This window comes from Pituophis catenifer, unplaced genomic scaffold, assembly GCF_029215685.1.
Source record: "Pituophis catenifer annectens isolate HBS135680 unplaced genomic scaffold, rPitCat1.0.hap2 SCAF_14, whole genome shotgun sequence".
NCBI lineage: Eukaryota > Metazoa > Chordata > Lepidosauria > Squamata > Colubridae > Pituophis > Pituophis catenifer.
Window position 1 is genome coordinate 7,767,402 of NW_027256894.1, and position 130,722 is coordinate 7,898,123.

The 130,722-nt window shown below is 42.6% G+C and overlaps 4 protein-coding genes across 8 annotated transcripts; 2 read left to right on the forward strand and 2 right to left on the reverse strand.

Moving 5' to 3' along the window:
- Positions 1-30,313: 30,313 nt before the first annotated feature.
- On the forward strand, positions 30,314-52,138 carry CILP (cartilage intermediate layer protein). Its single transcript, XM_070953686.1, has 8 exons — positions 30,314-30,377; positions 36,800-36,883; positions 40,333-40,602; positions 41,196-41,381; positions 42,866-43,180; positions 45,309-45,417; positions 48,225-48,382; positions 49,704-52,138. Exons 1-8 carry the CDS (start codon positions 30,314-30,316, stop codon positions 52,016-52,018), a joined length of 3,501 nt encoding a protein of 1,166 aa, XP_070809787.1. The 3' UTR covers positions 52,019-52,138.
- Positions 52,139-55,488: 3,350 nt separating this feature from the next.
- MTFMT (mitochondrial methionyl-tRNA formyltransferase) lies at positions 55,489-68,135 on the reverse strand. The gene is given in 10 exon segments (XM_070953575.1): positions 55,489-56,037; positions 57,121-57,203; positions 58,084-58,165; positions 59,230-59,321; positions 59,676-59,751; positions 61,797-61,899; positions 63,134-63,256; positions 64,980-65,192; positions 67,883-68,085; positions 68,088-68,135. Coding segments are annotated over 10 exon segments (1,239 nt in total). The 3' UTR covers positions 55,489-55,821.
- Positions 68,136-71,635: 3,500 nt separating this feature from the next.
- SLC51B (SLC51 subunit beta) lies at positions 71,636-83,846 on the forward strand. 5 transcript variants are annotated; one of them, XM_070953664.1, is made up of 7 exons: positions 71,636-71,797; positions 72,961-72,985; positions 73,103-73,189; positions 77,255-77,354; positions 79,423-79,563; positions 81,150-81,240; positions 82,258-83,846. In XM_070953664.1, exons 4-7 carry the CDS (start codon positions 77,315-77,317, stop codon positions 82,475-82,477), a joined length of 492 nt encoding a protein of 163 aa, XP_070809765.1. In that variant the 5' UTR covers positions 71,636-71,797; positions 72,961-72,985; positions 73,103-73,189; positions 77,255-77,314; the 3' UTR covers positions 82,478-83,846. The 5 variants fall into 5 exon arrangements, with proteins under 5 accessions (XP_070809765.1, XP_070809764.1, XP_070809767.1 ...); XM_070953663.1 differs by lacking the exon at positions 73,103-73,189; XM_070953666.1 differs by lacking the exons at positions 72,961-72,985; positions 73,103-73,189.
- Positions 83,847-86,640: 2,794 nt separating this feature from the next.
- RASL12 (RAS like family 12) lies at positions 86,641-117,754 on the reverse strand. The gene is made up of 6 exons (XM_070953628.1): positions 117,686-117,754; positions 109,227-109,353; positions 107,799-107,855; positions 94,792-94,865; positions 91,570-91,760; positions 86,641-88,086 (listed from the first exon to the last, which is right to left on the reverse strand). Exons 2-6 carry the CDS (start codon positions 109,342-109,344, stop codon positions 87,723-87,725), a joined length of 804 nt encoding a protein of 267 aa, XP_070809729.1. The 5' UTR covers positions 109,345-109,353; positions 117,686-117,754; the 3' UTR covers positions 86,641-87,722.
- Between the last annotated feature and the right edge of the window lie 12,968 nt (positions 117,755-130,722).

The window sequence follows — 130,722 nt, forward strand, 5'->3', positions numbered from 1 at the left end:
CATGGAGAAGGGGCTTTGCCCTTGGCCACCTGGTATATGATTCTCAAGTTGTTGCCATTAAATACAGAAAATTTGGCCGCAAATGCCCAAAGATTCCTGAAAGAAAATGAACAGATCATTTTAATTTTTTCTTTTTAGGAAAGAGATGCCCCAAACAAGCAGTGATGGAGAGATGTTTTCTTCTGGGCCCTCAAAATCGCCTCTGACACCCCTTCTGCTTCTAATTGTAGGCTAATTCCTCTTTGAACTCCATCCCCAGGTTCTGCCCCTTCTTCCCCTATACATCCAAACTCAAAAAGACTCCTGACCCACAAGTCTGACTGCAGCATCGGGGGAGAGGGCAGGCAAATCACCTTCTCCATGCTTCCTGATCCACTTGACCTTTCGAAGCATTTTCGATGTGGTCCCCTACGTTTAGGAGGCAACCCCGAGTTTCCTCCAGCTGGTCCTCATCGGTCATGGATTCAGGGTTATCCAGGTGCTTCAGGGAGTTCTTGACGGGCCCCATCAGCTTTTTGCACTTGGAAGAGAGAAAAAGCAAAGCTCCGCATTAGTCAACATCAGAAGGAAGGCGGAGGAAAGGGAGGCCCTGATTGGGCCCATATTAATTTGGGGGAGGGGATCTGGTGTGGGCACCCTCTTACCTGCAGGAAGCAAGGTGCCTTGTGATCCATGGAGCACAGATCTTTTTGGTCGTATGGGTGGTACCTGGACCCTAAAAAAAATGACCAGGGAGAAGAAAGGGAAAATTATGCAGGAATCCTCTGATCTAGCTTTCCTTACACTGCAACCCCTTGGCTTTAATAAAAGCATACCTTTTACTAAATGCAACTCGCCTGCAAATGGAGACGAGAATCTTTCTTTCCCAAATGCCCAAGTTGGGTCAGGCCTGAAAATCTCTCACCTGTGTGGCTGAAACGTCTTTTATTTGGCCGGCTGTATTTCTCTTGTTGCTGTCCATGAATCTGTGTAGGGTGGGGAGATGGCTGCTCCAGATGTTCTGCAGGAGGGGTATGGGGGACAGGAGACATTGAAACATCTTGGCTGGGCCCAGGAGTTTCTGGACGAAGCTGCTTGCCACTCGTCGTCTCTTCCTTCTTCTGTTCCTGCCGAGCAGAAAGACAACATGGTCAGAAAACTCAAAAGGCCAACAGTAACAATGACTTGGGTCTCATAAACCAGGGGCTGGGGAGGAGGGAGGTTTTGGTTTCTGGAGAAGACTCACCGTGTTGGGGATTGTCTCGTTCTGATATTCTGCCTCCCAGTTTTCCCCAGTGGAGTAAAACGGACTCTGAAAAGAGAAGAGGAGAAAGCATCTCTCATGAAACAGCACAGGATGGGAAGTCAAAGATTCCGAGATAGGTAAAATGAGGATATTGTTGGGTCCAATATGCTGAGTAAACTACTGGGTAAACTGCTTGGAGAAGGCTCTTCGTCCTTCCGCTTCCTCCTCCTCCTCTTCTTCTTTTCCTTTTCCTTCCCCTTCTCCTTCTCTTTCTCCTATTCCTTCTTTTTCTCCTCCCCCTCCCCATCCTCCTCTTTCTTCTCCATCTTCTTCCCCTTCCCCTTTCCCTTCCTCTTCCCTTTCCCCTTCCCCTCTTTTTCTTCTTCTTCTTCTTCTTCTTCTTCTTCTTCTTCTTCTTCTTCTTCTTCTTCTTCTTCTTCTTCTTCTTCTTCTTCTTCTTCCTCCTCCTCCTCCTCCTCCTCCTCCCCTTCTTCTTCTCCTTCTCCTTCCCCTTCTCCTTCCCCTTCCCTTTCCCCTTCCCTTCTTCTTCTTCTTCTTTTCTTCTTCTTCTTCTTCCCCTTCTTCTTCTTCTTCTTCTTCTTCTTCTTCTTCTTCTTCTTCTTCTTCTTCTTCTTCTTCTTCTTCTTCTTCCTCCTCCTCCTCCTCCTCCTCCCCTTCTTCTTCTCCTTCTCCTTCTCCTTCCCCTTCTCCTTCTTTTTCCCCTCCTACTTCTCCTTCCCCTTCACTTTTCCCTTCCCCTTCTTCTTCTTCTTCCTCCTCCTCCTCCACCTTCTTCCTCTTCACCTTCTGGAATGGGAGTTCTCAGCTCCTACCCTTGGCCATGCCTGCTTCTGCCTCGGGGGATTCTCCTCTAGCTTTTCTCCTCAACTGACATGCTCCCATTCATTCGCCCTGCCAGTGGGCTACAGACCCTCCATCCCACACGGTTTGCTGTGGCCCATTCGATGCCACACTTTTCACCCGGGATGGTTCATTGCCAGCCATTCGGCTAGTTGCCAATGCTGGCAGCCACAAGTAACTTTGTTATTGATCACAGGGGTGGGGGTGGGGGCGGGGGAGTTACTGCAACCAAAGTGTCTCAGGCGCTTGTTAGGAGAAGGAAGGGGAGGGGGTGTAAGATCCTCTGCACCTCCCCTGCACCTGATCATGACTTTCTTTTGGGAATGGGAAGGGAAGAGTGGGGGTGGGTCGGATAGTAAGCAGGCTTCATAGAAAGGAGGTGGGTATCCTAGCCTTAGAAACAGAGAGGGAAGGAGGAAGGGACGGGAGAAAAAAAAAAAAAGAGAGAGAGAGAGAGAGAGAGAGAGAGAGAGAACTGAGACAAGAATGAAGAGAAAGAAAAGGGAGAGAAAGAAAAGGGAGAGAAAGAAAGAAAGGGTGGGAAGGAAGGAAGGAATAAAGAGAAAAAAGAGGGAGGGAAGGGAGAAAAAAAAGAAAGGAAAGAAAGAAAGAAAGAAAGAGGGAGGGAGATAAAGGGGGAAGGAATAAGGGAAGGGAGACAGGAAAGGAAAGAAAGAAATAAAACCGAGAGAAAAAAAGAAAAAATAAGAAAGAAGGTGAGGACAAAGAAAAAAGAAAGAAAAAGAAAGAGGGAGGGAAAGGAGAAAGGAAGGAAGGAAGGAAAGAAGGAGAGGGAGGGAGGCAGGGGAGGGAGAAAGAAAGAGAAAGAGAGAGAAGGAAGGGAGAAAAAGAAAGAGAAAGAAAGAGGGAGGAAAGGGAGAAAGAAAGAAAGAAAGAAAGGGGAGAGAAACAGAAACAAAGAAAAAGAAAGAGGGAGGGGAGAAAGAAAGGGAGGGAAGGAAAGGAAAGGACCTTATATCAACTTGATTACTTTGGTGCCTCTAACACAGAGGTGAAATTCCCAGAAAAGGAAGGGAGTTTACTAGGCAAGGCTGCCATGCAGAGGAAGGCAGAGATAGTCCTCGATTTACAACAACAATTGAGCCCAAAATTTTGGTTGCTAAGCAAGAGCATTGTTAAAGTGAGTTTCGTCTTTGAGAAGCTGGATATGACAAGTACAGCGACAATGACAAAAACTTCAAAGAAAATCATGCAAGTGACTGCCTCTCCAGCAGGACAAATTGATAGGAGATATGTTGGGAAGCGAGAAGGCAGGATCTGCAACGAATTTACAAAGTATGCAGACAACTCTAAATAAGATTCAGGAGGTGATTTTGAAAACCCAAGAATCGATTGGAAAGAACCATGAGGAATTAAAGAACGACATGGCTGAAGTAAAAGAGGACATATGGAAACTAGATGACAGAATGGGAGAAATACAAGAGACAATTGCCAAGAAGGAGCAAAGAATCAAAACTGGCAGACAGAGAAAAAACTAGAGGAGACAGAAAAGAAATTGATGGCAACGAACTGAGAGCTCGAAGAGGCAATAATGTATCTTGAAATGGACAAATGGACAAATTGTAAAATCTATTTACAAATCAAATTGTAAATAGAAGTCAAGATAATTTAGATAAAGATGTAAGTTTAAGATAGAGATATTTAAAAGTAGAATTTGTGTAAAGAGGTTAAATAGGCTAGAGATACCGATGCAGAAAAGTTGTTACTAGTATTGAAATTTTGATATGTTTGTTTTTGGTTGTTTATATTTTTTTGGGGGGGGGGGTTGTGTCTGCGTGTTTTTCTTGAAACACACGACATGATCTAGACATGATTTGGATGGATTTGGAACTCAGTAAAAATATAGAGGAGATAGAAATAGCATCAAATATATGGGCAGATCATAGCCCACTGATATTAAAATAGAAAGGAAGAATAAAGACAAGAGGGAGATGGACCATGAATCAAAGGGTGATAAAAGAGAAAAAGTATATACAATGGATGGAAAAAGAACTGGACTTCTTCTTGAAGAAAAACTCAAACGAAGATACGACCCTACAGAATCTTTGGGATACAACCATGGCTTATATTAGAGGCCTAAAAATAGCATACGGGGCGAGGAGAAACAAAGAAAAAAAGGAAACAACAATCGGAATTACAAGAGAAACTGGGAGAGTTAGAGCGTAAGATGCAAGACTCCCCAGATATGAAAATCAGAGAGGAAAAAGATCTGATTAAACATAAAATAAATTTGCTTTCCCAGGAGGAAATGGCCCCAAAACTTAGAGCAATGAAACAGGTATATTTTGAACATGCCAAAAGGCGGAAGTTATAAAGTGACAAAACCCGATCAAAAAATTGTTTTTTGGACTTAAGCATTTGGAGAACTTTAAAAAATTAGAAGGATTTAGAACCCGAAAAGATCCTTCTTTCATTTGGGAATTTTAAAGGGAGGAAGATTAAAGAATGAAGAAAAACCTGTAATAGAAAGGACCGGTTAATGACTTTAAATTGAAACTGAATTGGAACATAACATGGAAATTGGACTATGCGAATCTGGACTGAATTTTAAATTGATTTGGTGCATATAAAGGTGAAAAAGAAGAAGAGGAAAAATTGAATAAATGAAAACTGTTAAAGCGGACTGCAAACAAAATGGATGCTTTTCTAGCTTGTGGACTGTAATTGTGGATTGTAGAGAGCCATCTTCAGGAGAAAAAAAAAAATGACAACACCGAATCTTTGTTTTGGAAAAAAAACCTTGGACTTTGAAAGGGATAACAGCATGGGAGAATTTTTAAGGAGGCTTTGTTTGTTCACAAGTGTTTTGGCTTTGAGGATTAAAAAAAAAAGAGGATCACAACGTAACTTCAATTGGAATAATATCAACCTAGAAAGAACAAAATGGTGCAGGAATTTAAGGAAATGATGAAAACGATGTACCTATCATTGAAAATGGAAATAAGGGAAACGACTACAATGTTGCATGGAAAATCGAAACTTGATGACCAAAAATTTGACTTAGGATACATTCAAGCTGACAAAGAAATAACTAAGGAGAAGCAAGAAAAAGAGACTGACAATAAAGAAGAAGACAAAGACAAGGAGATTGATCATGGAAAATTAAATGATTATGTGGGTAGTAATAATAAAAAGGAGAACTTTAAAAATTACATTGGGATTAACAATGGACGAAATAGAAAAACGGGAAAGAAACAAAGAAGGAAAAGAGGGTGGAATAGAAAGAATATAAAAAACTTAAATGATTGCCCTGGGATTATCAGTGGGAAAATAAGAAAAAGGGAAAAGGGATGGAAAATAACAGGAAAGACGCAGCAAAATAGAAGAGTTTATGATTTAAAAAAACCAAATGATTATACTGGGATTAACAGTGGGAAGATAAGAAAGAGAGAAAAGAGAGTTCAGGATTTTAAAGTACAAAAGAAAAGAAGGGGAAAGAAAAAGAAAAAAGAAAATAGAAAGGGAGAAAGAAATGGAAGAGCAATATGGGGTAAATGAATTGCATACTAGAGAAAAGATGAAATGGTGTTATTAATGAAGTGATTTTAAACTATATGGATGTATGATGAATGTAACAATGGGAATATTTTTAATTAATGAAGGGGACTGTAATAACTGGAATATTCTTAATTACATAATTGGAATTTAACTGAATAAGAAAAGAAAGCTGAAATGATATTGGATTATGAATTAATTAGATATATTTAATTGGTTTTTATAAATATGTTGAAATGTATTATTTGGAATAGTTGATAAAAGAATCATTTGTGATTAGAATAAGAGAATTTAAGGAAATAATTGGGGATTGTATTATGGTATGTGAATTTAAATTTAGGGGTTCAAATTTTAAGGAGGGAAAAGAAAAAATGAATTATATCAGGATGAGAAGTTAAGGTGAAGGGTAATATTGGTTTATGAAAATTAGAGAGAATAAATGCTATGATTAAAATTGAAGATATAAAATTGTCTTAAAGATGAACAAAAATCTGTACAAATTTAAGACCGGGCCAATATCCTGTTCAGAAAAGATGTCCTGTATGTTTGTTTGCTTGTTTAAAAAATACAAAAAAACTTTACCAAAAAAAAAAAAAGGCCAATCTCGCTACTCCATGTGGACTACAAAATATTCATAATGATAATGGCTGAAAGAGCCAAAAAATATTAAATGAAATTATTGATTCGGACAAAAATAGATTTTTGCCAAATAGACATATAAGGATCAATACAAGGATGATTATGAATTCATTAGAATACTATGAGGCCCACCAGGATAAGCAGCTGGTATTGATGTTTGTAGATGTTCAAAAAGCGTTTGATAACTTAAAGTGGAACCTTCTTATGAATCAGTTGGAAATTATGAGTTTTGGAGAGAAATTTACAGACGTGATCAGAGCAATTTGACTCATGGTTGACTCAGCCTTCCATCCTTCCGAGGTGGGTAAAATGAGGACCCAGATTGTTGGGGGCAATATGCTAATGCTAATGCAATATGCTAATATGCTATATGCTATATGCTAACTTTGTAAACTGCTTAGAGAGGCCTGTAAAGCACTATGAAGCGGTATAGAAGTCTAAATAAAAAAAAATTATTCGAATCAATCGGCTAAAATAATAATAAATGGGGAAGCAACAAAGATTAGTATAACTAATGGGCTAAGACAGGGAGGTCCCTTGTCACCCCTGTTATTTATGCTATCATTGGAAATAATTATTAATACAAATTAGACAAAACCAAACAATAAAAGGATTGAAAATTAAACAGGAGGAATATAAAGTCCAAGCTTTCGTGGATGATCTGATTTTTATTATAGAAGATCCTTTGGAGACGGGAGCCACCTTGGTACATGAAGTTGAAGAATTTAGTAAAGTGGCTGGGTTTAAAATAAACAAGGAAAAAACTCAAATCTAAACTAAGAATTGTACACAAAGGCAAGATGAGGAATTGGGAGAGAAATTGGGGGTTCAAAATGTCAAAAAGGTAAAATATCTGGGAATTTGGCGAACGGCAAAATGTTCCACATTAAAAGAGGATAATTATGATAAATTGGTACAACAAATTGGTACAAAAAGATTTAGACGTTTGGGCAAAATTACAAATATCTTTAGTTGGTAGAATTGCCGCAATAAAAATGAATGCACTACCTAAATTGTTGTATCTCTTCCAAACGATACCAATAAGATTAGGGAAAACATTTTTTGATCAATTAAACAGAATAATAGGTAAATTTATTTGGTTGGGGGAAAAAGCCCCCCCAAAATGCAAACCTCTTCAGGACTCCAGAATCAGAGACGTATTTGAGAAACCAGGGGATAAAAATTGACTGATGGCCATACCTGCAAATTAGAACAAAATATAAAAAAGACCGGGAACAACACGGTATTTATACAGAACAATTGGAACTTGATAAGTTACTATTAGGAACAGGGGGGAAATGATTACAAAAAGGTACAATCTTTTGTTAAAATTCAAAATGGAAGAAGAAACTGTGAAAGAGACAATGCTTAATTGGGCGAGAAACTTTGGACACAATATTCAATTAGATCAATGGGATAAATTATGGGAGAGAAAGTACAAACTAACGATGTCAGCTGCATATAAGGAGAACCTTTACAAAATGTTTTTTCGATGGCATCTGCCACCAGCAAGATTGGCTAAGATCTTTTTGAAAAGGTCCCCAGAATGTTGGAGGTGTGGTCATAGACAGGGAACCTTCTACCACATGTGGTGGACCTGCCCTAAGATCAGAAAATACTGGTGTAAGATACGAAAGCGGTTGGAAGGGATAACTGAACAGAGGATAGAGATGAAGCCGGATCTTCTCCTTTTGGGCATTTTTGAAGGGGAAATGGAGAAAAAATGACAAGATATAACATTACCTATATTAACTGCAAGTAGAATTGTCCCAGCACAGAATTGGGAAGAATCAGCTATTCCTCCAGACCAAATTATAATTTTAAAAAATTATGACTGTGCAGAAATGGATAGACTGTCTATGGAAATGAAGGAGAGGGAAGAAACCGAGTACTATCAAATTTGGAAGAGATTGTATTCCTGGATTGAGAGTAAACGCAAAACCTAAGGGATAATCTGTTAAATATAATATATAGAAGGTAAAATTGTTGAAGAAATATTGGATATGAAACTGAATTGTGAATAGCTGTTACTATAATTTAAATAAGGATGTAATTTACGATAGAAATATATAGAATTAGAATCCGTGTAAAGATGTTTGTTATGATAAAGATACCGATATGGAAAAGCTGTCATTCGTGTTAAATTTTTGCTGAGTCTTTTTCTTTGTTTTTCTTTTTGTTGTATTTTTTATATTGTGGGTTTTATGTTGGAAATTTAATAAATATTATTTTAAAAAATAAATAAATAAAGTGAGTTTTGAGGCATCTTACTCAGTCCATCCTCCAACGGTGGATGTCAATCACTCTGGGCCAGATTGAGAATTTGAGAGCAAAGGCCTGTTGGATTAGCGGTGATTGACACCCTCGAAAGGGAATGGGAAGGGCCTCCCTCGACTTCCTTCCATTGAGCCTTGAATCTCCGTTGCTAAATGAGACAGCTGTTCCGTGAGCTTTTACGAGCTTTCTTGTCACTGCAGTTAAGTGGATCGTTGTTTAAGTCAGTCAGACGATGGTTAAGCGAAGCTGGCTCCCTCTGGGACTTTGCCTGTCAGGCGGTTGCAAAAGGAAGATCACTGGCTGCCACCGTCATTAAGGTGAATCAGTTGCTACGCATCCATCTGGGGAAGCCAGATTCACTTAGCAACTGTGGCTGACTTAGCCACCGTTCAAGTTACAACAGCACTGGAAAAAGGGACTTATGACTGTTTTTCACACTTAATGACCGTTGCAGCATCCCCATGGTCAGGTGATCCAAATTCGGAAGTCAATTTGGCAACTGACTCTTACTTATGACGGTCTCAGTGTCCCAGAGTCATGCGATCTCATTTTGCGACCTGACCAACTAAGTCCACTGGGAAGCTGGATTCACTTAACGACCATGGGAGCTGCACTTAAGAGCTGCAACTACTCGCTTAACAATGGTGGCAAAAAGGCCGTAAAGTGGTTGAAAGCTCACTGAACAGCTGTCTCGCTTTGCAACGGAGATTTGAGGCGCAATGATAGACATGCAGGAAGTCGATGGGGGCCCTTCCTCTTCCCTTACGAGCGTGTCAATCACCGGTCATCCGACAGGCCTTTGCTCTCCAATTCTCAAACTGGCCCACCATGATTGACATCCACCGTTGGAGGATGGACTAAGATGCCTCAAAACTCACTTTAACAATGTTCTTGCTAAGCAACCAAAATGTTGGGCTCAACTGTTGTCGTAAGTCGAGGACTATCTCTGTTTTCCTCTGCATGGCAGCATTGCCTAGTAAACTCCCTTCCTTTTCTGGCAATCTCTCCTCTGTGTTAGAGGCACCAAAGTAACCAAGTTGATATAAGGTCTCCTGCTGGAGCAGGGGGTTGGACTAGATGACCTCCGAGGTCCCTCCCAGCCCTGGATTGCTGTGCTGTTTCAAAGCATCCTCTGAAGCTGCGTCTAATGCCAGGGTTTGTGGTCCTTCCTTCCTCTCTTTTTTCTATCCCTCCCTCCCTCCTTCCCTCCCTCCTTATCTCATTCACTTTCCCTTCCCTTTCCTCTTTCTCCTTTCCCTCCCTCTCTCCCTTCCCCCCTTTCTTTCTCTCTTCCCTTCCCTTCCCTCCCTCCCCCCTCCCCCCTTTCTTTCTTTCTTTTTCTTTCTCTCTTTTCTTTCTTTCCTTCTCCCTTTCATCCCTTTCTTTCTATCTCCCTTCCCTCCCTTGTTTTTCTCCCTTCCCTTCCCTCCCTCCTTCTTTCTTTCTTTCTTTCTTTCTTTCTTTCTTTCTTTCTTTCTTTCTTTCTTTCTTTCTTTCTTTCTTTCTTTCTTTCTTTCTTTCTTTCTTTCTTTCTTTCTTTCTCTTTCTTTCTTCCTTCCTTCCTTCCTCCCTCCCTTTCTTTCTTTCTTTTTCTTTCTTCCTTCCCTTTCTTCCTTCCCTTTCTTTCTTTCTTTCTTTCTTTCTTTCTTTCTTTCTTTCTTTCTTTCTTTCTTTCTTTCTCCCTTCCCACTCTCTCTCTTTCTCTCTCTCTCTTTCCTTCCCCTTCCCTTCCTCTTCTTCTCCTTCTCCTTCTTCCTCCTCCTCCTCCCTTTCCTCCTCCTACCCCTCCTCCTCCACTCCTTCCCCTTCCCCTCTTCCTCTTCCTCTTCCCTTTTCCCTTCTCCTTCCCCTTTCCTCTTTGTTGTTGTTGTTGTCGTCCTCCTCCTCCTCCTCCTTCTTTTCTCTCTCTAATCTCCTCTTCCACTGTTCCCTTTGTAATCAAGTGAAAGATATTTCCCTGCAGAAACCAGGGATTTGTGAAATAGCTATATAGGTAGGTTTTATCAATTGGGGCCTTTGCAAGGGTTCGATTTATATCCTAATTGTGCTGGTTCGTGGAATAGAATAGAATATAATAACAGAGTTGGAATGGACCTTGGAGGTCTTCTAGTCCAACCCCCTGCCCAGGCAGGAAACCCTACACTACTTCAGGCAAATGGTTATCCAACATCTTCTTAAAAATTTCCAGAATTGGGGCATTCACAACTTCTGCAGGCAAGTTGTTCCACATTAATTGTTCTCACTGTCAGGAAATTTCTCCTTAGTTCTAAGTTGCTTCTCTCCTTGATGAGTTTCCACCCATTGCTTCTTGTTCTACCCTCAGGTGCTTTGGAGAATAGCTTGACTCCCTCTTCTTTGTGGCAGCCCCTGAGATATTGGAACACTGCTGTCATGTCTCCCCTAGTCCTTCTCTTTATCAAACTAGACACGCCCAGTTCCTGCAACCGTTCTTCATATGTTTTAACCTACAGTCCCCTAATCATCTTTGTGGCTCTTCTCTGCACTCTTTCTAGAGTCTCAACATCTTTTTTACATTGTGGTGACCAAAACTGAATGCCGTATTCCAAGTGTGGCCTTACCAAGGCATTATAAAGTGGTATTAACACTTCACGTGATCTTGATTCTACCCCTCTGTTTATGCAGCCAGAACTGGGTTGGGTTTTTTGTAAGGTGACCAGACGTCCCGCTTTTGGCGGGACAGTCCCGCTTTTGAGCAATTTGTCCCGCGTCCCGCGGCGTTTCAAAAAAGTCCCGATTTTTCTTGAGCCCCAGCTGATGGCTAGAAGAAAAAAAAACTGTTTAAACTCTTGCCCGGGGCTTCAAAGGGCCGCCCTACAGGCAATCAGTGTAAAGCAGTTTTTTTTTCCCCTAGCTAAGCTTTAGAAACGAAAACGAAACCGAAACCAGGGTCTTTGGTGCAGCGTGACAAAATGAGGCAGAGAGAGATTTATTTTTATTTTTATTTTTCCTCCCCAAAAAAGGTAGGTGAAAAACTGCAAACAATGGAAATTTAGGAGGAGAGTTCAAGATTTTAAAACACAAAGGAAAAAAAGCTGTATTTAACTAGGGAATTGTAATAATTGAGATACTATTAATTGTATATTGTGTTGAAAGCAGAAATGGTTAAGTTGTGGTTCGGAGGAATATATGGGAGAAATTATTTGGTTTATTATTATTGGTAAATATAATTAATTGATTTGTAAGAAATTGGATTGCATGGAAATAATTGGAATATTCATGTTCATATTGATTAATATACAAAAAATATAGTTTTATAACTAATTGATTTATATTAAAATGTTGAATTTGTATTAAACAACTGTATTACATAATTACATAATTAAACAATGTGAGGTTGGATATAAAAATAGATGACAATGGGAAGGGGTATAATATAGAATAGAAGGGAAAAATTGAATTTGATTAAGATTAGAGATGAGGATGAAGGGTAATATTGGTTTTTTTTAAAAATAGATGAGGAATAAATATGGCAAAAAGGAAATATAGAAATTGTAAATTTAATTGAAATGACTAAACGCTGTTTAAATTTGTGAACCAGCCAAATATTCTGTTCAAAGAAAATACATTGTATGTTTGTATGTGTGTTTCTAATTATTGCTATTTATTCATATTTGTTCTCTTTTATTCTTTAAAGTTTAACAATTCATTCTTTATCTTAATATCTTTATATTTGCTTGGGGTTGGCTTTCTTCCCTTTCATCTTTTTTATTGTACAGCAATCTTTCTCCTCAAACCTACCACCTCTCTCTTTTCTTTCCTTCTTACTTTCTCTTCCCCCCACCCTCTTTTTCTCCTCCCTACTTCCTCTTTCTTTCTCCTTCTCCTCCTCTCTTCCTCCCTCTCTTACCCTCACTCCTACTCTAATTTCCATTCCTTCATCCCTCTCTATTGCTGTAATCCTTTAATGCATATGGACTACTCAGAGGGCTGAAAAAGTTATTTTTGACTGGTCCTCACACTTTTGACCAGTCCTCGAACTTACGACTGTCCTCACATTTTACATTTTTGCCCTATCTTGTCACCATGTTGAAGAGAAGCAGTTGTGAAATGAGTGACATGGTTGTTAAGAATGCTGCACGGGCATAAATGTGAGGATGGTCATAAGTGTGAGGACCAGTCAAAAGTGTGAGGACCTGTCAGAAATGACTTTTTTCAGCCCTCTGGTTAGTCCTTTTGTGCATATGGACTACTCAGAGGGCTGAAAAAGTTATTTTTGACTGGTCCTCACACTTTTGACCAGTCCTCGAACTTACGACTGTCCTCACATTTTACATTTTTGCCCTATCTTGTCACCTTGTTGAAGAGAAGCAGTTGTGAAATGAGTGACATGGTTGTTAAGAATGCTGCACGGGCATAAATGTGAGGATGGTCATAAGTGTGAGGACCAGTCAAAAGTGCGAGGACCTGTCAGAAATGACTTTTTTCAGCCCTCTGGTTAGTCCTTTTGTGCATATGGACTACTCAGAGGGCTGAAAAAGTTATTTTTGACTGGTACTCACACTTTTGACCAGTCCTCGAACTTACGACTGTCCTCACATTTTACATTTTTGCTCTATCTTGTCACCTTGTTGAAGAGAAGCAGTTGTGAAATGAGTGACATGGTTGTTAAGAATGCTGCACGGGCATAAATGTGAGGATGGTCATAAGTGTGAGGACCAGTCAAAAGTGTGAGGACCTGTCAGAAATGACTTTTCAGCCCTCTGAGTAGTCCCTATACACATAGCCATGGCCACCCGGTCACATGACCAGGTAGCCACGCCCACCCAGTCACATGGCCTCCAAGCCACGCCCACACAATAAGCCACGCCCACAATGGTGTCCTTCTTACCAATGTTAAAATCTGTTCACCTTACCCTGTAGACATAGCCACGGCCACCCGGTCACATGACCAGCTAGCCACGCCCACAAAATAAGCCACGTCCACAATGTCCCTCTTTACCAATGTTAAAATCTGGTCACCTTAGTTTTTTGGCAGCTGCTGCAGACTGCCGGCTCATATCTAAATGGTTGTCCACTAGGACTCCAAGATCCCTCTCACAGTTACTACCATTGAGCAAGGTACCACATATACAGTACCTGTGCATTTTGTTTTTCTTCCCTCAATGTAGAACCTTGCTTTTTTCACTCTTGAAACAGAGGCCTGGAGTACTCTCCTGCATCCTTCTCTCGATGTAGATGCAGTTCCACTGAGGACTGCACGTTGAGTGCAGTTGGTCAGCCAGTTACAAATTGCTGCTTATCACCCCGCTCTCTGTGTGTGTGTGTGTGTGTGTGTGTGTGTGTGTGTGTGTGTGTGTGTGTGTGTGTACACCAAGATTGTGTACCTGGAACTGTGAAAGCAGATCATCAGTTGTACTTGTGGATGGTTCATTCTCTTGTTCCTCAGCCAGGCGTAAGATTTCCTCAATGTCTGTTTCCTAGAAGCAGAGGCAAGAGTGCAATCAGACACACACCAATATGGAATATTTAATCTTGTCCTTCTAAAGTTCTGATATGGAAATGGACTGGACTGAGTTGAATCTCTCCCAATTTCAAATGACATCCCAAGGAGGATTAACGCAGCTTTTTATCCCTGGTACAGCCAAGAGGAGGTACAGAAATCTTTCTTGGATCTGTTCCTAGTTCAATGGCTCAGCTGACCTTTCAAACGGACCAGGAAGGGACAGATATCAAGGACCAACTTTCTCCAAACCGAAAGCTCCTCCTTGCTGGCCAGTTTGGTGGGACCTATCTTTACTTGGGCAAACCCTTTCCTCTATAGATTCGCCCAGCTCCCTGCAGTATTTCTGGGGCTCTGGAGAGTGACCCTCTTTATACCTCAATGGGGAAGTTTTCTCACGGACAGAGATGATGCACCACTTGCCCTCCTGCACCGATAGCTTCTTCCCCGGGAGCAGAGGGCAGCTGTGACAATTGGGGCCTTTGCATGGATTGAATTTAAAGTACTAATGGTGCCTGTTTGTGGACAGGAAGGACCCCTTTATGGTCACTCAAGCCCTAGCTGCTTTCCAGTTGGACTACTGCAATGCACTCCACAGTGGGCTGCCCTTGAAGGCAAGCAGAAACTTCAAATGATCCAGAAAGAAGCAGTGTCCACAGCTTTGGACACCCTGTGGTTCACTTATGCTATCCAATGTTGTACTAGTTTCACCTGTCTTTCTGGGGTGCAATTCAAGTTGTTGCTTATCACCCTGTTCTGTGTGTGTATGTGGACCAAGATTGTGTACCTCAAACTGTGAAAACAGATCATCGGTTGCAGTTGTGGACGGTTCATTGGCTTGTGCCTCAACCAGGCGTAAGATTTCCTCAATGTCCATTTCCTAGAAGCAATCAGACACACACCAATATGAAATATTTAATCTTGTCCTTCTAAAGTTCTGATACGGAAATGAATTGGACTGAGTTGAGTCTCTCCCAATTTCAAATGACACCCCAAGGAGAATTAAGGTAGCTTTTTATCCCTGGTGCAGCCAAGAGGAGGTGCAGAAATCTTTCTTGGATCTGTCCCTAGTTCAATGGCTCACCTGACCTTTCAAACGGACCAGGAAGGGACAGGTATCAAGGACCAACATGCAGCAAACCGAAAGCTTCCGGCTTCTAATACCTTACGAGAAAAATAGAAGTTATCCTACCAGGATTATTTACCTTTGGGGAAGTAGAAGTCTCGTTGTCAGCCGTGTCTACCAAGGCAGCCCCTTCAGATGAACTTCCTAATATGTAACTATCAACCCCACCCCACCACTGCTATACAACCCCAACTTCCCTCTAACTATATTATTTAACTACCTACTATTTCAAAAAACAACGAAACAAATAACCAGAATAATCAATACGGAATGGCAGGGTCTGAAAACCTGAAATCCTGAACTGGGCCAACTGATGAACAGCCACACATAAAGTATGCCTGCTCCAGAATTTGGCCAAATTCAAACTGGGACTCAGTTCCCACAATCCTTAGTAATAACTGAAACTCGACTGGTGGGGGCTACTCAAGCAGACCACTAGGAAGCCCCCCTCCCCTAACTGCCTTCATCCCCGGGTTCCAGGTTCTAAATTCCATTGCTCAGTGAGGTTAGAGTCAATTGACATGGCAGACAGCCAATCGATGCTTCAGATGCTGGCCTAGAAACCAGCAGACTGGATTTCTAGTCCCGCCTTAGGCACGACAGCCGGCTGGATGACCTGGGGCCACTCATTCCTTCTCAGCCCAACCAACCTCACAGGGTTGTTGTGGGAAAAAGCGGAGGAGTATTAAGTATCTTCACTGCCTGGAGCTAATTATAAAAGTAACAGAGGCAGGATGTCCACTCCTGTTCTGGTACTTAGGAAAATAAGCTTGGGAACTAGGCCAGTATTATTGCAGTCCACACCATCTCTAGGCGCAAATCTTCTGGTTGACATCATCCTGAAGTCTTTCATTTTGGAAAAGAAACCATGCCAAATCCATACCGTGTTTCCCCGAAAATAAGACCCTGTCTTATATTTTTTTGAGCCCTGAAATAAGCGCTTGGCCTTATTGCCATGTGCTCAAAAGCCCGATTGGGCTTATTATCAGAGGATGTCTTATTTTGGGGGAAACAGGGTAAGAGAGCTGGGACATCTTTTTCAGTGGTGTCGGTTTTCAGACCGCAGTTGCACCTTCTTCCCCAATGACTTGTCCCTTCCTGCTTCTGCAGTGGACATGATGAGCTGTTCCGGTCACTCCCCCTGCTGAGATGGCTGCCTGCTGAGTTGGTGGCATTACTGTACCATTCGGGTCTTGTAGTATCGAACAGAATTCTTTATTGGCCAAGTGTGATTGAAGACACAAGGAATTTGTCTCCAGTGCATACACTCATATTACATACAAACAACAAGTGAAGGACCATAGACCATAGATCAACAATCAATTATCGTCATGAAGCTCACTCCAAATTGATGCAAAAAAGCTCACTCCAATTTATGCAAAAAAATTGGACTGTGCATTTCCCAGAAGATGGGTAGGCCTCATAAACAATGCCATTGCTTTATTCAACAATCCAAAATACAGGATCTTAACCATAGAAAAAATTTAATACATACTTTATAAATTACATATTTACATTGGAAATCACTTCGACAGGGGCAAGTTCCTTTGGCACAAATACAAATTCATATTAATTACTCTATTTAGTGAGAGGGATTTCATTTTCCCTTGAAGTCCATGACTTTATGCACCAAAGTTCTTCTACTGCAGATCTTGGGGGGAAATGCGAAACAGCATCGAGTTGGGTCATCGCAGCAAAATGACTGGTAGAAACCAAACAGCAGCCAGAATCTTCTCCTTCAATCTTCCAATAAACTTTCATAAATGCATCAAATTAGGCAGAATTCACCCTCCCATCAGCATTTTGTAATTCTCAACCCGGGCAAAAAGGGAACAGAAACATTCTGGATTTATTATTCCAACTAATGCTCACAATTCCATTGCAAAAATATCCCCTCCTAAAATTAAGGGGCCCAAATACATTTCAACCTTACAGGAAAAAGGCAGAATTTAGGAGTGAAACAGTAGCTATTCTAATTCAGTAACAATCAGAAACATATCAGAACTTAGGGGGGAAATAGCAACCGTTCTAATTAAGTAACAATTACAAAGATATCAGAACTTAGGGAAGGAAAAGTAACTATTCTAATTAAGGAACAATTAAGGAACATGTCAGAAGAGTGAAAGTATCCCACGTGAAAACTATCTGTCCAAATATATTTTACCATTAAGGGAACATATCAGGAGTTTTGAATAAAAAAGTAACTATTCTAATTAATTCTATGGTAATTAAGTAACCATTAAGGAAACTACCAGAAATCAAGTTTGAAAGTAACCATTTGAAAACTATTGGTCCAAAAATATTTTGCTCTTAAAGGGGCTTTTCAGATGTTTCGAGTGAAAGTACTTTAATGAGCCGTGGTGGCGCAGTGGTTAGAGCACAGTACTGCAGGCTACTTCTCCTGACTGCCAGCTGCCTGCAATTTGGCAGTTCAAATCTCACCAGGCTCAAGGTTGACTCAGCCTTCCATCCTTCCCAGGTTGTCAAATGAAGACCCAAATTGTTGGGGGCAAGAGGCTGACTCTGTAAACCGCTTAGAGAGGGCCGTAAAGCAGTATAAAGAGATATATAAGTCTAAGTGCTATTGCTATTCTAATTAATTATATTGTAATTAAGTAACCATTAAGGAAACCATCAGAAATTAAGTTTGACAGTAACCACTTGAAAACTATTGCCCCCAAAATAATTTGCTTTTGTAGGAACATGTCAGAGGTTTTTTTTTTTTATTAAAAAGTTTTATAAGAAATACAAACATTTTCTCCACCTCCAATCTATTGCTGCCTCTTGAGTCCCAGCTGATGACTAGAGGGAAAAAAACTGTTTAAACTCTTGCCACAGGGTTTCAAAGGGCCGCCCTACAGCTGATCAGTGTTAGAAGAAAACAAATGAGTAGACTGGTGCCTGCAAAAATAAATGGGTAGACCAGTGCCTGCAAAAATACATGAGTAGACCAGTGCCTGCAAAAATACATGAGTAGATCAGTGCCTGCAAAAACACATGAGTAGATCAGTGCCTGCAAAAATAAATGTTTTGAGGCTGATCCAGGGGTGAAATGCTATCGGTTTGCACGATCATCGGAACCTTTTTAAAAACTTTTTTAAAGCATTTTTTTACTACCGGTTTGGGCGAATAGGTAGTAAAAAATGCTTAAAAAGTTTTTTTTTAAAGTGGCCACGCCCACCCAGTCACATGACCCCTGCCAAGCCACGCCCACCAAGCCACACCCACAGAACCGGCAGCAAAAATTTTTACATTTTACCCCTGGGGAGGATGGGAACTATAACATAAAAAATCTGGAGGCAGGGGTGAAATCCAGCAGGTTCTGACAGGTTCTGGAGAACCGGTAGCGGAAATTTTGAGTAGTTCGGAGAACTGGCAAATACTACCTCTGGCTGGCCCCAGAGTGGGGTGGGAATGGAGATTTTGCAGGATCCTTCCCTTGCCACGTCCACCAAGCCGCACCATGCCCACCAAGCCACGCCCACAGAACCAGTAGTAAAAAATATTGGATTTCCCCACTGTCTGGAGGGCACAATCTGGCATTTATTTATTTATTTATTTAGCGTATGGCTGGTCACACACAATATTAAAACACTTCATTTTTACAGGTTAAAAACAATTAAAACAATAAAAAAACAGTAAGAAAACCTAAAAAGGAAAACAGAAATAACATTTCAAAGTTTAATGTCGAGTTTGGAGATCCAGTCAGTAGCTGCCGTTGTTATGCAGAGGAAGTCCCTAGAATCTCCTGGATACCTTCTGTTAGGGCATTCCCTCACTATCTGCTGGATAGTCTGTCGAGGGGCCCCGCAATCACATTGTGCTGAAGGTGTCTTTCCCCATTTATACAGGGAGTCAGCACACACCCCGTGAGTTGTTCTAATTCTATTATATGTCACCCATATGTGTCGGGGTATACTAAATCCTGGAGGTATACTACTAGGACTGATATGCTCGGAGACATCTTGGGGGGAACAGCTATTCCACGCCTCCATCCATTTTTGTGTGGTGTTCTGATGATGGGCCATCAACTTACGCGCTGTCAAGATTGGTGGATTTCTTGACTTTAATCGGCATCTTAAGAGATCAGGAATGTATCCATGTATGGGTAGAGACGAATTTAATAGGATCTTACTATACTCCCGAATGAGAGCTTCTTGTCGTCGTAAGTGCAGGGGGAGTATGTGACTAAGAACTGGTAACCAGTAACTAGGTGTAGATTTTATGCACCCAGTAATTAGCCTCATCGTATGGTTAAGTTCAACATCAATAAGTCCTCTGCGTGAGCTGTTTATCCATACAGGTGCACAGTATTTCCACTGCAGAGTAGCAAAGCCCGAGGGCTGCACATCGGAGAGTTGGGGCTGAAGCTCCCCCAGTTGTTCCGCATAGCTTTTGTAGGATGTTATTTCTGCTGTTAACCTTGGCAGCCATATTCTGGATATGTTTCTTAAAGGACAATCTGGCAAAAGTTGCATGACACCATGCTAAATCATCTTGACCATTTTTCAATTTTTGTCAAAATGAATGAAAAAGCATTCCAGCCTTACGTTTCGCTGGAGAGAAAAGGATATATATACATACATACATACATACATACATACATACATACATACATATATATATAAAATGTGTTTATTCCCCCACAACAGTTGCTTTGGTTGGCATGGTGTTAGCTGAGCAACACAAAGAGAAGGTTGAAATCATTTCATAGAGAAGGGAACACGAGGTTCCAGTTTCCACCCCCACCACAACTCCCATCTGCCAAAAGTGTTTCCCAGCTGCGCTCAACGGACTTGGCAGATGTGAATTTCCACATTGATCAACAACTTCAGCCCCCACAGATTCCTTCTCCTGCCTTCCGTGATTCAAATATTCACTTGCCGCCCAGACTAGATAGGCAAGCAAAGCAAAATACAGGCTGAAATGACATCATCGTTGGGGGAGTAGCTGGGGCAGGCCAAAAATGAACACGGCGGAGCATCTCTCTCTTTGCAAGCTGCCCGGATGGTTTTGCTTGAAACCCTTGCCCATAAAAGTTTGCAATCATCCAGAAGTCTCTTTCTAAAGCACCTTCTGAAAGGCCTTTCTTGACTTCTACTTTCTAGGCCAGGGGTGTCAAACCTGATTTCATTGAGGGCCGAATCAGGGTTGTGTTTGACCTTGGGGGAGAGGCGGCGGGAGGGCAGGGTAGGCGTGGCAAGCTCAATGTCACTCGTGTCGGAGGCGCCTGTGGTGGCCCGAGCTCTCTGCCAGAGAAAACGGGCTCCCAAGTTCCGTTTTTCACTGCGATGGCCTCCTGCAACCTTCTGCCAGTGAAAATGGAGCTTGGCTGGAGCCGTGTGTGGCCCTCCCGAGCTCCGTTTTCACTGGCAGAGGATTGCAGGAGGCCCTCGCAGCCAAAAACGGAGCTCAGGAACCTGTTTCTGCTGGCAGAGGCACCGTGGGCTGGTCCTTTGCTGTTTCCAGGGTGGCCCCGTGGACCAGATCTAAATATCCCATGGGCCAGATCCGGCCCCTGGGACTTAAGTTTAACATCCCTATTCTAGGCTGAATTAATGAGCACAGCAGAAAATGTGGCACTCAAGGTCCCTGAAATTCATTAAACTTAGATGGAAACAGAAGTGGTATTCGGCAGGTTCTGACCAGTTCTGGAGAACCGGTAGCGGAAGTTTTGAGTAGTTCGGAGAACTGGTAAATAACACTTCTGACTGGCTCCGCCCCCATCTATTCTCTGCCTCCCGAGTCCAGCTGATCGGGAGGAAATGGGGATTTTGCAGTAACCTGGAGTGGAGCTGGAGTGGAGAGTTTACAGTATCCTTCCTCTGCCACGCCCACCAAGCCACGCCCACAGAACCAGTAGTAAAAAAAATTTGAATCCCACCACCGGAAGGAAACAATAGATCAGCACCATTTTTCAATGGATGTTTTGGTGTTTTTGCATGAGGTCTCATATGAGTCCAGAACCAGTTTTGTACCTTCTATAAAACCTAAGAGACATGGTGGCTCAGTGGCTAAGATGCTGAGCTTGTCAATCAAAAGGTCGGCAGTTCAGCAGTTTGAATCCCTAGTGCCGCGTAACGGGGTGAGCTCCCGTTACTTGTCCCAGCTTCTGCCATTGTAGCAGTTTGAAAGCACGTAAAAAAATGCAAGTAGAAAAATAGGGACCACCTTTGGTGGGAAGGTAACAGCGTTCCATGCACCCTTGGCATTTAGTCATGCCGGCCACATGACCATGGAGACGTCTTTGGACAGCGCTGGCTCTTCGGCTTTGAAACGGAGATGAGCACCGCCCCCTAGAGTCAGGAACGACTAGCACAAGGGGAACCTTTATCTTTACCTTTACTATAAAACCTTTAATGTGAATTCTGTGCCCAGATGTCTGTTATGGAGGCAGGATATAATCATAGATTCATAGGGCTGGAAGGAACCTTGGAGGCTGGCAGAAGCTGGGACATGTGACGGGAACTCACCCCATTAGGCGGCACTAGGGATTCAACCCGCTGAACTGCCAAACTTTTGATCGACAAGCTCAGCGTCTTAGCCACTGAGCCACCATGTCCCTAGTAGAGCTTTAGCTAAGGAGTGGTAATTGACTCAAGGCCACCACATCAGGATCAAGAGCTGAGCATGAAACTGGACTGTAGTTTCTCTTGCCAAATTCCAATCTCCCAACTACTAGACTGCACCACCTCCCAGCTGGCCCACCCCAAAGTTGCCTGCAGGTGCTACACCCACCAGGGAGTAGTTGCTAACAGATCAGAGTTCACGTTAAGCAAAGCTGCCGTTGAAGGCTTCTCACTTGGAAATGAATCTTGTTGTATGTACTGTCAAGACATGTCTGGCCTTACTGTCAGCATGATCCCATCAGGATTCTCCTGAACTTTTGCACCACGAGAGAGAAAAAAAAAATCTTGGAGTTGCTAAGTGCAGCAGGAACGAACCAAAAAGGACATACCAAATTTTGGAGGCGGGAGAAATTAGACCAACTCCCATCCAAAGACAAAATCATCACAAAGATAACAGAGTGTGCTGAAATGGACAGATTGACGCTGGAACTCCAGGAAAAGGAAGAAAGTGAATACTATCTTGTATGGCACCAATGGTATCAATGGCTGGAAAGGAAAATCAGTAAAAATGTAGAGGACAGAAATTAGGGTAAAGACTTACATAAGGAGATGAAATCATAAGAAATCTAAATTTGTACTGTAAAGTTATAATGTTGGAATTAGATATTTAATAATTACTCTTTATTAAAATATATAAGCTCAACGACATATATTCTGTTGATGACAAAAACGTATATGTAGAATGTTAGGTGGGTTTGTAGGTGGTGGGTTTTTTGTTTGTCTTGTACTGTATTGTATTGTATTGTCTTTATATCTGTGTTTATATTTTAATAATAATAAAAAAAAATGAAGGCTTCGTGACTGGGTCTTCCCTCCCCTTCGTTGGGATACATATATACTGTATGTCTTTATTAACTCTTTGACTTGCATTTCAAGTGAAAAGAAGAAAATAAGAAGAAACCCACTGCCAAGGAGATTGTTTACAACAAAACAATAAAACATTACATCCAAACTAGAGCTTTGGACAATTGTGTGGCTTGGAAAGACATCTCTTGTTGTCTGGAATATAAATGCGGAGTTAACCTAACCACATTCCATGCTCAGTTGATCTTAGGGTGCCAGACGATAGTTGAGCGCATAGAGTAACTTCTTTTTGGGGTTTCCCTATTCATAAAAGTTGAATCAGAAGAAATTGGATTTCCATTCATTCTGGATATTAGGGCATGGACAAACGGTTTCTCCTCTAGATTAGGGGTGAAATGCTACCGGTTTGTACTGGTTTGGGTGTACCGGTGGTGGTGGTGGCGTGTGGTTTGGCGAACCGGTAGCGGTGGCAGCACGAGCCTCCGCCCACCCAGCCGGATGTTGTTACTTCCTGGTTTTAACCAGAAAGTAACCAGTTTTTGACCCTCTGCTCATGCGCAGAAGGCTTTGCACATGCGCAGAGGGTCCAAAATCTCACGTGATATGCGCACATGGAGCACGCACTCCCGAACCGGTAAGGAAGGTAAATAGATTTAATAATAATAATAATAATAATAATAATAATAATAATAATAATAATAATAATAATAGTAACTTTATTGTCATTGTACGTGTATACACAGTATACCCATACAACAAAATTCACTTAACACCCAAAGACCAGATCCAACACACATAACAATCCCCAAACACACTCCCACCCACCACAATTCCCCACCCCTCAACCACCCAAACATCCACACAACAGACCAAGTAATGCTGTCCAACAGCTCACTGATGGTGGCCCTTGAGTTCATTGTTGAGTGCAATTATAGCTCTGGGATAAAAACTATTCAGAAAACGTGTGGTCTGAGTTTTAATTGTTCTGTATCTTCTGCCAGAAGGCAACACTCCAAAAAGATTGTAAGCAGGATGGGAAGAGTCTCTGAGAATGTTATGCAACTTCCTCAGAGCCAGCTTCGAATCTGGCCATCTCACAGCCAGATTCGAAGATGTCGTCCAGGGCTGGTAGCTGCTCACCCCTGCTCTAGATCTTCTGGAACACAAGACTCACAAAACTAGGGTTTGTAGTCCAGATATCTGAAAGGCGTCAGAACACTCTACGAAAGGAATGTCTAAAATACTGACTAGGTAGGTAGGTATCTTCTAGCTAAGCGGGACTACACTATTCATTATTCCGAATAACTTTTTCTCCAAGGCGCCCGAAGGCAGAACAAGAAGTAATGGATGGAAACTAATCAAGGAGAGGAGCAACCTAGAACTAAGGAGGAATTTCCAGACAGTGAGGACAATTAATCAGGGGAACAACTTGTCTTCAGAAGTTGTGAGTGCTCCAACACTGGAAGTTTTAAAGAAGAGATTGGATAACCATTTGTCTGAAATGTTATAGGGTTTCCTGCTTGAGCAGGGAATTGAACTAGAAGACCTCCAAGGTCCCTTCCAACTCTATTATTCTGTTATTCTGTTAACACTGACAGGATGATGGGAGTTATGGTCCAATGCCTTTGGAGGACTCCTAGCTCTGGAAGGCTACGCTGAAGCTTAGTTAACTGTGAAGGAAGAAAGAACAGTTCCCATCTGCTTCCCGGAGATCCTTCTACAGGAAATGATATGTAGGTTCCATTCACCCTTTTGTAAAGTCAACGTAAACCATTCTCCCCAGTAGAAATGTGCCAGATGGGTTCTTGGCCAGAGAAAAGAACATTTCTTCCTCAACGAAATTGAATTAAAGCTGCTCTGCTCTATTTAGGAAGGAACCGCAGACTACCAACATCGTTCAGTACAGGGAGGGGAAAAGATTATTAGAGAAAACTGATGATGTCATGCATGCGGAGGTCACAGGTCATGGGTCTGCCCCGTCCAACCTGAATCAAATGTTCTCTTATGTAAAGGAGAGAAGAAGTGACTCAGTCTTGGTTGGGATGGTGTCTTCTTGCTTGCCTGAGCTCTAGGTGCCCAATTGCACGGAGAACGTGTCCATTTGGTAATGGGTTCTTCTGAACAGAAGAAGGAGGAACTGGATATAATATAGAGCAGGGGTGACGAACCTTTTACTAACCGAGTGCCAAACAGGTACGTGCTTTGCAAGCTTTGCCCGTGCGCATGCCATTTGCGCTAACATGTGCCTTCTCCCCATGCGCTCTGCGCACAACTAAACCATCTGCACATGCGCGCAGCTTTCGCCTGCGCCCCCACCGTGTGCTGTGCATGCAATCACAACCATCTGTGCATGTGTGTGGTTTTCGTATGCACAATGCACATGTGTGAACACCATTTGCGCATGCGTACGCTGTGCACCAGTACTCTTGAGTGCATGCACACACACACACACACGCACATGCGCAGGAGACCTGCTGGGTCCCCTAAATTGCATGCACGAGCACCAGAGTCGCGAACATCAGCTGGGGTGTGCATGCATGCACAGCTACAGGTGAGTTGGGCAACAGCTTGTGTGCCTAGAAAAATGGCTCTGTGTGCCATAGTTTCGCCATCACGGATATAGTGGGAGAAGACGGATATTCAGGGTTGAAATCCAGCAAGTTCTGACAGGTTCTGGAGAACTGCTACTGGAAATTTTGAGTTGTTTGGAGAACCGGCAAATACCACCTCTGGCTGGCCCCAGAGAGGGGTGGGAATGGGGATTTTGCAGTATCCTTCCCCTGGAGTGGGCTGGGAATTTTTCAGTATCTTTCCCCAGCCATGCCCACCAAGCCACACCATGCCCACCAAGCCATGCCCACAGAACATAAAAAAATTTGGATTTCACCACTGTGGATATTGCACATGGTCAATGAGCTCCATTTTTGCTGGCAGAGGGTTGCAGGAGGCCGTTGCAGCTGAAAACAGAGTTCGGGAGGGCCGGGCACGGCCCTCATGAGCTCTGTTTTTGCTGGCAGAGGCACAGTGGGCCAGTCCTTCGCTGTTCCCAGGGCAGTCCCACTGGCCGGATCTGGCCGGCGGGCCTTGAATTTTGACACCTCTGACCTACAGTGATGAAGCACCCACAACTTCTGACGTGCAGGCTGTTCCACTGGTTAATTGTTCTCGCTGTCAGGAAATGCCTCCATAGTTCTAGATAGCTTCTCTCCTTGATTACTTTCCATCCGTTGCTTCTTGTCCTGCCTTCAGGGGCTTCGGAGAATAGGTTGACCCCCTCCCCTCTTCTTTGTCACAGCCCCTCAAATGTTGGAACACTGTTATCATGTCACAGCTTTTCAGCTGCACCTTTATTGCCACTTAGAGAAGTTAGAACATAAGAACAGATGCTTAAGATACAGTTGTTTCCCTGAACAGGAGCGAGTCTGCCTTTCGGAGGCCATAGGGATATCTTTTTTAATGGCAAAGAAGCCAACATTTTTTCTTTTTTGTTATTTCAGTAAAATCCAATGATCTCATCTGTTTTTGTTCTTCTACTGTGCAAATGTAGGCAATTAGAGGCTAGCTATTATGTGTCTGTGTCAACTTAGCAAACAATTTTCCCTTTGTCTTGGCTCATCTCGTTGCCGAGTTGGAAAGCTTAAAAAACAGGAGTCGCTCTGAACTTGGTCTCTTTCCCAAATTAGATTCTTGCCTCCAAAATCTTGCTGATACATTACCGAGAGGGACTACTGGCTGAATTTGCTTTCAAAAAAAAAAAAATCAGGTCTACAGAGACCTGTTTTATCCAAGCAGCTGAAATCAGGTCTTCCATCCTACAGAGGAAGGCCATCATCAATTTAGACAAGGCCAGGAAGGACATCATGGTGAAAAGCAAAGACTGGAAAAGTTAGCACAATGTTTTTTTTTACAGCTGTGAAATCTGGACGCTGACAAACAGATAAGAGCCCTTCAAGTATAGTCCTGGAGAAGTTCTTAGGAATATCAGAGACTGCCAGAGGAACCAATCGATCAATCAATCTTAATAGTACTTTTAAAAGGCTGAGAAGCAAGCAGGAACTCATATGCTTTAGGGACGTTGTACGAGGGTACGAGAGTCAGCCCCATCAAGTAGACCAGACCAGAAAATCAACTTTATCGAAAGGATAAAACAATTTTCACTGAGATTGACTCTAATGACACTGTTATGGAATGATGGGACCAAACAACATTCCTGGTCAGCCAGAGACAGTTTATTGCGCAGTTTCAGAATCAGATTTGTATCTGCAATTCTAAACCAAGAAGAGCTCTGATACAACTGCTTTTATACATATCCAAGACATAAGATTTTGTGAGCACAGCAGTTTTCCATATATGGTTAACATACATTTGTTACATGATAATTGATACTTTCTAAATTTCTAAATTCCTACATTATTTTCTAGTTCATAAGATTATCTTAGCTAAACAACCTTCCTCAGTTCTGTGATTGCTGATGCGTAGATTCATGGCTGCTTTGGATAATAAGTAACTTTTGTTTCATATGGATGTCCTTGCATTCTTGACAACTAGGCCTCTCAGAAGATATATTACCAAGAACAGAATTTAGCTGACTTAGTGTAATCTCTAAACAGCACATTTCTTTCTTATAATAATGTGAATAAAGAGGGTCCTTCAGTGTTCATATAGCTGACCCTGTACTATTCCTGCATCATTCACATTAACACGATCTTAATAGCCTGACTGTGCTAGACTTCCTCACTCTTCTTACACCCCAAGGGAGCAGGAAGTGCTCTGTCTGAGCACTTCCTTCAGTGCTAGAAGGAAGTGGGGTTTGTGGAGAGGAGGAGGAGGAGATGACAGCAGGGTCCTTGATGCTCTCTGAGCTTGGTGATTTTCTTACGGACATTTCATTACCCAGACAAGGTAACATTATCAGTGCTAGTCACCAAGCACTGATGATGTTAGCTACTTCGAATAATGAAACATCTGCAAGAAAAGAACCAAGCTCAGAGAGCAGCAACGACCCCTCACTTCCAAGCGATTCCTCCAAACATGGTTTTTTTTTCTTTTTCCAGAACTTGACATCCATTGAATATTTTACAATCTTTCCAACTTAGTGGGCGGCATTCTTCCTAAGGGTGGGCTTCCCAGCGTGGGAACCGACGGGGGGCAGTTTGTTTTCATTGTGCAAAAAAAACAATCCCTGACTCCACATTTCTCTCCCTTACAAGCTCTGGTTTCCTAGCGGTCGGACCAGGTTTTCCATCTGTGTGGCTCAATGCCAGCCCCTGAACTCCATGCAGGGCTATAAAAGGGACCCTCCGCCGTTAGGAAATGCTGAAAGCCGATGCCTTGAACAGGACTTCAGAAAAGACTTAAAAAAAAAAACACCCTGGTAAGCTTAAACACTTTCTAACCCTTAGAATTCCTAGATTTCGACTGAAAGAAACAGCAAAATTTTCAACCGTGAAGGCTATGATTTCTGGTGTTACTTGGTGTATAGAGGATGGTGTAGTCGTGTAACGGGTTTTTTTTTATGTTGCAAACAAAAGCAGAGTATAACCTTATTTTGTTAACCGAGTGTTTATTAAGGAAGATGTTTGGGGAGGCGCAGACGTATTTCTACATGTAATGCTGAACAAAATATATGACTTTTTGCGTAGTGCTTTATCCGCCTGAGCAGACCGTTTAGGATTTGCAGGGATTATTTTAGATGGGAAGACAGTTTGAAGGCATCTCGAAGGCATATCTTAAATGGGAAATGTATGAGATTGCTAACCAGGATGGTGGTGGGGGGGAAATGTTTCTAGTTTGTTCCTGTCCTGAAGGTAGCTTAATTTTATTCTTCCCATTAAGGCGCAATTCATATTTTTCGCAGTACACATCATAGTTAAAAATATGGTTAAATCTGATCTGAAGTTCTGTAAAGACATATCTGGGAATAAATGCCTCCAAAATCCCTGATCCTTATTTCTGAGGAGGAGTACACTGTTAAGGTGCAAAAAAACAATAGAAAGATTAGCCAAAGAGAAACAAATGGTACATTGAGGAGAAATTCCTTACTAGTATCTATCTCTTCCCACTTATGACTATAACTATGTTGCTTGTATCTTTCAATTATATTGTTTTATTTGTTTCTTAGTACCATTTGATAGTTTATTAGTAACCTTGACTTTCACTAAGTGTTGTATCTTTTTATTATTGATGAATGTATTTTATTCTCCTTATGTACACTGAGAGTATATACACCAAAGACAAATTCCTTGTGTGTCCAATCATATTTGGCCAATCAAGAATTCTATTCTATTCTATTTTATTCTATATGTTTAATTTGGTACTTTGAAGTTCATCTGTGCCTTTTTGATTTGATTCTACAATTCTAGATATATTCCAGTCTGGATAGAATAGAAATAGAAATAGGAATAGGAATAGGAATAGGAATAGGAATAGGAATAGAATAGAATAGAATAGAATAGAATAGAATAGAATAGAATAGAATAGAACAGAACAGAACAGAACAGAACAGAACAGAACAGAACAGAATAGAATAGAATAGAATAGAATAGAATAAAATAGAATAGAATTCTTTATTGGTCAAGTGTGATTGGACACACAAGGAATTTGTCTTTGGTGCATATGCTCTTAGTGTACATAAATACATGTACAAGATACATTCATCAAGAATCATAAGATACAACACTTAATAATAGTCATAGGGTACAATTAAGCAATCAAATCCTATTAGAAAACAATCAATATAAATTGTAAGGATACCAGCAACAAAGTTACAGTCATGCAATCATAAATGGGAGGAGATGGGTGATGAGAACGATGAGATTAATAGTAATGCAGACTTAGTGAATAGTTTGACAGTGTTGAGGGAATTATTTGTTTAGTGGAGTGATGGCATTCGGGGAAAAACTGTCTTTGTGTCTAGTTGTTCTGGTGTGCAGTGCTCTATAGCGTCATTTTGAGGGTAGGAATTGAAACAATTTATGTCCAAGATGCGAGAGGTCTGTAAATAATAGAAATCTAAATAAGCAGTTAATGCCAAGAGGCTATGGGGAAAATGTTCCTCCTTGTTCCCATAAATTAAAGCAGGGTTAGACAACTAATTTTCTAACGTTAGAGTTGGTACCATCTTCAACTGAGATGCCTAGGGAGAAGTTTCTCTGGTCATGATAACATTGTTCAGTTTGCCTGCTCCCAAGACAATGGGTCAGAGGAAGGTGAGGACAAAATCCGTCTATCATGCCTGGAAGCCATATTACCTGTGTGCCTTGAGGATCCAGGCCTGTCACAATCATAGCATGGGAAGTTGGGAGGGAATGAAGCAGAGATTGCCATAACAAACTTCTCTAAGAGAAGTTCAAGGCCATGGTGTCCGGCAGCTGTGCAAAGAAGAAATTGGAGGATGTCTTCTGCTCGGGAAAGAACTAATTGGAGCTGTGGTGGACATGTGGGAGATGTGGGCAAGGTCTTGAACTTTCTTGTAGGTGAGGAAAACCCGGAAGCTTTCAGATTCAGGTTTTCCTAGATGTGCCAATATGACATCCCTAATAAAAGTTAGCTTTGAGGAACTTCAAGCCTCGGAGTTTGATTTCGTTGAGGGTGTTACATGGAATCCAGATTGAGTCCATATTGATGTAAAATGTGTCTTGTTTTCTTCTTCCCAGGTTGTTCTTCCATTTGTGGAAAGCCAAGGAGATTTTAAAACCAGAGTGCGTGATGACCCAAATGCAATTTTGACCCACTTGGAAATTAGCATCGGAGAATCCTGTTCTGGAGTTCAAAGGATGATTGAATTACAGAGACAGCTTCTGCCTGCCTTCCTTTTCCTTGCAGTTGTCTGCATTTCTGGTGAGCGTGGCTGATCTTCCTCAGGGTTGCTACACACTTCATCTTGTGTCACAGAGCCAACCCAACCTAGAACTAAGGAGGAATTTTCCTGACAGTTAGAACAATTAAGCCGTGGAACGACTTGCTTCCAGAAGTCGTGGGTGCTCCAACACTGGAGGTTTTGAAGAAGAGATAGGATGACCATTTGAGTGAAATGGTATAGGGCAATGTTGGCGAACCTTTTTGGCACTGCCTGCCAAAACGGGAAAGCGCGTGTGCGTGTGCTGGAAACCATAAGAGAGCTGCCCCGTTTCGCACACGTGTGCCGGGGAGATGATCTTCTGGTTTCCGTTTCATGCATGCGCACCGGCCAGCTGGAGTTCATGCGTGCATACGCACCAGAAACCGGAGGACCAGGTGGCTGGTGGGCATGCACGTGCCGGAAATCAGAAGACCAGCCACCTGGCGCGCGCATGTGCACCGGGCAGCTACTCTGCCAATTTCTGGTGCTCCCTCATGTGTGAATACCAGCTGGTCAGCACCCGGAAACTGGAAGAGCACCAGGCGATGGCTTGAGTGCCCGGAGAGATGGCTCTGCATGGCACTTCCGGCATGTGTACCATAGGTTCGCCATCATGGGTATAGGGTTTCCTGCCTGAACAGGGGGTTGGACTAGAAGACCTCTAAGGTCGCTTCCAACTCTGTTATTCTGTTATCTGAGCCATGTTTAAGAAGAAATCCATTTCAACTCACACCGAAGCACAAATATGCCAAGAGAAATGATTGGTTTCCTACAATATGTTCAACCCAACTGTGCTGAGTCTCTCTAGGGTTACGTGCAAACCCAACGTATGATTTTTTTCAGATAAACTTTTAAACCCACATTCCTGAGTGATTACTGCATTGATTTTTCATGGTTTGGTAACATTGAGAATATAACTTTTTGTTTCCAAACAGTACATTTAATTTATTTTCTGATTCACAACAAACCACAAATAAGCCAGAAATGCTGGGTTCATGCGATATATTGTCACCAAAAGAGAAGCCAATATGTTTTAGTATAGATTATGGTACAATGAATAAAATGAATAGATAAAGGCCCAAAAAAGAAAGGAAGGGGGGAAAAATCTGTAAATTATTAATATTGTATTAGTATAAAATTAGCCCAGTCCTTCAATGTCTTCTTTAATCAAAATCATCTGGAAGCATATTTTCCCATCTTTTCATTTTTACGTTATTAAGACCACCCATAAGGAAAGTTAACCAAGTTTAATATTTGGAGTTCATGTCACATTTTTATTAATTTAGTTAAACATGTTGTTTGAATATAATCTACAGTATGTCTCTTTAGTTAAAAAGGACTTTTGTCTTTTATTTTGGTCGTTGAACTTTTACCATACAAATAGTACAATTTAATGCACAGTCTTTCATATTAGAATGTGAAAAATAGGGACGACGAATTGTCTTTTGAAAGTAAATTTACATCTGTTTGATTTTAGAAGTTTTTATTAGAATACACAATTTTGTAAAATGTTTCCAGGTTTTGCTCCCGAATTTCCCTTTGTAAAGCAAAGTTATAAACATAAACAATTTTTTGTTTAGTCTTATATGAACCTGTTTCAAATTTGCTCCTTTTTTTTTCCAAGTCCTTTGTTTTTTCCAAGAAAATATGGCCATCATAGCTGTACTCTCCCAGTCTGCATCGAACTGCCTGCCTTTCCGCTTTAACTAGGTTCGGTTGATTATTATTTTAATTAATTATTAGTCATGATTACATCATTATTATAATTATTGGCTGACACCTATCTTCTCAAACATTTGCAGGGTTTAGAAAAAGAGAGCTTAAAACTGACCCATGAGTTTAGTTCTTTGTGACTGGGTTACAATGTCTACGCCAAACAAGTCTTAGACGCCAGATGCATGACATTTTTCTGTAAAGATTAATCCAAGTGTTTTATACACTTTTATAGCTGCAGGATTTGCAACTGGATCTGTTCCTGCCCAGTGCTTCCCTACTATCCAAAATCTAACTCTCATCTGAGCTACTGGAGCAAAACCCTCCTATCTATTTGGAGAAAATGAGATAAACAGACTGAACCGTAAAGTTTTTGGTCAATAATAAAATGCCTTTTTCTAGCTTCAATGATGGGAAAAATAGTTTTCAACTGAGTTCTTTCCAGAAAAAAAACGGAATGCCAAGCCCCTTCCCTTGGGCTACCAAGAAAGCTGTATGAATATATCTGGATGTCTGTGGAGATTTTCAGTCATCCAGGTCATGGTTGTCCCCAAGGTGCTTTTTCAAGAGGCCACTGGATTGTCTTTGTTTTTCCTTGAAGACGTTTTGCTTCTCATCCAAGAAGAGGCTTCAGTTCTCAAGAGAAGCGAAACATCTTCAAAGAAAAACCAGAAAGTCCCGTTGCCTCTTGAAAAAGCACCTTTGGGACAGTATATCTGAATATTATCACTATATGGATAAATGCATGGCTAGGTTTTTGTTTTTGTTTTTTTTATTTGATTTATATGCCGCCCTTCTCCGGAGACTCAGGGCGGCTTACAATGTGCTCAGCAATAGCCTTCATCCTTTTTGTATATTTATACAAAGTCAGCTTATTGCCCCCACAAACTGGGTCCTCAATTTACCTACCTTAGAAAGGATGGAAGGCTGAGTCAACCTTGAGCCTTGGCGAGATTCGAACCTGCAGTAATTGCAGGCAGCTGGTCTTAATAACCAGCTTAATAACAGGGTGCCTTAGACCACTGTACTACCAAGGCTCTAATACCAAGGCTCTAAGGTTAAAATATATGCAGGATATGAATAGAATTTTATTTATTTATTTATTTATTTATTTATTTATTTATTTATTTATTTATTTATTTATTTATTTATTGTTCAAATTTATATGCCGCCCTTCTCCCGAAGGACTCAGGGCGGTGAACAGCCAAAGATAAAAAGACATAGAATACAAAATTTAAAAATAGTTTAAAACAAATTAAATAGTATTGGCCCACGACAATTAAAACACCCCCAATTTAAAATCAAATTAAGAACTAAATTACTCAATTAAAAGAGTTAGGCCAGCCCAGCTTGTTGGAATAGAAAAGTCTTGAGGGCGCAGCGGAAGGTGCGTAGATCTGGAATCCTCCTTATCTCCAGGGGCAATTCGTTCCATAGGGCAGGTGCCCCCACAGAGAAGGCTCTCCCCCTGGGGGCTGCCAGCCGACACTGTTTGACTGACGACACCCCGAGGAGCGTACTGGCCAGCGGGAGGCTCTTGGTGGCAGAAGGCGGTCTCGAAGATAGAATAGAATAGAATAGAATAGAATAGAATAGAATAGAATAGAATAGAATAGAATAGAATAGAATAGAATAGAATAGAATAGAATAGAATTCTTTATTGGCCAAGTGTGATTGGACACACAAGGAATTTGTCTTTGGTGCGTATGCTCTCAGTGTACATAAAGAAAAAATAAAATATATTCATCAAGAATCATAAGATACAACACTTAGTGTAGGATACTAATAAGCAATCAAATCATACTAGGAAACAATAAAACAATATAAGTTGTAAAGATACAAGCAACATGGATATAGCCATAAGTGGGAAGAGACAAGTACTAGTAAGGATGAGAAGAAGAATAGTAATACAGTCTTAGTAATTAATTTGACAGTGTTGTGGGAATTAGTTGTTTAGCAGAGTGATGGCATTTGGGAAAAAACTGTTCTTGTGTCTAGTTGTTCTGGTATGAAGAGCTCTATAGCTTCGTTTTGAGGGTAGAAGTTGAAACAATTTATATCCAGGATGTGAGGGGTCGGTAGATATTTTCACAGCCCTCTTTTTGACTCGTGCAGTATTTATTGTTGTTGTTAGTTGCGAAGTCATGCAGTATACAGGTCCTCAATTTTAAATCATTACAAGAAGCAATAGATGGAAACTGATCAAGGAGAGATTCAACCTAGAAATGAGGAGGAACTTTCTGACAGTGAGAACAATCAACCAATGGAACAGAAGTTGCCTTCAGAAGTTGTGGATGCTCCAACACTGGAGGTTTTAAAAAAGAGATTGGACAACCATTTGTCTGAAATGATATAAAGCAATGATGGCTAACCTTTTTGCCGTCACGTGCCAAAAGTGGGGGGAGCACAGGAAGGTCGCCTACGTGTGTGCCCACACCTATAATCCAATGCGCCCCACCCCTACGCATGTATGTCCCCCTGCTTTTAGCACGTGATGGCCCGGTGGGCCCGGTAGGCCCGTTTTTCACCCTCCCCAGGCTCCAGATGCTTTCTAGGAGCCTGGGGAGGGTGAAAACAGCCTTCCCCACCCACCCCCCGGGAGACTGGAAGCAGCCCATTTCCCAACTTTCGGTGGGACCGAAAGGCCCAAAAATCAGCTGGCCAGCGCACACATGCGCGCTGGAGCTGAGCTACAGCAATGCTCATGTGCCCACTGATATGGCTCTGTGTGTGCCACCTGTGGCACCCATGCCATAGGTTCGCCATCACGGGTATAGGGTTTCCCGCCTGAGGAGGGGTTGGACTAGAGAACCTCCAAGGTCCCTTGTGATTCTGTTATGATGGGCAGAGTGCTGCAACTGAAACCCACCTGTACATATAAAAGATGAGAGGCTTCTATTGTGATGCTGCACCCACTATCTTGCAGAATTTTAACCCACCTGTAGATGTTACTGGCTTGGAACCAAAGTCACCTGAAAGGAGATGACTTTATTAGATGTATAATACCTGTTCTTGTCAATAAGGAACACCCTTATTGAAAACCCTCCAAATTTGGATGGAAAGAAAAGCCCAGTGGGAACATTGTTGTTTTGCTGTCGTGGGCCTGGTGGCTCAGCAGACTAATAGCATTATGATTAACACCAGCTGTCTGCAATTACTGTAAGTTCGAATCTCACCAGGCTCAAGGTTGACTCAGCCTTCCATCCTTTCTAAGGTAGGTAAATTGAGGACCCAGATTGTGGGGGCAATAAACTGACTTTGTATAAATATACAAAAAGGATGAAGGCTATTGCTGAGCACATTGTAAGCCGCCCTGAGTCTCCGGAGAAGGGCGGCATATAAATCAAATTAAAAAAAAATGCTCAGGGCTGGATTGGGACAATTTCTGAGTTTTGTATTTGCTTTGCTTCCCGAGGTTGGATGAGAAATTGAATTAATAAGAGGGAAAAGTCAAAACAGTCACGGCAATCCTTAGAGGTGTCTTGTTCTATGTGAGCTTGCAAAATCTCCTACCGGGAGAGGATGGAGCTGTGTCAACTAACTTTTCCTTCTCCTGTCTGGATTTTGATTTTATGTTTTTGTCTTGGGTATCAGCCGCTTTGAAAGTTTGAGCTTGATTGGCTCAGAAGGATGGGAAAGGACTTTCAAATCTTGTTTGGTCATCATGGCTGGGGGTGTCATGTGACTGGGTGGGAGTGAGTGACGTCGAGTTGGCCACACCCACCCAGGCTTTGTGGCTCCCGATGTTTTCTTTTTTGTGGGAAACGGGTCCAAATGGCTCTTTGAGCATTTAAGGGTGCAGACCCCTGGCCTTGAACATAGAATGAGAAGGGGGAAGGGGCCTCAGAGATCTTCCAGTCCAGCCCCCTGTTCAAGGCAAGAGAGCTTATACCATCCGGTCGAATGGTTGACCGGCGTTTCAAATCCAGGGGCCATTCTTGGAGAAAACAAGCAGGTTTAGGTTTAGGGTGACCCGAGGGTGACCCTACCCTTTAGGTTTTATGTTATTAATTTCTATTTTATAATATTTTTTCATAAAATCTTCCCTTGCTGCTGTACAGTTGCTGAGACTGCTATTAGCTGTGGTACAAAGCAACTCTCCCTGACATTACATGGCCTAGTGTGGCTACAGATAGTCCTTGACATAATAGAATGGAATGGAATGGAATAAAATGGAGAATGGAATGGAATAGAATAGAATAGAATAGAATAGAATAGAATAGAATAGAATAGAATAGAATAGAATAGAATAGAATAGAATAGAATATTTGGAAGGGACCTTGGAGGTCTTCTAGTCCAACCCCCTGCTTAGGCAGGAAACCCTACACCACTTCAGACAAATGGTTATCCAATCTCTTCTTAAAAACTTCCAGTGTTTTAAGGTTAGTTTGTTTATTTAAGCAATTTATATCCCACCCATTTTCACAATTCAGAATATATTCGAGTGAGCTAAAAAACAAAAGAAACACAGAAAGCCAAAATAAAACCAGAATTAAAACAACTCTAAAAACAACAACATTGATTAAACAATATTCAGTGTGCCAAAATGGACAGCAAGTGAAATATCTCATTCAGCCTACTCGTTGGGCTCACCCTAATTTCTTGGCCTCAGCATTTGGGGGGGGGGGAAGCCAGAATTTAAAAACAGCCTATTCTTTTTTTTTACAGCATTTTTTGTTTGTTTGTTTCTGTTTTTCCCCTCCCTAAGGTGAACGGATTTTAAAACAATCAGTGAGCTGGATCTCCAATGGACGAAAGCCCTACAGTCTTTTGACCAAACACAATTCAGACAGTAAGTCATTTTCCACTCCGTGCAGTTCTGTTTTAAGAAAGAATTAAGATGCCATATGCTTGTTATTACGTTTTAAACAACAAATTAAAGTGGGTTAATTTATGAAAGATCCTGTCAGTCTGTCTCTGTGCCCTTCGATAATGGAAAACAGATTAATCCTTGCTAAAGCTTAATTTGTTCTGGCTAACACCCCTAGAAACAGATCGTCTCTTTTTGCTAAAAGCTAAAGCCTAGTCTACAGTAGTTATCAACAGTTTATAAGTCAGAGATTTCCTGACATCGTAAATCACAACAGGGAATCTCAGTTTTAACAAGTAATTTACTCTGAAGATTAATGTTAGGTTAATTGCCGCAAACACAAAGTGTTTAAAATAACAGATATTTTTAAAAGCTATGTGCAGCCTTAATCCCCATTCTGAGTGAAATATGCAGGCGATCCTTAAGCACAAAATGCTGTGGACAGAAGACAGATTCTCCTAACTCCATCAGTGGTTTCAAATTTTTTTACTACTGATTCTGTGGGCGTGGCTTGTTGGGCATGGCAGGGGAAGGATACTGTAAAATCTCCATTCCGTCCCCACTCCAGGGGGAAGGATACTGTAAAATCTCCATTTCCACCCACTCCAGGGGAAGATTACTGCAAAATCCCCATTTCCTTCCAATCAGCTGGGACTTGGGAGGCAGAGAATAGATGGGGGCAGTGCCAGTCAGAATTTTTACTACCGGTTCTCCAGAATTGCTCAAAATTTCCACTACCGGTTCTCCAGAACTGGTCAGAACTTGCTGAAACCCACCTCTGAACTCCATCCATGCTGGAGAATGGAAGGATTTCACCCTTCGAATGGTGTGGGAGTATGAACGGATTTCTAAAAGATTTGCAAACCCTTCCATTTTCCACCATCCAGTCAGATCTGAAGAAGCTTCTCGGATGAGAGGCGAAACGTCTTCAAAAGAAAAAATAAGAAAGTCCAGTTGCCTCCTGAAAAAAGCACCTTTGGGACAACCATGACCTGGATGACTGAGCTATACAATTTGGGATGGACATTCTTGGAATGGTGTGGGAACATGAACATATTTCTAGAAAAATTGCAGATTACAGGAACCAGGAGCACCATTCAGGTGATCCTGAGGACACAGATAAACCTCCAAGTGCTTCAACGACCCTCTAAAAGGATGCAAAGGACCAGCTGTCTGCAAGGAATATAAATCCTTCCATTCCCCACCCTCCAGTCAGAGCTAAAGAAGCTTCTTGGATGATAAGTGAAACGTCTTCAAAGGGAAAAAAAACCCAAGAAAGTCCTGTTGCCTCCTGAAAAAGCACCTTTCTATCTTAAACAGCCTCCATTTTATTCCCGGCTTGGAACTGAACCTGGATAATTTAAAAGAAAATATTTATAAGATGATGTATCGCTGGTATTTAATGCCAGATAAGCTATCAAAGATGTATGAAGGCATGTCAAATGAATGTTGGAAGTGTAAAAGTAAAGAAGGGACTTTCTATCCTTTATGGTGGACATGTGATAAAGCAAAAAATAAAATAAAAATTGGAACATGATTCATATTTTAATACAGAAAATTCTGAAAATGAAGATAAAGATGAAACCCAAAACTTTTCTTTTGGGTCTAATAGAAAAAGACTTGGAGAAAAAACAATTGAAACTTTGATATGTTGAGCACCAGGGGTGAAATCTAACAGTTCTGACAGGTTCTGGAGAACCGGTACCAGAAATTTTGAGCAGTTCTGAGAACCAGCAAATACCGCCTCTGGCTGGCTCCAGAGTGGGGTGAGAATGGAGATTTTGCAATATCCTTCTTCCAGGAGTGGGGAGGGAATGGGGATTTTGCAGTATCCTTCCCCGGAGTGGGGAGGGAATGGAGATTTTGCAGTATCCCTCCCCTGCCATGTCCACCAAGCCACGCCCACCAAGCCACATCATGCCCACCAAGCCATGCCCACAGAACCGGTAGTAAAAAAAAAATAGGATTTCATCACTGTTGAACTCGATTATTATATGCACAAAAATGGAAGGACACTTCAATTCCCAGGATGGGCAAATGGCTGCAGAAGCTGATGGAGTTGGCTGAAATGGCAAAATTGACTATTTTGATTAAAGAAAATAATATTAACGCTTTTGTTTCCCCCTGGAGACCGCTTCTGAACTTTGTACTTGAAGTGGAAAAGAGTAAAACTTTGATTTTGGGTTTTACCGATTAGATTGATAAATGAGAAACGGTTAGTTTATATTATGATGGAAAAAAAGCCTCCAAAAAGTTGTGGTTTGATGTTAAGGCTTTATTCTACTGCAACAGAGAGTGTTGGAAGTCAACACTTCTCTTTCTTTTTCCCAACCCTTCCTTGCTTCTCTTCCCCCCAGCTTTCCCCCACTGCTTTCCTATTTACTTTTGTATTTTGTTTCTTTATTTTATCTTACAACTCAGTAAAATGTTTCACTTGGCAAAAAGCAGCCTCCATTTTATTCCCGGCTTGGAACTGGACCCGGATTTTCCTTCCTACAATAGTAAGGATGACAATCAATCATGGTATTCACTTACCTTCATTACCGGTTTGCAAATGTGAGCGTGCGCATGCCATCTCCACACATGCGCAGAGCCTCAAAAATGGGATGTGATGATGTCCGGGTAGGTGGGCGGAGTCTCCAGCAGCCTCTGCTACTGATTCACCCGAACTGGATAGAACCAGCCGGATACCACTACTGATGACAATTCCCCTTTCTGTGGCCATACGATTTGCAGTTCGCCTTTAGAATAGAATAGAATAGAATAGAATAGAATAGAATAGAATAGAATAGAATAGAATAGAATAGAATAGAATAGAATAGAATAGAATAGAATAACAGAGTTGGAAGGGACCTTGGAGGTCTTCTAGTCCAACCCCCTGCCCAGGCAAGAAACCCTACACCAAACAAATGGTTATCCAACATCTTCTTAAAACCTTCCAGTGTTGGAGCATTCATAACTTCTGGAGGCAAGTTGTTCCACTGGTTAATTGTTCTAACTGTCAGAAAATTTCTCCTTAGTTCTAAGTTGCTTCTCTTCTTGATTAGTTTCCACCCATTGCTTCTTGTCCTGCCTTCTGGTGCTTTGGAAAATAGCTTGACTCCCGCTTCTTTGTGGCAGCCCCTGAAATATTGGAAGACTGCTATCATGTCACCCTTAGTCCTTCTTTTCATCAAACTAGACATACCCAGTTCCTGCAACCGTTCTTCATATGTTTTAGCCTCCAGTCCCCTCATCATCTTTGTGGCTCTTCTCTGCACTCTTTCCAGAGTCTCCACATCTTTTTTACATTGTGGCGACCAAAACTGAATGCAATATTCCAAGTGTGGCCTTACCAAGGCATTATTAAGTGGTATAAATACTTCACGTGATCTTGATTGTATTCCTCTGTTTATGCAGAGGAATAGAATCTTTCTCTCTTTCTTCTTCAGACCAAGAAACGTGGACCAGCTGGTTCAACATTGATCATCCCGGTGGGAACGGGGATTACGAGCGCTTAGATGCCATTCGCTTCTATTACCGGAACAGGGTGTGTCCAAGTCCCATCCAGATCGAAGCCCGGACCACCGACTGGGTCCCCGCCACCAGTTCGGGCCAGGTGGTCCACTCCAGTGTCCACGAGGGATTCTGGTGCCTGAATAAGGAGCAGCCCCCGGGGCAAACGTGCTTCAATTATGCAGTGCGTTTTCTCTGTCCTTTGGGTAAGAGCGGTATTTAATTTTTCAGGAGGGGGTTGGGCAAATACAGGGAGTCCTCGGTTTACGACCACAATTTGAGCCCAACGTTTTCGTTGCTGAATGAGGCATCGGTTAAGTGAGTTTTTTGCCCCATTTTACGACCTTTCTTGGCACAGTTGTTCAGTGAATCGCTGCAATTATTCAGTTAGTAACATGGTTATTAAGATGATGATGATGATGATGATGATAATAATAATAATAATAATAATAATAATAATAATAATAATAATAATAATAATAATAATCTAAATTTATCGGACTTGAGCATTTTGACTCTCCAAAAAACCACCTTACTCGGAACAGCTTACATCCTCCGATGATACCTTAACAGTTCCTAGGACCTTGGTTAGGACTCGAGCTGCTCAGCTATTAACCAGCCTCAAAGGCTGTGAATCTCACCAAAGATATAATAATAATAATAATAATAATAATAATAATAATAATAATAATAATAATAATAATAATAATAATAGTAATAATAATAAGTCTTTTCAAGTCTTCTCAGACTCATCTTGCTCAACCTCCTAAGATGGCTGCTGGCTGTGTCTCCCTTCCAGGGTCTTTGGCTGGCAATTCCAAGTCCGTCTGGTCATCGTGGTCAACGTGGAGCTCCTGTTCTGGAAAATGTAACCGAGCCGGTGTGCAGACTCGGAGAAGGATGTGCCTTGCGGATACTTTCATGGATCCGCGCTGCAAGGACATCAGCGAGGAAGAGAGGGCTTGCCTGGGACCCCCTTGCAAAGGTATTTTCTAGGAACCTGATGGCCGTGCAATTAAGTTCAGCAATACGCATGGAGCCAGGGACATCTAAAGCGGGGAAGGGGCTGCTGTAGAAAAAGGGGGAAGCAGCTTTGACTACACAAGTGAAAGAAGGCTTAAGCCTGCCTCTCTCAGGGGCTGGAGATAAGATGATGGCAACATCTTGGAGACCCAGCAGAAAAGAGGTTGCCCCAGTTGTACTTGTACCAGAGGTGAGTTTCACCAGGTTCTGACCAGTTCTGGAGAACCGGTAGTAAAAATTCTGAATGGTCCCGCCCCCATCTATTCTCTGCCTCCCAACTCCCAGCTGATCGGGAGGAAATGGGGATTTTGCAGTAACCTTCCCCTGGAGTGGGTGGAATGGAGATTTTACAGTATCCTTCCCCTGCCATGCCCACCAAGCCACGCCCACCAAGCCATGCCATGCCCACCAAGCCACACCCACAGAACCGGTAGTAAAAAAATTTGAAACCCACCACTGACTTGTACCATGAGAAAGGTCTGTATAGGGCAGGGGTCCTCAAACTTTTTAAACAATTCAAAGTCCCTCAGACTGTTGGGGCAGCCAGACTGGCTGGGTGGGCATGGCTAGGTGGTCATGTGACTTGGTGGGCATGGCCAACTTAGAAGTCCATTAAACAATACACACAAATTAAACTCTGGTTTAGCTCCGTGTTTCTCAACCTCATCCACTTTAAGATGTGTGGACTTCAACTCCCAGAATTGTAGAACAGCTGGCTGGGGGATTGCTGAGATCTTTTTGGCATTTTGGTGAGGTTTGGAAAACCCGTATCCAGAAGCAGGGGTGAAATGCTCCCGGTTCGGACCGGATCACCCAATCTGGTAGCAATGAAGGTGGGTGGTTTGGAGAACCGGTAGCAAAAATCCCTGCCCCCCCCCACCATGCCCAGCTGAGCCGTACGATCATCAGAGGCTTTTTTTTTTTTTTAACTTTTAAAAGCATTTTTTCTACAACCTCTTCGGCCAAAAAAATGCTTTTAAAAGTAAAAAAAAAAAAAAAGCCTCTGATGATCCTGTGGCTCAGCTGGGATCATCAGAGGCTTTTCAAAGCATTTTTTTCTGCAACCTCTTCAGCCGAAGAGGTGGTAAAAAAAATGCCTTGAAAAGCCTCTGACGATCCCAGCTGAATTGCTTGATCGTCAGAGGCTTTTCAAAGCATTTTTTTGCAACCTCTTCGGCTGAAGAGGTTGTAGAAAAAATGCTTTGAAAAGTTTTTTTTAAAAAAAGTTGGCCATGCCCACCCAGTCACATTACACCCCCTTTCCCCCCACCAAGCCACGCCACAGAACCGGTAATAACAAATTTTACATTTCGCCCCTGTCCAGAGTGAAAAATGACTTGTTTGTTTCCTCTTCCTCCTCATCTGTCTGATTTTAGAGAGAAAGAGACAAAAATAACAATAATAATAATAACCTGGAGTCACTCATGCTTTTCTTACACCTTTCAGTTTGCAACATGATGTGCTCCAGGGGTTGGGCGAATGCCGACTGCAGCGCATGTTTTTGCCAAGAACATTTACTCCATGGCACCGTTGCCCTTCAAGATGGCGCCCCGGCAAATGGAGCCCACCTCTATCTGCAAGCGAAGCCATCGAAGTTCTTAACAGAGTCAGGCCACAATGGGGCCTTCGAGATCCCTGGCGTGTGCCCCGATGGAAAAACCACCCTGCAAATTAAAAAATCCAAGTATGCGACGGCTGTGATCACTTTGTCAGAGAGTGCTGAAAATTACTCGGCTGTCCGTATCTACTTGAAAAGAGCAGGTAAGGAATCTTTGGGCCCCAATTCAGCGGCAGAATAGACTTCATGATTCTTGCGGTTCCGTAGGATTGGACTGTGATAACTATCATGCATGAGCATATCAGCATTCTGATATGTAATCAGAATTGCTCTCACAGTGCACGCTTATAGCAATAGCACTTAGACTTAAATACCGCTTCATAGTGCTTACAGCCCTCTCTAAGCAGTTTATAGAATCAGCCTATTGCCTCCAACAATCTGGGCCCTCATTTTACCCACCTCGGAAGGATGGAAGGCTGAGTCAACCTTGAGCCAGTCAGGATTGAACTGCTGGCAGCTGGCAGAATTAGCATGCAATACTGCATTCTAACCACTGTACAGGAAGGAAGGAAGGAAGGAAGGAAGGAAGGAAGGAAGGAAGGAAGGAAGGAAGGAAGGAAGGAAGGAAGGAAGGAAGGAAGGAATAGCAATAGCACTTAAACTTATATACCTCTTCAGTGCTTTTACAGCCCTCTCTAAGCAGTTTACAGAGTCAGCCTATTGCCTCCAACAATCTGTGTCCTCATTTTACCCACCTTGGAAGGATGGAAGGCTGAGTCAACCTTGAGCCTGGTGAGATTTGAACTGCTGAAGTGCAGCTAGCAGTCAGCTGAAGTAGGCTGCAGTACTGCACTCTAACCACTGCGCCACCTCGGCTCTTATGCGCCCTGATTATGTAAAACAAAAGGACCATGGGTGTTACGATAGCAGACTTCTAGTACTTGAGGGGCAGAGAAGATTTTATTTTATTTTCCAAAGCATAAGAGGACAGGACAAGAAGTAATGGGTGGAAGATCATTAAAGAGATCAACCTACAACTAAGACGAAATTTATTGACAATGAGAACGATCAATCACCGGAATGGCCTACCTCCAGAAGTTGTGGGAGCTCCATCGCTGGAGCTTTTCAAGAAGAGACTGGACAGCCATTCGTCAGGAATAGTATAAGATATCCTGCTTGAGCAGGGAGTCTACAGAGCCTGGATAGCTCTGCAGACAAAGGCACTGTAATTTAACACCAGCTGTCTGCAATTAAAGTAAGTTCGAATCTCGCCAGGCTCAAGGTCGACTCAGCCTTCCATCCTTTCTAAGGTAGGTAAAATGAGGACCCAGTTTGTGGGGGCAATAAGCTGACTTTGTATAAAATATACAAAAGTATGAAGGCTATTGCTTAACGCACTGTAAACCGCCCTGAGTCTCCGGAGAAGGGCGGCATATAAATCAAATTAAAAAAAAAAGATTAGATTAGAACAGGGGTCTCCAACCTTGGCAACTTTAAGCCTGGCGGACTTCAACTCCCAACTGGGGAATTCTGGGAATTCTGGACTAGAAGACCTCCAATGTCCTTCCAATTTGATTTATCTACTTTCTATGTTCTAATAGCAGAGAGCAGATCTGTCAGAAGATCTCTTTCTCAGTCCCAACCCATCTCACAAGGCTTGTTGTCTTTGAGGGGGTAAAAATAAGAGGAGGAAGGACTTTCAGGTAGGTTTGTTACCTTTATCTGAAGCAAGATTCAGCTGCCCATCGAATCGAGTCAACTTTTCCCAGACTGGATTCCTTGTCGATGTGTTGTTCGACTCAAAAATTCTCAGCAATGATCCCAGCGGCGGGGAAATTCTAGGCACTGAAGTCCATGTTTCTGTAAGAGGTTGAGGTTAGCATACTGTACATCCATCTTACACAGTGGTGGAATTCAAATTTGTTTACTACCAGTTCTGTGGGTGTGGCTTGGTGGACGTGGCAGGGGAAGGATACTGCAAAATCCCCATTCCCTCCCCACTCCTGGGGGAAGGATATTGCAAAATCTCCATTCCCTCCCCACTCCTGGGGGAAGGATATTGCAAAATCTCCATTCCCTCCCCACTCCTGGGGGAAAGGATATTGCAAAATCTCCATTCCTACCCCACTCTGGGGCCAGCCAGAGGTGGTATTTGCTGGTTTTCCGAACTACTCAAAATTTTCGCTACCGGTTCTCCAGAACCTGTCAGAACCTGCTGAATGGCAGAGATTCTTACAGGATCTTCTGGATGAGTCAAAACACAGAAGGTAGCAAATCTGGCCGTTGCAATTGGTGAGGAAAGGTTCAAATGTTTTTTTTTCCCTTTTTTAGAAAAACCGTACATGACGATGCATCCAGAAAACAAAGCCAGAAGAGAGGGTCAGAGTGTGTCGTTCTGTTGTCACGCCACTGGAAATCCATCACCTGGCAGATATTGGTGGTAAGAGACTAAAACGGGGTTACAGGAGGAAAGATAGGCTGATTGGTGGAGCCTTGGTGGAGCAGCGGACTAAAGCGCTGTTAAGTGCTTAAGTAGCATTTAGCTGCCAGCTGCCTGCAATTACTGTGAGTTCAAATCTCACCAGGTTCAAGGTTGACTCAGCCTTCCATCCATCCGAGGTAGGTAAAATGAGGACCCGGATTGTGAGGGCAATAAGCTGACTTTGTATAAACAAGAACACCGCTTAGGGGGGGCCCGAAAGCCCTACTAAGCAGGTATATACAAAAGTATGAAGGCCATTGCTTAACCCATTGTAAGCCGCCTTGAGTCTCCAGAGAAGGGCGGCATATAAATCGAACCAATAATTAAAGATTGCTTCCAAAATTAAAGATAATCCTTGATTTACAAGCAAATTGGGACCAGCAATTTCCATTGCTGAGCAAGATGGTTCAGTGAGACATGCTTGATTTTACAACCTTTTTTTGGCCAGGGTCGTTAAATAAGTCACGGTAGCTTTTAAGTAAAAAATAATACCAGGTCGTTAAGCGAATCTGGCTGCCCCCATTGACTTTGCTTGTCAGAAGACAACAGAGAAGGTGGCAATTCGATCACATGACTGTAGGGATGCTGGGATGCTTAAGTGCAAGGACTGATTGTAGGTCATTGTTTTTCAGTGCTCTTGTAACTTGGACTGGTTGCTAAATGAAAGATTGTAAAATTGAGGACTACCTATAGTTCCAAGTGTTGCAAAGCTAGCAATATCTTCATGTGAGGAACATCAATGCTCGGTACTTTCCCAGCATTCTCATGGGCTGGCAGGGGCATGCTGGGATCTGAAGCCCAAAGCCCATACAGGTAGAGGGCAGCAGGAAATGCATCTGGATTATATTTCAAGATTTAGGCTAGTTTCCAGATGGGTATTTTAATGTTTCATGGAATGTCTTAATCTCTACTGGACTTTCTTCTTCTTCTCCTCCTCCTTCCTTTAGTTGGAAGAGACCCTGGAGGTCTTCTAATCCAGGGGTCCACAACCTTAAATACTCAAAGAGCCATTTGGACCTGTTTCCCACAGAAAACACCAGGAGCCACAAAACCTGGTGGGCGTGGCCAACTCGATGTCACTCATACCCACCTAGTCACATGACACACACCCCAGCCACGCCTACACAGGTTTTATGTGGGAAACAGGTATCTCTCCGTGTCACTCTCTCTCTCTCTCTGTTTCTCTCTCTCTCTCTCTCTCTCTCTGTCTCTGTCTGTCTCTCTTTCTCTCTGTCTCTGTCTCTGTCTCTCTCTGTCTCTGTCTCTGTCTCTGTCTCTGTCTCTCTCTCTCTCTCTCTCTCTCTCTCTCTCTCTCTCTCTCTCTCTCTGAAAATCATAAAAAAGAGTCAGTGGCGTCTGACTACATATAGTCAGCAAGTACAGGAGCGCCTCGCTCCCACTCTGGAATATGGAGCGAATCTCCATCCCCTGCCGTCACCCTTATCTTCTCAGGCCAGGCAAGGAGTGACTGAGAGAGGAGGGTGAGGGGCGGGGCGGGGCCAGCCAGTGATGGGTTCAGCCAACAGGGAGCCACAGCAGGGGGACAAAAGAGCCGCATACGGCTCCGGAGCCACAGGTTGCCGACACCCCTTCCAGTCTAACCCCCAGCTCAAGCAGGAAACCCTATATCATTTCAGACCAATGAATGTCCAGTTTCTGTTAAAGGCTTCCAGCGATGGAGCACCTACAACCGCTGAAGGCAAACCATTCCACTGATTGATTGTTCTCACCATCAGGAAATTTCTCCTTAGTTCCAGGTTGCTTCTCTCCCTGATTAGTTTCCAACCACTGTTTCTTATTTTGCCTTCTTGTGCTTTGGAAAATAAGTCGGTCCCCGTCTTCTTTGTGAAAGTCCTTCTCGGATAACCTCACTAGATGGCAAAACCTGGAAGAAATCTGCATTTATAATACTGTTGCAATGCACTGTTGCAGAAAGCAGGGGATGGAGACACCCCCAATCCTCTACCCCCACTTCCTGAGTTAGCTGCAGTTAGGCCCAGCCTTGTAAAGTTAACCAGGTTGAGACAAACTGCCTTAAGTTAACTTTATAGCTCAACTTGCCTGGTGAGACAACTATTTTTCGCAGCCATTTCTTCCAAATTCAGAACAATTGGGGGGGGGAGGTATCTGAGAAACATCTGCTGTAGACCCCTAGACCAGGGGTGGGCTGCTGGGGGTTTGCAGGGGTTCGGGAGAACCTCTAGCTAAGGTTCTGTGCAGTTCGGAGAACCCTCAAATCCCACTCCTGGTTGGCCCCGCTTGTCCCTCCCCTCCCAGGAGTCCCCATGCGGCCCAGTTTGGATGCAGGTAAGTGCAGGACGCATGTGGAGACTCGGGGAAGGCGAAAAACGGGCCTGCTGGAAGTTTGGGAACGGGCCCGTTTCTGGCCTCCAGAGTCTGGGGAGGCCGTTTTCGCCCTCCCAGAGGCTCAAGGAAGGCCTCTGGAGCCTGGGGAGGGCAAAAACACCCCCTCACTCACATGGTGGTACAGGCCGACTAGATTCAAATAATTTAACAACCGGTTCTCTGCCCTAATAATTTCTTCCAACAACCAGTTCACCAAACTGCTCAGAAAGTTAACAACCGGTTCTCCCGAAGTGGTGCGAACTGGCTGAATCCCACCACTGTGACTAGGCCACGCCCACCATGGCCACGCCCACCCAGCGACCAGGCAGAAAACCCCTTGCTAAAATTTTTGAAGCCCACCCCTGCCCTAGACAGAAGATAGTTTCGTTTCTGAGTTGCCGTTCTGATCTTTCTTATAGGTTCCACAACGATACTCTGCTGGACCCTGCCCTTTATAAATATAAAAGCAACTTGATTTTGAAGAATTTGAAGATGAACCAAACCGGACGATATTTTTGTAAGACCAGCAATGAAGCAGGTTCGGTCAAGTCCCAAAGCGCAACCCTTTCTCTCATAGGTGAGTTGTTTTGGGGGGGAAGACCTCGGAGGGAGCAAGAAGTAGGCTAGGTCAGAGATGAGCAATTAATTTTCCCCAAGTGGCCAAATGAGAAAATGGACTGTTGTGTAGAGCCAAACCAATAGAGCTGTGAAGGTGTTTAAGCACGCATGCATGTATATCAGTGGTGGGTTTCTCCTGGTTCTGTCCGGTTTGATAGAACCAGTAGTAAAATCGGCGGGAGGCTTTGCCCACCCGCCCGGACATTATAAATGATGATTTGCGCGTGTGCGGCCCCGTTGCGAACCAGTAGTATAGGTAAGTAGAATCCACCCTTGATGTAAATGCATAAATTGGGGGCGGGGGATAAAAGCAATTCACACAGGCTGGGCAGGGACAGGCAAAAGGCAAGATTTGGCACAGGGATCCGTAAAATATTCAGATGTGGAATGGCTGGTGATGGTGGTAGGTATTATTATTACAGTTGCCATAAAGAAGAGGGAGGGTCAAGCTATTTTCCAAAGCACCAGAAGACAAGAGAAGAAACAACGGATGGAAACTAAGCAAGGAGAGAAGAAAGGCAAGAAAGGTCGTAAAATCAGGCAAAATTCACTTTAACAACGGTCTCTCTCAGCGGCAGAAATTTTGGGCTCAATTGTGGTCATAACTCGAGGACCACCTGCATTTTCTACTTTTGTGAGGGCTTTTCTTATAACTCAAACCAGGGTTAAATCAAAGTGGACGAAAGGATTTTTGCTCTTTTGAGGCACTCCGCTCCTCCACCTGGGTTTAGCATTTTTATTAACAGGGTAAAAATCCAAGACACCCTTTTTCTCTATCTCGGAAAAAAGTCTAGAAAAATCCAAGACGCCCTTTTCACTATCTAAAAAAAAAAAGGGGGGGGGGGTCTAGAAAAATCCAAGATGCCCTTTTTTTGTCTGTCTAGAAAAAAAAACAATCCAAGATGTTTTTCCTCTATCTAGGAAAAAAGTCTAGAAAAATCCTGGACACCCTTTTCCCTTTATCTAGAAAAAGAAAAACCCAAGATGCCCTTTTATCTGGCTAGAAAAAAGTAGAAAAAAATCAAAGACGCCCTTTTCTCTATCTTAGAAAGAAGTCTAGAAAAATCCAAGTTGCCATATTTCTCTTATCTAGAACAAGTCCCGGTGTCCCCTCACTGTATGAAGTTGCCCATTTGCAGGTTCCTCCTGCTCCGTATTGTGATCTTTGTAAAAAGTGACCTTACCACCAATGAAAAGGTAGACCATCCCTGGTTTAAGACAACTCTTACCAGTGAGATGGCCACAACTTGATAAGTAACCTATGGAATTGATTTTAACAGGAAAGAACCGAGCATCCTGTGACTCCAGGCCCGAGAGTTATCATATCCGACTGCCCCATGATTGCTTTCAAAACTCAACCAATTCTTTCTACTACGATGTTGGTAGATGTTTGCCTACGACATGCTCCGGAACGTTACGTGAAGGTTTCTGGTGCAAGGACACCATCACTTACTGCTGTGGGGTCTCCAAGATGGAAACACGGGATATAACATGTGCCGGCTACATGCTTCCCATCAAGGTCACGGTGGAATGTGGCTGCCAGAAGTGCACCGAGGTCAAGGTCACTGTACGAGGAAGAGCTGTGGCGTCTGATACGGGAGAGCCCATGAGGTTTGGTCACATCTACATGGGGAGCAACAGGATCAGCATGACGGGCTACAAGGGCACTTTTTCTGTGCAAGTGCCCCCAGACACCGAGAGACTGGTCCTCACCTTTGTGGACCGCATGCAAAAATTTGTAAACACCACCAAAGTGTTGCCATTCAACAGAAATGGCGGAGCAGTTTTCCACGAGGTCAGGATGTTAAGGAAAAAGCCACCGATCACACTAGAATCCACAGAGACCAACATGATTTCCTTGGGAGAAATGGAGGGAGAAGATCCGATCGCTGAACTTGAAATCCCTCCTAATACATTTTACAAACTGAACGGAGAACTCTACGCAGGGAAAGTGAAAGCCAGCGTGACTTTCCTGGACCCCAGAAATGTCTCCGGTGCAGCCACTGCACAGTCTGACTTGAATTTTGTAGATGCCGAAGGGGACATGCTTCCTCTGAGGACGTACGGCATGTTTTCTATGGATTTCATGGACGAAACGGCCACAGAATCGCTCAACGCGGGTCAAGTAAAAGTCCACCTGGACTCTGCTCAGATCAAAATGCCAGAACATCTACAAGGGATGAAACTTTGGTCTCTGAATCCACAAACGGGTTTGTGGGAGGAAGAAGGGGATTTCGAACTGGACCACAACAGGCGTGGAAAGCGAGAGGAGAGGACGTTTCTGGTGGGCAACATGGAGATACGAGAAAGGAGGCTGTTCAACTTGGACGTCCCCGAAAACAGACGGTGCTACATCAAGGTACGTGCTTACCGAAGCGAGAGATACCTATCCAGTGAACAGGTTGCAGGTGTGGTTGTTTCTGTTATCAACTTAGAACCAACCCCAGGATACTCTACTAACCCCAGAGCTTGGGGGCGCTTTGATAGTGCCGTCACTGGCTCTAGTGGTGTTTGCGTCCCAGCTTTCTGTGATGACCAAAATCCAGATGCCTACAGTGCCTACATCATGGCTAGTCTTGGAGGAGAAGAACTTGAAGCGGTTGCTTCCTCCCCCCAGCTTAACCCTTTTACTGTGGGAGTGCCACAACCGTACCTCAGCAAGCTCAAGTACAGGAGAACAGATCATCTGGACCCCAACGTGAAGAAAACGGCCTTCAGGATCAGCGTGGCCAAGCCTACTCCCAACATCACCGGAGAGAGCAATGGTCCCATATACCCTTATGAAAAGCTGCACGAGTGTGAAGTTGCTCTCCCCTCCGCGGCTCACTTCAGGTTTTACAGAGTCGAAGGAGACAAATACGACTACAACACCGTTCCTTTTAATGAGGATGACCCCATGAACTGGACGGAAGACTTCTTGGCTTGGTGGCCCAAACCAATGGAATTCAGGGCATGTTATATTAAAGTGAGGATCAACGGGCCCCTTGAATTGATTGTGAGATCTCGCAACACAGGGGGCACCCATCCACGGACTGTTGGCCAATTGTACGGCATCAGGGATGTGAGGAGCATCCGTGCTATGGGCCATCCTAACCTTTCAACAGCGTGTCTAGAGTTCAAGTGCAGTGGCATGTTGTACGACCAAGAACGCGTTGATCGGACGCTGGTGAAGATTATCCCTCAGGGCAGCTGTTACAGGGAGAATGTGAACAACATGTTGCATGAATATCTGGTAAACCACCTCCCCATGGCCATGAACAATGACTCCAGCGAATATACAATGTTGGCTCCTCTCGATCCGCTTGGACACAACTATGGGATCTATACCGTGACCGATCAAGATCCTCGGACAGCCAAAGAAATAGCTCTGGGACGATGTTTCGATGGGACCTCTGACAGCTCTTCCAGAGTTATGAAGAGCAACGTGGGCATTGCGTTAACGTTCAACTGTCACGAAAGAGACACGCGAGAAAACGTGTTCCAGTCCTTAAGGAACGTGCCCAGCAGGTTTCCAGCAAGCCCTTCTAGAGAGAGGACTGCCGTAAGAAGACGAAGTGAAAGTCCTGTAGTTAGAGTCCCTCAAAAAGTCCAATAAGCTTTGGTACCCTTGCTTCTCAACGGGCAGCTCTGTGAGAATCCCAGCCCCCGCCTATTAATTCATGAACTAGAAAAGACCCCACATCATACCAATACTTTTTGAGTTTTTATTCAATGATTTTACACATGCAATAAGAAATATGTCTGAAGAAAAGAAAATATAGTAAAAAGACAAGCAAGTAAAAGAAGAAAGAAAAAAAGCTAGATAATCCTTGCCAATATTGAGGGGTATGGGAAGGTTCTGCTTATGTAATGCTTTACATATCTTTCATGGTGTTTCATTGGCCTTCAGAGAAATGCAAGAAGCATTTTCAAAGAGCCAATAATGGATCAAACAGGTTTCCCCATCTGGTACCATCCAGGTGTGTTGACTTCCATCATATTAATTCCCAAGTAGCATGGAAGTTGGTCCCTCATGCCAGGAAAATACAGCTAGTTCTCAATTTTAAACCCATTCATTAGAGGCCACTAAAAGGTACGATGGCACTGGCAAAAGTCCTTGCATTTACGACTGTAGCAGCATCCCCCCAGTCATGCGAGCAAAATTTGGGCACTTGGCAACCGGAGTGTATTTACAATGGTTGTAGCATCTGGGAAGGGGCGGGGGGGGCGATCATGTGATCACCATTTGCGATCCTGCCAGCTGGCTTCCAACCACAAAATCCAGGGACGAAGCTGGATTCACTTAATGATTATATGATTCACCAAAGAACTCCAGTGATTCACTGAACCACCATGGCAAAAAAAAAAGTCGTAAAATCGGGTGTATCTCACTTAACAACGGATTGCTTAGCAGTAGAAATTCTGGCCCCAATTGTGAACATAAGTTGAGGATTACCTGTACCAGATTGGAGGCATTTAAATTATACTTCAAAAAAAAAAATAGGCAGCTGGTAGCTAATAATACCTGTATAAAATTGAATCGAGTCATTTGCCTTTGGGGTATTAAAAGCCAAGATTTCTGGGGAATCATAGCATTTCTAGGCTTGGATTCTCATCAATGGTATGCTAAACAGGGTTTATGTTGCATAAACCACCATTGGCTGAGTTTGCACAGTATGTTAAACCACAGTGCTATTTCTTTTGGCTTTGGCTTAACAAGTTGAATGACAGCAGCATTTAAGATTTATTTCCTGAAAGAAATTCTTGAACCCAGCAATAAAACTAAAAGACAATAAATTTCCATCTCTTTTATTATTTTTTAAAAATGTTTTGCAAGTGCTTTCACCTGGCCACATATCTGCCAATAGACATGGGTCCCCAGCCCAGGCCACCGGTAAATGCCTTCCGAGTTAAAATTTGCTGTTCTGAACCAACACCAGTTTTAAAATATTATGTTTAAAAATATTGCTGGCCTATTCCTAATAAAAAAAAGGCTAAAGCATTAATGACCTATTTATATAATTATGGGCCTGCATTTCTGTAAATGATTAAATGTTATAGAAAATTAGCAGAAGGGATGGGAGAGAGAACACACAAAATAAAGGAATATACGCAAACTGCTTGCCAGATAAAGATTTGTTTTGCTAAATTTTAACTTGGGGGGAGTTAAAATGTTTGCAGAACATTTGTTTGCAGAAGCTCTCAATGTACATGCAAAACAACAAATAATAATCGCGATAATGATACAAATAAGACAAGGCAATGGAACAGATGAGAAAGATAAAAGTAAGGTTCTATATTTAGGCAAGAAAAACTAAATGGACAGATACAGTATAGATGGTACCTGGCTCAATAGCAGTAACTGTGAGAGGGATTTTGGAGTCCTAGTGGACAACTATTTAAATATGAGCCAGCCATGTGCAGCAGCTGCCAAAAAAGTCAACACAGTTCTAGGTTGCATAAACAGAGGGATAGAATCAAGATCACATGAAGTGTTAATACCACTTTATAAGGCTTTGGTAAGGCCACATTTGGAATCCTGCACCCAATTTTGGTCGCCACGATGTAAAAAAGATGTGGAGACTCTAGAAAGAGTGCAGAGAAGAGCAACAAAGAGGATTAGGGGACTGGAGGATAAAACATTAAAAGAACGGTTGCTTCTATGTTTAGATTGATTAAAAGAAGGACAAGGGGTGACATGATAGTGTTCCAATATCTCAGGGGCTGCCACAAAGAAGAGGGAGTCAAGCTGTTCTCCAAAGCACCTGAGGGTAGAACAAGAAGCAATGGGTGGAAATTAATCAAGGAGGAAGGCAATCTAGAACTAAGGAGAAACTTCTTGACAGTTAGAACAACTAATCAGTGGAACGACTTGCCTCCAGGAGTTGTGAATGCTCCAACACAGGAAGTTTTTAACAAAAGTTTGGGCAACCATTTGTCTGAAATGGTAAAGGGCTTCCTGAGCAGTGGGACAGCAGGTTTTCTGAGCAGGAAGTTCCCTGGACAGGGGATTGAATTATAAGACCTTCAAGTTCCCTTCCGACTCTTGTTATTCTATTTTGTTAATGCAGCCATACTACATGGGTAAATATACTTGGACATAAGACAGCGCTGTGGGAATTGGGTGTTCAGCAAAGGGATGGCATGCAGGAAAAAAAACCCTGTCTCTGTGCCTAGTTGTTTTGGCATGCAATGTTCTGTAGCTGCGTCCCGGAGGTAGGGTGGGGGAGAGGAGTTGAAACAGCTCATGTCCAGGTTGTGAGGGATCTGTAGATATTCTCAACCCTCTTTCTGATCTGTGCAATATACAAGTTGTCAACGGAGGGCAAGCTGGTTACAATAGCCCACAAGTCTTAAAAGTTAAAATTAAAATCTTAAAAGTTGCCAAGTTTGGAGACTCCTAGAGTAGGGAGGTACCAGCTTTGTAAGGCAGTCCAGACACACCCAAATCAACTAATTCTACTTTGCTATAGTTAGGTTACTTTCAGAGTGTTTTGCAAGTATGAAAGTCCATTTCTTCCCCTTCCCCTTTACGGCTCAAGAAACTAGGGAGGGTCCCTTTTGAGACTTTTGGCCACTCCCCATTCCTTCTGAGGGCTGAGCTGCCTCTTATCTGACAGTTCCCCGCCCCAAGGTCATTCACACATACCATTACCAGAGGGTGGAAAATGAGATCTAATTATACCAGGGTTATTGAAGGCACAGTACCATTCGTTCAGGAGTTTGCCTTTCTCACTGGATGGGGTTTATTGCAACAGAGACTGTGGGTGTAAGTGAAAAACAATGTAATAGCAGCTTTGACTTCTGCAAAAACCGTTGCAACTAAAGGCAGTCCATTAGATAGGGCAGGAAAAAGTTGCAAAAGGAGATGTTGGTGAGGGCCGTACACTTGTGTATCCCCACTGGTTACAATTCTTGTTAGCTTTTCTTCAATAAAGTTTACGTATCGGGAATTCTCACCTTGATGATTCTGGATTTTGAAGGGCATTAGGAACAGATTCCTATGCGGAACCAATTATATTACACAAGTCAGCATTCTAAAATATCAGCCGTCGCAATGATTTGTGTGATACGCCTACGCAAACATGTACAAAAACCATTTATTGTTCAATAATATAACACGTGTGTCCTTAACTGCTCAATTGTATTTTTAAGTTGGTAAAAGATGGATCCAGAAGCGGAAAGTATGGCTCCTGAGAAAAATCAGACATGCAAGGCTGAGAGTGTTTTGAAGCTTTAAATACAAAGAATAAACACACTCTCCAGGTTACTAGTCCTTTGTGTTATCCACTCCACAATATTTGCTGCACAGCACTGCCTTTACGATGGTTTATTTTCTCCCATCACTGTTTTCCATTGGTCAAATCTGGGACGAGCTGAGACGCTTCCAATTTGGCTCTTCATACAGAGTTGGTACTTTCACGCATTGCTGAAAACTGTATCACAATTATTCTGCGCATTCGGTGAACCTTTCGGCTTCTTTTTCACGGTGGTCAGCTTCAGTGTTTGAAACCGGCAGTTCTTGAGAGCCGTTTGAGAATTGTTCTGTGGCCAAGAATGTAGGTAGCCATTGTAGAAGTCGGTTGCCGTCAATTTCTTTTTATGTATAATAGATCTGACTCCAACCCAACCTTCCTAGAAAGGGAAAAGAGGGGAGAGAACACACACATATGCGCACACACCAAAAGCTTAGCAAACTCTGCAAACCCACCAGAAGTGATTCCATTGCAAGAAGTTTAGGTGGAAACTAATATAGGTGTTCTGATCTAGGCTTCCTGAGACAGTAAAAAGCACACAATTAGTCCCCAAAACCCTCTTTTTATTTCAACGGCTGTGAATTCTGTTCATTCACAGCCCATAATGAGTCACAAATAGTTTGTAAAGAGTCTGACAGAAGTCTGCCACAGTCCTTCGAGATAAGGCTGATAAGTACCCACCTTTATCTCCTTTGACATACTGCCAAAGACCTAATTGGCAATAAGCTTTGCAAGGCCACACGGAGCATAGAGTCAAAATGGAGCTTCAAAATTTAAACTGACCAGAACAAACAAAGTTGCTTCCTGCAAAGGCTCATGTACCTTTGCTCCTCCTTTATGTCTTATGGGAACAGCCAATCATCCTACTCCCGAGTCATCCCTTTTGTCTTAACTGTTCTTGCCTTCTGGCAGGTCTGCGCATGCATGCACTGGGAACAGGCTCTCCTTGTTCCTCTGCCTTGCTGATGTCTGACTCTGGAGGCTCCGGAGGCGGCACATAACTCCCAGATGGCCCTGGCCCTCTTTCTGCCTCCGACGCAGAGCCTTTGTCCAAGCCTTCCCCAGACTCCAGGACTGGCCCATGGTCCTCCCCAGCCTCCTCACTGTCCAACTCTGCTGCCAACTCCACAGGCCGCTGGCGGGCACAACAATAGGATCCAGCATCCTGACGTTGTTAAATTCCAATTTAAAAAAAAACAAAATGCATTTTGATTTGTAAAGGGCAACTTAGAAAACCTATGGATGCTCTTCAGAGAAGACTCAGGGACTGAGTTGATAAAAGAGTTTAATACTAACAGTAGTGAGGAGGGACAATGTAACAAAAAAAATGCAATAAAAGTTGCATTTGACTGGCATTCTCTTTCCTCATCTCTCAGATGAAATGGAAACAGCACACATTTTGGGATCCCGTCTGCCTTAAACAGGAGTAAGAATATCACATGTTACACACACCCAAACCTACCTTGCATCGGATGATCAGGATCTTTAATTGTTTGTGGTACAGCACCAACCCTGGAGTTGCTTCTTTTTCAGCGACAACCTTATCTGTAGAACATATAAACAGTTAGGTCGTTCTTGCCTCTGCAACAGTAAAATCCAAGTTCCAAAGTGTGACTAAAATCATATTTTGGTTAACTCTTATAGGGGAAGCCTGATTAATACTACAAACAATTGAATATATTTACAAAGAGCCACGGTGGCGCAATGGTTAGAATGCAGTATTGCAGGCTAACTCACTGCTCACTCCAACAGTTCGATTCTGAGCACCTCAAGGTTGACTCGGCCTTTCATCTTTCTGAAGTCAGGAAAATGTGGACCCAGATTGTTGGGGGCAATAGGCTAGCTCTGTAAACCCCTTAGAGGACTGTGAAGCAGGATAAGTGCTAGTGTATTCTGTTCCGTTCCGTCCCAATCCCAATCCCAATCCCAATCCCAATCCCAATCCCATTTCTGTTCTGTTCTGTTCTGTTCTGTTCTGTTCTGTTCTGTTCTGTTCTGTTCTGTTCTGTTCTATTCTATTCTATTCTATTCTATTCTATTCTATTCTATTCTATTCTATTCTATTCTATTCTATTCTATTCTATTCGTTATTGCTAATGTCCTATACATTGTCACAGAGGGCAACCAAAAGAGAATATTCCTCACTTCTCCTTGTAGGCACTAAACAGAGAGTCATTCTTTTCATGCAACATTTTCCTACAGATCATTCTAAGATTTATATTTATATATAAAAAGGGATTTAATGTTCCTAGAAAGAAGAATGCACTCAAGCAGTCTGATTCCAACAAGGAAAAAAAAAGAGAGGATTTGCAAAATGGGAAATCAGAAAGTGTTCAGTTTTGTTTCACAGACCATCTGTCGTTATTTACACACTGCCAGTATTCACGTGCTGTCGATCAGAGTGCTAGAGGTCTCTCATAAGTACCAGTAAAATCTGGTAACATTTCCTCTTCTTCGAAGTCCAATAGTTTTACACTAGAACCCATCCACAGCGTCTTTAGAGGTATCTAAAAACATACAGCACTGTATCAGTTATATAGCTGCAGAAGATCACATCCATTTCTGTTAAATTATTCTTCTTCACTTCGAATAGAACCTAACTCCCACTTATGTCAAATTTAACATGATTTATTTCAGGGTCAATTAGAAGAACCAGACCAGTTTTTCCTCCCAATCCAAGGAAAGACAAATGTGAACATTTTTCATACAGAAATGAATTTGGGTTATTGTACTTTTCGGAGTATAAGACACACTTTTTCCCCCCTAAAAGAGGGTGGAAATGTTGGTGCGTCTAATACATCAAATATGGCCATTTTTGGCCTCCTAAAACCCCGCCCCCGCACACCCCATTTTCACCAAAAACAGGCCGTTTTTCACAAAAATGGGGCGTGCAGAGGGATTGTGAGGCCTGCAGAGTGCTCCTGGGGGCTGGGAAGGGCAAATTTTTTTTTTTCTTGTTTATCTCTTCAAAATCTTGGTGTGTTTTATACTCCGTTGAGTCTTATAGTCCGAAAAATACAGTAAGTAGAAAGCTAATTTATTAGATCAAGGGGGGTCAAACTGGCACCCTGCAGGCCGGATGGGTCACACACACTTCCACCCCACCCCTGCAAATGGGAAAAACGTTGTGAAACATCACGTGACAGTAACATGACGTGGCGAGTTTGACACCCGTGTACTAGGTACTGTATTTTAACTGTATTTTAATTGGAAAGGAACCATAATAGAACCAAAAGAATTTGCATTTTGCCTTTGCCAGGTTAAATTCTGAGAGGGGACTCAGAATTCAGTAAGAGGGACTTAAGCTCCTCTTACTCATTTGTAGGGCATATTTTTTATATATGCTCCATTTTATTCCTTAAAAAATCCATCACATCAAAAAAAAAATATTCTGCAATATTTCCCTATTTAAAAAAAAAATTACACTGTAATTGCAGAATATAGTTCCGTTCCCACCACCAACCCAGTTTCATCCAAGGGCTGAAAAATCAAGATTGTTTTTGCAAAAAGCTGCTTCTGAATTTAAATGTATGATTGATAAGCAACCTGTTCTCCGAGAGGCTGACCTTACCATGGCTCCTAAGGCACGATGTAGCCTGAGTATCTGCTCAGCAGTTTGTTCTTCCCACTGAATGCAGCTCATTGCAATAGTGACTTTCGGAGCTTTAGAGGAAAATAAAAAGAAAACCGATCTCTTTTCATCCTGCATCTTTAAACAGTTTAAATGATCTTTTCCAATGTCCCAGTAACGTTTAGAAGTGATACTTTTCGGTTGACAAAGTAATGGCTGCTCCCTCTTCTTCCATCTTTAAATTAAGGGACATTGGGCTTCTCTGACACCCTCAAAATTTAACCCTCAGCTGCCAAGCGTTCAACTTCATTACAAAGTATTCAAGTTTAAAAGGGAGGAAGGAAGCAGGGAGAATCACGGAAAATGTGTTACAAGGGTCTACTTAGCAAAGGCTCATATCGCAGCTAGTTAATATCTACATTACACATGAAACTTGCGATAAATACCCTGTGTCACTCCTTCTTTGGGTTGCTCTTTCTTCTTGCTTAAACTTTCTGGTAAGTTGCGCAAAACGGCAATCAGCTGAGAAAAAAAAAAAAATCCAGAATGTGTGTTAAGTCCAAATGAAGAGATTCTCCTTCTCATAAACCTGTGATGATGAACCTAAGGCACACGTGCTGGAAGTGGCACACAGAGCCATCTCTCCAGGCACGCGAGCTGTCGCCTATTTTTTTTTTTTTTTTAATTTGATTTATATGCCGCCCTTCTCCGGAGACTCAGGGCGGCTTACAGTGTGTTAAGCAATAGCCTTCATACTTTTGTATATTTAAACAAAGTCAGCTTATTGCCCCCACAAACTGGGTCCTCATTTAACCTACCTTAGAAAGGATGGAAGGCTGAGTCAACCTTGAGCCTGGCAAGATTCGATCTTACTTTAATTGCAGACAGCTGATGTTAAATTACAGAGCTCTGTCTGTTGAGCTATCCAGGCCTATTGCTCTTCCGGGTTCCGGGGCGCCGGCCAGCTGGTCTTCACATGCGCGGGAGCACCGGAAAAGCAGCCGCCCGATGCGCGCACACCAGGCGGCTGCTTTTCCAGTTTCCGGTGTGTGCATGCGCACGGGCCACCTGGTCTTCCCGGGGCACGCATGCACACCGGGTGGCTGCTCTTTCAGTTTCTGGCATGGGCGCACGCACATTCCCATTTCAGCATTCAGTACCGAAAAGGTTCGCCAACACTGTCATAAGCACTGATCGCCAAGAGGCAGGAAGTGACCAGTTCCATCCTTACTAGGACTGATCTGAGCCAGATTTTATTCTACGAGTTCTGTGGTAGCCAGATCTTATTCTATGAGATTCAAACCCTCTACTGGAAATGGAATTTGTAGACTTTTGCACTTTAGATGGTTGCAACCAGTGAAATAGCTTCAGGAACTATCCAGGTCCTGGGGGGGCTCAGCTGTATGAAAAGACGGGTTTTACAAATCTATCAGAATGGTTTATACCAGGGGTGTCAAATTCAATTTCATCGAGGGCCACATCAGGGCTGTGGTTGACTTCGGGGGGGGGGGGGGGCGGACTGGCATGGCCGACTGGGTGGGCATGGCCATCTTGATGCCAATCACTGGGCATGGCTGACTGGGTGGGTGTGGCCAGTGGGTGGGTGAACATGGCCAGCTTGATGCCACTCCCCAAAATGCTGGCATGTTTCCTCTTGGGTAGACCGGGCTGAAGCCATGCTGGCCCGATGTTTCCTCTTCCCATTGGGTAGACCAGGCCAAAGCGATGCAGGACAGCCCCTTACATTTTCCAGGACGGCCCCACGGGATGGATCCGATCACATTGCAGGCTGGATGCGGCCCGCGGGCCCTGAATTTGACACTCCTGGTGTCAGAATGTTTACAGCAATACACCATTATTTACACAATGTTTTGTGACTACCCAGGAGCAAAATACAGGATACAGAAGTTTTGTCTTTACAAACAGTGGCTTATATACAAGTCATATATATATATACATACACGTGCTAAGCAAAGCCAGGCAATCAATTAATCTTCAACTCTACACAGAGAACTACAATGCAGATAAACGCGACTAGGAGAGTGAATGATACACGAGGAGAGAGAAAGAGACGCCCTCTAATGGCCTCCTTTATATAGACAGCTTCTTAAAGGGCAATAACCCTGCTGATTCATCCTCAGTCTTAAAGGGCTGGTCAGCTTTAAATCATCATTACCCTGACACCTGGTTTATACCAAGGCTGGCTGGAGAATTCCAGGAGTTGAGGTCCATACACTCTAAAGTCGCGAAGTTTGAAAAACACTGATCTATGCAGTCTACTTAAGTTGAGAGAGAGAGAGAGAGAGAGAGAGAGAGAGACAGAGACAGAGACAGAGACAGAGACAGAGACAGAGAGAGAGAAGGGGGGAGAGAAGGAGAGAGGGAGAGAGAGAGAGACTCAGATGTTATTACAGATAGGCCTTAACAGTCACTTAACGACTGTTTGAAATTACCATGGACTCAGAACAGGTGCTTTCCAACTGAGAAAACGCTTTTGGCATTTATCTGTATCTCCCATAATTGTTTTCACTGGAGAAAAATGTCATTAAACAAGGGAGTTCATTTACCATGTTTGCACCTTCTTTGGATAACAGGGGCTCCAGTTTTTTTGCTGAGCAACGGGGTGGAACGGCAAATTCTTCTTGTTTAATAATTGGGCCCACATCAAACCTGGGAAAAGAACATATTGCATGAAGCATTTTGTCAGATTCTACATAGCATCTAAAAACTAAATAGTGGAGAGACTGAATGGAGACCGCGACTGCTGCATTGATACGTTTGTTTTAAAAAGGCTGTAGGTAATGGGCTTTTAATCTTAGAATCAAAGGATTGGAAGGAACCTTGGAGGTCTTCTAGTCCAACCTCATGCTTTGTGCAGGAATCTTCAAACCATTTTGGGCAAAAGATTGTCCCATCTTTTCTTGAAAACCTCCAGTGATGCTGCGCACACAATTTCAGAAGTGAAAGCTGTTCTACTGCTTAGAATATGTTAGAATAGAATAGAGCTGGAAGGGACCTTGGAGGTCTTCTAGTCCAGCCCCGACTAGAAGTGACTGACTAGTCCCATGATGGCGAACCTGTGGCACGTGGAGCCATATCTGTGAGCACGCAAGCATTTCCCTAGCACAGGTCCAATTCACATGCGCGCACCGGCAGCTGATTTTCGGGCCTTCTGGGCCCACTGGAAGTCGGGTAACGGGCTGTTTCCAGCCTCCAGAGGGCCTCCGGGAGGGTGTGGAAGGCTGTTTTCGCCCTCCCCAGGCTCCAAAAAAGCCTCTGGAGCCTGGGGAGGGCGGAAAACAGGCCTACTGGGCCCACCGCTAACCTTTTTGCCATTATGTGCCAAAAGCGGGGGGACCATGGGGGGGTTGCGCACGCATGTGCGGGGTGCATTGAATTATGGGTGTGGGCACGCACGCACGCGACCCCTCCCTCCGCAACCACCACTTTTGGCACACAATGACAAAAAGATTAGCCATCACTGGACTAGTCTCTTCTTAAAAACCTCCAGGGAGGGGAGGAATGAGGAAAGTAGAAAGAGATAGAAGGAGGAAGAGAAGGGAAGAGGAAGAGGAAAGGTTGTGGTAAAATAAAGGAGAGGAAATGGTAAAAGAACAGGCCCGAACAATTAACAAATGAAAGTAAAAAAATAAGATGAATGAATAATGATTAATGATGGATAAGAGACCGTACATTTAAATATGTTGATGAAAAATAAAAATAAAAACTTTTTTTAAAAAAACCTCCCGGGATAGAGCATCCACATAATTATATTTTCATTATTATTACATAATTAATCATCCTTAGTAATAATTCTTAGTTTCTTACAAATTCTTACTTAATACCAGTAATTCTCACAACCAGGTCTTTGCAGACTGGATGCTGAATGAAACAGCCAACGTACCTCTTAGGCCTGATCTGCATAATTGTGACCCCGGTTACTTTATCTCCATGGAGCACGGTGTGGATGATGGGTGCAGGGCCACGCCACCGCGGAAGATAGCTGGGGTGGACATTCAGCATGCCACTGGGTCAAAATATTGGGTAATTAGAACAAGATGACAACAATCCGGTAACATTTTTATTTATTATATTTTTATACCATTGGACTTCAAAATGACTCCCAGACATTTTTAAGGATAAAACAATCAAGTTAAAAATTCAGAAATGTAACAAGCACAACATATAATGTCATGTAGAAGTGAGGAGTAATTTGTACTGACATTTCAGTGTTCAATATAACTAAAACACAAAAAAGGAAAACGTGTAAAAAAACCTATAACAATACATGATTTTACAAAGCAAGAAAATTGACAATGCAATTCTTTCCAGCCAGCCAGATCTTTGGATTATAACTCCTGTAATTCACAGCCCATGCTGATTTGGGTATCTTGCTGTAACCAATCAATTACCTCATTTTTATCATTTTTAAATCTTGTTAAATCTTGAAGTAAAGACAAGGATAGAGAAAGCTCGAAATGAGCTTTCATTTCTTCAAAATGAAAAAAAGATCTTCTGCAGTCACGACATAAGCCTAAAACTGAAAATCAGGCTTGTCAGATGTTGCATCTTTTCTATCCTGCTCTACGGAGTGGAGAGTTGGTCTCTGACAGAAAGCCATTTGAAATGTGGATTTACAGGTGGCTGTTACATATAAATTGGGTTGACAAAATCAGAAATGAGGAGGTGATAAGCCGAAGAGGTTGTAGAAAAAATGCTTTTAAAAGTAAAAAAAAAAAAAAAAGTTGGCCACACCTACCCAGTCATATTACCCTCCCACCAAGTCATGCCCACAGAACTGGTAGTAACAAATTTTACATTTCACCACTGCCTCAAAGCATGCAATATTGGCACTTGTTCATGAGTAAATCAGCAAAGAAGGGAACCTTAGAAATGATTAAAAACACTAAAATATTTTTAGCACACTGAAAAACGAAATGTTGCCACTGATTGGGGAAAAATGAAAACGATACGTTAGCTGAATTTCAGCCAAAATAATGTAGGAATTTAAGAGTATTACCATTCTTGATCAGGAGTAGTCAAGGCGATGCCTGATTTGAATAACTCCCATAAAACTCTATGTACCAACTTGTATTACTGAGCTTCTTCTGCCATCGCTGATAACAATTGCAGTTCAGAAACATTCACAGTGCTACAAGTTTCTCAATTCCCCTACATTTTGTATTGGAAATTAGTTTTGGAAGCATCAGTAAAGGTATGGGCAAACATGCCCATTAGGTCAGGGGTGAAATCCAGCAGGTTCTGACAGGTTCTGGAGAACTGATAGTGGAAATTTTGAGCAGTTCGGAGAACCAGAAAATACCACCTCTGGTTGGCCTCAGAGTGGGGAGGGAATGGAGATTTTGCAATATCATTCCCCCAGGAGTGGGGAAGGAATGGGGATTTTGCAATATCCTTCCCCTGGAGTGGAGTGGGAATGGAGATTTTGCAGTATCCTTCCCATGCCCAAGCCACGGCCACAGAACCAGTAGTAAAAAAAATTGGATTTCACCACTGCATTAGATGATAGCAGTCGCAAACAATACAACAAATTAGATACCTATGCAGGAATTGTCATAAAGAACTTGGCCCTTCTACCCCTGTATATAATCAAACATTATAGAATGTTTGATTATAGAATCATTATAGAAACATTATAGAAGGAACCTTTCCTTTAATCTAGAAGCCAGAAAAAGTTGCGTGATAAATACACTCAGAAAGTGTGTTTTTGCGTGTGTGATAATTCTTACTAGGGGAACTTTCGGATGAGGTCCTCGCTAAGCAAACGTCCAAACGATGCCACCACGCCAATGTCAAAACTCTCACATGAACCTACATCAGGCCAGATGTGGACGGGGAGCTGAAACTGCTCCGCATACTTCTTCACAGGGAGTACCTTTGAGTGACTGGGGAGCAGGGTCACCACCTCCAGGTGATCCACAAGCTGGTCTGGCCTTGGCACTCTGCCCTTGCAGGGGAGAATAGAATAGAATAAAAACTTTGTCACTTTAAATGTACACTAATCCGCATACATTAAAATGAAATTTTATTGCATTCAGCTCTCAAAAGATACCCATTACACATATAACCACATACACAGACATATATGACACAGAGAAACATCACAGTATAATTTGGATGTATACATGTACATGGCAAGAAAAATGAATCTTGTGAGTTTACCAGACGGATGGCCTAGGGAACGAAGCTGTTATAGAATCTGGTAGTCCTGCTAGAAAGACTTTGAAACCTCCTCCAAGAGGGGAGCAACAGAAACAGACCGTGAGCGTGTGGAGTCTCTAACAATGCTTCAAAATCTAAGCACATAGCGCTTATAAGCAGTATCCTGAATAATGAGAAGCGAGCTTCCTATAATCTTCTCTGCTGTCCTCACCACTCTCTGTATGGACTTTCTATCGGAGGCACTACTGCCACCAAATCAAACAGTGGTGCAGTTTTGAAATAACAGAAAATATTTGTAGCTTGGGTTTTAGATTTTGGCAGTGGTTTGTTGTCCAAGCTTGTTTCAATTCAGTTGACGCAGTTTGTTAAAACAGTCTCAACCATGTCTCTTCAGAAAGTGGTCCGGACAAAAAGAGAAAGATGAGCTCTCATCTGATGCAGGAAATGCAAATGCTGGTTTGAACACTTCACTAAGGATAACATATGAAGAGGCCAACTGTTAGTTATCCGCACCCCCAGATACTTAATATGTCTGACCACCTCCACAGCTGTAGCAACCCATGGAGAGCTTTTAAAAAGACTTAAATATTAAATCTACTATTTTAATTGGATTGCCAAAGAAAGATAGGAAGCTATATTTTATCACAATGAAGTGCTTATTTTAGGAACCTTTATGAATTTACTTGTAAATGTCCGGAACCTTACATTAGCCATTACTGAGACCCAGGGCTTAATGGAGTTTCTATATTCAAAGCAAGTGTTCCCCATATTGAATTTCAGTTCTGTTCCTATCTGTGCTGTCCTATGACCTTGTCAGTGGCTTATAATTCTGCCACTGACATATTGCCTTTGCTTTTCAGGGATATGAGGGTTTTCAGGTCATATTTACAGCATGCATTATGACTGTGAAGATTTTAAGTTCTATATCAAGCATCTTCAACTGAACAGAATCAAGGCTGTTGAAGAAAAGGAAATCTTCTTGTCCATGACAATTAAATTAGCCAATAGTGGGATTAATGGATAAGCAGCTCTGTCAGGTCTAAGTCAGCATCCAGAGTTCCCTCCTATGATTCAAATACAGCCAGGCAAAGATTTTCTTATGCAATCAATCATCCATCTCTTAACTTGTGTGCTTAACTAGTGCAACAAAATCACAACTGGGTGGGTGGATTAACTCAGGAAAATACTATGGTTTATAAGGCTTTTTTGCCTAATTGGGTGAAACACCAACTCAAAAATCCAACCAATAATGTGGTTTATCCATAGGTGTGAGCCCTGTCAAAAAGTTAGAGTCACCTGGAACCGCCAAAATTAGCATCTCCTTTGGGCCAAGCTTACCTCCCAAATCAACAATAGCAAAAAGCTGTAAGCGATTTGCTATTGTTTTCTTCCCATCCCAGTTTAAAGTCGTGCATTTGCTGATGTTCTTCCATCTACTATTGTAGCCAAATTCAACCATGCTGGGCTGATAGGAACCAGCCAAGGTTGGTCAGGGGCTACCGCCTGCTGTAGATTTGGCACCCAATCCCTGGATCTTCCTATTGATGCATCTCATTTGCTCTCCATTTATAAACTGGTTTACGAATTAAAAGGGGGGGGGGGATTTTGGTTTATTAAGCTAAGCAGGTTTTATGACACTCTTATTGTGTTGACTCCACTCAACTGTTTGCAGCACTGCTTCCCAACTGTCAGCAACTGTCAAGAGGCTGGAAACCAAGATGGAATTAACCTGGATTAACCTGGTTAATAGAATTAACCATTTGTCATCTAAGCAGGCAACAAATATAATATTGGCTTGCTCTTTGTGTCTATGGAGATTTCTCAGTCATCCAGGTCAGAGGTGGGTTTCAGCAGGTTCTGACCAGTTCTGGAGAACTGGTAGCAGAAATTTTGAGTAGTTCGGAGAACCGGTAGTAAAAATTCTGACTGGCCCCGCCCCCATCTATTCTCTGCCTCCTGAGTCCCAGCTGATCGGGAGGAAATGGGGATTTTGCAGTAACCTTCCCCTGAATTGGGGAGGGAATGGGGATTTTGCTGTATCCTTCCCCTGCCACACCCACCAAACCACGCCCACAGAACCGGTAGTAAAAAAAATTTGAAACCCACCATTGATCCAGGTCATGGTTGTCCCAAAAGTGCTTTTTCCAAAAGGGCAACTGGACTTTTCTCTTTCCCTTGAAAGACATTTTGCTTCTCATCCAAGAAGCTTCTTCAGTTCTTCTTGGAGGCTTGCAAGAAAAAAAAAAAAACACCACGAAAGTCCAGTTGCCTTTTGGAAAAGCACCTTTGGGGTGGGGTGGACTTCAACTCCCAGAATCCCCCAGCCAGCCATGATTGACTGGGGGATTCTGGGAGTTGAAGTCCTCACAGCTGCTGAGGTTTGGGGGGGCACTAAGCTTGGAGTGACCCTCAACATTCCCCCCCCACAACCTTCCTCATTCCCTCCCCCCCCCCCCCGCGAAAGACCCACCGGGCTGCCTGGAGCGCTCGGAGGATCTCTGCGGAGAAGTGGTCGGTGCCAAAGAAGAGGACTCGCCAGGGGGGCTTCTCGCGCCTCGGGGCCTCCCCCGGGGGGGTCCCGTGGCCCCTCCCGCGGCCCCGGCCCCACCCGCCCCGCCAGGCTCGCAGGAACCGCGCGCTCATCGCCGCCCCGGATCCCGCTTCCGCAATTCCCCCTGGCTGGACGTCGCGCCCTGATGACGTAGGTGAGAGTGAGCGACCATTCCTGAACCCAAGCGAGCTCGCCGCGGGGGCTTCTGGGATTGCGTCGAGCCCCGGGGCTTTGCCGCGTAGCCATAGTAACCGGGGAGTCGCTGTATCCATGGCGACCTCTGGGAGCCTTTGCTAGGGAAGGCTTGTCCGCTTGCGCGTTCAGACAACTCGCTTGAACTAGGGACTGAAGCCCCCCCCACCTCTTTTTTGGATTCCCACAAAGATTATGCAGCAGTTGCTATTGTTCACCCAATAAATACAATGAGCCACCAATGAACTAACCAGGGTTAAACAGGAAACTGGTTTAGCTTGCAGACTTGCCATTAGTTAGCAGAATGGTGGGAAGCCAGCTGGAGTATTAATGCCTCTTTGCAACATGTCAATGTCAATGCCTCTGTCCAACTGCTTGCATTGCACTGCAGGCAGAAATTCAACAGGGAGAGCTTTAGAACTGAACATACAATGCTTGCTGGGAGGAGATGCTGTCTGCTATTCCTTCCTAAAAGCTTAACAACCTGCAGGGATAGTTTGCAGCATTTGGATTTTCTGCATCAAGAAAGGGTTTGATCCACCCCTACCCCCAGTTTAAAAAGAAATTGCTTTGATTTAGATCAGGGGTCTGCAACCTTAAACACTCAAAAGAGCCATTTGGATCCGTTTCCCACAGAAAAGAAAACACTGGGAGCCACAAAACCCTTCCGGTGCCTGACTATTTCTTGAGCGGCCACAAAACTGGCATATGTAGTCGAATTAAACGTTCTGTTTTCTTCTGAAACTTTTCATTTCTTGGATTTGGCCTACCAGGGGTTGAAAAGCTCAATAAATCATATTCCGATGGGTGTCACACATTGGCAGTTATGATGCATATTTTGAGTGACAGGGAGCCGCAGCAGAGGGGTGAAAGAGCCACATGCGGCTCCAGAGCCGCAGGTTGCAGACCCCTGATTTAGATAGATGGCAGTGATGATTATGGTGACTCTTGAAGAGGGGTAGATATTATAAAGATTTATATCCTGTGTTTAATTTTGGTGTACCTGCATTTAAGTTGTAGGTCCGTTTAAAACCTGTTTTTTAAAGTTTCATGCCGATAAGGCATTGAGAACCAGAGTAATAGCTGCAAACTTTATGATTTTATTATCTCTGCTTTTTTTAAACATTATTTTCTAAAAGAAAATGATCACACTGCAGATCTGTGGGAACTATATGTAATATTAAGCATAAAAAAAAGGCCTGAACTGCGTTTTGAAATTGTTTTTAATTACCTGGCAACCTATAAATACATTATAAAACTATAGTTCAAAACTGTTGCTTATCTCCATTATAGAATGCCAATGTCTCTTGGGTTATAAATTAATAAAAGAAACAAATGAATTCATGTAATTTCTTTTTTAAAAAAAAAAATAATAATGTCAAAAGACGAGACCTGAAGTACGATCCTTATAGACATGCATCCTCAGACTCATACTGAGTATGATGCATATATGATTGGTTACTCTGTAACCAGGAGCCTAGGTTAAAGACCCTGCAAACAGAACAGTTTCAAGGACTGATAAACCAAAGTAAATATACTAAATGCAGATTGCACTTTCTTCTGAGGCATACCAAGGGCAAAAGTGGACTGAAATAAAACCACCAAAGATGTTCTTGGCAGGATTCCTGCTGCTTACTCAAGTGATAATGAAATGCAGGGCAGAATTGGTAGCAGGCTCTGATTGTTGAACCTGAGAAAAATAGAAGGAGAAATGGATCTAAATGAGAAGTGCATCAGGGAAAAAGACTTACCGTAACTGTGCTGTTGAATATATGTATCTCTATGCTGACATCACAACCACCCCTTTGGCAATTTGAATCAGAAATAAAGGCACTCAGCAAAAGGATATAATCTTTGGGGGTTGTTTTGAGCGTTTGAAGGTTGACTCAGCCTTCCATCCTTCCAAGGTGGATAAAATGAGGACCCAGATTGTTGGGGACAATATGCTGACTCTGTAAACCGCTTAGGGCTGTAAAGTACCATGAAGCAGTGTATGAGTCTAAGTGCTATTGCTATTTGCACAGTGGCCTCATCCTATCAAGTCATGAAAAGCATAGCAGGGAAATTTTTCTGTCCAGCTTCCAGTTTTTTAAAGGAAGGCCTTGTTATAGCCTTTATTCAGGGGTGAAATCCAGCAGGTTCTGACAGGTTCTGGAGAACCCGTAGCGGAAATTTTGAGCAGTTTGGAGAACCGGCAAATACCACCTCTGGCTGGCCCCAGAGTGGGGTGGGAATGGAGATTTTGCAATATCCTTCCCCCAGGAGCGGGGAGAGAATGGAGATTTTGCAGTATCTTTTCCTTGCCATGCCCACCAAGCCACACCCACCAAGCCACACCACACCCACCAAGCCATGCCCACATAACTGGTAGTAAAAAAATTTGGATTTCACCACTGCCATGCATCCATGGAAAATGATGGCTGGATGGATGGATAAACAGATAAAGATAAACAGAAGTAGAGGTAGAGATAGAGATAGAAAGATGATAGAAAGAGAGTGCATGTGTCTAAAGAAATGCTTGCGAAGAAGGCACAGAAGAAGCTGTACTTCCTGAGAATGCTCAGGAAGATAAATCTATCTCAGCATCTACTTCTGTCCTACTATCGCAGCACAATTGAGTGTGTCCTGACATACGGCATTCTTGCATGGTATGCAAGCAGCTCTGTAGCGGACAAAAAAGCTCTACAGTGAATCATTAAAACTGCCCAGAATATCATCAGGCTCCAGCTACCAGCCCTGGACGACATCTTCGCATCTCGCTGTTTGAGGAAGTTGCATAACATTCTCAGAGACTCTTCCCATCCTGCTTACAATCTTTTTGGACTGTTGCCTTCTGGCAGAAGATATAGAACAATTAAAACTCGGACCACACATTTTCTGAATAGTTTTTATCCCAGAGCTATAATTGCACTCAACAATGAACTCAAGGGCCACCATCAGTGAGCTGTTGGACAGCATGACTTGGTCTGTTGTGTGGATGTTTGGCGGTTTAGGGGTGGGGAATTGTGGTGGGTGGTGAGGTGTTTGGAGATTGTTATGTGTGTTGGACCTGGTCTTTGGGTGTTAAGTGAATTTTGTTGTATGGGAATACTGTGTATGCATGTACAATCAATGACAATAAAGTTATTATTATTATTAAATGGAGATATTTTTGTCACATAAAATCTAGCAGCTTGTTCTGGAGCATCTTAAAAGAGAAATGGAAATAAGTCTCACAGGGAAGACTATGTGTCTAGCTATAGACTGGTGGGGAAAACCGTCATTGATAATAATGGCATTCGGGTTCATTCAAGAAAATGAATGAGAAGAGGGATGGCCTTTTCTGCATGGGGCATTTTCTGGACCAAGACAGAATCACGAGTTTCGCTTTTGACAAGCAGCCAAGAGGCTCCAATTGGGGAAAAGTTCACTCACCTTTGGCGGAAAGTTGATGGGCGTGACGGGTTCAGAGATTTTCAAAATGCTTTTTCCCTGAGTTACAAGTTCTCTTAGCTGCAAGGGAGGGCAACGGACGACCGCATCCTGTCAGTTGCAGTATCTAAAAGGGTGAATGCCATGGTTCTCCCAACCTGCCAGATGTTCTGAATGCTGCACAGGATCTTGCTGTCTTCCATTCATCTGGGCCAAGCTACGCGTCTTTTGGTAAGTTTTTTTTCTTTATGGGTTTATGGGGGCCAGGAAAACAATGACTGGATTTTAGAAGGGGGGGGAGGGAAGTGTAACTTTTGTGCCAGATGTGTGAAAAGTGCTGAGGAGGAGAGCTTTTGGGTTCACTGCTCATGCTTGGAAATACTTTTGGTTTCCTCTCCTTTCGCTTCTGGGTCTGTGACTCTGTCACTTTGGTGGAATCTGTCTCCATTCAAATTCAGATTCATCCCTAGGGCATACCTCTGTGTTTGCTTGCACACGCATCGGTGTGCTTCGGTACATGCTCTTTAGAGAAGGAATAGGTACAAGGCATATTCATAAGCATCAGCTAAATGATTGAAAGACCATGTAAGCACCTAGCAAGCACTGTTCACCAGCTTCAGATTTTCCAAGGGAAAAATTCCACTTTTAATATTTGGTTAATCTTCTTTTGGGTTTTGGGTACTAAAAGAAAATTAACCAAATATCCTTCCTTCCTTCCTTCCTTCCTTCCTTCCTTCCTTCCTTCCTTCCTTCCTTCCTTCCTTCCTTCCTTCCTTCTTCCTTCTCCTTCCTTCCTTCCTTCCTTCCTTCCTTCCTTCCTTCCTTCCTTTCTTCCTCCTCCCCTTCCTTCTCCTTCCTTCCTTCCTCCTTCCTTCCTTCCTTCTCTTTCTTCTTCCTTCTCCTTCCTTCCTTCCTTTCTTCCTCCTCCCCTACCTTCCTCCTCCTTCCTTCTCCTTCCTTCCTCTTTCTTTCTTTCCTTTCTCCTCCTTCCTCCTCCTTCCTTCTCCTTCCTTCCTCTTTCTTTCTTTCCTTTCTCCTCCTTCCTTCCTTCCTTCCTTCCTTCCTTCCTTCCTTCCTTCCTTCCTTCCTTTCTTTCTTTCTTTCTTTCTTTCTTTCTTTCTTTCTTTCTTTCTTTCTTTCTTTCTTTCTTTCTTTCTTTCTTTCTTTCTTTCTTTTTCTGGTGTATGTGGGTGTTTCCACTCCATTCAAAAAGTCCATTAAGGAAGGAAAGACATTGAGAACATAAGTTAAGTCTGTCTAGGAAGAAGCTCCAGAGCAGGATCAGATACTGTATGGAAAGGAAGTTTGCCCCTCAGGAAAATGTAGGGAGGCAGGGCAGATCATTTGGGTGCATTCATACAACCAACCTTGCTTGATTTTTTTTTATTTTTCAGGTTTCTGCAATATACTGAATCAGACGTAAGTCAAATCTGTAGTCTGCCTTACATGCTCAGCCAGTGGGGAAAAAACCCCACCAAAATTAAGATAAATTATGTTGTATATTGCCATTTAGCATAATGTATGCTGTCTTTTCAGTTCTTTACCTGACTGTGCTGTGTTACACTGAATATGAACTTATGGGCTGGAGAGGTAAACCGGTGGGGTTGATATTCAGAGTAAAAGGTATTCTAAATAATCATCCTTGCAGATGACAGCGCTATAAAAATGCAATGAAGTAATGCATGAATTAGAGCTATACTTACAGAAAAAGAAAAGAAAAGAAAGAGAACATCTTGTACCTCCTTCAGTTCTGGTTTTTGTCCAAGGGTCATGCAATCTGAACTTTGAATTGTAAAAAAGGTAAAGGAGAGGAATGTAGCAAGAAAGAAAGTGATTACAGAGGCCACTAACAGACAGGACCTTTGGCTTCATGCCAAGGCAGCAAGACTGAGATTGGGGGAAGAGTGCTTGAAAGGCATCCCAGGCAGAATTCGCACTCAGAGCAGTGAGGAGGGATTGGGCAGCTGCAGAAAGAATTGCTCCTAAAGCAATTGCCAGAAAAACAACTTCAACACTCTCCTTCTCCACTCACTCTTTCTTGTCTATCTCCTTCACACTTCCTTCTCCTTCTCCTTCCCGCTCTCCTTCTCCTCCTCCTCCTTCTCCTCCTCCTCCTTCCTCTTCTTCTTCTTCCCTTTCCCCTTCCCCTTCTCTTTCTCCTTCTCCTTCTCTGTTACAACACAGAGAAAAGGTTGGCACATTGATTGTGCTAAACCATCCTGCAGTTGGTATGGGCTAAATTCAATGTGCCCTCTTGCCAATGGAGTTAATTAACTGGGTGAAAGTTCTACAAGACTTTAAAACTTTCTCCCCACCCTCCCTCCCCCCTCTCAAAAAAATGTGATTTTTACAAAGCTCTATAGGACTTAGAGCTTGCCACTTTTTTTGCACACAGAGCATAAAGACAGTCCTAAGAATTTTCACTGGTTAAATATTCCACTGCAAGCTTCTGCCTGTGTTGACTCTGCATGTGTAAGGGATTTTTTTTAAACCTCATGTTCAGGTTCAGTCACCTCCTCAGACCTTTTCTCTCCAAAATCTTCTAGTTCTAATTTAAAGCCCAATTAAGAGTCTAACCATTTCAGACATTTTCAGAATGCTGTGTGGTCAGGCCATGTAGGAAACTGCCTGCCTATCAGGGTGAGTGAAGTGTTAATACCACTTTATAATGCCTTGGTAAGACCACACTTGGACTGTTGCATCCAGTTTTGGTCGCCACGGTGTAAAAAAGATGTGGAGACTCTAGAAAGAGTGCAGAGAAGAGCAACAAAGATGCTTAGGGGACTGGAGGCTAAAACATATGAAGAACGGTTGCAGGAACTGGGTATGTCTAGTCTTATGAAAAGAAGGATGAGGTGACATGACAGCAGTGTTCCAATATTTGAGGGGCTGCCACAAAGAAGAGGGGCTCCACCTATTCTCCAAAGGCAAGGCAAGAAACAATGGGTGGAAACGTATCAAGGAGAGAAACAACCTTGAACTAAGGAGAAATTTCCTAACAGTGAGAACAATTAATCCGTGGAACAGCTTGCCTTCAGAAGTTGTTGGTGCTCCATCACTGGAGGTTTTTAAGAATAGACTGGGTAGTCACATGTATGAAATGGTGTAGGGTCTCCTGCTTCAGCAGGGGGTTGGACTAGAAGACCTTCAAGGTCCCTTCCAACTTTGTTATTCTGAGGGCACAGATTTGTCAGCCAATAAGGGGTGAACTTCCAGGGATTGGCCAATCCTGGGTTTTCCCCCAATCCTGCTCCTGATCCTTTTGTACCCCAAAGAAAAGGTCAAGTGAGCCCCTGTTTATTGAATCTGCCCACATGCCATGATAAGCCATTAACAATCAGGATTGAATTTACACAGCCATGAGTGTCCATGTGGGGTTGACAAAGTTAAGATGGAAGCTCTGGCTGTATGATTGAAACCCCACCTAATTTTTACATGTGACATGCACTGTAAAAGGTGCAGGGCTTTGATAGCACTTCCATCACCACCGTTTTTGATTATTATTTTTTTTTGACACTTCTCTGGATGTCCCACTCCTTCAGCCCAGATGAAACTTTTGCTGGTGGATTTTGGCACCGTCCTTTCTGTAATAGATAGAGTGTTTAATGTCTGCCTGAAAAGGAGAAGCTATGTTTTCTATTAAACGATCATGCCACGAATCACTTCAAAGATTGCTGGATTGTTTATGCCTGCAATATGGACATCCTAAATTACAATTAATTGTTAGAAGAATTCTCCTTCTAGGTTCAGTTCTAAGTGGGGAAAAAAGACACTGGAAACATGGAGACTGCTTGAAAAGATGGTTTAATGGTGGACAGGATCACATGGTTTGAATTCCTGAACAGAAAAGGGGGGAAATGCTGCGAGTCCCCGGGTTTTATGCCCTCTCTGGCTTTGAACTTCCTGGGGCCCAGAAAGAGTATCCTAATTGGTTGTCAGACTCCCAGAGGGTGGGGTCTTAGCTAGCCTTGCTGGCTGATGTAATCTTCCCAGTTGCCATGTGGGGAGTTTCTGTTGCTAGATGGGTCCTATTGTGTTGCAGATGATGGTCCATTGACAAAGGTGGGGGGAATGAGTGAGCTTGGCTGAAAAAAAGGGTGGGGGAGGCAGGAAGCTGCTTTGTCTTTAAAACATGTTTCTCCATTTCTCATCCAGGGAAATATATTCTGCCTTTTTAATATTTCCTAAAATATTTCATTCTTCTAGGAAAGGGGTGGGTGCTAACTTCCTATATAATATTGATATTTTTTTCTTTTCTTTCTGTTTTCAATGCTTTAAGCTACCTAACGGAATGTGGATCATCGCTAATCATATTGTATAAACATCACTGTATTGAACCAATACAATCTAGCAAGATTTATAACACTGTTAAAAAAAAAGAAAAATAAATAAAAGGTAGCTTTAATTGCAGCCTATTTCAACAGTTAGCTATAAGTTTAAATTTGACTCCAGCATGGCAGCCTGCAGGCTTTCAACACAACAGCAGCAACAACAACAACACAACGAATGCAGCATTGGACTGCAAAAACAAATGGAGCCCCATCCCCCAAATAAGAGAATAATTAAGAGGATTGCTTATGACATTGTGTAATGCATGGGTAGAAAGGGTGGGTGGGGTTGTGTTGTGTCAATACAATGCTGTTTGCTTCAGACTGATCTGTTTGACTCCTCAGAGGAAGGCTCCTGGTCTCTTTCATATCGCTTTATTTTATTGGGTATTTCATATGATTTAAAAATTTAAAAATTCATGCTATTAAAATTGTAATTTTTACAAGGGAATCTGTATTTACTGCCTCTCTTGGATCCTCCTCCTCTTTCTCTACCTCCTCCTCTCCTCCTCCACCTCTTCTCTTCCTCCTCCCCCTCTCCTCCTCCTCCCCCTCTCCTCCTCCTCCTCTTCTCCTCCTCCTCTCCTCCTCCTCCTCCTCTTCTCCTCCTCTCCTCCTATTCCTCTCCTCCTCCTCCTCTTCTCCTTCTCCACCACCTCTTCTCCTCCTCCTCCTCCTCCTCTCCTCCTCCTCCTCTTCTCCTCCTCTCCTCCTATTCCTCTCCTCCTCCTCCTCTCCTCCTCCTCCTCCTCTCCTCCTCCTCCACCACCTCTTCTCCTCCTCCTCCTCTCCTCCTCCACCTCTTCTCCTCCTCCTTCTCCTCCTCCTCTCCTCCTCCTCCTCTCCTCCTCCCCCTCTTCTCCTCCTATTCCTCTCCTCCTCCTCCTCCTCCACCTCTTCTCCTCCTCCTCTCCTCCTCCCCCTCTTCTCCTCCTCTCCTCCTCCTCTCCTCCTATTCCTCTCCTCCTCTTCTCCTCCTCCACCACCTCTTCTCCTCCTCCTCTCCTCCTCCTCCTCCTCCACCACCTCCTCTCCTCCTCCTCCTCCTTCTTCTCCTCCACCACCACCTCTCCTTCTCCTCCTCCATCTCCTTCTCCTTCTGCTTCTGGTATATCGTGGAGGCAATGGACCAATTTTAATTCCTTATTTTGAGCATCCAATTTGGATTACCCACTGCTGAGATACTTGCCTAAAAACTGTGTGCCTGTGTCTGTGTGTGTTTCATTTGTTGTTGCTGTTGTTGTCGGGATGATGGCATTATTTGATACCTGGAAAAGGAATAATTAAGTCAAGAACCACTAACCTATGGCGCAAGGCAGACCGATCTCAGGACTAAATATCTTGGTTTCTTGTTTCCTAGCTTCCACCGAAGGATCCTTTGAAAGAAGAGTTTCCCCTTTGAAGGGTGTTTCCAACCATCATGGGGATATTTTGGACAACTTTATGCTTCCTGGTATATGGTGAGTTCACTGTTTTCAATTAGTGTCAGCCCTACGAAGTAGACCAGATCAGGAAACCAGCCCCCTACCTACTGAGATAGGCTACAGTAACCGTATCTTGCAGGGTTGAAATCCAGCAGGTTCTGACAGGTTCTGGAGAACCAGTAGCGGAAATTTTGAGTAGTTCGGAGAACCGGCAAATACCACCTCTGGCTGGTCCCAGAGCGGGGTGGGAATGGAGATTTTGCAATATCCTTCCCCTGGAATAGAATAGAATAGAATAGAATAGAATAGAATAGAATAGAATAGAATAGAATAGAATAGAATTTTTTATTGGCCAAGTGTGATTGGACACACAAGGAATTTGTCTTTGGTGCATATGCTCTCAGCGTACATAAGGAGAATAAAATACATTCATCAAGAATCATAAGGTACAACACTTAATGATAGTCATAGGTTACAAATAAGCAATCAGAAAACAATATCAATATAAATTGTAAGGATACCAGCAACAAGGTTACAGTCATACAGTCATAAGTGGGAGGAGATGGGTGGTGGGAACGATGAGAAGATTAATAGTAGTGCAGACTTAGTAAATAGTTTGACAGTGTTAAAGTCCACAAGTCTTAATATTGCCAAGTTTGAAGACCTCTGGTTTAAATCTTGCTTAGCTTCTTGGGGTCTTTTTCTGTTGTACCAACCCAGCCAACTTTACGATTTACTCTATTTGCAAATCCAGTGAATGGATTAGTTTAGGAAATGAGTGAAATGCGTTATGTAAAGGCAGAAGTCCAGAATTCATTTTTGTTGTTGTTGTCATTCTCTCAGTGGTCAAGGAGTCAAAGACAAAATTGGTTCTAATATTAACTACAATTGGACTAAATGCACATTTCTCTGCCAAGTTTTCTTTTCTGTCTTTTCTCTTCTAAACTCATGTTTTCCGCTTTTCTTTGAAAAGAAGGTCAGCTCGCCCTCTCGTCTTCTAGTAAATGGCTTTATCGTTTAGTCTGGAATGCACATTTCATGGGATGATTAAATAGGAATACTTTCCAAGAGCAAATGGATCCCCACCCAACCCCAATTAAGAGAATCATACAGCCTTTATGGAATCCATGCTTTCTAAGACCCACAGGGAGAAAAAAAGATGAAAATGTGCAAATCCATAAATCCTAGATAGATTCACAAGGCTCCTTATCAAAGGAGAGAGTTTGTCAGAGTTTGTTGCAGCACACATAAGCAGACTATAAAGCAAGATTCAAAACTTCTTTAGAAATAGCAAGTACAAACACAGCACAAAATGGAAGTACAAAATGGAGAAGGCAAAATGGAGAAGAGAGAAACTAGTGCCCTCAAGCTTATACAGGACAGTTAAGCCACGCCCAGGCTCCAAACTGTCTCTTATGGCCCCATACAACAAATACTATGTTTCAGTTACCAAACAGCCCTCACTGGCTGACCTGTTGCTATGTCCTATTCCAGTTCATGAATATACTGACAAGAGTTTTATTAAGATGATAATTCAGAGCTCAAAAGCAGATCACTCTTACTTTAGCCTGCCAGGTTTCAGTAGCCTCATTCAGAAGCGGTATTCAGCAGGTTCTGACCAGTTCTGGAGAACCGGTAGTGGAAATTTTGAGTAGTTCGGAGAACCAGTAAATACCACCTCTGATTGACCCCGCCCCCATCTATTCTCTGCCTCCCAAGTCCCAGCTGATCGGGAGGAAATGGGGATTTTGCAGTCAACCTTCCCCTGGGGAGGGAATGGCCATTTTGCAATATCCTTCCCCTAGAGTGGGGAGGGAATAGGGATTTTGCAGTAACCTTCCCCTGCCATGCCCATCAAGCCATACCACCCCCATCAAGCCACGTTCACAGAACCACTAGTAAAAAATTTTGAATCCCACCACTGGCAATATTCAATTAAATAAAAGTAATGATGACTTAAAGAGATTAGTTTGTTTGGAACAATCTGCAAAGGTAACAGCTGGATTTCCCCGTCCTACCCTGTCATGTTTTAGCCTAGGCTGGCATGTTATGTGTGTCCATAGTAGTGCCATCAATACTCACTGTCTCCTGATTTCTAACCTAGCATTGAACACGGACCTGGGCGTCCTGGCTATCATGAGCTCCCTGCCCCAGAAGGACTCAGAAGGCCTTGACAAACCTTCCGAAGACACCATCTCTCCAGAGATGCTGCAGGAGATGCTGTGGCTTTTCCGAAGAGAAGACCGTAAGTTCTACCAAGGCTTTAACCTCAGAATTTGCTTGGATTAGGCCGAGTCCTCTTACTTCAGGCTTTGGATCTGGAGTGGGAGACTTATGGGGGGCATGGTACCTCCCATAAGTCTCCTTTATGCCTTCATGCCTTTAAAAAGGCATGCAAATGAAGGAACTTTCCTAGAAAAGAATCTCTGTAGCTCAGGGTTGAAATGTGGAATCCTTGGTGCCCTCTGAGCTTGTTCTGATCTAGGCTTCCCAAGATCATGAAACTGAATCCTCGTCCCGATAAAACCCCTTTTATTTAGTTTAAAGGGAAATTCCTCTCCAGCAAAGTCCTGGCCAACAGTCTTTCAAGAGATTTCACAACTACAGACCTTTATCAGACTTGGAGAGCTGCCAGGCTGATATCTTCGCTTGGTCGATTGTCGTTGTGAGCCGCCCTGAGTCCTTGGAGATAGGGCGGCATACAAATTTTATAAAATAAAATAAATATAAGTCTAAGTGCTATTGCTATTGCTACTTCCTTAATCAAGGAACTACCAAGGAGAAATCCATGCCTTCATCAGGACAAGTCAGGAAAGAGCCAGCAGAAGGAATACCAGAATTCTATTTTATTGTTGTAGGGTATAACAACACAACCTTGAAAGCCTAATAGAGTTTCCCTCTGCCTCCTCTTACACTAAGTGGAATCAGGGTGCTGTTCTTTTGAATCTTCTTCACGCACTCCCTCCTTTCCCAGGACTGAAATGTCATTGGGTGTCTCTTATCTGCTAACAATTAACCAGTGAATAAAGAACAAGTAACCAGTGGAATGATTCGTCTCCAGAAGCTGTGAGTGCTCCATCACTGGAGGTTTTTAAGAAGAGATTAGACAGACATTTGTCAGGAACGGTATAGGGTGACAGGGGGCTGGACTAGAAGACCTCCAAGGTCCCTTCCAACTATGTTACTCTGTTATTCCTTTACCGACTTTAACTATGTGTTCCTTTATAAGGAACAAGTCAAATAGTCAACACGGTAGCTGCAGATGTGTAATTGAAGCTGCACCCCAGAAGGTTGTCATTGCAGCTGCCATCTTGACTTTTGTGATTCATTCCTTGATTCCACAGGGACTCAGTGGCTCAGTGGCTAAGACGCTGAGCTTGTTGATCAAAAGGTCGGCAGTTCAGCGGTTTGAATCCCTAGTGCAGCGTAACGGGGTGAGCTCCCATTACTTGTCCCAGCTTTGCCAACCTAGCAGTTCGAAAGCACGTAAAAAATGCAAGTAAAAAAATAGGGACCACCTTTGGTGGGAAGCTAACAGCGTTCCGTGCGCCTTTGGCATTGAGTCATGCCAGCCACATGACCACGGAGATGTCTTCGGGCAGCGCTGGTTCTTCGGCTTTGAAACAGAGATGAGCACTGCCCCCTAGAGTCAGGAACAACTAGTACACATGTGCGGGGGAACCCTTACCTTTACCTTGCCTTCCACAGATGCTCTAAAAAGGTGGGACAAAACTGGAGATGAGAAGATTATAGAAGTCCCCTTGAGCACCTGGACAATAAGCAAGGACATTTAACCCATCAACACAAATTCCTTCTTATTTTCTCTTTCAGCATCTGCATGGAATTACTCTATCCTGGGCCTTTCAATTCTCGTTCTGCTGATTGGTGTTGTGCTCTTGGGAGCAAATATTAGGGCCAACAGGTATGAAGAAGTCATATTTCGGAGTGGTAATATCAGACTTTGGTTTGGCACCCAGTGTGTCTCTCTACCTCTAAATACAGGACTTCTTAGTGGCCAAACGAATCCAATTCTGAGTTTGCTCAGTGTATTAAACTATTCAAAGCCATTAGAATGGTGGAACAAACAAAGGCTCAAAACCCACCATGGTTAAATTTAGCAAAATTTGTCCATTGTGCAAATAAAGTTCCAAGTCCTATCTATCCAAGATCGATGGGGAACTCATCAGATTTGCAGATGACACCAAGCTGGCAGGACTAGCCCACACTCCAGAAGATAGGCTCAAGATACAGAAGGATCTTGACAGACTTGAACATTGGGCGCTATCTAACAAAATGAAATTCAATGGGAGTTCTAGTCCTGCCTTGGACACAAAGCCAGCTGGGTGACCTTGGGCCAGTCACTTTCTCTCAGCCCTAGAAAGGAAGCAATGGCAAGCCACTTCTGAAATATTGCAGGGATTAGCCCAGGCAGTTGCCAGGAGTCAAAAGCTAACTCCAAGGCACACAACATACATAAAGGGCATGCCCCAAAAATGTTTTTTTTCAAAAGGCAACTGGACATTGTTTTTGTACTTTTTCTTTGAAGACGTTTCGTTTCTCATCCAAGAAGCTTCTTCAGCTCTGAAGCTTCTTGGATGAGAAGCGAAATGTCTTCAAGGGAAAACAAAACAAAACAAAACAAAACAAAACAAAACAAAGTTCAGGTGCCTTTTGAAAAAGCATTTTTGGGACAACTGTGACCTGGAGAACTGAGAATCTCCATGGACACAAAGAGCAAGACAATATTACATTTGTGGTATGATTAGGCTTAGGTGAGCCCTGGTTAATTCCATCTTGGTTTCTCCAAGCAGGGTTCATGTCTTTGCACACTTATTTTGAGTGACTTTTAGGTCCCTCTAACTGCCTGCTATCATATCTGGAGGGCAACACTCGGAAATAGTTGGTCGAAAAAAACATTATTTTTTTCTCCACTCCACAGAAACCAGAAGGTCCTTCTCCTACGCAAAGAAGGCTACGAAGTCACCCTGCTGGATGAGGCAGATGCGAAGCAAGCATTTGTGTTGCTAAACAAAGAGAATCCAGATCAAGCTGGAGACAATTTGCTTCCCAAAACACCAGTCATGGGAGACGTGATGGTACGCTGGAAAGATGGGAAAACCTCACCCCTCTATGCTGATGCCAACGAAGCAGAAGCATAGCACCTAATATCCATATTTTGGCTTTTTTGAAACCTGGGAGGATTTCTGGACTATTGACTATTTTTGGACTGCAGGTCTCAAAGCCAAATTCAATAAGCGGAATCGAAAAGCCAGCAAAAAGCAAACACATACTGACTGCCTTTGAGTTGTACAAGATCAATTCATCAATTCATCAATTCGTCAATTCGTCAATTCGTCAATTCATCAATTCATCAATTCATCCACCAATTCATCTACCAATTCATCTGTGATATGTTGAACTAGGTTGGCCTAGTGGCTTCCTTCACAAAACATGCTAAGCCTGGTCAGTTGGTTCCTGTTAGCGTTAACCCTGATTGGTTTTGTTTTGTGTCCTAGTGTAGTGTCACTGGAGCATTCACGGGGGTCACACAAAGCTGTGACAGGCCCCTCAAAACAGCCAGAACTTCAGTCACACAGTTGGGGTTGCCATCTTGGCTTGACCATCCGTGGGGAGACCCCCGATGCCAACCTACCTCAATGAGTTGAGTAGTGGGTGAACCAGAAAAAGGGCTAATTCAAGAACCAATTAAGGATATTGAGTGAAGGTTGTTGCCTTGCTATGTTGCGTTGACCTACAAAAAAAAAATCTGTCAGATTATCTGGAAAGATGTTCAAGGTCTCCTGATTTTGATTTTGCCCTGGATCATTTGTGATTGCATGTTAAAAAAAGGGTGGGATTTGATCAATTGATCATCTGGATGTATTTGGACCAGGGGTGAAATCCAGCAGATTCTGACAGATTCTGGAGAACCGGTAGCAGAAATTTTGAGTAGTTCGGAGAACTGGCAAATACCACCTCTGGCTGGCCCCAGAGTGGGGTGGGAATGAAGATTTTGCAATATCCTTCCCCCAAAGTGGGGTGGGAATGGAGATTTTGCAATATCTTTTCCCCCAGGAGTGGGGAGGGAATGGGGATTTTGCAATATCCTTCCCCCAAAGTGGGGTGGGAATGGAGATTTTGCAATATCCTTCCCCCAGGAGTGGGGAGGGAATGGAGATTTTGCAATATCCTTCCTCCAGGAGTGGGGAGGGAATGGGGATTTTGCAGTATCCTTCCCCTGCCACATCCACCAAGCCACACCCACAAAACCAGTAGTAAAAAAAAATTGAATTTCACCACTGATTTGGATCTTTTCTGTGTACGCCCTTGGTGGTTCTCTTATGCCAATATTAGCTGCCTTATAGAAGGTAATAATTTGAGACAGTTGGGAGCTTCCAAAATTTGAAACAAAAGGCTATGATGAGAACTTTGGATGATATTTGAGCAGCACTGGGACTTCCAAGGAAACCAGGTTAATATTTTCACCATCAGTTCAAGCCAAAGTCCATTAAAAGGCTTTTAAAGGCTGCTACTTCTCTAGATCTATCTTTATGTAATACAATGCCAATCTTTCTGATGAAAACCAGAGAGATTCCTTTGTCTTTTCTGTGATGCACTTCAGCCTAATCCAGATATTCTCCAGATGTTTCAACGTCAACCCTCCGAATTCTTTTTGGAACAATTAACCTGGCTGCTATAGGCTGTTTCATATGTGTAAAACAACAAAAGGAAAGGAAAGGAAAGAAGATGAAGGATGTCTCATGTTTTCTGAGATCGTATCTGCCCCATGACTAAACTTATATTGGTTGATTGTAATCTCCCCTATTCCTAAAGGTGCTATTTTCAAGAGGCAGCTGGACTTTCTGGTTTTTCTTTGAAGGTATTTTGCTTCTCATCCAAGAAACAAGCTGGAGAAGCTTCTTGGATGAGAAGCAAAACGTCTTCAAGGAAAAACAAAGAAAGTCCACTTGCCTCTTTAAAAAAACACCTTTGGGACAACCATGACCTGGATGACTGACAATCTCCATAGAAACTCCCCTACTCCTAATTTTAGAGCTGAAGTAGATCGGATCAAACAAGTTTTAGGGTTTGTTTTTTCTCTGGTCCACTAAGGAGAATTCAAGCAGTTATGTGAGCATCACAGCGACTTCCAAGGAAACCAAAGGAATATTTTTACCACCAGTCCAAGCCAAAGTCCATTAAAAAGGCTTTTTCAAGACCCGTAGATCTCTAGATCTATCTGTAGGTGGTCGAATGCCATTCTTTCCAATGAAAACCATGCCTTTGTCTTTTCTGCAATGCCCACCAATACATTCAATGGAAAATACTGTATTTTTTGGAATACAGTAAGACACACCTTTTTCCCCCCTAAAAGGACGTGAAAAATTAGGTGCGTCTTATACACCGAATATAGTCCCGCCCACCCACTGGCCCCCACCCTTTGGCCTCTGCCTCGCAGCAGTTACCTCCTTGCAAGCAAACAGCAAGAAAAAAAGCAAGAAAAAACAGCTCCTTTCAGCTTCAGCACAACCTAATTAGCACAAGTTGATTGGATCGGCCACCCCACTCTCAGCTGATTTGCTCTCAGCTGTTTTGCACAGGGCTCTGCTGCTTGCTGCAAGGAGGTAAATTGCTGGAGCAGATTTTTTTTCCCTTGTGCTAATCAAGCTATGCTAAAAACGAAAATGAAAGTAAAGTAGGCTGTTTGCTGCAATGAGGCAAAATTAGGCAGAGGCAGAGGGAGATTTCTTTTTCTCCTTTTCCTCAACAAAAAAGGTAGGTGCGTTTTATACTCCGAAAAATACGGTAAGTAATGTGTCTGTAGCTGCGTTGGTGCAGTGGTTAGAATGCAGTACTGCAGGCTCCTTCTGCTGAGTGCCTGAAATTTGGCAATTCAAATCCCACCGGGCTCAAGGTTGACTCAGTCTTCCGTCCTTCCGAGGTGGGTAAAATGAGGACCCAGACAGTTGGGGGCAAGAGGCTGACTCTGTAAACTGCTTAGAGAAGGCTGTAAAAGCACCGTGAAGCAGTCTATAAATCTAAGTGCTATTGCTATTGCTAGGGATACAGTATATCAAAATCTGAAGGATGCCACACACAGCCCTTGATCGTGCCAGGGTTACTCTGCATCACCCCGACCACCACCAGAAGAGGTGGGCTTTATTGCCATGCCACACCTGTGATCCTCCCAATTTGTGGCAGCTGTCTTGCTTCTCCCTTCCTTGCATGTTTTAATAAGGTGTCCTTTTATCTTTCTGACTCTGATGGAATCTGTCCATGAGCCATCGGTTTAGCTAGCCTTTGTTTAATTAGCTGGGGCCTAGTTGACATTTACCACAAAAGTAAGGAGGCTTGGCAGTTGGGGTGCAGCAGGCAGGTTTGGGGTTCAGAGGAGACATCTTAGGAGGGACTGAGCCTGCTGTGCCCAAGACAGAATTTGTGCAAATCATGGGTGCTACAATAGTGAACTCAATGCCTAACCATGGATCGTGATTCAATGCAGGCAGTTTTTTTGCATTGATTAGGACAAATGATTAGGACTCTATAGACTGGGTGAAACCAGGCTTAATTGCAGTAACTGTGAGAGGGATCTTGGAGTCTTAGTGGACAACCAGTTAAATATGGGCCAGTGTGTGGTGGCATCCAAAAAAGCCAAAGCAATTCTAAATTGCATTAACAGAGGGATATCGTCAAGATCAAGTGAAATACTAATACCACTCTATAAAGCCTTAGTAAGACCACATCTAGAGTACTGCATCCAGTTTTGGTCACCACACTATAAACAAGATGTTGAGACTCTAAAAAAGTGCAGAGAAGAGCAACCAGGATGATGAGGGGACTGGAGGCTAAAACATACAATGAATGGTTGAAGGAACTGGGCATGGCTGGTCTAGTGAAGAGAAGGACCAGGGGAGACATGATAGCAGTCTTCCAATATTTGAGGGGCTGCCACAGAGAGGAACGGGTCAAGCTATTTTCCAAAGCACCCGAAGACAAAGAATAATGGATGGAAACTGACCAAGGAGAGATTCAACCTAGAAATAAGGAGAAATGTTCTGACAGTGAGAACAATCAACCCATGGAACAGAAGTTGCCTTCGGAAGTTGTGGGAGCTTCATGACTGGAAGCTTTCAAGAAGAGACTGGATTGGATTGCCATTTGTCAGAAATGGTGTAGGGTTTCCTGCTTGGGTGGGGGGGGGGTTGGATTGGATGGCCTACAAGGTCATTTCCAATTCTGTTAATCTGATTTATCTGACTAATCAATTCGAATTGATTAGGAAAAATTAGCACAAAGGACAAAGGACTTTAAATGTTTCATTATCTGTCCAGGAACGCTAGAGGGCGATGTGTATCTACACAATCTACATTTTGTCAATCCAAGGGGATCATCATAAAACCCATTATTGGTGCTCGCAGTCATATTCCCTTTGCTTGTGCTTCTGTGTGAATTTGTCCATTTTGTGCTTTCCCCTTTATTTTCTTTCTACAAAGTGCTCCTCCAAACATAGGGGGGGAAAAGAGAAGGGTCGTATATTATTATTTCTTCCTCTGGTTGAACAATTCTGCGGTTTTTGTTTTTCCAACCATCTTCCTGTTATTGATGGAAGAGAACTTAAAGTAGGAATTAAGAAAAGACCTTTGGTGAAATCGTGACGCGGAGTGTGGTTGATCTTAACCACTTAGGGACATGGAAAACATGGAGTGGGTATAAATGTCCAAATTTTCAAACGTCCAGAATTCCAAAGCACTCAAAGGCAAGGCAAGAAACAACAGATGGAAGCTAATCGAAGAGAGAAGCAACCTAGAACTAAGGAGAAATTTCCTGACAATTAGAAAAGTGAATCAGTGGAACAGCTTGTCTCCAGAAGTTGTGGGTGCTCCATCACTGGGGGCTTTTAAGAAGAGACAACCACCCATCTGGGATGGTATAGGGTCTTCTGCTTGAACAGGGGGCTGGACTAGAAGACCTCAAAGGACCCTTCCAATTCTGATATTCTATGTATTCTCTTTCATGGTAGAATCCTTCTTTGGCTGGTTGTAGCTCCTCTGGCTTCCCAAATCTCTACTCAGTCCCAAGAAAAGATCTCAAGAGCAAACTCTTTCCATGGGATTCTTCCATCGATTGCTCAAGCAACACGTGGCAGATTCCTCCACATGTTTATGACCAAGAAAAAGAGTTTTAGAACCACCTTCCCCACCTGGTGGTTTCATCCGTAGTTTGTCCACCATCAATTCATGGTCTTTTCCCAAAATGCTTTGCTGCATTCTTAGCCGGGCCACTAGGGCTGCAGGAAAGGCGAAGAGATGGCTATTCAAAATGGCCCCATCCTTGCATGGAGATTCAAGAACCCATCCCAGCCACAGCTTGTTCTACCTTGGAACTGCCGTGCAGAATCCCTGCTTAGAATATCTTAAACCCCTTCAGCAAAGTCAACGCTGGAGCCTTCCTCTTGCTTTGAGCTCTTGAGGATTTGACCGTGACCAGCTTGGCCCGGGCAACTGAAGGGACCTCTTTGTAGTTGACAGTGGAGAGGGAATTGTAGGTGGAGGCAATGGTGGCGGTTGGGACCAGGTGAGCCGAGGGCTTCTCTTCAATGATGAACAAGGGCCGGACTGCCAGAGGTCTGTCCGACTCTCTCCTCACTTCCCGTACTGCCTCATGGAAAATGTGCTGCACAGACTCGAATTCCAGGCATGCTGAGACTTCATGGAAGGAGGAGCCGTACTTGGTGGCAAGAGACATCCCTTCAGCTTTGGTGACCTGTCTGGGAGAAGAAACCGGGAGAGAATATCCCATATGAAAAGAGGCAACACAAAGAACTGACAGGCCATGTCTATTAGTTCAGGGGTGGGTTTCAAAAATTTTAGCAAGGGGTTCTCTGCCCGGTTGCTGGGTGGGTGTGGCCATGGTGGGCGTGGCCTAGTTGGCCTCCTGCACCATGATGGGGGAGGGCTTTTTGCCCTTCCTGGGCTCCGGAGGCTTTCCTCGAGCCTCCAGGAGGGTGAAAACGGCCTCCCCAGGCTCCGGAGGCCCTCTGGAGGCTGGAAGCAGGCCCATTTCCAGCCTTCCTGAATTTCTGGTAGACCCGTTTTTCGCTCTCCCCGAGCCTCCGCGCATGCCCTGCACTTATCTGTATCCAAAACAGGCCATGTGGGGACTCCTGGGAGAGGCCGGGTGGGCCGGGTGGGGCGGGGCCAGCCAGGAGTGGGATTTGGGGGTTCTCCGAACTGCACAGAATCTTAGCTAGAGGTTCTCCCGAACCCCTGTGAACCCCCAGCAGCCCACCCCTGTATTAGTTGCCAGATGCAAAGCACTAGAAAATGAAGTTATAGTTTAGCAATGCCTGGCTTATTCTTTCTTTAGTTGATAAGAAGACTGTGTTTTGGGGTTCACCTACCTATGCAAAATCCTTGAGTTTCTATGACTGACGTGAAAGGAAAGAGCACGATCCCACTTCAAGATGTTATCTTAGTAATATGGCTGTTAAGTGAATTGGGCTTCTCCGTGGACTTTGCTTGTCAGAAGGTCGCAAAAGGGGATCAAGCCTAGATCAGAACAACTCCTGAGTCAGCCCTTGTTCCTTAACTGTTCCCTTCTCCTGGCAGCTCTGCGCATGCGCACATTGGGAACAGGCTCCAGCTGTTCTTCAGCCCCACTTATCTCTGACTCCGAAGGTAGCTGATAACTATTGGACGGCCCTGGCCCCCTCTCTGCCTCTGATGCAGAGCCCTCATCAGAGCCTTCCCCAGACTCCAGGACTGGCCCATGTTCCTCCCCAACCTCCTCACTGTCCGAATCTGCTGCCAGCCCTGCTGGCCGCTGGTGGGCCACAACACACTGCAACCGTCATAAATATGAATCAGTTGTCAAGCATCCAAATATAAGTCACGTGACCAAAGAGATGCTGCAACCGTTGTAAGTATGAAAAACGGTCATAAGTCACTTTTTTCAGTGCCCGTATAACTCTGAAGAGTCACTAAAGGAACTGTTGTAAGTTAAGGACTACCTGTATAAATCTAAGTGCCATTGCTAACATTTGCTCTTCCCAAGCAAGCAAACCAAGCCAATACAGGACATCTAAAGGGACATGTTCCTCTACAGCTGTTAGCCATGCATTTGCTCAGCCAATTTGGGTCTGGTGAGCCCAAGACACACCGGGATTGCCTTGTAGCCTGTGCATCAGGGGTGAAATGCTCCCGGTTTGGACCGGATCGCCTGATTCGGTAGCGATGGCGGCAGGTGGTTCGGAGAACCGGTAGCAAAAATCCCTGCTCCCCCTCCTTATGCCCAACTGACCCGTGCAATCATCAGAGGCTTTTTATTTTTATTTTTAAAAGCATTTTTTTCTACAATCTCTTCGGCCGAAAAAATGCTTTTTAAAGTAAAAAAAAAAAGCCTCTGTTGATCGCGCGGCTCAGCTGGGATCGTCAGAAGCTTTTAAAAGCATTTTTTTTACAACCTCTTCGGCTGAAGAGGTTGTAGTAAAAATGCTTTTAAAAGCCTCTGACGATCCCAGCTGAGTTGCCTGATTGTCAGAGCCTTTTAAAAGCATTTTTTTTACAACCTCTTCGGCTGAAGAGGTTGTAGAAAAAATGCTTTTAAAAGCCTCTGACGATCCCAGCTGAGTTGCCTGATTGTCATAGCCTTTTAAAAGCATTTTTTACAACCTCTTCAGCCAAAGAAGTTGTAGAAAAAATGCTTTAAAAAAAAAAAAGTTGGCCACGCCCACTCAGTCACATTACCCCCCCCACCAAGCCACGCCCACAGAACCAGTAGTAACAAATTTTACATTTCACCACTGTTGTGCGTGTGTATTTACTGGGGCTTAGAGGACATTCCAATCCAGCACGACTTTGAGAGGCTTATGTTCCAATCTAGTGGTAAGAAGATTAAAATAATGAAACAGGATACGAAAATAAGAGAGCTGCTATAGCACGAACCATCACAGAAAATTCCAAAAAAGATTAAATGTACATGGTAGCAAAATCCTGGGTTGCATTCCCTATTTCTACCATTTTATTTTTCAGTTCATCTGATGCACCAAAGTAAAGTCTGGTCTCAAGAAATAATCTAATTCTAATGAAGAAGACATGCTGTACTTGTTACAGCCATCTCTCTCTCTCCGTTCCTCTCCATGCTGGCTGAGAATTATGGGAATTGAAGTCCCCCATAGAGTTTGGAAGGAGCCAGGTTGGCGATATCTCTGGTCAAAGAATTCTACAGTATAGTGCAATATTGGGTTTTCAATTTCAATTATATAAAATTATATGTAAAGGATGTATGTTTTATGTTTTTATTTTTATAGTTATAATGTACACTGAAGACAGCATTTAATTTCGTTGTACCATGTGCGGTGACAATAAAGTAAAGTCAAGTCAAGTCAACTCAACTCAACTCAACTCAACTGTTGACTATTATCTGGTGCCAATTTAGAACAAAACTTTAGTTGACTAGATTCTTGTATGCAGGCTTGAGTGATTAAATGTCTGAATTGCAACTTAACATATGGACCCAATCCTTTGCACCTAACAATAATCTAGTCAACTCTAGTACTAAATTAATGCCAGCTAAGGGTCAATGGAATTCAAGAGGGATTGGACTTGGGCCGTTTATTTATTTATTTATTTTATTTTATTTGTTCCTATTTCTATACCGCCCTTCTCCAAATAGGACTCAGGGCGGTGAACAGCCAAAGTAAAAAACAGTACATACAAAATTTAAAAGCAGTTTAAAATAATTAAATATTTTGGCCGTAAATTAAAACAACCCAATTTAAAATCAATTTAAAATTTAACTCAAGCCAGCCCAGCTAGTTGAAATAAATGGGTTTTCAGGGCCCGACGAAAAATCCGGAGGTCTGTTATTGTACGTATCTCTGGGGGGAGGTTGTTCCAGAGGGTGGGCACCGCCACAGAGAAGGCTCTCCCCCTGGGGGTCGCCAGCTGACATTGTCTGGCGGACGGCACCCTGAGGAGGCCCACTCTGTGCGAGAGTACTGGCCGGTGGGAGGCTATTGGTGGCAGAAGGCGGTCTCGTAAATACCCCGGCCCTAAGCCATGGAGCGCTGTAAAGGTGGTCACCAACACCTTGAAGCGCACCCGGAAGACCGTTTGTGGCAATGTAATGATTCTAAGCTGATGATGTGCTTAACTCCATCCCTTGCTCTTCTTCTACAGGATGCTCCCTTTCCCCAATGATATGAATCAATCCATCCCCTCCTTTGGCCGAGCTCTTAGCCTCTCCTTACCTGTACTGTTCCATATCCAGCTTGTTCCCTATCAGGAGAACTGGAGATTCATGGAATGTATTCTTCAAGTGGAGAGCAATGAGATCCAGGTACTGCTGACATCCTTCAAAGCTCTTTCGGTTTTCAATGCTGTAGACTACCAGAAAGGCATGGGCCCAGTTCAGATACCTCTCACAGCCCACTGGTATGTCCTGACAGAGAAACATGTGGGAATCGGTTAGAAGGCCCAGCTTCAGAACAGTTTTTTTCCCGAATGCCATCACTCTGCTAAAGAAATAATTCCCTCAATACTGTCAAACTATTATTTATTTATTTATTTATTTTTCATATTTGTATACTGCCCTACTCCTGAAGGACTCAGGGCGGTGAACAGTCATAATAAATACAAATACATATAGAAGTTAAAAACTATTAAGAAACAGATTAAGTAATTTAGGCTCAAAGATTAAAAAACATCCAAATTTATCTAAAGAGGTTTAAAACCCAATTTAAAAGACAGTTTAAAAGCCAATTAAAAAGGGAGAGTTAGGCCAGACCAGCTTGTTGGAATAGAAATGTTTTCAGGGCTCGGCGAAAAATGCGTAAGTCTTGGATGTTTCGTAACTCCGGGGGAAGCCCGTTCCAGATGGTAGGTGCCCCCACAGAAAAGGCTCTCCCCCTGGGGGCCGTCAGTCGACATTGTTTGGCCAATGTCAAGTCATTGGCAAGTCTGCATTACTATTAATCTTCTCATCATTCCTTTCACCCATCTCCTCCAGGGGTGGGTTCTACTTATCTTTACTACCGGTTTGCAATGGGACCGTGCGTGCGAGCTTGCTTCACTCGTGTGCGCGCTTGTGCTTCTGCACATGCGCAGAAGCTTCTGTGCATGCGCATATCACCCTGGTTTTACTACCAGTTCTATAGAACCGGACCGAACCGGGAGCAACCCACCACTTATGACTGTAACTTTGTTGCTGGTATCCTTACGATTCATATTAACTGTTTCTAATATGATTTGATTGCTTATTTGTTCCCTATGACTATCATTAAGCATTGTACCTTATGATTCTTGATGAATGTATCTTTTCTTTTGTGCACTCCGAGAGCGTATGCACCAAGACAAATTCCTTGTGTGTCCAATCACACTTGGCCAATAAAGAATTCTATTCTGTTCTGTTCTGTTCTGTTCTGTTCTACCCTTCCTTTCCCTTCCCTTCCCTTCCCTTCCCTTCCCCATTCTCTCTTCTCTTCTCTTCTCTTCTCTTCTCTTCTCTTCTCTTCTCTTCTCTTCTCTTCTCTTCTCTTCTCTCTTCTCCTCTCCTCTCCTCTCCTCTCCTCTCCTCTCCTCTCCTCTCCTCTCTTCTCTTCTCTTCTCTTCTCTTCTCTTCTCTTCTCTTCTCTTCCATTCCATTCCATTCCATTCCATTCCATTCCATTCCATTCCATTCCATTCCATTCCATTCTATCTCTCTTATCTAACAGCAAACAACACATCCATCTTGGCAGGAATAAAGGTAAAATAGAACTGGGGGGTGGGGAGAAATGTAACAAGGCTGAAGGAAGCCCTATCTCCAGGCATCTATTATTTCAAAGCCCCTTTGGATCCCAAACAGTTGGACGCTGCCTTTGGCAGTACATTAAAAAGCCATTGTGAGTTTTGATGAAAGGAGTGAAGCCGGTTGCCTCGGGCCACGCATAACTTTCGATCTTATCTCAGATCAGTGTATTTTGATCTTCCAATAAGAGGGGAGGAGAGTCACATGCCTTCTCTGGCCTTTAACCTTTTAAGCTGCAACTCTGCTTTAGTTTTCATTAAAAGAAACTTTGTTTTCAATGTTAAACGAAACACGACTCCTTCTATTTGACTCTGTCCTGGTGATGTTCTTTTAAAAATATCCTGAGAAATATTCTAGACTCTGGCAGAAGACAACATGAAACTACCAAACTCCAAAGAGGAGTGCAGGGCTTATTTCTATTTAAACTGATCTGGAGAGGGGGAAAAAAAAGCAAATAATATAAAAAATTTAAAAAAAGTGAGTCTTGCTCCTTGCCTTGTCAAAGTCAAATGAGAAAGAAGACACCATTTGGTCAATATTAGACTATTGGATCCCGTCACTACTTGCAATTTTGGGGCAAAACTTCATGGATCCTGGCCCCTTTCTACAAAACTCCACATTTTTTAACCTTATATACATTCAAGTTTGCAAATCACTCAGGCGATTGGCAAAGGAGGTAAGGTAGATACAGATCACTGAATCACAACTATCGTGTTTCCCTGAAAAAAGACCCTGTCTTATATTTTTTTGAACCCTGAAATAAGCACTTGGCCTTATTGCCATGCACTCAAAAGCCTGATTGGGCTTATTATCAGGGGATGTCTTATTTTGGGGGAAACAGGGTAGCTGTATTTTACGTGAACCAGAGGTGGGTTTCAGCAGGTTCTGATCAGTTCTGGAGAACTGGTAGTGGAAATTTTGAGTAGTTCGGAGGCCCGGTAGTAAAAATTCTGACTGGCCCTGCCCCCGTCTATTCTCTGCCTCCCAGGTCCCAGCTGATTGGGAGGAAATGGGGATTTTGCAGTAACCTTCCCCTGGAGTGGGGTGGGAATGGAGATTTTACAGTATCCTTCCCCTGCCATGCCCACCAAGCCATGCCTACCAAGCCATGCCACGCTCACCAAGCCACACCCACAGAACCGGTAGTAAAAAAATTTGAAACCCACCACTGCTATAAAGCACTGTGAAGTGCTTTATAAATCTAAGTCCTATTGCTCTTGCAATTAAATCTTATTTTCCCAAAGCAGTGAGGATCTAACCAAAATCAAACATCAGGAGAATTGATTGGATTTGCCTAGAAATGATCCTCTACTGATAGAAGGGGCTCTTGCTGATGGGCCTCTTCTCATTTGTAGCTGGTAAAATGTTACCTGATCCTTCCACCTGTGGTATGAAAACCGTATTTGGAAATGCTGAGATTTCATTGCAACTTGTTCAACGGTATTTTGTTCTTAGTGCCGTTATCTGATCAGCTTAAAATCATGGCAAGTGGACCAAAGTTTGTGAGTTGGAGATGTTTTGTTACTCATCCAAGTAACTTCTTTTTTTAAAAATAAATTTGACTGATGAAGTTACTTGGATGAGTAATGAAACATCTCAGAATAACAAACTTTGGTCCGCTTGCCATGATTTTAACCCTTTAAAGATACTTTTGGACTGGGTGGTTGAGCTGTCATTGACATACCTGATCGGCTGTATCCATCACCTTGAGCAAGACAGGGTGTTGGTCTACTATCTCTTCTGAAGCGTAAGTGTCTTCTGCAAAGCAAATGTTTTGAAAGTTAGTAGATCATTTGGGGAGAAGCCAGTATTTTTGTAACCCTAAACCAGGGGTCTGAAACCTTAAACACTCAAAGAGCCATTTGGACCCGTTTCCCACAGAAAAGAAAACATCGGGAGCCACAAACTCCTCCCATGACTGACTATTTCCTGAGCAGCCACAAAAGTAGCATATGTAGTTGAATTAAACATTCTGTTTTCTTCTGAAACTTTTCTTTTCTTGGATTTATCCATGGTTGGCCTACTGGGGGTTGAAAAGCTCAATCAATTGCGTGTCGGCGGGTGTCGCACAATGGCGGTTGTGACGCATATTTTGAGTGACAGGGAGCCGCAGCAGAGGGATGAAAGAGCCACATGTGGCTCCAGAGCCGCGGGTTGCTGACCCCTGCCCTAAACTAAGCTGGGACCCTCAAAGGAGGTGCTGATTGTGTCTCGCCTTCCTCATGTAGAGCAACAGGCCTTTTAGATTGCTACTGGACTCATCATCATTATCATTTAATGACCCATAATCCCTTGCGAGGTGGAGTCTGGGTAACCAAATGGAGCTAGCGGACATTTTAATGTCCGGATGCCCCTCCTGTCACCAATGCGGAGCTTTGTTCTGCAGATATATTCTCATTGTGCCCAGAGAGAGAAATATCTGCTCTACCTAGGTAAGTATTTCTCTCTCTAGACAAAATGAGAATATATCCGCTGAACAAAGCTCCGCATTGGCGACAGGAAGGGCGTCCAACCATTAAACACTCTGCTAGCTAGGAGGGACGCGGTGGCTCAGTGGCTAAGATGCTGAGCTTGTCGATCAAAAGGTCGGCAGTTCAGCGGTTCGAATCCCTAGTGCTGCGTAACGGGGTGAGCTCCCGTGACTTGTCCCAGCTTCTGCCAACCTAGCAGTTCGAAAGCACGTAAAAAATGCAAGTAGAAAAATAGGGACCACCTTTGGTGGGAAGGTAACAGCGTTCCGTGCGCCTTTGGCATTTAGTCATGCCGGCCACATGACCACGGAGATGTCTTCGGACAGCGCTGGCTCTTCGGCTTTGAAATGGAGGTGAGAACCACCTCCTAGAGTCGGGAATGACTAGCACATATATGCGAGGGGAACCTTTACCTTTTATCTTTACCTAGGTAACATTGAACTCACAGGCTCCCGATTGTGAGGCGAGAGCTCTACCTCTAAATCACTGCACCATTCTGCTAGATTGCCACTGGACTGAAACGAACAAATTTCATACATGTTCTGTTGAATCCAGAAGCCCTTGAGCTCCAACTATTCAAGCAAATTCCTTGGAAATTATATTCAGCTCATATCTATGCAAAGGAGGCAGACAGCAAGAGACCTTATCCTGCAACCTATTTTTAAACGTTAAAATAATAAAAAGGCGACTTCCGGTTTGCGAGCTTCGGCGACGGCGGTGATTTTTTAAAGACCGCCAGCCCCGCCGCCTGTAGAGCCGCCCCGCGAACGAGGAGCGGCTCGAAAACTCCGAAATCTTGAAGATTGCAGGAGCAGAGACAGCAGGGTACAGGTTGAGCCCCTGTAACCCCCCCAGGGAATTGCTTCTGGGGGTGAAAACAGGAGTGGCTCCCTTCCAACCTGCGGAGACTCCGGGCGGCGTGGGACGATTCTGCCTTCAGCAGAACAAGCCGATAGCAGCAAACTTTTAAAGTGAGAGGAACCAATTCTAACAAATAGCGGAAATATCAACTTGAATCCAGAAACCTGAAAATTGCAAGTATTAATGCTTTATTGACTTTTTAAATCAAAGAGAAAGTGAGCGAGTGAAAGTGATTTGAAAAAATATGGCGTCCAGCATTTGAGTTAACGAGCTAGTGAAAGTGGATTTGTGAAGCCTCCCTGCTTTGCTACAAAGTTGAAAAGTTGCTACAAAGTTGTTCTACCTAAAGAAAAAAAATTTTTTTTTGCTAAAATTTGACTTTGCTTTATTTCAGTTTTACTTGATTAAATCTGGGGGACTTTTTTAGAAGTTTCTGTGGAAGAGGGAAAGGAAAAAGAACTTCCCTCTTCAGAAAAACTAGCTTACGTGGCACGATGGCTTCAAAGAAGCAGGAAGGGAAGGCATCAGGGGGGGGATCCCCCACACACAAACATCAAACGCAACTTCCCCCTGCTCAACAGCTACAAACTCAGAAAAAAGAACTTGATGTGGGAGATTTAAAAGAATTTATTTCTAAAACTTTGGATGACAAATTTCAAGAATCTCAACAGGAAATAGATTATAAACTTCAAAAATCACATGAGGAATTTTTGCAGGAAATTAATGAAGTTAAAGACATGGTGAAACAGAATCAAAATATGGTGACCAAAAAAATATCAGAAGTGGCGTCTGGCCTGGCAAATTTTATTGGGAAAGTTGATTTTAAAGTTGAAGAACTCAAATCAGAAGTTAATGTTAGGATGAAAGATAATGACTATAAAATTGATGAAGTAGACAATAAAATGCAGAGAATTGAAGATGAGATTGTCATGATACAATTCCGGGCGATGGAATTTGCCATACGGCTTCGGGGAATTCGAGAGGAGGAGAGACAGGACTTGAGACAAGTTTGTTCTGAAGCCCTGGCTAAGATTTTACAAGTTAATCCTGATTTGGTATTTCATAAAATAGATAAAATTTACAGAGTGAACTCTTGGGTGGCCAGACAAAGACAACTGCCTAGAGATGTGGTCATATACTTTACTGAGAGAGAAATTAGAAATGAAATCCTCCAAAAATCTTTTCACACCTCTGTACAAGTGGGGGGCTCACGACTTGTAATTTTTAAAGAATTACCTCCTAAAATGCTGAAAGCTAGAAAAGAATTTGGTTTTCTTGTTAAGGAATTGAAAGACTTACAGATATCCTTCCGGTGGGATGCACCATCTGGGATAATTTTTAGATATAAGGGAGAAGGATATCGGTTGAACACCGTGGAGAAGGCACAACATTTTTATAGTACTATTCTTAAGGAAAGAACACCATCTCCACGTACATCTACAGTTTTGGAGATTAAGGAGAGTGAAGAGAGGCAATTGGAAGAACAGTCTAAGCAGGAATTAGAAGTGCAAGGTGCAGAAGGAGGTTTTCTGAGTGAGCCCTTGTTGGATTCTTCTCCAATTTTGGATTTGATTCAGTTGACTGAAGTTAAAGATCAACGTATAACTAGAGCTCAATCCAAGTTACTTAAACAAAAGCAACAACAACAACAGGAAAGACAAGACAAGAAGGCAGCTAAGAGTACCCCACAAGAGAGTGGAGCTATGGGAGGAGCAAGATCGAAGCTCTTGGATGAACTTCAAATATTTTGCTCTGCGCTCCAGAAACAGGCTGATGACCCTTAAGTGTCTATCTTGGAATGTTAATGGGTTGAATTCAGCACAGAAAAGGAAGAAATTATTTACATATTTGAAACAATTTAATAATGATATAATATGTTTACAAGAAACGCATATTACAACTCAAGATCAAAAATATTTGATAAACTCAAAATTAGGAGCACATTATATATCTTCAACTTCGCAGAAAAAGAATGGTGTGGTTATTTATGTAAATAAAAAATTAACAGCGAAAGTTATAGAAGTAGATCAAGATGGTAGGTTTGTAGCAATTGAATTGCTCACAGCAAATGGTCAAATTCTTTTGATTGGAATTTATGCTCCCAACCAACAACAGGATTATTTTTACAAGATGTTACATACTAAAATATTGCAATGGGACTATAGATCTATTTTACTTATGGGAGATTGGAATGGAGTAATTGATTCTAAATTAGACAAAAAGAGCTTGGCAAAGTCTAGAATTAGACTACCGCAGACTTTTTTTGATATGAAAGAAGATATGGAACTAAAAGATGTTTGGAGAATACATAATCCAAATGAATTGGATTACACTTTCTTTTCCGATAGACATAGATCCTTTTCTAGGATTGATTTTATTTTGTTGTCAAATGATCTACTTGTTAAGACAAAAAGAACAAAGATTTTTCCAAGAACTTTGACTGACCATAGCCCTGTATGGATAGAAATCGAGATGGATAAGGTTGAGAGACGTTCTTGGAGATTAAATGAGAACTTGTTTAGATATGAAAAAAATACAATAGAACTTAAAAAGCATTTGAAAGAATTTTTTGAAATAAATTTGAATAAAGGTACTCCAATTGAAATTGTTTGGGACGCAAGTAAAGCTTATATGAGAGGGGTACTTATCTACATGAATTCTAAACATAGACTGTTCCGACAAAAGAAAAGATTTGAGTTGGAAATGGAAATAAAGAATAAAGAACAGTTACTTATTAAAAACCCAACAGATGAAAGAATACGAAGCGCTATAAAACTTTTGAAAGACCAATTTCAAATGCTTATGGCGGAACAAGTTGCAACAAGTTTACAATACGCGAAGCATAATACATTTTGCAACGCTAACAAACCGGGCAGATGGTTGGCTTACACACTGAGGAAAAAACAAAGTATACGGACTATTGATAGTATTGACATTGGAGGGAAAGAAATTTTTCAACAAAAATTAATTAAAGAAGCTTTTGTGGATTATTATACTAAATTATATGCCAAAGAAGAGGTGCAGAATGGACTTATAGAAAAATATTTAAAGGATAAGAGAGTTACAAAAATTACTGATCAACAAAAGGAAAGAATGAATTATCCTATAACAGAGGAGGAGATAATAGCAGCAATTAAGCAGCTAAAAACAGCCAAAGCTCCTGGCACGGATGGTTTGACTGCAGTGTATTACAAAACTTTACAAGCTGAAATGGTGGGACAACTTAGAGATTTATTTTGCAATATTCAACAAGGGGGTAGAATACCCCCATCTTGGACAACTGCTTATATATCTTTGATACCAAAGGAACAAGTTGGTCCTAAAAAACCAGAGAACTACAGACCAATATCTCTTTTGAACACAGACTATAAAATTTATGCGAAGGTATTAGCCAACAGGTTGATGCCAGTAATCCAAAAAGTGATTCATGAGGACCAAGCGGGATTTATTGAGGGCAGATACATGAAGGACAATGTAAGGCAAGTAATAGACTTATTGGAATATCTTGATAAGAATAAACAGATTTCTGCAGTGCTGGTTTTTTTGGATGCGGAGAAGGCCTTTGATAGAGTGGATTGGAATTTTCTACTAAAGACTTTAAAAAAGATGGGCTTTGGGGACCAATTTATACAGGCGATCTCAGCAATTTATCAAGAGCAAAAAGCACAGATTATTATTAATGGAAGTTTGACGACAGAGTTTAAAATTGAAAAAGGAACAAGACAGGGATGTCCGTTGTCCCCACTTTTATTTATTTTAACATTGGAAGTCTTGCTAAATACAATACGGGACTCAAAAATTCTGAAAGGCATAGTGATAAGGCAAGAGGATTATAGAATAAAGGCATTTGCAGATGATCTGGTTGTTACCCTATCACAACCAATGGAATCAACAATCCTGATGAACGACATTATACAAGACTATGGTAGAGTTTCAGGTTTTAGACTGAATTCAAAAAAGACTAAAATGATAGTTAAGAATATGACACAAGATCGTAAACATGAGCTTGAAAGGAGGGCAGGTTTTGAAATTGTACCTAAGGTAAAATATCTTGGAGTTCAGGTTGCAGAATCAAATATGAAATTGTTTCAAAATAATTACGAGGTGTTGTGGCGAGAGGTTCAGAAAGACATGGAGATTTGGAAAAAGCTGCAACTGTCTTTACTTGGAAGAATAGCAGCAGTTAAGATGAATATTTTGCCAAGATTTCTGTTTTTGTTTCAAATGATTCCGGTGCTTAAAAGTGATAAAACAACTGAAAGTCTGGCAGTCTGGCGTGAATAAGTTTGTCTGGAACGAGAAAAAGCCGAGAGTGAAATTGAAAATTATGCAAGATGTTCCAGAAAGAGGAGGTCTTAAACTCCCAAACCTACAGTTATATTATGATGCAGCAGCTTTAACTTTAACAAGCGATTGGTTTGGAAATAAGAAGGCTGGAATATTGAATGCAGAAAGTTTTGATCTTGAATTTGGATGGCATGCTTATTTATTTTACGACGACAAAGCAGATAAAGTATTTAAAAGTCATATACTTAGAGAATCTTTGATGAGAGTTTGGAAGAAGCACCGACTCAAATGGGATTATAAAATACCGTTATGGCTGGATCTTGGTCATACTTTGTGGAATACAAATATAATGTCACTCGGGGGGTTTTTATACAAAGAGGTTCTTTTTACAGATGCGGGCAGATGGCAGCTGAAGACATTACAGACACTGTTGGACGAAGGAATTAATTTAAATTGGTTACAATATAATCAATTACAATTGAGATGGAAAGAGGACCAAAAAACTGGTATTATGTTGCATGAGGAAGAATTGGTTAGACATATAAGAGAGAAAGGTCCAATGCATATTAAAAGGCTTTATAATGTTTTGCTAGAAAGGGATTCAGAAACTGAATTAGTTAAAGATTGTATGATTAAGTGGGCACAAAATTTTGAAGAACCAGTGATGTTGGAAACATGGGAAAATATTTGGGTTCAGAATGTTAAATTTACACAGTCCCAGAACCTGAGGGAAAATTTTTACAAAATGTTTTATAGATGGCATTTAGATCCCAAAAAGTTGTCATGTATGTACCCTAATGTTCAGCCAAAATGTTGGAGATGCGAATGTTTGGATGCTACGTATTATCATGTTTGGTGGACCTGTAGGAAAGTTAAGGCTTTTTGGATAAAAATTTGGTGGGTCATGCAGAATGTTTTAAAGAAAAAAATTCAATTTTCTCCACAATTGTTTTTATTGGGCATAGTTAAGGGTTTTACACGGGGTGAAATAAAACTAATATTGTATATGATAACAGCAGCAAGATTGTTGATAGGTAAATATTGGAAGAATGAAGCTCTGCCTACTATCGAGGAATGGACTTTGAAGATGGCTAGTTTTGCAGAGATGGCGAAGATTTCAGCGTATTTAAAGGATTGTTTACAAGAGACTTATGAATGGGAATGGAAAAGGTGGATAGAATATGTTCAGAACAAATACCAAACTAGAAAGTATCAAATAGCTTTTATTTGAAAATAATGTATTAGAAATATTTTAATGTAAAGAGACAAAGAGGAAAAATTATATAGGGGGAGGGATGGGTTCAGGCTTATATATTAGTGTTATTAGTTATGAGTATGTAATAGGGAAGTCCGGGGGGGGGAGGGTCAGGGAGGGTTAGGGAGGATGGGAAGTTTGGGGAGGGAGGTGGGGGGGTGAAAAAAGGGGTGAAAATGTAATTGTAAAACTTTTGCAATAAAAAAAAAAAAATAATAAAAAGGCAATGTTAAACCGACTATCACATGCTTGTCCCTCATCCGGTCACTTTTGCACTGATTGTTCAAAGGGGAAAAAAAAAAGGAACATGGGAATTAGATTGCTACTTCTCACTGAATACCGCTTGTTTAGATATTGCCTGCATAGTTTATTTTGTATGCAGTAATTACAGTAGTGGCCAAAATTGTGAAAACCTTTTGGGAAAAGTGTATTTTTGAGGTTTGATGGCTAATAACACCACTTTTTTTTGGAGTTTCAAGATACTCCTATTCCACTGCCGGAATGGCCTGGGAATAGCCCAGACCTTCACCCAATTGAAAATCTATGGAGCCGACTAAAGAAACTTGTTAGTCAGAAGCAACCCAGCAATAAAACCCAGTTAATAGAAGCAATCCTTCAATCTTGGTTTCACATGATAACAGCTGCAGAACTAAAAGACTTGGTTCACTCCATGGGAAGACGTTGTAAGGCTGTAATTCATGCTAAAGGTTACCCAACTAAGTATTAACTGACATGGGGATCATTTTTGTATATATCGTTTTTTCTATGGTGATAATTTTTGTACAGTATATCTCGTTTTTTCTACGTGTTTCACTTTTTTTCTTTATACTGTAACTGCTATTCTAACAGCAAATCCTTCATAAACTTATTGCATTACATTCTCAATTAAATTATCTTTCCATTGATATATAATTTTAGGGTACTACTACTACAAAAAAAAGTGGTGTTATTAGCTAGTTTTAGAAAATACACTTTTCCCAAAAGGTTTCCACAATTTTAGCCACTACTGTATTGCGATCACTGAAGTCTTTTCAATGAAAGCCACAGCTTTTGAGAAGAAATCTCAGTAGGCAAAATGAATGGAAAACATCCTTGAAAAAAAAAAAGGATCCAGAATTTATTCTTCCGAGCCTTCCCTGAAAGCCTCCTCTGTCATTCTTCAACTTCTGGATATGACTCAAAAGAGCTACCTGCCAAGAATTTCCAACACAATTATACCCCAGCTTCTTTGTCGCTGATTGATGAAGTTCCTAGCTTCAGTCTGACTCCTTGCTCATAGCTCTCCCTGGATGCACCGATAAACAGAAAACAAACGGAAATAGAGGCCGTAGATCAAGTCATAACCTTGGTCTAACTCGTTGGTGGAGCCCTCCAGGATTTCAAACTGTGGTTTGTCTGAGGATGGAAAGACTGCAAGGTGGTATGATGGTTGCTACTGTTCTAGAGTCTCTTTGGGGGACTCAGGAAATGGTCCATCTGAACATCACAACCACCTGACTTAGTGTTGTTCACATTAATAGAAGGAGGTTCTCAAGAACAACTTGCCTGCAGAAGTTGTGAATGCTCCAACACTGGAAGTTTTTAAGAAGATTTAGAATAGAATAACAGAGTTGGAAGAGATCTTGGAGGTCTTCTAGTCCAACCCCCTGCCCAGGCAGGAAACCCTACACCACTTCAGACAAATGGTTATCCAACATCTTCTTAAAAACTTCCAGTGTTGGAGCATTTACAACTTCTGGAGGCAAGTTGTTCCACTGATTCATTGTTCTAACTGTCAGGAAATTTCTCCTTAGTTCTAAGTTGCATCTCTCCTTGATGAGTTTCCACCCATTGCTTCTTGTCCTGCCCTCAGGTGCTTTGGAGAATAGCTTGACTCCCTCTTCTTTGTGGCAGCCCCTGAGATATTGGACCACTGCTATCATGTCTCCCCTAGTTCTCCTTTTCATTAAACTAGACATACCCAGTTCCTGCAACCGTTCTTCATATGTTTTAGCCCCCAGTCCCCTCATCATCTTTGTTGCTCTTCTCTGCGAGACTCTTTCTAGAGTCTCCACATCTTTTTTACATGTTGGATAACCATTTGTCTGAAATGGTGTAGGGTTTCCTGCCTAAACAGGGGATTGGACTAGAAGACCTCCAAGGTTCCTTCCAACTCTGTTATTCTATTGTTCTAAGGTTTCAGACTAGGGTCTTTTAAACCCTATTTTGAGAGGCCAGGGGCTAAACTTATAACCTACAGAAAAAAAAATAGCGACACTGAACCTCACAGAGTTCTAAAAGAACAACAAGTTTCCAAGACAAGTTGCCAAGATTACTCAATCAAAGTTCTCTTTCTTTCAAGGGATGGGTTTGCACAACCCACATACACACAGAGAGGAGTAAAAAAAAATACAATAAATCAGGTTGGTGGCCACAATTCCCATGATCTATGTCACCTTCTCTTCATGGATCATGGATCTCCTCGATCATATTAAAGACAATGAGGTAATTTTTTCCAACCAGCTAAACTTGATTCATTGTAACCATGGTTGGGTTGCTTGTGGCTTAGCCTTTGGGACAAATCCACTTTGACTGGTTGGCTCGGTTTATTTTGCTAAAGAAGAAAATACATAAATTCAGGGAAGAAGTGAAATCTGTGATGCGAATCCAACCAGTCTCTCATTTTCTCTTTGTTTAGGCTGGGGGTAGGAACTGGAGAAAATCAGAAAATACAAGGACAATGGAAACAATCATGGCAAAAGAAAGCAAAGATAGTCCCAATAATGTTAGTTATAAAAGGTAAAGGTTCCCCTTGCATATATGTGCTAGTTGTTCCCGACTCTAGGGGGCGGTGCTACTAATTCTTTTCTAAACTTTCTGAGCGACTCAACCCACCAGTCCCCATTTCACAATGGTCCAATAAAATTGGATGATAAATCTGAGATCCCATGAAGCAGGACTGGATTTTAAAACAACACTTTGGCTCAGTTCACACCAGGGATGAAATCCAGCAGGTTCTGACAGGTTCTGGAGAACTGGTAGCGGAAATTTTGAGCAGTTTGGAGAACTGGCAAATACCACCTCTGGCTGGCTCCAGAGTGGGGTCGGAATGGAGATTTTATTTATTATTTATTTATTATTTGTTAGATTTATATGCAGCCCTTCTCCAGAGACTCAGGGCGGCTTCAATGCTTTTAAGCAATAGCCTTCATACTTTTGTATATACCTGATTAGTAGGGCTTTTGGTCCCCCCCCCACAAGCGGTGTTCTATTTTATACAAAGTCAGCTTATTGCCCCCACAATCCAGGTCCTCATTTTACCTACCTTGGAAGGATGGAAGGCTGAGTCAACCTTGAGCCTGCTGAGAATTGAACTCGCAGTAATTGCAGGCAGCTGGCAACTAAATACTACTTTAACAGTAGTTTAATCCACTGCACCACCAGGCTCCTGATTTTGCAATATCCTTCCCCTGGAGTGGGGAGGGAATGGAGATTTTGCAATATCCTTTCCCCAGGGAATGTAAATTTTGCAGTATCCTTCCCCTGCCACACCCAGCAAGCCATGCCCACCAAGCCACACTACACCCACCAAGCCATGCCCACAGAACTGGTAATAAAAAAAATTGGATTTCACCACTGGTTCACACACCCAGTCTGCCTCCAAAAAGCAAATTATGACATCTCATACTTAGTGTCTCCTTTAAATCAAACCTTCATTTCAGAATGTTTAACAGAGAGAGATGCAAGTGATAAAACCCATGAAGTATAACCCAATACAAACATTTTTCCAGAGTTTTAGAATTCCAGGCAAAGCACTGTGGTTCCAGTATCCGTTTAGCTGAGACTAAAAATGCCACCACTTAAATCTCTGGTTTTCCATCCATTAAAAACCCTGAGTAAGACCACAGCTGGAAGACTGCATCCAGCTTTGATCACCACTTACAAAAAAAGATGTTGAGACTTTGGAAAAGAAATGTGCAGAGAAGAACAACGAAGGTGTCTAAAACATATGAAGAACGGTTGCAAGATTTTGGGTTTGGCTAATCTGGAGAAGAGAAGGACGAAGGGTGACATGATAGCAGTATTCCAGTATTTAAGGGGCTGCCACAAAGAAGAGGAGGGGGTCAACTTATTTTCCATAGCACCAGAAGGCAGGACAAGAAACAATGGATGGAAACTAATCAGGAAGAGAAGCAACCTGGAAGTAAGGAGAAACTTCATAACAGGGAGGACAATTAACCAGCGGAACAGAAGTTGCCTTCAGAAGTTGTGGTTGCTCCATCTCTGGAGGTTTTGAAGAAGAGCCTGGACAGCCCCTCTTCTGAAATCTGCTTCAGCAGGGGGTTGGGCTGGAAGAAGAGATTGGACAGCTAGCTGTCTGAAATGGTATAGGGCAGGGGTCTTCAAACTTGACAGCTTTAAGACTTGTGGACTTCAACTCCCAGAATTCCTCCTCCAGTCATTTTAGCTCAGGAATTCTGGGAGTTGAAGCCCACAAGTCTTAAAGCTGTCAAGTTTGAAGACCCTTGGTATAGGGCAGTGAGGGCTAACCTTTTTGCCATCACATGCCAAAAGCAGGGGTCGCACGGGGGGGTGGGGTGTTGCACGTGCGCATGCCCACACCTATAACTCAATGCCTCTCCCGCGCCCCACCCACTCGCGCATGCGCGCATGCCCATCCCCCACACTCCCCCTGCTTTTGGCATGTGACGGCAAAAAGGTTACGGGTGGGCCCGGTAGGCCTGTTTTTCGCCCTCCCCAGGCTCCAGAGGCTTTCTTGGAGCCTGAGGAGGGTGAAAATGGCCTCCCCACTCCCCGGAGGCCCTCTGGAGGTCCCTCCAGTGGGCGTGGAAGACCCAAAAATCAGCTGGCCGGCACGCTGCAGCTGAGCTAGGGCAACTGTTGCGTGCCCACAGATATGGCTCTCCATAGGTTCGCCATCACGGGTATAGAGTCTCCTGCTTGAGCAGGGAGCTGGACTAGAAGACCTCCAAGGTCCCTTCCAGCTCTATTCTGATTGAGAAATCCAGGAAGCAAATCCAGGCTGAAGAGAAGGACAGCAAAAAAAAAAAAAAAATCTTTTAAGGTCTTGGCTCCTTGCCATTTCAAGGGGGATTTGTGGGTTGACAAGGGATCTGCATCACAGCTCATTAACTTTCTGGAAGTTTTTTTTTTTTTTTTGTTTAAGTCCAGAAGCCTCTGCTTGCCCTCCTAGGCAATCATTGTTTTCCATCTCGATTTTCCTTGGTATGTGCTCTAAATTTGGCAGCTTGTTTTGAAACAGCCATGAAGCATATTTGCAAGCAGAACTTGGAAGAACTTAAAATACCCTTGCAGCATGTTTGGAATTAAAAAAAAAAGAAAAAAAAAACCCTCCTGAAGAGGGCTGACATTTTCCAGGGACCCAAAAAAGGGGATCCATTTGTCTGCTTGCTGGGAGATCCCTTTTCCTTCCACCCTCCCTGCGTTTTGCTTTGAGTCGGGTAGGTGGGTGGTTGCTGGTGGCCTCTGGGATCTGAGCCATTTCTTGCAACCCAAAGCAGGATTATCCTAGCTGACCGATAATCGACCTGACAAATCTCTCTTTGGTATCCCAACTTCCAGTATCTGTTCATGGGGATGCACGAACTTTTCAAGCGTGTGTTATCTGGATTAAACCTGGATTGCAAGTGGTTTTCCCAAACAGGTGGTGGGCTCTGGTTGACTTGATCTGGGATCAGAAGCTAAACTGGTCTAAAGCTGTTTAGTCGGCATGGAAAACTCATCAGTGAATCCTGACCGAGTTGAGATTGCAAAAGGGCAACATTGGAAGCATGAAGGAGACACCTTCAGACTTACCCAGATTAGGGTCGTATTCGCTTATAAACCTCTTGGTAAGAAACTTCACCGTTAGCGCTGCAAGGAAAAAGAGAAGGTTACCATACTTCTTCTGCACGGGTCATCTCCAATTGTAGGACTTTTTGCTAAATCAGTTTCTCCTTCAACTAATTTGAGATTCTTTCTTGGCAAAGCCCCTTAAAAGAATATCCAGAAGCTTCAGGTGGTGCAAAAATGTGACTGTGTGGGCAGTTATGAGCAGGGGAGTTGGATTAGAAGACCTCCAAGGTCCCTTCCAACGCTGTTATTCTCTAATTCCTAGAACTGCAGAAATTACACCTCTGCTCTGCAAGGTGTACTGGTTGCCAGTTTCCTTCTGGGTTTAATTAAGGATGCTGGTTTTTAACCTTAACCAGTGTGTCAAAGGTGCTTTTTCAAAAAGCAACTGGGATGTTTTTCCTTGAGGAAGAAGAAGAGTACTTATCCTTTCATCCCCCAACCATCGCAACTGATGAAGCTTCTTGGTTGAGAAGCAAAACTACTTCTTCTCCTTCTCCTTCTCCTTCTCCTTCTCCTTCTCCTTCTCCTTCTCCTTCTCCTTCTGCTTCTCCTTCTCCTTCTCCTCCTCCTCCTTCCCCTTCCCCTTCCCTTTCCTCTTCCTCCTCCTCCTCCTCCTCCTCCTCCTCCTCCTCTTCTTCTTCTTCTTCTTCTTCTTCTTCTTCTTCTTCTTCTTCTTCTTCTTCTTCTTCTTCTTCTTCTTCTTCTTCTTCTTCTTCTTCTCCTTCTCCTTCTCCTTCTCCTTCTCCTCTTCCTGCTCCTTCCCCTTCCCCTTCCTTTTCCTCTTCCTCTTCTCCTTCTCCTTCTCCTTCCCCTTTCCCCTTCCCCTTCTTCTTCTTCTTCTTTTCCTTCTCCTTCTTCTTTTCCTTCTCCTTCTTCTCCTCTTCTTCCTCTTCCTGCTCCTCCTCCTTCTCCTCCTCCTCCTCCTTCTCCTTTCCTCCTCCTCCTCCTCCTCCTCCTCCTCCTCCTCCTCCTCCTCCTCCTCCTCCTCCTCCTCCTCCTCCTCTCTCCTCCTTTTGGAAAAAGAAAAAGTGCTTTTGGAAAAAGCACCTTACAGACAATTGTGACCAGGATGACTGAGAATCTCCACAGACACATTAACCAGTGTGTTTTATCAGCCCAAACAATCAAGTTAATTGAGCAAACCATGATTAAGTAAATAATTGGTAAGCAGATACCAAGTCTACTTAAGAGTAGATGATGAAGCAGTATCTTCTCCTGGACTCCTGACTCCCCCTCAACCTGGTTTTCTCAAGACATATTGCATTTCCTTCCAAATGTCAAAAATTGCAAAATAGTGGATAAGGATAGTCAAAGCTACAAAGAACCATCTTCAGAATAGCCCATGAGGACTGCGATGCTGCCGCAGAAGGAATGGAGTTGTCTCCTAACCTGATTTCCCAGATCCTTGGCAGCCCAGGATGGCCACGTTGCACTCCTGCAGAAGGTGTGGGAGGTGGCGTTCGTTTGCCCAGGGGACAGTTCGAGGTTTGCCAAACATGGAAGACATCTTTCAACTCTACAAATAAAACCCAACAATGAATAATTCTGCATTGAAGGGAAATAGTATCAAGTTCATGTGAAGTGTTAGTACTACTTTATATTGCTTTAGTCAGATGAGACTAGGAGTATTGTGTTCAGTTTTGGTCACCATGATACAAATGAGATGTTGAGGCTATAGAAAGAGTGCAGGAGAACAAAGCTCATTAGGGGACTGGAGGATAAAATATATAGTTGCAGGAACTCGGTATATCTAGTTTAACGAAGAGAAGGACTAGGGATGACAGATTACATATTAACAGAGTTGGAAGGGACCTTGTAGATCATCTAGTCCAACCCCCCCGCCCAAGCAGGAGACCCTACACCATTTCTGACAAATGGCAGACCAATCTCTTCTTGAAAGTCTCAAGTGATGAAGCTCCCACAACTTCCGAAAGCAACTTCTGTTCCATGGGTTTGATTGTTCTCACTGTCAGAAAGTTCCTCCTCATTTCTAGATTGAATCTCTCCTTGGTCAGTTTCCATCTATTATTCCTTGTCTTCGGGTGCTTTGGAAAATAGCTTGACCTGTTCCTCTCTGTGGCAGCCCCTCAAATATTGGAAGACTGCTATCATGTCTCCCCTGGTCCTTCTCTTCACTAAACTAGCCATGCCCAGTTCCTGCAACTGTTCTTCGTATGTTTTAGCCTCCAGTCCCCTCATCATCCTGGTTGCTCTTTTCTGCACTCTTTCTAGAGTCTCAACAATTTTTCTATAGTGTGGTACCCAAAACTTGATGCAGTACTCTAGGTGTGGTCTTACTAGGGCTTTATAGAGTGGTATTAGTACCTCACTTGATCTTGATTGTATCCCTCTGTTAATGCAATTTAGGATTGCATTATAAGACATGATAGCAGTCTTCCAATATTTGAGGCTGTCTTAGAGAAGATGGGTCAAGCTATTCTCCAAAGCACCTGAGGGTAGGACAAGAAGCAATGGGTGGAAACTAATCAAGGAGAGAAGCAACCCGGAACTAAGGAGAAATTTCTGAACAGTGAGGACAATTAATCAGTGGGATGACTTGCCTTCAGAAGTTGTGGGTGCCCCATCATTGGAGGTTTTCAGGAAGAGACTAGACAGACACTTGCCTGGAAAGGTATAGGGCCTCCTGCTTGAACAGGGGGTTGGACTAGAAGACCTCCAAGGCCCCTTCCAACTTTGTTATTCTGATATATTGTTTTCTTTTGTTGTCAGTATCCACTGCACAGATTAAAACAGCGCATTAGCACTTCTAATTCAGAGAGAATTCTGATTTTGGCAAAAATTCTTCCATGTCTGGTTTTGGATGGAGTGGCACTGCCCCCAGACAGTCCTGGCGAGCAAGCTGGGCTTCCTGCTGGATTCACTTACTCAAAAAAAAATCTTAAGAGTTGAACAAAATTGGCTTAACATGATGGAGGAATTCAGCCATGAAATACATGATTGATGGAATTTAATGTTAACTAAAGTCTCAGCAATTTGGGTTAGAGTTTGCCCCTCCCTAGTCAGAAATGAGTCAGAATTCCTGAACATAACCAGTGACTTGAAGACAAAATTATAGTTTTTTTTAAAAAAAAACCCTAAGCACAGCAATAGAAAGACTTAGCAATATAAATTAGAATGGAATGGAATAACAGCATTGGAAGGGACCTTGGAGGTCTTTAGGCCAACCCCCTGCCCAGGTAGGAAACCCTACACCACTTCAGACAAATGGTTATCCAACCTCTTCTTAAAAACTTCCAGTGTTGGAGCATTCACAACTTCTGAAAAGAAGCCGTTCCACTGATTAATTGTTCTCACTGTCAGGAAATTTCTCCTTAGTTCTAAGTTGCTTCTCTCCTTGATGAGTTTCCACCCATTGCTTCTTGTCCTGCCCTCAGGTGCTTTGGAGAATAGCTTGACTCCCTCTTCTTTGGGGCAGCCCCTGAGATATTGGAAGACTGCTATCATGTCTCCCCTAGTCCTTCTTTTCATTAAACTTGACATACCCTATTCAGCAGCCGTTCTTTATATGTTTTAGCCTCCAGTCCAGTGGTGGGATTCAGCTAGTTCGCACCTATTCGGGAGAACCGGTTGTTGGAAGAAATCTTATTTTGTTGTTTTCCACTTTACAGGGCTAATCCTGTAAGGAAGGCAGGAAGGAAACATTCTGGTGTTGTTTCTAGCCTAATCTTTTTTGCCTTGCTTACAGAAACTGCCTCTCCGGTTAACCCTTATTACATTGTAACAGCTAAGGCGAAACACCCATCAACGTGAATGATGTTGAGTTGGCCACGCCCACACAGTCACATGGCCACTGAGCCACGCCTACCCAGCTGGTCATTAGGGCGGAGAACTGGTTGTTAAATTATTTGAATCACATCACTGCTCCAGTCCCCTAATCATCTTTGTTGCTCTTCTCTGCACTTTTTCTAGACTAGATTCTCAACATCTTTTTTACATCGTGGCAACCAAAACTGGATGCAGTATTCCAAATGTGGCTTTACAAAGGCGTTATAAAGTGGCATTAACATTTCATGTGATCTTGATTCTACCCTTCTGTTAATGCAGCCTGGAACAAAGGTAATTCACACAACACTGAGAAAAATTTCTCTACTTGTGCCTTCAAATAAAGCAGTACACCGAGCTATCAGTCTTGGTTTATAGACCACCCGATATAGTAAGCCAAACTCAGCAAATGACAGGATGACACGGGGCATGCTGCCAGCTCAGCTGAAAGGAAGCAGTTGTCTCAAGTTGAAAACCTGCCTCTCTCAAAGCTACTTTCACTTTATCCTCTTGAAGCTGAAGAAACCATCGGGCTTCAAAACTTTTAGCAAGGGGTTCTCTGCACGGTTGCTGGGTGGGTGTGAGGGTGGGTGTGACCATGGTGGGCGTGGCCTGGTCTGCACCACGGAGGGGCATTTTTGCCCTCCCCAGGCTTTAGAGGCTTTCTTTGAGCCTCCAGGAGGGCGAAAACGACCTCCCCAGGCTCCAGAGGCCCTCTGGAAGCTGGAAACGGGCCTGTTTCAGGCCTTCCCGAACTTCCGGTAGGCCTGTTTTTCGTTTCAGGCCTTCCCGAACTTCCGGTAGGCCTGTTTTTTCGCCCTCCCCGGGCCTCTGCACACATCCTGCATTCCCCAAAGTATTAGAAAGCATCACAAGGAGCAATGGAGGGAAACTAATCGAGGAAGAAGCAACCTCAGGGGCTACCACAAAGAAGAGGGAGTCAAGCTATTCTCCAAAGCATCTGAGGGCAGGAGAAGAAGCAATGGGTAGAAACTAATCGAGGAAGAAGCAACCTAGAACTAAGGACAAATTTCCTGACAGTGAGAACAATTAAGCTGTGGAACGGCTTCAGAAGTTGTGGGTGCTCCATCACTGGAAGCTTTTAAGAAGAGACTGGACAGCCATTTGTCTGAATTGGTATATGGTTTCCTGCAGCAGGTTGGACTAGAAGACCTCCAAGGTCCCTCCTGACTCTGTTATTCTGAGAAAAATGGCGCTTCTCCCCATCAACTCCATCTGGTTGACAAAGATGGAGTGCCTTTGGAGAGAAGAGAACAGAATGAATCCATCATTCTTGCGAATCAGAGCATTTTCACCAGGTAGAAGGTGATCAGGACATGCCCAGATGCATGGTTTGCTTCATCATCTCTCGATGGAATTCCGCAGCAATCCAATTTTTTATTTCAGAACAGTGAGGCTGCTTGTTTTAATCACTAGGACTTGTAAACTGTATCATTGTTTGCTCTTTTGTAATGTTATGGTTTGATTGTATGGAATTCTATTGCTGTAAACAAGTAGGACAAGACATGAGCTGCTTCTTTTAAAGACAGTGTAAGGTAAAGGTAAAGGTAAAGGTTCCCCTTGGACATATGTGCTAGTCGTTCCCAACTCTAGGGGGCGGTGTTCATCTCCGTTTCAAAGCCGAAGAGCCAGCACTGTCCGAAGACATCTCCATGGTCATGTGGCCGGCCTGACTAAACGCCAAAGGTGCACGGAACACTGTTTCCTTCCCACCAGAGGTGTTCCCTATTTTTCTACTTGCATTTTTTTAATGTGCTTTCGGACTGCGATGTTGGTAGAAGCTGGGACAAGTAAATGGGAGCTCACCCCATTACACGGCACTAGGGATTCGAACCGCTGAACTGCCAACCTTTCGATCGACAAGTTCAGCGTCTTAGCTACTGAGCCACTGTGTCCCCTAAAAGACAGTGTAGGCATATTTAAAATAAAAACACAAAATAGAGCTCTATGCATTGCTGAGCTCTGGGGTCAAACTTAACTTCCAGGGTCTGTTAATCCAGGTCTGGAATGGGGTGGAGGGGTCTGTTTGGAGCTGAGCTACTGATGTGCATCTTTTCTGCTTTAAGCCTTTTAGCACATCTGCTTTTGATTCAGAGAGCCCTGAGTTAGGATAAACACAATTTTGTTCACAGGAGAAAAGTCAGAACGGCTTTTGAACTGGAAGCAAGATAGGCCAGAAGAGAGGAGAAGAGAGGGAAGGTCCCCCCAAGTAGCAAGAGACAGCTGGGCTTCGTGTAACTCAAGTAATGTGCTACTGAAGATCAAAGATAAGAGTCCTGCAGCGTTAAATAAAAGCTAGTTTGTACAGCATGCTAGTCTAAAATCTAGATGGGTTAACTATGGCTTGGTGCAGGGGTCTCCAACCTTGGCAGCTATTAAGACCTGTGGACTTCAACTCCCAGAATTCTGGGAGTTGAAGTCCACAAATCTTAAAGTTGGCAAGGTTGGACACCTTCAGCTTAGTGTGTAATGCAGATCTGAGTGAGCTGATAGTTTGGTGAGTTGTTATCTTTTTACCAGTTGGGTTAATTTGACTATAGTTGGGGAAGCCAAGCTGTTCTGTGGGCGTGGCTTGGTGGGCGTGGCTTGGTGGCTGTGGCAGGGGAAGGATACTGTAAAATCTCCATTCCCTCTCCAATCCAGGGGCAGGTTACTGCATTTCCTCCCGATCAACTGGAACTCGGGAGGCAGAGAATAGATGGGGGTGGGGCCAGTCAGAGGTGGTATTTACCAGTTCTCTGAACTACTCAAAATTTCCACTACCGGTTCTCCAGAACTGGTCAGAACCTGCTGAAACCCACCTCTGAAGCCAAGATTTAAGGGGATCTTTGCAAACACCCCAAAGATTTATCAACTTCATAGCAACGTACTTTTATTTAGCACTTCGACCTAAGCACAATAGAGCATGTTTTCGTTCCACAAACAACATCCATCCAGGTAAGCTGAGTTAAAAGAACATCTGGTTTCAACTCCTCTGAGGAGGAGCTTCTGTAGGTGAAGAGGAGCTAGAAGCTGAATCTACCTGCTCTATCTAACAAAATGAAATTCAAGGGTGAAAAAAGTAAGGTTCTACATTTAGGCAAGAAAAACAAAATGCACAGGTACAGTATATGTGGTACCTTGCTCAATAGTAGTAACTGTGAGAGGGAGCTTGGAGTCCTATTGGACAACCATTTAAATATGAGCCCTGCCAAAAAAGCCAACACAGTTCTAGGCTGCATAAACAGAGGGATAGAATCAAGATCACGTGAAGTGTTAATACCACTTTATAATGCCTTGGTAAGGCCACACTCGGAATACTGCATTCAGTTTTGGTCACCAGATGTAAAAAAAGATGTGGAGACTCTAGAAAGAGTGCAGAGAAGAGCAACAAAGAGGATTAGGGGACTGGAGGGTAAAACATATTAAGAATGGTTGTGGGAACTGGGTATGTCTAGTTTGATGAAAAGAAGGACAAGGGGTGACATGATAACAGTGTTCCAATATCACAGGGGCTGCCACAAAGAAGGAATCAAGCTGTTCTCCAAAGCACCTGAGGGCAGGACAAGAAGCAATGGGTGGAAACTAATCAAGAAGAGCAACAAGCTAGAACTAAGGAGAAACTTCTTGATAATTACAACAATTAGCCAGTGGACCAACTTGCCTCCAGAAGTTGTAAATGCTCCAACACTGGAGGTTTTTAAGAAGATGTTGGATAATCATTTGTCTGAAGTGGTGTAGGGTTTCCTGCCTAAGCAGGGGGTTGAACTAGAAGGCCTCCAACTTTGTTATTCTATTCTATTCTTAGTCCAGCACCTTCTCCACTGGACTACATAAGCTTTGGGATTGACTGGTCCAAAGTCAACTCATGACTAAGAAGGAACTAGCATCTGGGTCTCCCCTCTCCCAGTCAAGCATCTTTCCCACTAAACCACCTCTGTTTCATTCTCTCGTTTAATACCTACAAGAACCACACCCAAGAAATTCAAAGGTAGATTGGGAGCAGATCCCCCCATCAAAAAAACTTGAAACAAAGCTTCTTTTTAGATTAAAATCTAAATTTAGATCAGAAAAAGAACATTTAATCGGATGTCTATTTTGGGTCTACTGCAGTCAGTGGCCCAACGAAGAAAAGATGGACAAAATCCAGAATGACTCTGGGTTGAACATTCCTAGAATTGTTTCTTGTCTTGATTAAACTGATCCATGTGAACCTCTCAAATGTTGAAGATGGATCTTCTGCAAGTCTCAGGACAGGGACCTTGGCTCCTTTCCTCTTTTAAAAAGCTGGCTCACACAAATTCACAAACCATCACAGCTGAGTTTGCACAGTATCCAAAGTAAGATAAGGACTTTAGAATAAAATGTGAATCCAGCATGGATTTCCCACAGGCCTGTAAATTGGAATTCAATGCAGGTAATATTGAGACCAGAAACGTGATATAGATAAAAAAAAAAAAAGACCAGTTGTATCCCTAATATTATCTTGATATTATAACATATTTTTCTTTGCTTCTTGGGTCGAAAGTAGAGTCTTACTCCTTCCCATCAAATAAAGATTGGCTGAATTCTCACAACATGTTGAACCACAACATTAGCCAATCTCATTGAGGCTGGCATCTTGTGCAAGCTTAGTCTGTTGATGGTTTAGGATGTCATGCACATCCGGAAAACAGTATTTATTGAGCCAATGTAAACACGGGCAAGCCTGCTGGGCAAAAACACAGCCTGTAAAGATTTACTACTGTAGGATATGCCCCTATATTTTCTGGGTTGACCTCAGCCCAGCTCTTGTATATTAGAAGAATCCAGATTCCTTGTTAGTTTGTAGCTGAGCGTGTTGTGCAAAACCTAGGAGGCAATGTTAATTGAGTAAGCTTAGTCAACCCTGGGGGAGGGAGGGAGGTATCATTCAAGACAGAGCCAAAAAGAATCCCCCACCCCACCCTTTTTGGTTCCTTTGGTTGGGATGCTGCACCAGCTACAAGGATGGAGCTGATGCCCATGGCTCGAGTGAGCAGAATGAGTCAGAAGAACCCCAAGCAACCAGGGTTGGCTTTCCACATTTCAGAGTCAGGGGAAACATAGAATAGAATAGAATAGAATAGAATAGAATAGAATAGAATAGAATAGAATAGAATAGAGTAGAGTAGAGTAGGGTAGGGTAGGGTAGGGTAGGGTAGGGTAGGGTAGGGTAGGGTAGGGTAGGGTAGGGTAGGGTAGGGTAGGGTAGAGTAGAATCGGGTAGGGTAGGGTAGGGTAGGGTAGGGTAGAGTAGAGTAGAGTAGAATCGAATCGAATCGAATCGAATAGAATAGAATAGAATAGAATAGAATAGAATAGAATAGAATAGAATAGAATAGAATCAGAGCAGGAAGAGGAGGAGAAATAGAATAGAATAGAATAGAATAGAATAGAATAGAATAGAATAGAATAGAATAGAATAGAATAGAATAGAATAGAATAGAATAGAATAGAATAGAATAGAATCAGAACAGGAAGAGGAGGAGGAATAGAATAGAATAGAATAGAATAGAATAGAATAGAATAGAATAGAATAGAATAGAATAGAATAGAATTCTTTATTGTTCAAGTGTGATTGGACACACAAGGAATTTGTCTTTGGTGTATATACTCTCTGTGTACATACGAAGAATAAAATACATTCCTCATGAATAAAAAGATACAACACTTAGTGATAGTCAAGGTTACTAACAAGGTATCAAATCGTACTAGGAAACAAGTAAAAACAATATAAATTGAAAGATACAAGCGACATGGTTATAGTACTAAGTGGAAAAAGATAGATACTAATAAGGAAGAGAAGAATAATAGTAATACAGGCTTAGTAAATTATTTGACAGTGTTGTGGAAATTAATTGTTAAGCAGAGTGATGGAAAAAACTGTCCTTGTGTCTTGTTGTTCTGGTGTGCAGTGCCCTATAGCGTCGTTTTGAGGGTAGAAGTTGAAACAATTTATGTCCAGGATGTGAGTAACATGCCCACTGCTACCTTCAAAAGGGAAATATTTCCTCCTCAGCCTTAACTGCCATGAATTAACTCACCTTCAGTTTACAACAGGAGCCCCATCAAAGAATGCTGGAGAAATTCAGCCCAGGTTAGACATCCATCCATTCATCCATCCAGGCTAAATCGGTGTCCAGCTGGCAGAAAAGCTCTCTCTAAAACTCTGGGGACCGACGTGGAGGGGTGGTGGTGGAAAGAAGCAAGCCTGAAGCCAGGTCTCTGCAGCGGACAACCAAGAGGCAACCGCTCGCTCTGGACAGCTGCCGGTCGCCTGGATCTGACTTGAATGAATGAGGCTGAGAGAGGGAGAAGTCCCTTCCCCTGGCAGTATTTGCCAGCTGAGCTCCAGCCAAATTCCTTGTAAGGAAAGCTGCTGCGGTGTTTTTGGCCTGGGATGGACACGTTTTCCCATCAACAAGAGGGCAGGGCAAGAGCGAAGGCCTTTCCCGCTGGAGGGGGTGAGGGGAACGTCAAGGATGCCCAGAGACAAGTGGGGAGAAAGCAGAAAAAGCCAATATGCAAGGATGCTTCCTGGCTTTACTCTTCAAGTGGGGGGTGGGGTGGGGGGAATGAGTTGCAAATTTGTCCTGGGTCTCCTTTAGCTGAGGGTCTAAATAGAATAGAACAGAACAGAATAGAATTCTTTATTGGCCAAGTGTGATTGGACACACAAGGAATTTGTCTTTGGTGCCTATGCTCTCAGTGTATATAAAAGAAAAGATACATTCATCAAGAATCATAAGGTACAACACTTAGTCATAGGGTAGAAATAAGCAATCAAATCCTATTAGAAAACAATCAATATAAATCCTAAAGATACAAGCAACAAAGTTACAGTCATGCAGTCATAAGTGGGAGGAGATGGGTGATAGGAACGGTGAAAAGACTAATACTAATAGTAATGTGGACTTCGTGAATAGTTTGACAGTGTTGAAGGAATTATTTGTTTAGCAGAGTGATGGCATTCAGGAAAAAACTGTTCTTGTGTCTATATCTATCTATCTATCTATCTATCTATCTATCTATCTATCTATCTATCTATCTATCTATCATCTATCTATAGAGTCGAGTCGAATAGAATAGAATAGAATAGAATAGAATAGAATAGAATAGAATAGAATAGAATAGAATAGAATAGAATAGAATAGAATAGAATTCTTTATTGGCAAAGTGTGATTGGAGACACAAGGAATTTGTCTTGGTGCATAGGCTCTCAGTGTACATAAAAGAAAAGATACGTTCGTCAAAAATCATAAGATACAACACTTAATGATAGTCATAGGGTACAAATGAACAATCAAATCATATTAGGAAACAGTCAATATAAATCATAAGGATACAATCAACAAAGTTACAGTCATGCAGTCATAAGTGGGAGGAGATGGGTGATAGGAACGATGGGAAGACTAATAGTAATAGTAATAGTAATGCAGACTTAGTGAATAGTTTGACAATGTTGAGGGAATTATTTGTTTAGCAGAGTGATGGCATTCGGGAAAAAATTGTCCTTGTGTTTAGTTGTTTTGGTGTGCAGTGCTACATAGCGTCGTTTTGAGGGTAGGAGTTGAAACAATTTATGTCCAGGATGTGAGGGGTCTGTAAATAGCCACCAGTTTAAAAACTGCCCCCCCTATGGGCAAGGGCTGCGGGTTTCTCTGTGGGAAAGAGACTTTGGGCGAACGCTAGTATAATCCTGCTCTTGGGATAAATATAGGCATCCAGAAGCATCTCTTTCAAGAGGCACTGCTGGCACCATATTTGGCATCGTCAAACAATCGCTAGTGACCTGGACTGACCCCCTAACTTGGCATCTTTTTAGTTTCACCGTCCACCCCAGCCTGGATCTTTGATTTGTGATACCAGGGATGGATGCAGGATCCTGAAGTCTTGCATATAACCCAGAACCCCTCCAAACATCGACAATCAAAGGAAGAAACGTGGTGTCCAAGAGGTTCCCCTAAAGGTCTTGAGATGACCTCAATCCTACGCCAATGGAAGGTCTTGTCAAAAACATTTGACCACCGTCTCTGATAGAAGAACCCAGATTAATTTCTCGCCATTCTGGGTAAGAGGTAGGATTCAGCCAACAACACATCAAGCTGCTGTTTGTTTAATTGTGTTGTATTGAATGAACCATAACAGACTGGATTCACCTTAGACCAGTGGGGAAATCCAAATTTTTTTACTACCGGTTCTGTGGCTGTGGCTTGGTGGGCGTGGTGTGGCTTGGTAGGTGTGGTTTGGTGGGCATGGCAGGGGAAGGATACTGCAAAATCTCCATTCCCACCCCACTCCTGGGGAAAGGATATTGCAAAATCTCCATTCCCTCCACACTCTGGGGCCAGCCAGAGGTGGTATTTGCCGGTTCTCCGAACTGCTCAAAATTTCCGCTACCGGTTCTCCAGAACCTGTCAGAACCTGCTGGATTTCACCCCTGCCTTAGACACTGAAACATAAATCACGGTGGAGAAACCACTATAGTGGATTAATTAACCCGTTAATCCACACCCTAGCAAATGACATGATTGCTCAGAAATTGCATGAATCCATCCACTGTGCCTGTGGAGATTCCCAGTCATTCAAGTCATGGTTGTCCCATCGTTTTGTTTTTTTTCCAAAAGGCAACTGGAGTTTGCTTGCGTTTTTTTTTTTTTTGCTTGAAAAGGTTTCACTTCTCATCCAAGAAGCTTCTTCAGTTCTGACTTCAGTTCAGTCAGAACTGAAGAAGCTTCTTGGATGAGAAGAGAAATGTCTTCAAGGAAAAAAAACAAAGAAAGTCCAGTTGCCTCTTGAAAAAAGCACTCGTGGGACACCCACTATGCCTTTTCCTTGTTCTTTTGCTTGGCTGTTTGTATGAACCTAGCTAGGTTGAATGATCCTTTGCGATAATCCCTTGGTAGAAGCCATGGCAAGCACGCGGAGCTTTTCCATGGCAAGTGCAGATGTTCAAAGGGGAATCCAATCCAGTGTGCTTCAGACCAACTTGTATATTTTTTTCCCTTCTGCCCTTGGCCTGTTTAAAAATGACAGGCAGTCCTGTTGATCAATTAGAGAAGTCTTTCTGCTGAGAATGATTAAAACGAGATGTGTGTGAACTGCCATAATTCCCAGGCTAAGGATAGTAGACTTATGACAAGACTTCGAGTAAGTTTACTAACTATAATTCCCATTTATTACTGTAGGATTTCTGGCATGCTTTTCCAGTAATGATGCTGGTTCTCTAATGGCATTTGTAATATTCGTGATGGGTAGGGAGAGGAGAAATGTTGCAGAAAAGGGCTGGGCGTGTGAAACTCCAAACTTTCTTCTAAATAAAAAAATATGTTGAAGACTCTTGCATTGCTTTGCAGCCTGGCAGCTTTCTGCACGCATGCCGATACACACAAAGACATGAAACGTTAGAAGTTCAAGTCAGGTTGGCAGGAAGGTTTTTGTGTGTGTGTGTGCATAATAACACTGGATTCTGGATTATGCTTTTCTTGTTTTCAACACAAATGTATGATACAGATGCAAAGGCCCTCCAAAATTCAGCTCGTGATCGTTCCAGGAGGCACAAGAGCCAAAAAAGAAATATTCCAGCCAAATTTGTAGGGTAGACTTTTTAAAAGTTAAAAAGAAGGGAGGGAGGGAGGAAGGAAGGAAGGGGGAGGGAGGGAGGGAGGAAGAGAGAGGGAGAAAGGAGGGAGGGAGACAGGGAGAGAGGTAGGAAGAGAGAGGGAGAAAGGAGGGAGGGGAGGGAGGGGAGGGAGGAAGAGAGAGGGAGAAAGAAAGGAGAGAGAGAAGGGGGAGGGAGGGGGAGGAAGACGGAGAAATAGAGGAGGGAGGGAGGAGGGAAGGAAGTGGGAGGGAGGGAGGAAGAGAGAGGGAGAAAGAAAGGAGAGACAGGGAGGGATGGAGGGAAGGAAGGGGGAGGGAGGAAGAGAGAGGGAAAAAGAAAGGAGGGAGAGAAGGGGGAAGGAGGGGGAGAAAGGGAGGAAGACAGGGAGAAATAGAGGAGGGAGGGAGGAGGGAAGGAAGTGGGAGGGAGGGAGGAAGAGAGAGGGAGAAAGAAAGGAGGCAGGAAGAGAGAGGGAGAAAGGAGAGAGGGAGGAGGGGAGGGAGGGGGTGGAAGGGAGGAAGAGAGAGGGAGAAAGAAAGGAGAGAGGGAGGAGGGGAGGAAGGGAGGAAGACAGGGAGAAAGAAAGGAGAGAGGGAGGAGGGGAGGGAGGGGGAGAGAGGGAGGGAGGAAGAGAGGGAGAAAGAGAGGAGGGAGGGAGGGAGGGAGGAGGGAAGGAAGATTCTGTTTGGACTTTATGTGTTCATTCTGCCTTGGGGCAAAAACTGCAGATCCAATGCGAAAAGAATTCTTGCTAGAATTCTTTCACCTCTGAACACCCAACTTCATGCGTTCAGCAGCATCCTGAGCATTCTTCACTTACCTTTTTAAAGGACAGCTTTTGACCTGGGTAGTGGCTTCTTTGGATAATCTGACTACGGCTCCATGCACATCAGCTACTGCGTGCACAAACACACACGCACACACACACATCTGTAATAAAGGAGCAAGGAAATTCAGAGGAAACAACATACGTGGAAGCCGATCCAAATGGGAAATGAGAAAATTACAGGTCTTCACTGTTGCAATATTTTCAGGATCAGACTCAATAAGATTAGTGAGAGTTAGAGGTTTGAATATATTTTCTTTTATTTACAACAGGCATTCTATATTCACTGAATATTCACAGATAGAAGCGAGGAAAAGGATGCAGACAGCTCCTTATATATACAATGGGAGGAGCTAGATGTGGGAGTGGTGAATTATGAATACATTAAGAAGTGAAGAATAAATTAACCCCTGATACCCCGTTCATATACTATTTACACATTGGAGAATAAGGCATTTACATCTGACAAATCCCCCTCTAAATGCCGATTCGTTATACAACACCAATTACATTCAGATTCAGGACAATACAAAACATACAATTTAGAAGTTAAATATTTGTGCTGCTTAGAAGGTAAAGGCTTTGTCAATATGTCAGCTAATTGTTCTGAAGTATCACAATGCACTGCTTTAATAAATCCATCCTGAGATAATTGTCTCACATGTTTAAATTTTATATCTATATGCCTGGACCTTTGTCCAATGGCGTCAGATCTAGATATTTCAATGGCTGCTTTATTGTCTTCATGCATAACAAAAGGCAAAGCAGGTTTTTTCCAAACATCTGAAATTAAATCATTAAACCATACAAGGTTATTTGCAGCTTTGGATAAACAAACATATTCTGCTTCTGTCGTTGAAGTGGCCACTAGTTCTTGTTTACCAGTGTACCAGTAAACAGGACAGTCATTTAAGAGGAATATATAGCCAGATGTGCTTTTTCTACATGAGGTGTCTCCAGCCCAGTCCGCATCTGCGTAACATGTAAGCTTTGGTTCTTTATTATCGTTAGGTTCTAACATTAAACAAAAGTCTAGTGTACTTTTCAGATATCTTAAAATTCTTTTAACAGCTTCCCAGTGATACATTGTTGGCTTGCTGACATGTCTGGATAATAAATTGAGTGGTAAAGCGATATCTGGTCTTGTCCAATTAGATATATAAAGAAGTGAACCTATGATTGATCTATAAAATGTGTTATCTTTGAATTCGGGAGAAGATTCATCAGTATTTCTTAGAAAGTCAGTTTGCATAGGAGTATCACAAGGTTTGGCATTATTTAGATTGCATTTATTTAAAAGTTCTATGATCTTATCTCTCTGAGTAAGTTTGAATCCTCTTTTAGTCTTATTAATTTGAACACCAAGATATTTGTTTACTTTGCCTAGAGATTTTAACGAGAAATGTTCATTTAGCTTAGTTACAAAAGTTTCTCTTCTCTCTTTATGTTTTCCTATGTATAAAATGTCATCCACATAAATCAATACAAATTCTATGTAATCATCACCCTTTTTGACAAAGAAACAGTTATCAGCAGTGGTAGCATTGAAGTCCATGGTTTTAAGTACTTTTACTAAACAATCATACCATTGTTTACCAGATTGTTTTAACCCGTATAAACTCTTGTTTAACAACCAAATCTCATTTTTGTTTGTGTATTGACTGTGAGGTGCTCTTACATATATTTCCTTATCTAGTTTTGCGTGTAGATACGCAGTCTGTATGTCATATTGGAATACATCAAGATTGAGTGCTGATGCTACCACTAGAGCTGTTTTGACACTCTCTGTTCTTACTGTGGGGGAATACGTATCAGTATAGTCCTCCGGATATTTCTGTGCATAACCTTGTGCAACTAGTCTAGCTTTATATAGGGTATTGCCTCCCTCTAAGTTCTTAATTTTATATATCCACCTGGTACCAATAATTGTTTTATCTTTAGGTGCAACTGCAGGTGTAAATACATTTAGTCCTTGTAAACTTTCCATCTCTTTTTTCATCGCTAATTCCCATTTTTCTTTTTCTCTACTAGGGAGTTTTAACACTTCCTCATATGTATTAGGTGTTGTAGGCTCACCATCCATATGCATTATATAATCCTTGTATTTATTTGGTATTTGATTTCTGGTGTTTCTAATAGTTTTTTTAGGTTTACTATCGTTATCATGCAAATATCTTGCTTCCTTTTTTGTTAGTGTATCTGTTTTTATTTTGTGTTGGCTATTTGTCCATGTTTTGGTTTTGTTTTTATATTTGTTGATATCTTGCTTTTCTATAGTCTCTTCCTCATGAGATTTTGTATCTTTGTTGTTATTTGGAAATATTTCATTAAGATGTATTTTAGACCAGTTGGCCTGTTCATGGAACACAGCTGTTCTGGAGACTATAAATTTGTTATTATTATCAATGAATCTGTATCCTTTAGTGCCTGTCTCGTAACCCATAAATCTGAGTCTTCTGGATACGTTTTCTCCCTTTCTTCTTAATTGCTTAGGTATGTGTATGTCTGCAGTGACTCCAAATATGTGCATGTGTGCTAATTTTGGTTTCCTATTATACATCACTTCATATGGTGTCTTATTTACAATGCTGGACCAGGTTCTATTCTGTGTGTAATTTGAATAATGTAAGGCTTCTGACCAGAATTGTTTGCTTAAGCCAGCATCTTCCAATGTGCATCTAATCATGGTTTGTAATGTTGAGTTCTTCCTCTCCGCAATCCCGTTCTGGAACGCAGAAAATGGGCTAGATGTGTAATGTAACATTCCTTTGTCTTTTAACCATTGGGAGAATTCTTTAGACATGAATTCACATCCCCTATCTGTCATGATTTGTTTTATTTTGATATTGTGTTGTGTTTCTATGCGTTTGTAAAATTCCTTAAATTTTTGAAAGGTTTCATCTTTGTGTTTTAATGTATAAACAAATCCATAGCGGCTATAATCGTCTACTATTGTCAAGAAGTAATGTTTTCTATAAGTGATTGATGGAGTTAATGGACCAACTAAGTCCATGTGTACTAAATCAAAAATTTTGTTGGTTGATCTAGTAGATTTTCTTGGTCTGGGACTAGTTTTTAGTTTTGTAGATTTACATACTGAGCATTCCAAATAGTTTTCACAATTTTTTATTTTAACACTTTCTGCGTGTTCAGTCATTTTTTGTACTACAGGAAAACTGGCATGTCCTAACTTCCTATGTAAGATGTGAGCACACTCATCATGAATTGGCTTACCTATTTTTGGTTTTTTTTCATTGTGTGTATCTATGTGATCATGAGATATTTTACATTCATCATTGTCACTGTTGCTAATATTTTCATTATCTACTTCAATACAATCTTCCATATTTGAATCAATGTTATGCAACCATTTTTCCTTTGTTATCAGATAAGGTAGGCCTCCTTTAATCATCACAGTGCCTATATTTATTTTATTCTTCTCCAAAGTCGCTTTTCCTTTAGAAAAAACAATGTTAATGTCAGAATCTCTACTTAGTTTTATGGCACTTAGTATGTTATGAGGTATTTCAGGTATTAACAATACCCCCTCTATTTTTCCTAGACCAGGCAGGGTTACATTCCCTCTACCTAATACTTGAACCTTTTCTTGGTTAGCTACCTTTATTACAAATTTATCTTCTATAAATGAAGATAATATATTTTTGTTATTAGTGGTGTGATTAGTTGCTCCAGAATCAATAAGCCAATTATTGTTCTCATTTTGCTGTATGTTAGTGTTGTCTTGTTTATTTAATCCATTTAGTGAACCAGATTTTCTATCTTTTGAATTATCTCTGCCCCCTCTATTCTCTTTGTAATTTGGTGGGCTTCTATATCTATGTCTATCTATGGAAGACTGTCTATAATTGTATTTGTTTCTATATTCTGACCTATGTCTTTCTTTTGAAATCTTGGGGCAATCTCTCCTATTGTGTTCCCTGGATCCACAGTTATGACATTTAAATGTTTCATTATATTTTTCTTGGAAAGCTACTTTCCTATATGGTTTGTGTTCTATGTGATTGTTAGAACGATTCCTTCTTGAATTGTCTTCTGCTATTAATTTATTGGATAGACTTTCTATGGATAAGTATCCTAGATTGATTGTGTCTAAATGTGTTATATAATTGTCCCATGATGGATCAAGTGAGTTGATAATAACACTTTTCATTGTTTGGTCTGAAATCACCTCCCCCCTCAAATGCAGCTCAGCTCTTATTTTGTTTAAAGATATTAAGTGCTCACTTATGGAAACCCCTGGTTTTATCCTAGATGAAAAGAAATCTTTAGACATCCTTGTGGTGGTAGCTACACTGTCACTGTGAAACAAATTAAACATGCATTGAATAATTTCTGAAACAGTCAGATTTGGCTTAATGCTGTGATACATTGCAGGAGACACACTAGATATTAATAAGAAAAATGCTCTATGGTGTAAACAATCTATTTTTAGAGTCCAAGGTCTTTTTGGGGGACTAGTGATAAAAAATAGTAAGTTTTCCTTCATAAAGACAACCTGGAGCTGTTGATACCATTCTTGCAAATTAATGCCATCTACCCTTAGCTTTGGGAAGTCACTGGGTAAATTTCCGACATTATTAGGTCCATTACTTACAACCTGAGGTAGTCCGTGGTCTCGTAAGTGCAGAAAGTTACAAAACGGCATGGGGATGCTCGCAACGAGCCTGCACAGTCTCCTCGCCAGTTCATGTCTTCCCGGGCCGTCTGCGTAGTCTTGCGCGTGCGCGTTGTCCATTTCTTCCTTGGAGTCGTCGTGAAAGGTTCTCCTCACTGCAGCTCGCTCGTTCCGTTCCTCCTCAGATGAATCGGTCTCTGGTTCGATTTTGGGAGTCCTGACGACGGCGGCTGTTCTTCCTTTTCTTCTGAGGGCGTTGGTGCTTGCTTCGGTCTGTGGCGTGGGGCGGTATCGGCAGGGCTCTCTGGGTTCGGGCGTCGGCGCTCTCGTAGTCAGGATGGGAGCGGGCAGGTCTTGAGGCATTGGCTTGCTCGCTCGCTTCTTCGTTAGCTTTTTAGTAATTTTTAGTTTTGGCCCAAATGCAGCAAAAAGCGTTTTCATTGCTGATTTTATTTGGTAGTTTGTTGAATCACCTTCACTTTCTGATTCTGATTCTTCTGAGGAGTTTGAATCTTCTTTTTCATTTTCGTTGTCTGATAACGTTTTTCGCGCCAGAAATTTTGAATTGAGCTTTTTGATTGGCTCTGCTTCGCTCACCTTGGAGGCCTGTTGAAACCAAGATGGCTGCCATTCAAAATTTCGCGCTGGATCACCGTTTTTCTTCTTCACAATATTTTTTTCTGCAGTCATATCACTCACTATTTTTGGGTCTTTAGACTTTTCATTAGTGATGTTTTTCTCTCTCGCTGCTCCGCTGTTCTTCAGCATATCTTGGAGGTTCGCGATGAGGCTTTCATCGTTCTTCTGGCTCTTTAATAGTTTTAATATTTCTGACCTGAGTTCGTTATTCTCTATTTCGATTTCCTCCTGGTTATCATTTTCATCTATAATTTCTTCGTCTTCAGTGGTGTATTCTTCGGATTCTCTCGAAATTGCGTTTGTGGATTCGTTGGTTATTTCTTGTTCTGTTTCCATTTCTTTGCTGTATGCCCTGGTGTTGGGCCTATCTTTCTTAGACATTTTTAAGTTTTTATTGAGTCAATTAACCATCCTCTGCTACCAGCTTGTTGCAATATTTTCAGGATCAGACTCAATAAGATTAGTGAGAGTTAGAGGTTTGAATATATTTTCTTTTATTTACAACAGGCATTCTATATTCACTGAATATTCACAGATAGAAGCGAGGAAAAGGATGCAGACAGCTCCTTATATATACAATGGGAGGAGCTAGATGTGGGAGTGGTGAATTATGAATACATTAAGAAGTGAAGAATAAATTAACCCCTGATACCCCGTTCATATACTATTTACACATTGGAGAATAAGGCATTTACATCTGACATTCACTTTATACTGCACTTTAATTTTTGTAAACTTGGGTTCTGGCAAACGTCCATCCTTCTAAACAGGAGGCCAAACATCGGGAGATTTACATAGGCCTGTGGTCAGGTTGCAACCATCAAACTTTCTCGTATGAAAGAGGTGAATCAGGAACACTTTATCTTTTCCATGCAATGAGAGTTTGGGGAAAGACGGGGGAAACAGTGTTGTGTGTGTGTGTGGGGGGGGGGGGGAATGGAACACAGTTGGTTCATTTGCACCCTCAGCATAATCTGGATCGAGCGAATGGGCAGAAAAGTTTGCAAGTTCTGATTCCTTGATTTTTTCTTTTTTCTTTAAGCCAAGATTCCTCACTAGCGAAATGGATCACGGCACAAGAGGCTGAAAGACAGCTGGCTCAGCCAGGTCAACCCTAGCCTTTAGGTGTCTGCTTTGTGCTATCTTCTACTTTCTAAGGGTCGAGAAACAAGGGTTTGCAGGAGAGAATTTTGGTCTAGAAATCTCTGTTCTTGTACATTGGAAAGATTTTTTCCAGGTCTACTTTTAGGCAGGAACCACAGTAACAGAGAAAGGAGTTATGTTTGGAAACGTTAGTGGCAGGGGTGGGTTCTACTTATCTTTACCACCGGTTCGCAACGGGATTGCACATTTCTGCACATATGCAGATCGCTGATGATGACATCTGGGACAGTGGGCGAGGCCTCCCGCCTGTTCTACTACCGGTTCTTGCAAACTGGTCCGAACTGGGGGCAACCCACTACTAGTTAGCGGTAAAAGGAAAACAGGCCACCAAAGAAAACGATGGCTGGAGACCATCAAAGCGGACACCTGCCAGAGCATAGAACAACTCAAAGAAGTACCCTGTTTCCCTGAAAATAAGGCCCAACCGGAAAATAAGCCCTAGCATGATTTTTTAGGATGCTTGTAATATAAGCCCTATCCCAAAAATAAGTCTCAGTTAAGATCGTCAACCAGATGGAGGCAGTGGTGAAATCCAATTTTTTTTTTTTACTGACGGTTCTGTGGGCATGGCTTGGTGGGCATGGTGTGGGTTGGTGGGCCTGGCTTGGTGGGTATGGCAGGGGAAGGATAATGCAAAATCTCCATTCCCTCCCCACTCTTGGGGGAAGGATATTGCAAAATCTCCATTCCCACCCCATTCTGGAGCCAGCCAGAGGTAGTATTTGCCGGTTCTCTGAACTACTCAAAATTTCTGCTACTGGTTCGCCAGAACCTGTCAGAACCTGCTGGATTTCACCCCTGGATGGAGGCGTTTAGTACTGTATTTCCCCCAAAAGAAAACCTAAACGAAAAATAAGCCATAATGCGTCTTTTAGAGCAAAAATTAATATAAGACCTGGTCTTATTTGGGGGGAAACACGGTATGTCCCAAAGGTATTTTTTCAGGAGGCGACTAGACCTCCTTGTTTCCGGATGACTGAGAATTTCTACAGACTCAAAGAAGTAGTGCAAGATTGGAAGATGTGGAGAGACCTGCCCCACACAATTGCCAAAAGTCAGACACAACTAAATGGATATCATCATCATCATCATCACAATAACAGAACCTTGCAAGTCTGAATGTGCTTCCTCCCTCCTTCCCTTTATCATTGTACAAACTGTGAACTGCCTGAGACGAGTTTTCCCAAATTATATTATTTTCTTGGCCCAGGCTTCGCTCAGCATTGTTTATCTGACCGCTGCCTTGGTAGCAGCTCTTCCTCCTGACCCTGTAGAAGACAAAGTCATTCCCTTGTCTTCTACTGGGGCCTCTACAGGATGTTGGGAAGGAAGGTCAGGATGGGCCATGATGGTGCAAAACCAAGTTGGGTATGAAATACATAAAAAAGAAGAGCTTTGACTGAGCGACTGTGGCTCTCATCTTGACTTTTTTTCAGCCCTACCCTGGTCTTGCTCAACTGCTAAAATAGCTAATATTTTTTAAAAAACAAAATCAGTTCTGGAGAATAAGCCTCCGTGGAACTGATTGCAAAGTCCTTGCAATCCTTGGTGCTCCTGAATCTTCTGTTATCAGCAGGAAGGCAGATTCACTCAGCCCTTGATGTAATCTTAGATTCCTCTGGCTAAATGTTTCTTTGCCGCGGCAACTTTAAGATGGATGGACTTCGACTCCTCTTAATGGCTGACTGGGGAATTCTGGGAATCGAAGTCCATCGGTCTTGGTTGCCAAGTTGGGAAACACGGCCCTACACAACAGTGGTGAAATCCAATTTTTTTTTTACTACTGGTTCTGTGGGCGTCGCTTGGTGGGCATGGCTTGGCTTGGTGGGCATGGTAGGGGAAGGATAGTGCAAAATCTCCATTCCCTCCCCACTCCAGGGGAAGGATACTGCAAAATCCCCATTCCCACCCCACTCCTGGGGGAAGGATATTGCAAAATCTCCATTCCCACCCCACTCTAGGGGAAGGATACTGCAAAATCCCCATTCCCTCTCCACTCCAGGGGAAGGATACTGCAAAATCCCCATTCCCACCCCACTCCAGGGGAAAGATATTGCAAAATTCCCATTCCCTCCCCACTACAGGGGAAAGATATTGCAAAATTCCCATTTCCTCCCCACTACAGGGGAAGGATACTGCAAAATCCCCATTCCCTCCCCACTCCTTGGGGAAGGATATTGCAAAATCTCCATTCCCACCCCACTCTGGGGCC

Bases quoted from the DNA above. Each gene is read 5' to 3' on its own strand.
- CILP (XM_070953686.1), top strand. From the start codon at position 30,314: ATGATTGAATTACAGAGACAGCTTCTGCCTGCCTTCCTTTTCCTTGCA. The intron at 41,382-42,865 runs GTATTTTCTAGG...TACACCTTTCAG, and splicing joins CCTGGGACCCCCTTGCAAAG to TTTGCAACATGATGTGCTCC. The intron at 45,418-48,224 runs GTAAGAGACTAA...TCTTTCTTATAG, and splicing joins TCACCTGGCAGATATTGGTG to GTTCCACAACGATACTCTGC.
- SLC51B (XM_070953662.1), top strand. From the start codon at position 79,368: ATGTGTGTCCATAGTAGTGCCATCAATACTCACTGTCTCCTGATTTCT. The intron at 79,564-81,149 runs GTAAGTTCTACC...TTTCTCTTTCAG, and splicing joins GCTTTTCCGAAGAGAAGACC to CATCTGCATGGAATTACTCT. The intron at 81,241-82,257 runs GTATGAAGAAGT...TCCACTCCACAG, and splicing joins GCAAATATTAGGGCCAACAG to AAACCAGAAGGTCCTTCTCC.
- RASL12 (XM_070953628.1), bottom strand. From the start codon at position 109,344: ATGTCTTCCATGTTTGGCAAACCTCGAACTGTCCCCTGGGCAAACGAA. The intron at 107,856-109,226 runs GTTAGGAGACAA...TTTTCCTTGCAG, and splicing joins CCAAGGATCTGGGAAATCAG to CGCTAACGGTGAAGTTTCTT. The intron at 88,087-91,569 runs GTAAGGAGAGGC...TTCTTCTCCCAG, and splicing joins CTGGATATGGAACAGTACAG to ACAGGTCACCAAAGCTGAAG.